The following is a 113,831-nucleotide window of genomic DNA, read 5'->3' as shown; positions in this document are numbered from 1 at the left end:
AAGTCATTGATATCGCCTTCCCTGAGTTGGAGGAAGATTTTTCTGTGAGGACTGGGGTGGTGGATAACTTCAGTCTGCCATTCTGTACATCTGTCCCTGAGGACCCTTACTGGAGACCTGCCCAGTATGTGTGGGGAAAGAGAGTCAGACTATCTTAGGCAGAGAAGAAAGTAGCTGACATCAGCTTTAGTAATGCTGAGGAAACTGCCTTCCCTTTTCCCATTTTCCTCTTCCTACCCTGAACGCATTCCTGATTCTGTCCACAGTTCCTAGGCTTCATCTTGGCCCTGAGGACAAGATGCTGGAGACTTCAAGACACCAATGTCTCTGCCACAGGCCTGAGACCACCTCTCTCTTTGTGTTGTGCTCTAGTCTCTCCAATACCTGAAGATTTTTTGTTTGTTTTGTTTTTTCTTTTTTTGTTTTTTAGACTGGGTGTGAATATGTATCCCAGGCTAGCCTCGAACTCATGATCCTCCTGCTTCAGCTTCTGGTTGTCTGGCTCTTTCTGAGCCCTTTTAATACTAATACTAGTATATTAGCCAAGGACACTATCTGTCTCTTTGTCTCTGTGTCTGTCCCTCACCAATCGCCCTCTTTTCTGTCTCTTTCACTCTTCTTCTTCTTTTTTTTTTTGGCAGTACTGGGGTTTGAACTCAGGACTCAAGCTTGTTAGGCAGGTGCTCTATCAGTTGAGCCACTTGCCAGCCCTTTCCTTTTTTTCTTTTTTTTGAAACCTCATCTTGCTATGTTGTCCAGGCTCCTGGGATCAAGTGATTTTTCACCCCTCAGCCTTTTAAGTAGCTGGGACTACAGGAGCACCTCTGGAAACCTGGCTGACTTCCATATTAATATGGAAAGAGCTCCTACATATGAATGAGGAAGAGGGGTAAGAGCTGGTTGTAGTGGTGAGTGCCTGTAGTCCTATGTACTGGGGAAGCTGAGATAAGAGAATTGCTTGAGCCCAGGAGTTTAAAGACTAGCTTGTGCAGGGAGAAACTACATCATTAAAAAAAATGTGCTTGAGGACTTGGGGATATAACTGAGTGGTGGAGCACTTGTCTAGAATGGGCACAGTCCTGTGTTTGATCCCCAGCACTGCAAAAATAAATACATAAACAAGAACCAAACAAACTAAGGTACATGAGAATGTAGTTGGAGATGTGCCTGTGATTCTTCAGCAGAGATAGGAGCAACTGGGTTTTGTCTCAAATTTCACTTTAGCTTCTTCAGGGTGTAAAGATTGAGCAAGGGACATGCTGCCTATTTGGAATAACTCCAAAAAAAAAAAAAGGTGTGTGTGTATGTGTGTGTGTGTGTGAAAGCATGGGTGTAGTTCAGTTTATTTCTTAAGTGTTTTTTACATTTAAATAAAAATGGGTTGGCCGTTTGGCCAGAAAGAGTGAATGGTAGAGGTGGAGGAAGGAAACTCCCCAGGAGTTTAGAGAAGCTCATATCCTGAAAGAAAGGGGGGGACTTTGAGGGAAGTTCCAGGACTTAACTCACTCCCCAAAGCTGCATCCAGTGCTACCTGTGGGGATGAGCCCGGAGGCCCTGATCCAGTTCCTAGGGCATTGGAGGTCTCCAGTCCAATGGATCCTAGGTCCCCAGTGTGCACCCAGTGGCTTCAGTACCTGGAACAGGAACCTTTTTGGCTGGGAGCAGAACCAGAGGGAGTAGCTGGGAGGTCTGGGCTGAGCCAGAGATTGGGGCCAGTGAGTTGGGGGTGCAAGTCTGGAAACAGTGAACTATTTATGTGCCTCAGGAACTGCAGAAATCTGCTATTCAGCTTCCCATGTGTACTTTCTGGGGAGGCCAACCTTTCCCTCTCCTTCCCTGTTTCCTGGCCTGCTCTCTGAGGGTTACTGAGAAAGAGCAAGGATAGGTGGTAGCAGGACACTCACCCCATCCACATGCCCTCTGGAAGGAAGGAGGTGTGAATTAGAGAGACTTTGTGTCCCCTGTATCTGTAGCAGCCTATTCTTGTGTTTCATTTTGCTTTTTGTTTGTTGTTTTGTGGTTCTGGGGATCAAACCTGTGTTACTTACTAGGCAAGTACTCTACTGCTGAGCTACATTGCCAAGATGCTTCCTTTGGGGTGTGTGTGTGTGTGTGTGTGTGTGTTTGAGATGGGAATCTTGCTTTGTAGTCCAGGCTGGCCTTGAACTACCAATTCCCCTGCTTCAGCCTCCACGGTAGTTGGAATCACCACTGTGCTGGGCTTTTTTGTTTTGATCTAGGTTGTACGTTGGTATTAGTGATATTTCAAAGGAAGGTGTTGCTCCTAGGATTCTCCTCCTCAGTGCCCTGAGAGGAACCTCTAGACAGGGGCATAGTCAGTGCTTTCTTTGGAGTTGGTCCAATTCCCCTCCCACACTGCATCTACAGAACAGGGCAAGAGAACAGAATCACCCCATCACTGGCACTTCAGGTGTGCAGAGAACTCAGGTGCCTCAGGGCTGCCTCAGACTTTATTCAAAGACCAAGAGGCTCAGGTGTGGGACCAGGAGCAGGCAGGCAGGGGATGGGCTCTGGAGGCTCCAGCTTCATGGATATTTGGAGGTCTGCACTTCAGCCAAGAACTTGCCCAGAGAGATGAGGATAAAGGGGTGAATTCAGCTGGGTGGTGGCTGGCCAGGGTCACGATACACAGTGACTTAGGTGCTGTAGAGAGAGGAAATCTGTCAGTGTTCATAGAGACCCTGGCAACAGCCTGTGCTCCACATTTTCCAATATATGGGGTTTTGTGTTCTGTGCGCAAGGCCTGCTGCACCCTCCATGCCCTCTCCCTCCCTCCAGGCCTGCCTGTGCACTGACCTTGAAGTTGACCTGGTCCACAAGCAGCTTGTGAGTGTGCAGTTCATGTAGCCCTGACTGGGCACTCTGAAGGTCATCCACATGGTCCATTGCATTGGCTAGAACAGCAGCTCCCTTCTTTCCATGGGCCTTACCTGAGCAGAACTGGGGTTCAGGTCTAAGTGGAGGAAGGAGGTCTTGGTGAGAGGAAAGCCCAGAAATATCCTTTGGGGAGAATTGTGGGTGGGTGGGATTGGGGATGGTCCAGTACAAGGACAGAGTTGCTGGAGGCTGTAGGATAACCTTGAATTCCAGGTCCGTTCAGGTATGGGGGGGTTCTCCTATTTTCACAGACTCTGCCCCATATTCTGTGCATTGCTGATAACCTTGTTCCAGGCAGCCATGATGTTGGCTTTGTCATTAGAAGACGTCATCCAGAAGACAAAGGGTTCTTTCTGAGCTGTGTTAGAACTAGAACTGTGCTGGACTGCAGAGCTAGGTACTTTTATGTCTGGGGTGCAGATGTTGGTGGGGGCTTGAGTGGCTGGCATGGCTGCTGTAAATCTCTCAGCCCTGAGTAGGCAGAGACCAAGCTCTCTATATTGTAACCTTCCATGTACTGTGGGTCTTGCACAGTTTCCTGAGACCCCTAAGCTCTCAGTGCATCCTTGTGTGGTCCAGGCCCAGGGCACATTTAAAGGTGCCATTTACTGGACTGAGGAGGAAAGTGCAATCTTTTCTGAACCGAAATATAAGTTGCTTTCTACTGAGCTTCCCTCAGGATGTAGAGCTGTTAATTGTGCAAGTAAACAGGAGTGGGGTGGTAGAGCAGATAACGCAGGGTCAAGTTCTAGAAGATCCCCTCCTCTCACTGGTCAGCCAGTGCAACTCAGGGTAGTAGATCCTTGACACCAACTACTGGGGAGGTTGGAAGAGTTTTGGCCAGGGCTTAGCTTCCAGCATCCCTCTTCAGACCTGGGGCTGTCTGTCTGCACAGAAGGGATTGTCATTCTGGGAGCCATCCATTTCAGGGTTTGCAGAGCTCCAGGATCTCACTCCCTTCTTCAGTCCGTTCTTTGCCTACAAAGGATGGGAATTCTGAGATTCTTGCTCCCAAGCCAGCCAGAGAATGTATAGACAGGACTTAGGTAAGGGTGTACTTGGAAGGGAGCCCTGCGGAGTCTGAAATGTAAGGGCTGGGGTGTAGGGTGGTCACTAGCCTGCCAGGTCTTACAAAGATCTAGTGAGCTCAGGGTTATTTTTCCACCAGGGTGGGGATCAGAGAGCTCAGGCTCAAAATCACCCAGCCGTCTGCCAAATCCTGGCCACCAAGGACTCTTTTTCCACACCTACCACAAGGTGTGAGGTTCAGAGGAAGAGGCTAACCTGGCCTTGGGCAAAGTCTGCTGCAGAGGGGACACCTAGAGAGGAAAGGATCAGGGATTTGGAGGTCTAAGTCCCCCAACTGTGCCTGGCCTCAGGCCACACACCCTTGACCCCCTGCATGTCTACACAAACCAGGAAGACTCCCTCCTGCAGGATCCACCAGTGGTGGAGACGGAGGGAGAATGAATGAATGAGAAAATATAGACTTGCTTTGCAAGTGGTATGGCATTCCCTGGTGCCAGAGTTGGGGTGGAAACGAAGATGCCCCCCAAATCTGATCATCTCCTTTGCCCATTGCACTCCCACACCACAGGAGGACAAGCCTTTGGGTTGACATGTAAGAGTTCTGGGAGATTCACTGAGAGATCCCGAACTACTCTACTAAGCACAGTGACATAACCTTGCTTGCTTTCCAAAAAGACCACACAAACGTTTGAGGCTTCTGTTTATTGACATCCGGACAAAGGCCTGCGGGATTCAGGCATCAGAGGTACTTTTCAGTCAGCACCACCGCCACGCCGCCTGCATCTCCACCTTGAACTCGCCCTGCAGGTGGGAGGCCAGTACCACCTGGAAACACTGGATTGGAAGCTGCGGGAGAAGGGGCAGATGAGAGGACATCTGCTCCACCAACTCCTCGTGGCGCACCCTCCAGCTGAGCGCTGGACCCCGAAGGGGCTCACCGAAAAACTGGCGAGGTCCACTCGCATCACGGCCGCGGGCAAGTCGGCCAGCGGGCTCCGAACCGCGCTCGGGCTGTTGCACGGCCACGCCCACCGCCTGGCGCCCACACGCGCCGTCCGTGGCGCAGCCGAAGCACCTGGTTCGGGCAGGCGCCCAGGTGCCGGAAGCAGAGCTTGGCGAAGGGGTATACAGTGAAGGGCCTGCTGGAGCAGGTCCATGAGCCGGCAGGGTGCCCACGTGGGCTCCACAGCCCCAGCCCCATCCAGTGCCCTGTACCCCGGTCTCTGCCTCCTGGAGACCCCGGAGTTCCCGCCCCTACCCGCCCGGAAATGCGCGACGTGGGCGCTGAGCGTGGCGCGGGCCTGGCGTAGTCTGGGGACCGCGTCTGCCGCTCGGGCCTCCATGTAGAGGCCGCTCCCCTGGCACCCGATCCGCAGTTATCGGCGGTACCTTGGCGGGAACGCCGGGACCCTCTGCCTGTGCTCAGAAGCGTGGTCTTCGCAGCGTGGAGGCCACGGCCTCCGTGACCCTGGCGTTTCTGGCAGGGGCTCACGCAACTGTGTGTGTGGCGCCTTTGCTGAGACTCGAGATTTGTAATCACCCTGTGCAGGCCTGGTCCTACTCTGCCGGACAGCGGACAAAAAGCGGGCAGGAAATCCCTATTCCTTTAGGTGCCCCGCATCACTAGCGGGAGTTGTGCTATCAAGCTTTGAGTGAACCTCTTGCAGATCTGGAAGGTGGGGAGAGGCGCAAACGCACTCGAGGACCCTCGTGGGACGGCCCAGGGGTGCCCCGTTCCCTCCGGGCTGCGACCCTGGGGGGGGGGGTCTCAGGGACCAGAACCTCCCCAAAGCACCCTCGCAGTGTCCTCCAGGCATTGGAGGTTCTACCGCCCTCCACGTAGCCCCCAACGCATCCCTCTGCGGCTCCCCTCCTGCCCTCCAACGCTGAGAACGCAGAACCCAGTTCGCTCCTTCCTCAACCATTTATTGGGGATTCGGGGAAGGATCTGCGGAGGGTTCGGGGAGGGCATGGGCCGCAGCCCGTCGTGAGGGTCGCGGCGGCGGCGCTTAGCGGTACTTCTCAGTCAAGATGGAGGACAAGATCGACATGAACTTGTCCCAGGCGGCGTGGACCTCAGCCGTGAAGTCGGCGGGGAAGCGCGCGGCCAGGGTGACCAGCAGACAGTGGGACAGGAGCTGCGGAACACGGATGGCGTCTCAGTGCACTGTGCAGGAGCGGAGTCTTCAGCGAGACCCGGTCCCTAGCCGCGGCCTTGGCCTCGCGCCGAGGACCCCAGCCGGGTCCCCCTCCCCGCCCCTCCCGCCTCGCGCCCACCTTGAAGTTGACCGGATCCACGCGCAGGATGTAGGCGTGCAGCTCGCTCAGCTTGGTCAGGGCGCTGGGGATGTTGTCGATGTTCTTGACCGCTTCGCCCACGGCGGACAACACCTTGGCGCCGTGTGCGCGCAGCTGCTGCGACCCCTGGTGCAGGTCGAAGTGGGGGAAGTAGGTCTTCGTTTGTGGATAGCTGTAGAAGAGCCTAGGGGCGAATGGGGGCGTGAGGTGGGGGTGTTACTCGGGTGTGTTGGTGACACCCAGGCGTTTGCCTTAGGCCTATGGAAAGGGGCTCCAAAAAACAAAACGAAAGAAAAAACCAGCAGCCAGGAAAGTACTATTTTAACAGTATTTTTAAAAATTAAAACGAATGCAAAACAATCCATGTTGAACAAAACATTAAAATTTTAAGTAAGACAGGATTGATATTGCTGATTTTTCCTGTGCCCGAGGTTCCAGTGTGGCAAGGCACTGCCTCCCCCACTGCCCACCATTCATTCATTCAACATGTGTTTACCCTCTCTACCTCCTCTTGTTGCACACTGACCCAAGAGGGCCCTTCCTCACCACCATGATCTTCACAGTCCCCGCCTTCTTGGCCCTCCTCACTATCCCTCTTTACCACCCCTTTCACAGTCCCTTGTTTTTTTCTTTAATTAAATTTTATTTCATTTTTGGTGGTGGTACTGGAGTTTGAATTCAGGGCTTGCTAGGTAGGCATTCTACCTTTTGAGCCACACCTCTGTCCCTCACAGTCCCTTCTTGACAGACTCTTCTCACCATCTTCTTCTGACTGACCTTCCTCACAACATCACCCCTTCTTACTACCCCTAACCTTCACAGTCCCTTCTCTCTCTTTTTTTTTTTTGGTGGTGGTGGTGATACTGGGGTTTGAACTCAGGACTTGTTAGGCATGCACTCTACCACACTTCCAGCCCACAGTCTCTTGACTGATCCTCCTCACCATCCCTCACCAACCTCTTCTCTTGCCTCTGATCTGGTCACTCAGGCCCTCTTGTCTGGCACTTACCTCTCCAGAGTCTCAGTGCCAATGGCATCAACCTGCAAGGAGATCTTGTCCCAAATGGACGTGATAATGGCCCTCTCACTCTTGATCAGAGACATGGCGGCAATGGTGGATGGCTGTGCTGGAGCTGGTGCACTCAGGACTGACCTGCTGGTGCTCGTCCCCAGGGTCCCCTTATATACACAGAGCTGGGGCCCGGCCAGGCTGTGGCCACCTGTTGGGAGAGGGGAGGGGGCTACACGGGTGGAGTTTGTTATCAGGCCCAGCAAAAATGGGAGTCAGAGCCTGGTGGGACTGGTGGGGTGAGAGGCTATCACTCCTGCCCCCCCCACCTCAGACTTAGAGGGGCGTTGGCCATAGTCCAGCACAGAATCCAGGACCGATAGGGGCCCAGCCATCCCAGGAGGTCATTCTTGTGTTCGAAGTCCAGTTCTGCAAGGTTCTTACCCATTTCAGAATCATAAACTGGGGCCCAGCATTGCCTTCCTGGGGACATCCCTACCATGCTGCTATGCCATCCACTTCCCCTCGTGCTGTGATTCCTGGGTCTCCTCCATGAAAGCAAGTTTCCTCTCTCCACAGCTGGAGGGGAGACCAGCAGGAGTGGGTGGCGGATCAGCAAAAGAGATTTAGGGAGTGCAATATAGCCCTCGCAACCAGCCATTCTTGAGACAAATATTCCTTTTAATTTTATTTTAACATAAAATAAAATTGACTTCTGAATTCAGCACATATATAGATTTTGTAACCATAGCCATAATAAGGACACAGAACAGCTCCATCATCCCATAAACTCTCGTAGCTCCCCAGTCTTACCCTCATCCTACCCTCTGATAGCCACTCTAATTCCATGTTTTTCAAGAATAGTGTATAACTGGAGTCATACATTGCTGTGACTTTTTAAGAATGGCTTCTTTTTTTTTTTTTTTTGATGACACTGGAGTTTGGCCTCATGCCAATGCTACCACTTGAACCATTCTGCCACCCCATTTTTTGTAATTTCTTTTTTCTAAGATAGAGTTTCTCTCCTGGGGCTGGCTTTGAACCGGGATCCTCCTGATCTCTGCCTCCTGAGTAGCTAGGATTAAAGGCGTGAGCCAGCAGTGCCTGGCAGAATGGCTTCTTTTACTTAGCATAATACTTTTTTTTTGGTGGTGGTGGTACCTCATGCTTGCCAGGCAGGTGCTGTACCACTTGAGCCACTCTGCTAGCCCAGCATAATATTCTTGAGATTCATTCAAGTTGTTACATGTATCAATAGTTAGTTCCTTTTTACTCCTTGGTATGAATGCAAACAGTTATCTTCTCACTCACTAAAGGACATTTGGACTCTATCTACTTTGAGGCTATTACAAATAAAGATGCTGTGTTCACACACAAGTCTTTTTTGTGGTGCTGGTGATCAAAGCCAGGGCCTTGCAATGCTAAGTAAGCGCTCTACCTCTGAGCTACATCCCTCACTTTCATATATAGTTTTTGTATGGACATAAGTTTCTATTTTCTAGGATAATACCATAGAATTTGCTGGGTCTTATGCTAAGTACGTATTTAACTTTATAAAAAATTGTCACACTGTTTTCCTTAGTGGCTTCACCCTTTTTTGCATTCCTATCAGTGACCTTGCCGGCATTTTTGTCACTGTTTTGACAGGTGTGTAGTGACAAGGCATTGTTGCTTCAGACTGCATTTCCCTGATGGCCAGTGATGTGGAGCATCTTCCCATATACTTGTTTGACACCTGTATATCCTCTTTGGTGAAATAGTTGCCTATTGAGTTGCTTATTTTTTACTAGTGAGATTTTTAATAAGAGATTTGTGCATATTTTGGATGTAATCCTTTGTCAGATATGTGATTTGCAAACATTTTCTCCTAGTTTGCAGTTTTTCAGTTCATCCTCTTTTTTTTTTTTTTTTTTTTTTGCTGGTACTGGGGTTTGAACTCAGGGCCTCACTCTTGCTAGGCAGGCGCTCTACCACTTGAGCCACTCCACCAGCCCAGTTCATTCTCTTAATAATGCCTTTTGTACACTGGAGGCTGGGAGCTTCATAAAGAAGTTTATTTAGTTCACAGTTTTGGAGGCTGACTACCCAAGACCAAACCACACCCCATGAGTTTGGCCTCTGTTGAGTGCAACGATATGGGTGGCGTCACAATGGCAAAGGGCATACAATGATAGTGGAGATCACAAAGTCAGAGAGGAAGCCAGAGGAATTTGGGGCATAGCCTTGCTTTTTTTATAACTTACATTCATAGGTACTAACCAGCTTCCTGCACTAATCCAGGGTGGTGTCCTCATTGACCTATCCTCCCTCCACTGGGCCCTGTCTCCTAGAGTTTCCACCATCTTAACATGACCACACTGGCAACCAAACCTCTTGCACATGAACCTTTAAGACACATTCAAGCCATTTCCAAACCATGGCAAGTGCAGTTGTTTTAAAACTTGTTTTAGTGTAAGAAATTAGTCATTGAAAGATACTTTACTCAGAAGTCTGGACTGTAAAGAAGATAAAAACGGAATTGCTTAAGTTAACTCTGTTTGTGTGGGGGCAAGGAGTAGTATTACTCACTGGGCCTCTCTAACTTAACTCCACCTCTCACTGCTTCACCTGGTCCAGATGGCAGAAGTCCTCACCTCTGGCCAAATGAGTCCAGCAGCTGTGACCTTGGTTAACTACCTTTACATTTGTACACTTTTCTCTTTTTAACTATGGTTCTTGAATGCAACCCACCCTGTCTACTTGGCCCCCTTGGCTTCAGAACTCATGTATTATGTTTACACTCAAAGTTTTATTTCCTGTTCCACGTCCCATATTCTTCCATGACTTAAATGTTTCTTGTCTTTTGATCATGCATATTTGATATTTATTTTAGAGTGTTTTGGTTACTGTGACAAAACATCTGAGAGGAACAATTTAAAGGAGGAAAAATTTTATTTTGGCTGATGATCACTTGGTCCCGTATCTCATGGGGTGAGGCAGAAATTATGTTGGGGAGCACATGGGGAAGAAGTTGCTCACCTCATGGCAGCCAGGAAGCAGAGACAGAAAGAAGAAGGGTCCAGGGACAAGATACACCTTTCAAAGGCATGTTTTCCGTGACCTTCTTCTCCCAACCAGATTCCTGCTCCTAACATCCATTTAGCCATGAATTCATGGATTGATCTCTCAAAGGCCCATTTATGGCAACCAAGCCTTTATCACATAAGCCTTTGGGGGGACAATTTTAGACTCAAACCATACTATCTCTCCTCCTTTTCTCATTCTAGCAATAGTATTAGTCAGTCCCACAACAATTTTGACATGGTTTTTCTTCCTGTTTGACTTCTCCTTCTTTTTGCTCCTTCTGTTAGTGATGGGTACCTGCTGATGGCTATGCCTTTGGAGCTGCAATCACAAGTCTAGCCAACCCTCTCACTACCGTCTCCATCACAGAATCAGGTCTTTTCAGAGTGAACAAGGGCCATGATGGTTTCTACTATATCACCTCAGTTGAGGTTTCTGCTTTCAACAAAATTTACTCACCAGACCTAGCTCTTAAGATCACCTGTGTTTTTGCCTCTATCAATGGAGTTTCCTTTGTTGAAGAAAAAGTATGTTTTCCTCACCTATATGAGATTTGAAAGGCTTATTTTCCCCAAGTTCAGAATACAGAGGCACACAGAGCCAGTGAGATAATAAAATATCACCTTTGTTCTTAATAAAACTGTTGCAGAAAAAAAATAATGCCTTTTGTAGAGGAAATGTTTTAATTTTGAGGAAGTCCAATTTATCAAGAGCTCTGCCTAACAATAAGACACAAAGATTTTCATCTACAATTTCTTCTAAAAGTTTTCTAGTTTTTGCTTTACATTTAGATATATGATCCATTCTGACATTTTTTTGTGTAAGGTGTGAGGTTTAGATCCAGATTAATTTTATTTTGTCTGTGGATGTCTAATTGCTCTACCTGCCACTGTTTGTTGAAATATATCCTTTATTTATTTATTTATTTATTTATGTGGTACTGGGTCTTGAACTCAGGGCCTTCACCTTGAGCTACTCCACCAGCACTTTTTTGTGATGGGTTTGAGATAGGGTCTCTTGAACTATTTGCCTGGGCTACTTTCAAACCGAAATCCTCCTGATTTCTGCCTCCTGAGTAGCTAGGATTACAGGTGTGAGCCACCAGCGCCAGGCTATCCTCTATTTTCACACATCATTTTTCTGGACTCTCTATTCTTTTTTTGAGGGGGGTAGGGTCTCATTCTGTAGTCTAGGCTGGCCTTGAATTCCTGACCCTCCTGCCTCTGCCTCCCAAGTGCTTGTACCACCAGTGTGTACCACCACACTGGAAATAGGCATCTATTCTTCTCCACCATCACACTGTTTGATTACTATAACTTTATAGTAAATCTTAAAGTTGGATAAAGTCCCACACATGAAAGAAAATATTTAATAATCATATGTCTGATAAATAACTTATTCCCCCCAAGAAGGGCTTATCAAAAATAGGAGGCAAAGTTATAGCTCAGTGGCAGAGAGCTTGTTCAGCGTGAGCAAGGCCATGGGTTGAATGTGTAACACCAGAAACAAACAAAACCAAGATGGAAAAATTTACCCAAGGTACTTTAAAAAATGTATTACAACTCAAGTTGCTGGAGTGGCTCAAGTGGTAAGAGTACCTGCCTAGCAAGCATGAGGCCCTGAGTTCAAGCCCCAGTATGGGTATATATATATATAAAACAACTCAAAAAACAGGCAATCGATTTAAATTTAAAAGTGGGCAAAGAATTTTTTTTTGGTACTGGAGTTTGAACTCAGGGCCTCATGCTTATTAGGCAGCCGCTCCTCCACTTGAGTCACTCCACAAGTCCTGGGCAAAGAATTTTAATAGACATTTCTCCAAGAAAGATAGGCGGAGCTGGGCATGATGATGTCTGTAACCTCAGCACTCGGGAGGCAGAGGCAAGAGGATGTGAGTTCAAGGCTCATCCAGGCAAAGGTAGTGAGACATCATCTCAAAAACAAAATAGATGATGAGAATGATGTAACTAATGTACAATATAAATCTAATTGGAATTGTCACCCTGAATAAAGAATATAAACTAATAAAAACTTACAAAATAAGTAGTCTTTCCTCTGTTGCAAAAAAAAAAAATATGAGTGGGGATGTGGCTCGAGTTGTAGAGCACTTGGCTAGTATACATGAGACCCTGGGTTCAATCCCCAGGACCCCTCCCCCCAATAAAAGAAAAGAAAGTAAAAAGAAGATATGCAACCTCATTAGTAATTATGGAAAATGCAAATCATAACCATAGAAACTCATATTGAAAGACAACCTTCTATACACCCTCCCTGGTCTTCTTGTCTCAGCAGGAGAGGCTGGAGGCCAGTCCACACTTACTCTCTCAGTGGTGCTGCCTCTGTGGAGCCTCTGGAGCGCCCCAGCACCAATTCACAGGGAATTTCTCTCTTCTCGCACACTCTTAAACTATTAGCTCTCAGCCTCCAGACCTAATCATTCTGTCTGCTTTGCAGGAGTTCTTCCGGACCTCAGTGGCACATTTTAGCCCAGGTTTTTCTTGCCAGGGAGATTTGTGCGCTGTTCTTGTTATCATTTCCTGGCACTGAGTCTCCCCCAGCCCCTTTCCTCAGCGTCTGTGAGTGGATGTATGCTGTGCTCATGTCCCGAGTTCTGTAAGTGGGCATTGCATACTCTCAGGGTAGTGTTCATTGTGTGGTAAGTTGTTCACCTGGATATGCAATAAAGATGTGGCAGCAACTCTTTTTATTTATTTATTTATTTTTGTGGTACTGGGGCTTGATCTCAGGGCCTACATCTTGGGCCACTCCACCAGCCCCCCACTTTCTTTTGTGATGGGTTTTTTGAGATAACATCTCACCAACTATTATGCCCATGCTGGCCTCCAACCATAATCCTCCTGATCTCTGACTCCTGAGTATCTGGGATTACAGGCGTGAGCCACTGTTGCATGGTGATTCCTTACAAACAAACAAACAAACAAACAAATAAGCTCATTTCAGAGCTGGGTGCCAGTGGTGCACACCTGTAATCTTAGCTACTCTGGAAGCTGAGATTGGGAGGATCAAGGTTTGAGGCCACCTTGGGTAAATAGTTCATGAGACCCCCACCTCCAAAATAATCAGAGCAAAATAGACTGGAAGTGTGACTCAAGTAGTAGAGTGCCTGTTTTGCAAGCGTGAAGCCCTGAGTTCAAACTCCAGTCCCACCAACACACACACACACACACACACACGAGTTAAAAAAAAAAAAAATGTCCGTAGTGAAAAAGAGAAAATAACAAATAACAAGTGCTGATGAAGACGTGAATGAATCCGAATCTTTACACCCTGCTGGTGAGAACACAAAATAATGCATACTGGGAAAGAGTTTGACAGTTCCTGAAAAGGTTAAAGAGCTACCATAGGACCCTGTTATTCCATTCCTGGTATATATTTCCAAGAGAAATGACAGCCTATGTCTACAAAAAACAAAACTAAACTAAAACAAAAAAAACTTGTGTAATGTTCATAGCAACCTTATTCACCCCAAATGGAAGCAACCCAAATTTCCATCAACTAGTGAATAAAATGTTATAATTCATACCACAGAATACTCTCCAGCAATAAAAAGGAATGAAGTGCCAATTCCGTGCTACAATGTATGCACATTCAACATGCCCAAACATGGTGCTCCGTGAAAGAAGCCAGACACAAAAGACCTCCTGTCATAGACTCTACTTCTATGAGATGTCCAGGATGGGCAAATCTACACAAACAGATGTAGGTTAATGGTTGTCTAGGGCTGGAATAGTTGGGAGTGTAAGACTGCTAATGAATATGTATTTTCTTTAGGGGTAATAAAAACGTTCTAAAACTGGCTATGGTGATGGTTGCATGACTGTGGGTACACTAAAGCCCTCTGACCTGCACAAACTTTTTTTTTTTTTTTTTTTTTTTTGCAGTACTGGGGTTGGAACTCAGGGCCTACAACTTGAGCCACTCCACCAACTCTTTTTCTTTTTTTTAATGTTGGTAGGGTCTTACAAACTATTCTGCCTGGGCTGACTTTGAACCGTGATCCTCCTGATCTCCTCCTCCTGAGTATCTGGGATTACACACGTGAGCCACTGATGCCCTGCTCATTATACACTTTAAATGAGTGAACTGTAATGCATGTAAATTTTATCTCAGTGCAGCTGTTTAAAAATCAGGTAATGTGATTCTTCCTACTTTATTCCTCTTGTCCGAAATTTTGGAATTTTGGCTATTCTAGTTCCTTTACCTTTCCATATAAATTTTAGAGTTGACTAAAGTCTTATCTGCACAAAATCCTGCTGAAATCTTGATGCAACCAATAGTAAATGTTTCCTGTAAGTAAAGTTTTGATCGGAGACTGGCTGAACTATTCTCAGAGAAAACTGTGGGGCTTACACACATCCTCTGAATTAGAAAATACACGTATACGCAAGCATAAGCAAGTATTAAGCACTTTCTGTATGCAAGGTGCTGTGCATGGTGTTGGACTTGTGTAATGGCACTCATTTCTTCTATTCCTGAGATGTGAGATGACAAGACCTTCTGTGCTGAGGGCAAGAGCAGTGTCAGACACCCTTGTCTGCTTGGTGGGTGGCAGAGTCTCTTGCTCTGGCTGCTCAGTTCATGCTTGTGGCCTGAAGTTTGGGTCTGTCTTCCAGGAAGCCCCTCTCAGTACTGCCTGGGTTTCTCTCCTGCCTGGCCTATTCTTTACATTTCACAGCTATTCTCTTAGGGCAGGATCCTCTCCATTGGGGTTACATTTGCTTGTTTACCTGGCTTTACTTTTGGTTGCTTAGTGTCCTGGTGAGTGCTGCTGCCAACCACAGATGGCCCCAGATGCTCTCCTGAAGTATATCTTCTTCTTTATCTGGGATCTGGCCCACTTCAGCCTAGCATGCAGGGCCACTCTGGGTATGTGAGCCTGTGTGAAGAACATGAGGTTATGCATAAGGCTTTGCTCTTAGAAGGGAGGAAGATGGTGGGGTTTGGGACAGAGACAGATGGAGAGACTGGCAGAGAAGAGAGAATGAGTGAGTGAGACAGGAAGGCTGTGGGTCAGTGGAGGGAGGTGGCCTAGAGAAGGAAAGGTGGCCTAGAGAAGAGGTGGGGTGTACTTGGCTGTTTGAGGGGGAGACACAAAGCTCTCAGGGAGGGTGTGCCTGGGAGGGTCCCTCCAGCTGCAGTGTCCATACCTGTGGCCTGAAGGCACAGCAGGGCTGCTCTGTTCCCAAATAGAGGCGGTAAGGATGGTAGATTCTAGGACCCTGCTTCCAGGGCTGCCTCTTTCATGCTGGGGAGGGACCTCAGCTACTCTCCGGCCCAAGGGCCCCTCTGTTCCTCCTGGAGGCATGCGCCCTTTCCTTTTCTGGGCCCTCAGGAGGACAGGAAGCCACAGAAGGCCTCTTTGCTTCTGGATCTTCCAAAGCTTTCCCTGCTAAGCAGTGTTGTGGGCAGGTACCCTTTCCCTTTTTTTTTTTTATTGTTTTTAAATTATGAATATAGCACGGGACATACATTATAGCTTAATGAATTATTATAAGCCAGGTGTAGCTGGGCACTGGTGGCTCATGCCTGTAATCCTAGCAACATGGGAGACTGAGATCAGGAGGATTGCGATTCACAACCAGCCCAGGCAAATAATTCGTGAGGCCACCCCCCCACCATCCCCAATATAAGCAAAACAAAATGGACTGGAGGTGTGGCACAAGTAGCGGAGAACCTGCTTTACAAGTGTGAAGCCCTGAGTTCAAACCCCACGGGAAAAAAAAGGCAAACCTTCAGCATTCTTAAAGGTGACTTCTGCCTTGCCTTACCTTCTTGGTTCTAAATAACTTTTTTTTTTGTTAAGATGGTGTCTCACTATGTTCTCAGGCTGGTCTCAAATTCCTGGACTCAATTGATCCTCCTTCCTCAGCCTCCTGAGTAGCTGGGATTACTGGTGCCCACTGTTGTGCTCATCTTCAATACATTTTAAATCACCCAAATGTGCACCTGTTAGCATCTGTAAGTTGTCTTTGCATTTATTCATTTATTGATTGACTGATTGGCACTGGGGATTTGGTGCGAAACCAGGTCCTCAAGAATGCCAAGCATGTACTCTTCCACTGAACTACACCCCCAACCTGCAGGCTTTTCACCATCACGTACGTGGGGCACTCACTTGTGTCTGTCTTCTTTCACTTACTAGTGTAGTGGTTGTTTATTTCCATGCAGAAATGTGCTACAATTCACTTGTTGTGCTGGGGTTGGGCACTTGGGTATAATTCTTGTCTACTATGAATAAGGCTGCAATGGGTATTCTTTCACGTTACTTGGTACCCATGTGCCTGCAGCTCTTGCATGTATACCCAGGAATGGAGTTGCTGGATCGTGGGGCTTTTGTTTTGTTTTGTCTTTGTTTTTTGCATTACTGGGGATTGAACCCAGGGCCCTGTGCATGCAAGACAAATGTTCTACCACTTGAACCATGCCCCAGTTCCTGCCTCCACTCTACTAATGCTGTTTTTGGTTGATTAGAAATTTATAATTTTTTAAATAATCTTCTTCTCTTTTTTTTTTTTGGTGGTTGTGGTACTGGGGTTTGAACTCAGGGCTTTGCACTTGCTAGGCAGGCACTCTACCACTTGAACCATGCCCCAACCTAGACATTTATAATTTTAAGGCAGTCAAATTAGTGGTTTTGTTGTCCTGTTTAAAAATGTTGTACCCTTCTATCTGCAATAGGACAAAGTTGGAAACTCCCCAAATGTACATCAATATTTGAATAGATAAATAATTTCCATACAATGAGATATTGTTCAGCCCTAAAAATGAAGTACATGCTACAACGTGGATGAACTTTAAAAACAATACTAAATGAAAGAAGCTGGACACAAAGGGTAAATTGTCATTTGACTCCATGTATGTGGAAATGTCCAGAACAGGCAAATCCACAGAAAGCAAGTAGATTATTGTTGTCAGGCCTGAAGAGAGGGGAGAAGGGGAGTTAGTGCCTAGAGGAGACAGACATTTCCTTTTGGGATTATGAAAATGTCCTGGAACTGGTAGAGGTGGTGATTTACAGTACTATGAATGTGCCAAAAGCCACTGAATTGTTAACTATAAAATGATTATTCTATGTTATAATTATTTTATAGATTATTTTTATATTATTATATTTTGAAACAGGATTTTGCTATGTAGCCCAGGGTGCCTCAGAACTCACTATGTAGCCCAGGTTGTCCTCAAACACCTGATCCTCCTGCCTCACCCTCAGTGCTGGGATTACAGACATGACATACACCACCTGGTCCTGCTGCTTATATTATATTTTATTAGCATATATTCATTGTATGGGGTGGGATTCATTGTGCCAATTCCCGACAGCTTTACAGTGCACATTGGTTAGATTGTCCCAACCGTATCCCCTCTGCAACCTGTTCCATACCCCTCTAAAAGCAATTGCAAGAGGTTTCATTGTTCTATTTCATATATGTATATGAAGCCCAACAACCACATTCCCTCACTTTCATCTCCTTCATTCACCCTCCCCCACATAAGTACCTTCCCATACTGTATTTATTTCACAGTCCTGTCTTTCATTTTTAGCTCCACAGTCAATTTTCAAAGGAATTTCTTGATGTATCTCAGCTGTGAATATACTTAATTTTGGTCAGTTCAATGCCCTCTATTACTCTTCCTTACCCCCACCCTCCCACCCCACATTATTCAACAGCTTTCAGTACATATTGTTATGTCTTCCACCTACGGAGATACAATGCATTTCAACATTGTTGACTGTCATTCTCTTTTCCTTTCCCTCCTCCTGAGTGCCATAGAGTAGTTTCACTATTTTAAACACGTTCTATGTATAAATGTGTATTTGATCATGCTTGGTTTTGTGTATACATTTAATCTTTGTATAAATGTGTATTTGATCATGCTTGGTTTTGTGTATACATTTAATCTTTGGCTCTATCTTCCACATATGAGAGGAAACATGCGGTCTTTGTCTTTCTGATCTGTCTTTCGGCTTATTTCACTTTACATGATGTCCTTTAATTCCATCCATTTACCTTTATACCACACAGTTTTGTTCTTCCTTATGGCTGAGTAACACTCCATTGTATATATGTCATTGTATAAATATCAGTAACATTTATCAAGTGTTTCTAAGTTCTGCACACAGCACCAAACCCTTTTCATGTCAGGCCCTTGACTCTATGACCTTTCTGTTAGGGAGGTTTTATTTTATTATTGGATTTTTTAAGATAAGAAAATGGAGACTCAGATTATGAAATATGTTCACAATTTCAGTGGAGGAGGGAACTAACCAAATGGTTTGGTGTGAGCTAGGATGCCAGCTGGACTGACTGAGGCCAGTCTTGGTATCCCCACCTATGATAAGAGAAGCCTGAGTCTATGCAGTTGGTCTGGATGCCAGACTGCTGGGTCCATGGGCAGAATTCCAGCTCCAGGCATATTCGGAACCTGAGTAGCTGGAGTGAACTCAGAGGGGTATCTGGTCACTTAGTAGAAGGCCAGGCCAGGAGTCTGCAAACCCAAGGGTGACCTTGGGAAGGCTAACCAACCTTTCCAGTCCATTTTACTGTTTTGACCTCTGTGATGAGTGTTAGCCTTAGCCCCATGTTAGCATTGGGAAAGAGCTATTGCCAGGACAGCTCAGGACATGATGCAGAATTGAAGATTACTCTTGTTACTATTCCAGGTTCTTCTCAAGAGGGACAGGAACACTGCAGTGAGAAGACCAGTCCCAGATAGCGTCTGTGAGCTCCACCCAGCCCTCTGGCCCACCAAGTGACAGTACTGATAAAGCCCAGTTTCCAAATGGCTTTCTGCCCCACCCAAGGCAGGGAGGAAGGCTTGAGGGGTCTCAGTTGCCAAAAGTCCACTTCCTTCTAAAAAGCAGGTTATGAAAACAAGTTATTTAAATTTGAAATGAAAACCCAGTGGCGTGGGGACCTAGCAGAGAAGAGTTTGAGGATGCACTCTGCAGGGAGCATAGATGGCCTTGGTGCTTCACATCCAGCAGACAATGTGAGAGCCTAGAGCTTATGACTGTACTTTGAGACCATTTGCTTCATCCTGCTACTGGTGGGGAAACTGAGGTCCACGATAGGGCCTGTGGACCCTCAGGCCAGTGTGTGACCATGAACTCTGGTTTCTGTAATGGCATTAGGGCTGAGGTGATGCCCATGGGGGTGGTGCTGGGAATCTCCAGTTCAGGCTGTGGGATGGGATCTGGTGCTCTCCCTGTACTTTGCACTAATTTCAATGCCTGTTATTATCAATTACACAGTCAGAAAAGGAAACCATGAAAGCTCCTGTGAAGGATACTGGCAGAAAGTGAGCCTTCGGGGCATAACTGGGAAACAGTGGGCTCCTCCAAGTTTGGGATTTCCCTTAGCCCAGGGATGGCTGCAGGAGCCCCAAAGTCCTGCTCAGTGTAGGGGAAGTCAGAGGAAAGAGACCTGAGACAGTGCTGCTCATATGTCTGGACATCTAGGGACTCCCAGTGCCTCTGTGGGGAGGCCTCATGTCCACAGCTCAGCCATTCCCCAGGCACTGGGCTCCCTTTTCCCATCTGCTCCCCTCCCAGTCCCCTCCTCTTCCTGCTCCCCAGGTTCCATTCCAAAGATACTGCTGGCACGTGTGGAGAACTCAAAAACTTTCTCATTATACATAAAATCAAAACATACAAGACTGAGATAAAGACTGGGAAAGTCTGCAGCAGGAGATACTGTCCTTTACAGAGAACACATCCAAACCATCAAAGGACAAATAGCACCATCAGAACAACAAGAAGGCAATTCTCAGACCCTGCCAAATGATCAAATGATACAGTTCTTGCTCTTCGTGATAATTAAAGAAATATGACATAGAATAAAACATCATTTGCCTTCTTGAAATTTCTGGAAAAAAATTAAAATTAGTGCTTTGGTGTTGATGGGGTCTCAGTGAGCTGCCTCAGCAGCTCCTGAACTCAAGCAATCCTTCCACTTCAGCCTCCCAGGTGTGGGTCGACGGTGCGCGTCTGCCCCCAGCCTTTTCACACTTTTAGGGTTAAATTTTCTGCTCAAAACAGGTGTGTTACTTTTTTAAATTGGAGTATATTAATTATACAAAGGGGTTTAAAAATTATGATATGTCCATGCATGGATATCTACAATGTGCTTTGATGAAACTCACCCCCCTAAGTGTGTTTGTGTTACTTTATTATTTTTTGTGTGGTACTGGGGCTTGCTCCCAGCCTACATGTGTTATTAAAATTTTTTATCAGCATAATTTAATTGTACAAAGGGGTCTCATTGTATTTACATACATGTATTTTTGTATTTTGATATTCATCCCTTCTATATTACTTTCTTAACTCCTCCATCTCCACCGGGCCCAGTATGTTACTTTATTTATTTTAATTACTCCCCCCCAAGCCCGACTGGGATTTGAACTCAGGGCCTACACCCTGAGCCACTCCACCAGCCCTATTTTTGTGATTGTTTTTTTCAAGACAGGGTCTCATGAACTATTTGCCTGGGTCTAGCTTCCAACCGTGCCCCTCCTGATTGCTGCCTTCTGAGTAGCTAGGATTACAAGCGTGTGCCACCCACGCCGGCCTTTATTTTAATTACAATTTATTTTTTTAAACTTCTTTTACTAGTATAGGATAGGTGCCCTTGTGACATTTCCACACATATTGAACCCCGCTTTGCTGTGTGCTGCTTTAAAACGCAGAAACCAGCGTTTAGAGCGCCCAGGCCCCGCCCCCGCAGTCCCTATCCACGCGGGAGCTGGACCACGGCTTCCCACGGCGCTGCGCCCGCGCGCACAGCCGCCTGCGCCTGCGCAGAGGCCCCGACCGCGCGCTGCCGCTTCAGCGCGCGTTCCCGGCCGTCGTGGAAGTCTCGCGAGCGCGGCGGGAGGCGCGTGGGTTCGGTGGCCGGCGCGCCGGCTCCGGGTTCTGGCCCAGGCGTCGGGCGTCCCTAGGCCCCGCCCTGAGACGATGGGGGACAACACCAGCCCCATCAGCGTGATCCTGGTGAGCTCGGGCAGCAGGGGCAATAAGCTGCTGTTCCGGTACCCCTTCCAGAGGAGCCAGGAGCACCCCGCGTCCCAGACAAGTAAGTGGCGCCCGCCGCCGCCCAGCCCCCGCAGGCCGTGGCCACCGCGCCGCCTGTGAGACCCGGTGTGGGAATCCGTAGGAAAGCGCCAACAGCTCATCAGTGCCGAGGAAGCGCTGGGGGGGCCGGGGGCGTGGCCCGGCGCTGCGGAGCATGCGCGAGGCGGAGCGCGAGCCCGGAAAGCCGCGCACGACTTCATCCGCGTGTGCAGCGCCGCATGGTGCCTGCGAGCCGCGCCCTCCCCGCCGGCGTCCGCCCTGGCTTTGGCACTCCTCTTCTGTGCCTGGACACCAGCTTGTGTCCGCAGGAAAGCGGAATGCCGTTTGGGGATATCTGCTTCCGAGAGTGCACGCCACAGCGCCTGTACACGGTGAACCGTGCAGCAGCACGTGGACCTCATCGATAGCCCTGCGATTCCAGTCCTCTGTAGATGAACACTTTTTTTTTTTTTTCCCGGCTGGGGTTTGAACTCAGGGCCCTGCACCTTGCGCCACTTACCAGCCCTAGTTTTGCGATTGGTTTTTCGAGGTAGGGTCTTGCGAACTATTTGCCCAGGCTGGCTTTGAACCGACATCCTCCTGATCTCTGCCTCCTGAGCTAGGGTTCCAGGCGTGAGCCAGCAGCACCCGGCTAGAAGAACACTGTTCTTAAAACTTAATATGGTTCACAGGTCCAGGTCTCCCACACCCCAGATTCCGTTGGAGAGGCAGTTCCTGCTACCATTTTCCTGCGCATCTTTCCAGAACCTTCTGTGTAAACATAAGCACACTCAGACATTTGTTTCCTAAACACAAGTGAAAATACACTGTGTGCTGTTGGGCCTCTGTCATTTCCGTTTTTACTTTTATGTGTACATCTTCGGTATAGAATCAGCTTGTGGCCTGTGTATTCCATGAGATGAGCACCCTGTGATTTATTCATCGAGGTCTCTCCTGATGGGCACTTAAGTTGTTTTTAATCTTTGCCGATACAAGCAGTGCAAATGTCCTTTCTGTATCTGTTATTTTGCAGAATATTTGTAGGATCAAGTCCCAGAAATAGGATGATTGGTTTAAGGAATAGTGAGCATGTTTGTTTTTTTGCAGTACTGGGGATTAAACCCAGGGCCTGAATTCCACCCTCACCCCTTTTCTTTTTTATTTTTGGGATAGGGTGTTTAACTTTGCCCAGGTTGGCTTGAAACTTGCAGTTCTTCTTCTGTCTCCCAAGTAGCAGGGACTTGTTTATTTATTAATTTTTTTGGTGGGACTGGGGTTTGAATTCAGGATTTACCCTTGCAAAGCAGACATGCTACCGCTTGAGCCACACCTGCAGTCCATTTTGCTCTGGTTATTTTGGAGATGGGATCTTGAGGGGCTAGCCAGGAATAGAGATCCTCCAGATCTTAGCCTCCCAAATAGCTAGGATTACAGACGTGAGCTACCTGGCACCTGGCTATGTTTATTTCTAGTGCATGACTTTTTTGATTTTTATTAACTTGACCTGTGAAAGTTGTATCTGATAGTGTTGTATCTGATGCGTATTTGTTTTGTGTTTGAGAGTAGCATGTTTTTCTGCTTTCAGAACCATTTGGATTTTCTTTTCAGTGAGTGACCTATTTATAACCTTTGTCTAATTTTCTCTTGGATTGTTTTATTTTTTTTCCTTATAGATTTGAAGGAGCGCTTTATCTATTTAAGGTAAAAGTAGGCTTTAGTGACAGAGCTGTAAATAGTATCCAGTTTGCCTCTGTGTAGTTCTTGCCAGAGTTTGGGTTTTTTTTTTTTTTTTTTTTTTTTGGTACTGTGGCTTGAACTAATGGTTTTGTGCTTGCCAGGCAAGCGCTCTACTTGAGAACTTGCTAAGGAAGGCACTCCACCACTTGATCCACTCTGGCATCCCTTTTTTGTGTTGTGTATTTTTTGAGTTAGGGTCTCCTGAACTGTTTGTCCAGGCTGGCCTTGAACCTTGATTCTCCTGATCTTCACCTCCTATGTAGCTGGGGGATTACAAGTTTGAGCCACCCGTGGTCGGCAAGAAAGGGCATCTTCATGAATTTTCCATTCAAGAAAATGGTATGGCCAGTTTGGGTGGCTCACGCCTATAATCCTAGCTACCCAAGAGGCTGAGATTTAGAGGATGGAAGTTTGAAGCCAACTGGATAAATAGTTCACAAAACCCTATCTCCAAAATTATCTAAGCAAAATGGACTGAGGATATGGCTTAAGGGGTAGAACACCTATTTTGCAAGCAGAAAGTTTTTACTTCAGATCTCAGTCCCATAAAAAAACCAAACAAACCAAACCTATCATACCAATAAAGCATTTCCCCTGGTTGTCATAATTTCTTGAAAACCATCAGTTTTCTTTTTCTGAAAAAAAATTTTCCAGGACTGGGGATTAACCCAGGACCTCCAACATGCTAGGCAAGTGTTGTACCATTGAGCTATGTCCCCAACTGCTGAAAAAAATTTTAATACAGTATAGTATATATATAACATGAAATTTGCCATTTTAACCATTTTAAATTTCAGTGGCATTAATTACGTTCATTGTATTGTGCAGCATTCACCAACATATGTTTCCAAAACTTTTTCCTCTAAACTGAACGTTGGTAACCATTAAGCAGTACTCCTCATTTTCCCGCTATCCCAGCCCACTCTCCACTCTACTTTCTGTCACAATGAATTTGTCTATTCTAGATTTTTTTTTTTTTTTTTTGCAGTGCTGGGGTTTGAACTCAGGGCCTACACCTTGAGCCACTCCACCAGCCCTTTTTTTTGTGTTGGGTTTCTTACGAGATAGGGTCTCACAAGCTGTTTGTCTGGGCTGGCTTCAAACCGGGATCCTACTACTCTGCTTCCTGAGTAGCTGGGATTACAGGTGTGAACTACCGACATACGACAGCTATTCTAGATTTTTTTTTTTTTTTCATTTTTCTTTTATTATTCATATGTGCATACAAGGCTTGGTTCATTTCTCCCCCCTGCCCCCACCCCCTCCCTTACCACCCACTCCACCCCCTCCCGCTCCCCCCCTCAATACCCAGCAGAAACTATTCTGCCCTTATCTCTAATTTTGTTGTAGAGAGAGTATAAGCAATAATAGGAAGGAACAAGGGGTTTTTAATATAGATGCAACATTTGTTCTTCTGTGCTTGGTTTATTTCATTCAGCATGATGTTTTCAAGCTTCATGAATGTTTATTCCTTTTTATGGATGAATAATAACCTACTATGTAGATAGACTGTGTTTTTGGAAACCATTTGTTTTAATGGCTCCACAATTCTCCTGTGTATGGAGCGATCCTGTTCTTAGCCATTCTCTCCTTTTTTTGTCCTTACTTAGATAAGCCACGTAGCAGATATGCTGTTAACAACACAGGTGACCATGCGGATGACCAGGATGGCGACTCCAGGTAAAGACTTTGCAGTTACTCCAGGGCGTGTTTGGTCCTACTCCTTGGCCTGGGCAGAGTCCTATTCTCCTGTTGACCCAGATGTTTGTCCCCCTGAGTGCTTTGGTGTCCTTTTTCTCCATATAGTGGGTACTTTCAGGTAGTGCAGACCTGGGGGTTGTACTACCAGTCTCTAGCTTGCTGGGCACATGTGCCAGCTACGGGTTTTATGGTTGTTAAATCAGGTCTGAGAACAGATGATATCATGTCTATATAGGACGTTTTCTCCTATGAGAGAAAGGTGGAGGAAAACAGATCCCTTTGCTGTTCTCAGATCTAATTCCTCAAACAGATGCCCATAAGTCAGATCAGGTGCTTAGGTATACAGAGCCTGGCACGGGCCCTTCCAAGTGGCTAGGCTCAAGTGATGATAATGGAGGTGGGGGTGGTCTGACTGTTGACTCTTCTAGCCCAGGAGAAAGGTGCACCCTGTTCTTTCCTGCGTTTGCTCCCTCTGCTCTGTCTGGGAGGCACTTTCAGGGTAGAAACTTGATGAGTGACCACCCTGCCTTCTTAATAAGCTCATTTTAAAGGTTAGTAAGTAATAATATAGGCCCTGGTGAGGGAGAGAAGATTGTAAGTTTCCTGCCTTGGGTTGCACTAAATACAAACAGGGCCTGCCTGGGGTAAAGGACTGGACCATTGTTGTACAGTGAGTAGTGTTGGTTCCCTCCAGTGCTTTTGACAAGGTACCACACTCTCCATAGTGATTTGCCTTTCCAAAAATGTGTGAGGCTGCTAGGGCCTCTGGCATGAGCCGTGACTGTCTCTCAGGGGAGTGAGCTTTGGAAGAGGGAGCTGCAGGTGGAGGGGGTGAGAGAGTAGAGGGTGGTTGACTATCCCAGCGATGGTCTTGATCTGGAGGCCTGTGGTTGTCTTGTCCTTTAAAGATGGTGGCTTGGAATAAACTTGTATGTTACAAGCACATAGGAAGCGTTTGCCCCTGCACATTGAACAAGCATTTCTTATCCTCTACTGTGTCACAGAACAGCATGGAGCAGGGCTGGCTTCCCCAAACTGTATTCTTCTCCCTCCAAGCTTCAGTGGATGGGAGGCTCAGGCTGCTGGAGTCTTGGACCAGTCTGTATTGAGGGATTTCCTTGAAAGGCCAGCAGCACCTAATTCCTGAAGTTGGTTTTCAGAGACTTGTTATAACATGACCATAGGATATTTTCTAGGGAATTATTTTAGTACTTAACATAATGAAGAAAGAAAACCATGAGGGGGTTACTTCTGTTTAGAACCACTTTTATTAAATTTAAGAACGGTTTCATTTGGTAATTTTTTCTTTTTTTTGGTGGTACTGGGGTTTGAACTCAGGGCCTCATACTTACTAGGCAGGTATTTTACCACTTGAGCCACTCTGCCAGCCCCTCATCTGGTAATTCTAATACATTATAGCATCTGTGGATCCCTTGTTCACTCCCATGTTTTCAAATGCATATTAATTCCCTTAGAGGCCCAGTTCCCTGCTGTTTTATGTTGTTATGTAGGCCTGCCAGGCCCCTGCTTTGCCCTGGTCATAGCTCAGCATCTTCCTGGAGCAATGCAGTGCTGCAGCAACCCATTCTCTCTGTTTTCTTTGATTGCCATTCTTAAAGATGCAGAATGTTCCTGCTTGTCACTTTGCCAGGTGGAAGGAAACTGTGTTAACTTGAATGGTGGTGACCTGCCTTAAGGAAGTGAGGATGCACAGCTGTGCTGTTCAGAATTATAGCCACTGGTCCATGTGGCTTTAAATAGAAATTCACCAAAACAAAATAAGATAAAAAATCCAGCTCCTCAGTCCCACTGTAGCTTCATTTTAGGTACTCAGTGGCTACATGGAACCAGTAGTTATTTTATTAAATGTGCAAGTTTAGAGTATTTCCATCACTGTAGAGAGTCTTGTGGAATATCCTGTTGTTACTTGTCTAGCTATAGGAGATAAAGCTGGGTCAGACTGGAACTTCTAGGATTCTGACTTTTTGGGGTGTCTTTGAAAGTCTACAGAACATCATTCTGAGTGAGGTTAGCCTGGCTCAAAAGACCAAAAATCGTATGTTCTCCCTCATATGTGGACATTAGATCAAGGGCAAACACAACAAGGGGATTGGACTTTGAGCATATGATAAAAGCGAGAGCACACAAGGGAGGGGTGAGGATAGGTAAGACACCTAAAAAATTAGCTAGCATTTGTTGCCCTTAATGCAGAGAAACTAAAGCAGATACCTTAAAAGCAACTGAGGCCAATAGGAAAAGGGGACCAGGAACTAGAGAAAAGGTTAGTTCAAGAAGAATTAACCTAGAAGGTAACACACACGCACAGGAAATCAATGTGAGTCAACTCCCTGTATAGCTATCCTTAAAAAACACTTAGTCCTTCCTATTATTGCTTATACTCTCTGTTCAACAAAATTAGAGATAAGGGCAGAATAGTTTCTCCTGGGTCCTGGGTATCGAGGGGGTGGGGCGGAGTGGGTGGTAAGGGAGGGGGTGGGGGCAGGGGGGAGAAATGACCCAAGCCTTGTATGCACATATGAATAATAAAACAATGAAAAAAAAAAAAAGAAAATCTACAGAACATCTTAAACCTTTGCTATTACACAGCTCAAAGAACTGAAGTTTGGGAGCTGCTGAGGAAAGGGTTCCTTTGTTGTGTGTTCTTTTGCATGGGTCTTTGGCAGTGTGTTTCTTGGTGAGAACTGTGGGGAGCCTCAGGCTGGTCATGGAGCCCTGGTGGCATGGTATAGTGGTGGCAGGGCCCTCAACTGCTGCTCCCTGGTTCACGTTTCCATGTGTACTTGAAAGGTAGCCTGTCCTAGAATAAAGGAACATGAATTCTTAAACTTTTTCTAAAAACACTAAGACAGTGGAGAAGTCCCAGATGTTTTGTGATGCAAGTATGTGTGGATCTACCATGACCCTTTGGCTGTTGCAGGCAGAGGCTCAGGTCAGTGAGCAGGCAGTCTCAAGAGTTAGGGCTGATGACAGTCACATGACACCATAGTTCTGAAGGCTTACTGAGGACTCTTATTGGGTCCTGTGCAGGTAAAATCATACAGATGACAGACCCATTCTTGGAAAGGTCAGACCCTTGTGCTCAGGGGTCCAGCTAATTCTTACGACACTGGGGTCTGGCCCAGGTCTTGCAGTGTTGGGCTTGATTTTATATTTACATGTGAGAATTTGAGCTTTAGTAAGAAAATCTCGTGGTAAGTGTCTGTCGTGGGTACCTGTGTCATCTTTCTTGTCCAGTAAGTTGCTTGATGCACTTAACATGTAATGATACTGTTTTTGTTAGACAACCTTGTAACTTTTCATAGTTGTTAAGAAACAATGTTTTTGTTTGGTCTTGATGGTCCTGTTCCCATTTCAGCGAGCCATGTCCTCCAACCGATGAGCAATTGGTTGCAGGGTAAGATCAAGACTTCTCCACCATCTTTCTGTCTTGATTCCGTCTGCCTTCTCTTGTAATTGTGCTTAAATTCCTAATTTCCCTCAATGTTGAAGAATGACTAACGAGGCTCACAGGCCCTAGATTGGACCTGTTCAGTCCCCCCCTGCAAAAGCTCAGACTTCCTCATTACTCCTGTCCTTTGTCCACCCAGAGTTATTTAGTTATTTACCTCAGAGTCCAAGGCATGCTTGGCTACCACCAGAGGGACTTCTGGGATCTGGTGTGGCACATAAATCTCTTCTTGCAGGTAGGAGCCAGTAGTCCTATGAAGGTCGTGGGTAAGCAGGAGTGGGGATTCTCAATCCTTATCCCACTGCCGTGCTGAGAAACCTGCTGTGGTTGCTCTTTTTCTTTAGCTTTCAAGGGGGCTTAGTGGAGTCTGTAAGTGTGAACTGTGTTTGGGTGTTAAGTGTGGTGCTCAGGCTTAGATGATATTGAGTATGCTTAGTAAAGGCAAAAATGTTCCCATGGAGTTGATATGGTGCTTATGTAGGATGTTGTAGAAGAAGTGGGGCATCCCAGACACACACAGGTTCTGTGAGCTCCCAAAAAGGAGGCAAATAGAAGAGCAGAGTCAAGCTCCCTTCCAGGCTCTCTTCCCCTCCATTTTTTGGGCCAAACTAGGGAAGCTTGCTGAAGACTGTCTCAGTCCTGGCCTGTTTTCCATCTGGGCTGGTGCAGCTTCCTAAATGTGCTTTTCTTGAATTTTCAAATAAGTCTAGAAATTGTTAACTTTTTTTAAAACAGGTGTTTTACTGTGTTGTTTTCCCTTTTTTTTTTTTTTTTTGGTGGGACTGAGGTTTGAACTCAGGGCTTTGCACTTGCAAAGCAGGAGCTGTGGGGGGGGGAGCGGGAGGGGGTGGAGTGGGTGGTAAGGGAGGGGGTGGGGGCAGGGGGGAGAAATGAACCAAGCCTTGTATGCACATATGAATAAAAAAAAAAAAAAAAAAAGCAGGAGCTGTACTACTTGAGGCACACCTCCAGTCCATTTTGCTCTGGTTATTTTGGAGATAGGGTCTTATGAACTGTTTGCCCAGGCTGGCCTTAAACCGAGATTCTCCTGATCTCAGCCTTCCAAGTAGCTAGGATTACAGGCATGAGTCACTGGTGCCCAGCAGTATTATAGTACATTTACCAGCCTTTCACCATCAAAAGGTGTTTTGTAAATTTTGAAACAAAAAATAAACATTGTTACTTGTTTATGGTTCAGTTTGCTATATGTAAATTTTGCCCCCTCTCCCAGTCTCCTATCTGTATCTTTGTGCATATCACATCACCAGACACTATGGAAAGTATAGAGCCACACAAGTATCTTTTCATCATAAACCTGTAATAATAAGCTGCAACATTTGGGCCATATTTACTCAGGTAAGCAGAGTAGCTATCTGCTGGTTGTCTCAGAGGGGTAGTGTGACTTGACCTCAGCAGCACAGGGCTTTCTAGTTGGTTGTCTCTAGGACCCTTACTGCCAGGAGAGAAATAGATTTTATTTGGCTCCTGCAAGGACATGTTGGGATTTTAGGATTTATAGACATAAGCTGGCCACCATTGCTCACCAGCAGAGTAATTTAGGTCCGTGGACTGGTGCCCGAGGGGTAGGGCTGGATCATCTCTGTGGCTCTTCATGGCAGAGCCATGGTTTTTAATGGAGATTTTTGACTAACACAGGAGCAAATAAGCTTTTTGGAATGATAGACATGTTTTGTCTGCTGTTTCTGTGTCCCAAGTCCCAAAGGGATGGTAGAGTAGAGAGTTTGTTTAGATAGGATGTGAAATGTTGGCACTAAATCAGTTGCTAGAGCGGAAGTGTGGTACTGTCTTACTATCCCAAACCTTCTTCCACATCCCTCTGCCCCTCAGACAGGAGTTATAAGGCAGAGTGAGCAGTGTACCTTTTGAAGAAAACCTACAGTGCCTCTGGTCTAAGGTACTGAAATCTTCCAAGTGTCTTTTAATTACTCAGGCAGCCATGTTCCAGGGAGGGAGAGACCAAGTATGGTGGGTCCTGCAGCTCCCAGAATGTTCTGAGAAGATTAGTTTTGGCAGGTTTGACCATACCTGTCTGTATGAGGCAAGATAGCCCATTTTGTGCAGTCTCTGCATCTGGTTTGTTTGGGGACCTAGGACAACTAGAAGATCTTTCCCATTCTAGAGGAAGGCTGGAGATGAGTGTGAACCCTACAGGCCTTGGCAGTCTGAGATACCCCCATTGGCACAGGGTAGACTTGGAAAGAATTCCACAGCTGCTTGTCTTATATTTTGTCCATATGTCAGTTGACCACAATAAGGCTCTTTTAAAAAATTTTTTAATTTTTAAATTATTATTATAGTGGGGGTACATTGTGACATTTACATACGTGCTTAAATATATCTTAGTTAAATTCACTCCTTCTATTATTCTTCTTTATCTCCCATTCTGTCCCTCTCCCCACCCAAGGCTCTTGCTCCAGACTTCCTGTCTTTTTATAGTCTTGTTTGGTGGTTGGATATGACCCCAGTGCCTCCCTCCTGGACCTTTTCTTTTTATAATCCCAGAGTCATTCACTGTATTTGAGTTGATGATATTAGACTCTTCTCCTCCTTTCATCGGGAGGACCTCTAGGAGAAAAGCATGACAGAGGACGCACACTGGAATGTCCTGTTCCTAATGGTCTCTTTCAGGACTATGCACTGTGGGGATCCCCCTGCCCAGGGTAGAATATGGCTGTGGAAGCTGAAGCCTCCTTCCCCTAGACAGCATGCCCTCCCAACTCAGACATTAGAAGTGCTTTCCTTGGTGGATAGGGAAGAATGGGAGTTCTCACTCTTCCAGGTCCAGATCAGAAGCTGTGTAGGTGTGCCCTGTTTCTACAGCCAAGACCTTCAGGCCTTGGGCTCAGAGATAACAGGCAGCACCACACCCCAGCACCCTCCTCCCTTCAGGCACCCTCCTTATCTGTATCTCCCAGGCAGGGAGGACCAGGGTTGCCTATAGGGAGATGAATGTGCAGATGCACCTTGGAAGGGGTGAACTTTCACCACACCCTAGCTGTTCCTTCTTCTCCATGGCACTCAGTTTTCTGCATCCCATGTTCATGTAACACAGTGGGTCTGCATGTCTTGCAACAAGTTCCTTCCTTAATAAAAACTGGAAAGTTTTAAGTGTTCAGAGATAAGAGAAGAGCTGGGCAGCTATGCTGTGAGGAAAGTAGTTAGCACGCTGCACACATCACTGAGTGCTGTCCCCTATCCTTTATGTGGCAGTATTTGGGGAGGGGCAGGGGTCCTGGGGATGAGGGATGCAGTCCAGTAACCTGAATGCAGTGGGGAGAGACCTCTCTGCTTGTGAGCCTTAGTGAGTGGCTCTTGAGGGCAGTGCTGGTTCCGGCTGATTCGCCTTTTAAATGCAAACTGCAGCTGTTTTCTTTCCTAATTTCAAGAGCATGCAAGAAATGACAGCATGTGCCTTCAGCCTGTGCTTCTCCTGCCTTTTACCTATAATTCTGGTGATTTTATATCCCTAACCTTGGAATCGCTTCAAGAGAGCCACTGATTTTGATAGACATGCCCATCAGCAATGGGGGCAGAGTGGCTCCACAGAATTGCCATTTACCAAGACCCTCCCATCTGAAGGGTTTTGGGGTCTGGTGCTGTAATACTTTGTTAACTTATTTCTATTCTACTTTGTTTTGTTGTTGTTGTTTCTCTACTTTGTTTTTAATTTTCAGGTTTTCAGATGTTATTCTGGCGACAATTTTGGCAACCAAGTCTGAAATGTGCGGCCAAAAATTTGAGCTGAAGATTGATAATGTTCGGTTTGTTGGGCATCCAACGCTGCTGCAGCATGGTCTGGGGCAGGTACGGCCCTGCCTGGGAGGTATGGCCCTTTTTGGGCAGCAGACCTGGTTAGGCACTTCCTATGAGCCATGTACCTTCATAGACCCTAGGGCTCTAGCAGAGAAAGACAGGGGTCCTTGCCCCAGTGCTTAGTCCTTGTCATCCAGTTGTGGGATCAAACCCAAGGCCTCTCAGGTGCTAGGCAAATGCTATACTACTGAGCTACAAGGCAGCCCCCTTCCATTAGTGTTTGCTGTTTGCATTCTGAATCTCTATTGATAGTGACCTTCCCCTTTGTATTTAGGGTGTCTGTTACCAGGGGAGGTTGAGAGAATGAGTTAGCCAGCATCTGTCAAACCTCTGAACTCTGAAAAATGGTGCAAGCATTTTTTTTCTTACTAAATCATCCTTATAATAGGCACTATTATTATTTATCATTTACTGAATATTATAATACTGAGGAGTATTAGCAAATCAGAATGCACTGGTACCAGAGAGAGCTTTTCACCAGAGCTGCCAATCAGCCCTTTGCACACAGGCAAGACTTGTGACCGGTTACTCAGATTCTGAAGGGTTTCAGTCTGTCGCACAGAATTTAGCTACATTTATACAAGTAGGAAATTGGCTCAGTCTCTGTGCTGTATTTGCAGGTCTTCTCCATGATTGAGCCCATGGAAGAAGCTGCAGGGGTGGCTGGGTGTGTCTGGCTCCTTGGACAGAACTTCCTCTCCTCGCCAGGCCTCACCCACGGGACTCAGTGACCTGACTGTGGTTGTAGGAGGGAGGAGTGTCACTCCCTGTAGAACTGAAGTGACTGTCAGGGGTGGGTGTCTTCCCTGGGTGGCCAAGGGAGAGCTGGGATCTGGGCTTTGACTGCTCCTAGTGGAGACACTTGCACTTGGCTTTGAAGAGCTCTATTGTACCCTGCAGAATGCTGCATTTGAGTGCTTTGGTGCTTGTGATTGAAGCTGGCCGAATGCCAGAGCTGGGAGTACAGAGATAAGGATTTGGTTCTGCAGTGAGGCTGGCTGCCCTCTCTCATCAGGCTTCTCAGGCCTTTGCTGGTCTGAGCATTGTCCTGTATCTAAATGGTCCTGACTACTTCCCATATGGGGCAGAGACAGCCCAGGTGGATGCAGGGTGGACACTGGGGTTAGCAGCAGGATGGGAGTCTGAGCCTCCACATGAGCACCTTTCCATCCTGTCACCTCTGGGCATTGTTAGCTTCTTTCCATTGACTCCCACTACAGCTGCCACTCATCTATTTGGGCATTAAGCACTCCTCCCAGTAAACTCACTTATCACTTACTCAAAGACCCTGGGGTGTTTTTCTCTGGTTCCCTAGCTCTCTAGAGCATTTTCTTGTGTAGAGTAGCCCTAAAAAACTTTCCTTGGAAAGTCAAGGCTCTTAATTCATTAGGATTATGCCTCTTACAGGTCTCTAAAACAGATCCATCCCCGAAGAGGGAAGCACCTACCATGATTCTTTTTAATGTGGTATTTGCATTGAGGGTAAGTGTTTGCACAGATTGTTTAGATCAGTGGGGAGGACTGGAGGGAGAACAGCCCATTTCAGTGATCAGAGCTAGACTGGGGTGGGCCATGACACTGATCCTTCCTGGGGCACATGCAGAGTGCTCCCACACCCAGCTTTGTCTGTAAGTTTTTGTGTGAACATATGTTTTTATGTCTCTTGGAAATACACCTAGGAGTGAAATTTTGGTTCATCTGGTAACTCTTTAACCTTTTAAGGATCTTCCCAACTTTTCCATAGCAGCTGTACTATGTGTGCAATTTCGCCTCAACCCTACCCACACTTGTTATATTTTCCACTTTTTAAAGTAAGTCTCATTGTTTCTTAAGGTAGTTCCCAGCTCTGTCTGAGATTGTTTTCACTAAATGCCTTTTCAATAAACCTTTCACATGAAGCCCTGAGTTCAAACCCCAGTCCCACCAAAATAAATAAACAAACAAACAAACAAACAAACAAACCTTTCAAAATATAAGGAAGTCAAATAAACAGAAAATGCATCCCTGGGTATGATTAGCTTATATCATGAAGGAACTTTGAAGTACCTAAGAAATTTATGTCCTGTGATGGTTAAATAATGGAATTCCTCTGAAATATTTTACTATCAAGTTTTCATCCAATAATCTAATAGCACCTTCTAGCTGGGCATCCATGACCTGCATAGAAATTTATGAGCAGGAAGTGACAGCAAGGAAGTGATTGGATTTCAGGTACAAGGGACAGTCTGTGCTCCAGAAACACCCAGAGAAAGGAGACCTGCACGTGATGTTGTCTCAGCATACTTTTTTTCCATTGAGCCTTACTTGATGTGGAGGTACAGGTCCCCTTGTACATGGTTCAGAACTGAAATGATAGAGAAAAGTTGCATTTAAATGGAGCTTCATTTTTAAAACTGGATTACCTTGTTGATAAGTAAAGAACTACAAATGAAAACAAAGTGGTATTTTGGGACTGGGAATGTAGCTCAGTTGTCAGGTGCTTTCTACTATGCTTAAGGCCCTGAGTTCCATCCTCACACAGCAAACAAACAAAATTCAGCCAAAACAGCTTGTTATGTTTGTTGCTGATGGCTGTCCCTGGGCCTGAAGTCCCAGGTGGTGGTCTTCACTTTCTTTTTGATCCTCTTCTGCATTGTTTGTACTTTCACAGTATTCCTGTTTTTTTGTTTTTGTTTTTGTTTTTGTTTTTCTTGTTTTGATAGTATTAGAGTTTGAACTCAGACCTTGTGCTTGCTGTGCACATGCTCTGCCACTTGAGCTATGTCACCAGCCCTTTTTGCTTATTTTCAAATAGGGTCTCCTCTGTTTATGCAGGCTGGCTGCTGATCCTTCCGATCTCTGCCTCCCAAGTAGCCAGCATTACAGGTATGAGCCACCATGCCCGGCTCTTGTATTTCTTATATAATTACAGAATACAAACAGCCACAAAGAGAAATAAAGTGAAAAAACAAGCAAACAAAAACCATGACAAATGCTGTCTACCTGTCATCATCTATAACCCCTATGGGACAAGTGGTAAGAAGTGCTGTGGCCCCACTGGGCTGATGTAGGCAAGCAGCCATCTCTGGGGAACAGCACTTAACTACAGAACGTATGTCCTGAGACCAGCAATCGGCTGTTGGAATATTGTCAAGAAAACGAGCTTCACATTTGTGTAGAGATTTTTATAATAATAATTAAGCTAGAAATAATCCTATTGTCCAGTAGTTGTGGAATGATTAAACAATGTCTTAAGCACTGGCCTGTGCTATAATATATTGGCCATGAAAAAGGAGAAATGGAGATGAGTCAGAACCTGAAAAGGTACAGATAGACTACTGCCGGGTAAAAGTATCAGGAAACAAGGTAGTATAGGACTTCAGCTGGCCATGACGTTGAAGGGTGGGAGAAAGGTTAAGTATTGCAAAGAATTGATAATTTAGAGTGGTAGTCATTTAAAAATGTATAGTTTGGCTAACTCACGCCTATAATCCTAGCTACTCAAGAAGCAGAGATCAGGAAGATCACAGATCAAAGGCAGCCAGGAAAAAATAGCACCACCAAAAAAAAAGTACACTTTTGGACTGGAGGTTTGGCTCAAGTGGTGGAGCACCTGCTTCGGAAGCATGAAGCCCTTAGTTCAAACCCCAATCCCACAAAAAAAGAAAAAAAAAAATTGAGTGGCTCAAGTGGTAGAACACCTGTCTAGCAAGCATGAGGCCCTGAGTTCAAACCCCAGTCCCCCCAAAAAAATTTTATGCCATGATATCTTCTTTACATCTGACCAAATTTACCATAATTTGTTGATATTAACTTTGTATCTGGTCCACTGGAACTTCTGACTGAGAAAACATTTCACCTGTTAGCCTGCCTGAACTAGGATGCAAACATAGTCCACTCAGTGCACGTGGTGCCTGCTTCTCAGCAGCCAGAGGTCTCCTTCCCTTTGTCCATCACATGTTCCACACTGGATACATCTCGTTGTGCAGGTGGTCATACATGCTTTCTGTTTCTGTGTGTCCTGCAAAGAAGTGAACTTTGAAGGTCTGGTTGTGCTTAGATACAGGTTTTGGGGATGAGAAAGTCTCACATGTGAACATGTTGTAAACTTTGTACTGCTTCATAGCAACTGCTGTGAAAGTGTTCTTCCTCAGCGTTGTATACCCTAGGGCAGCTTTCTTAGCTCTCTGAACAGCCTCAGACTTTGCAGGCAACTCACTTGGTGCAGGTCATTGAGCCTCATCTGGGGCAAGCACCACCTTGCACATAAGGGAAAGTCAAGCAAATGGGCCTGGGCATCTGCCAGAGTCACACTTCTGTGCCTCAGCTGGTGGTGTCTTCAGCAGAGGGTTGAGCTCAGGTGTGACTGATTCCTTCTTCAAGGGAGTAATCACATGTTCAAGAACAGTCTCCTCCTTGCCATTCTGGTGAGAGTATTTTTTTCTAAGTGTGTATTTTGTCTTAAGACAGTTGCATATATTCTATAAATTGGCCCTCTGGGGACACTATTAAGAATATGCCCTAGACATGAAGGAGCAAAGTGTGCTGCCTATGGCAAATCTGCCAAGGTGCAAGTTCTGTTTATGAACTTAGGGTCTGCTGAGAGTATAGAAACTCTTTTCCACCTTCAGGTGAAAAAGTGCATAGTCCAAACCCTGAAGTCTGGCTATGGACACTCATTAGGCACTGCACTGCCTGACAAACAGAAGAGGAGGCAGCAGCAGAGGTTCTAATCAGTGGTGCCATTTGTCCTTTTCCCTTCCCTCCACCCCTGTAATATGACTCAGCAGCCCTGTTGGCCTCCAGAAGCACCGAGTCATGCTCAGCTCACTTATCTGCTCAGTTGAGCATCCTTAGACCCCTACAGTGATGAGCTCCACCCCTGGCCTGGACAGATACACCTGCCTGGCTGACTGTGGCTTCCGATAGGATCCAGAGTGGGGAGGGACACTCCCGAGAGAGCCTCCTGAATGCTCTTTTGACCTATTCAGTGTAAGTGTAGAAGAAGCATTGGGGTTAGGAATGTGGGTCTAGAGTGAGTGGGTTCTCTTGTTAATTCACAGAGCATATTCTGTGAACAGTTAACCATAGTGCTTCGAGTAAAACGTGGCCTGTTGTGACTGAATTCTCTCATACCCTAGGCCAGTCATGTCCACTGATAGTCAGTACACTGCAATGATCGAGACAACTCCATGGTTTTGCTCAGGGCAGGCTCTGTTCTGAGCACTGTTTGGTTTCCTTTGCTCAGTTGTTGGTTGTTCTTCCTTAGATTGAGGATCTGTGCCTCAGGATCACACTGCGAGTGGGAGGGTGAGATCTGTGCCCTCAGCTGTACCCTGCTTTTCTACATGGTCCTGTCACAGTGGAAATGCATGTGTCCCTCATAAGGTTATCTCTGCAGCCATCTAGGTAGTTCCCAAGATAGAGGGTGGGGTTGGCATCCAGCATTGCTGTGGGTGGGTTGTGGAAGGCACAAGCAATTTTGAATGGTACTGGCCTCTGGAGGGAACCTAGGGAAGAGAAGTGGTTAGGGTTTAAGCGTTTGCTATGCACATGTATTTGCTCCCTTTAAACTGTGTCTAGCTGTCCCTTTGTGCATGATTGAGTCTGTATGGCCTCCTGCAGGCCAACGCGGACCCATCTGTGATCAACTGTCTGCATAACCTGTCTCGGCGCATCGCCACTGTGCTGCAGCACGAGGAGCGCCGCTGTCAGTACCTCACTCGAGAGGCCAAGTTGATCCTGGCACTCCAGGATGAGGTGTCCACCATGGCTGAGGGTGAGTCCGGTAGGCATGATGAATGTAGGTCTGGGCTGGCTCAGGGCTTCTCCTTGTGTGGACCACTCTGGAGGGAGCCAGTCAGTGTGTTTGTTTTGAGGCAATTGTAGATGTCCTATAAATTGGCCTTTCAGTTCCAGGGACACTGTTAAAGTGATGTCCTAGATATGAAGGGGCAGGGCGTCCTGCCTTGTGGCAGGTCTGCTCAGATACAAGTTCTATTTGAACTTGAGATCTGCTGAGAGTATAGAGAATCTCTTTTCTCCAGGGTCCTCCCCCAGGGCATACCAAACCAAGCAGTCTGGAGTTAATGGTAGCACTGGCTTTTGGAGAAGCCCTGGCCAGTAAGGACTCTCCCATTTTGTAAATACAGAAACTGGGCTGATTATGCCTGGGGGCACAGGAAGACTCCCTCGGGCTCATTTGTAGATTCGCTTTCCTGAGTGAATGAGCCTAAATTGATTTCCCAACTGGAAACATTCTCCTTCCCCACATATTGCTGTTTGATCACACTTCACCAGGACAGGTACTTGGTCATGTTGCCCTGGGGTAGGAAGACTTGGGGGAGAGCTAGTTAGGAATATCCAGTGAGGTGGGTGGTTTCCATTGTTTACTTTTAGCCAAATTGAAGGAGCATCTAACCAAGTTACAGCTAACCAATTGTGAAAAACAATCTTTGCTCATGGAGCACTGTGTAACTTTTGGTATACCCAAAAGTGCTAGAGTGTGGGGGACATGTAACAAGCTTTTCCTTTTTCCTAAGGTTGGCACTCCCTACAGAAGAGGGAATGAGGAACACAGTTGAAATCAGACTAGTCTTTGTAGCCATAAGTAAAAGCAGTGATTGTTATACATCACTTAATTAAAAAAAAAAAAAAGGAAAAGAAAACCTATGCTGGCGGCATGCCTCCAAATGGTGAGCATCTACCTAGTTGAAACCCCAGTACAAACCCAGCGCAGCCAAACCACACCATCAATAACCTTGTCTGACTCAAGTGCATTTTCAGTCAAAATTTACTTATTTTTTTAGTGGTTCAGGGGTTTGAACTCAGGGCTTCATGCTTTTGAGGCAGGCATTCTGCTCTTGAGCCATGCCGCACTGAAAAATTTACTTTTTTGTTTGAAAATTAGCTGTTAAAATTTGTAATCTAGGGATAGGATAGTGGTAGAGCACTTGCTTAGCATACATGAGGCTCTGAGTTTGATTCCTACCACCACACACATGCAAAACTTACATTCCTATTTTGGCCAGTTGTGTGCTAATTATAATTATGATAATAATAACTCAGGTGTTTTATTTTTTAAAAAATTCTCTTTAGAGTCTGAAACTACCACTAGATGTAAAAAGGAAACTGAAGTATATGATTTTCTGTTACAGACTTACAGAAATGGATTAATAAGACATTTCAATCATAAAAACAAATTCATTAGCATAGATGTGTGAGGTGAGGAGAGGGATGTGGCATTGAAATGCCTGGTTACCGAGACAGAAATGGTCTGCCGGTCTCAGATGGCCCTTCTGGAGTGGCAGTGGGATGGCTTGCTCCTGTGACTGCACAGTTATAGGGGCCAATGATGATGCTTAATTATAAGCATTCCGTGTAAAAGTGGTTGAACACATACCCTGTCTTAATTGTCAGAGTACTCAAACCTCTTGAAGTTGGACTTATTTTAAAGATAGTCCCTATTCTAGCCTATGCACATTTCCTTGCTTTGGAAGTTCTAAATCCTTCTCTGTTGTGATTCTTGCAGCAAATGAAGGTCCTCAGTCCCCGTTTCATCACATCCTGCCTAAATGCAAGCTGGCCAGGGACCTCAAGGAAGCTTATGACAGGTAGGACAGGCGGGCATACTCATTGAGCCCCCTCCTCATGGGTCAGCTTCCTAGGCTCCTGACCCGAGCACATTCTCATATGGGGCTCCTCAATGCTGGGCACTGTTCTTGTGTGCAGGTGCTGGAGCTCTGTTGAGATGGGGGTGAGAGAGGGCAGGGGAGGGGCAGCTGTGTGGCCAACCCTTGAGAAAAGTGTCTGATTTTCAAATGATAGTCCCTTTGATGAGTGGTGTATGCCCAGTTGGGACAGTCACCATCAGGCTCCTCTTAAAACAGAAAATGAATCTAAAGTTGTACATGAGATTCTGAAAGTATTTTTGAATCATCAAATACAAAGTGACATCTTACCACGCATGACAAGTGCCAAGTTCATTAGGGTGTCACTGCCCCCACTTCACCCATGCTCTGAGGGAGTTGGAGTCTGTATGCTGAGTGCAGGAGGGCAGCAAGCATTGGGGTTGCCATGAGCACTTTATTAAATGAAGACCTGCAGATATGGTTGGCTGCTGCTCAGGGCTGAGTCCCAGTGCCCATCCTGGTCCTGCAGATGCAGCTGGGGCTGAGAGCCTACCTGGCAGCCCTGCCTAGAGCATTGCCTGCTCTGCACCACCAGTGTCCACTTACATGGTGCCTCATTACCTACAGCAGAGGGTACACATAGTGTTGGGTACGTTGCTGGGCACCCAGCACATCTGTCCCAGACCGTTCTCCTCAGTGCAGACTGATCCCATATCTGTCTTGCCCGTGACCTTGGGCCTCTTTCTGTGTGTTCCTGCCTCAGTACTAGTCTCCCTCATTCTTTGCTGTTCTGCTTTCCCACATTCTCTTTTTCCACGTGTTCATCTGGGTGCCCTTCCCAGGCCTCTGAGGCTTTGCTCCCTTCTGGTGGATTCCTCCCATCTGGATTCCCCTTGAGGTGGCTGGACCTCCTGACCTGAGCTCTGTGGCTGTTGAGCTCGCATATCCATGGCCCATTGGGGTGTGAGTGGTGACAGTTTGTATAGGATCCTTCTTTTTTTATCTTCTGAGACAGGGTTTTACTATATAGCCCAAGGCTGGAATTAGATTTATTTATTTTTTTGTGGTACTGGGGTTTGAACTTAGAGCCTTCACCTTGAGCCACTCCACCAGCCCTTTTTTGTGAAGGGTTTTTTCAAGATAGGGTCTCGTGAACTATTTGCCCAGGCTGGCTTCGAACTGTGATCTTCCTGGTCTCTGCCTCCTGAGTAGCTAGGATTATAGGTATCTGCCACCAGAGCCCAGCTGGCATCAGATTTATGGTCCTCCTGCCTCAGCCTCCTGAGTGCTGGGATTTCAGGCATGTTCCACCATGCCCAGTTTGGATCCTTTCTGTCTTTCTCTCTTTTTTTTCTCTTACCCCATGTCTTCCCATTTACAATACAGACCAGGCACAGGGCTTAGGCTGAGGTGTATATGGGGTAGGTTTATTTTACCTCCGCTTTGTACATAGTATCAGAACATAGCCTGTGTAAGCACCAGGAGGCTCCTTTCTGTCTTTTTTTTTTCACCTTAGTTTCTTTTTGTATTTTGGCAGCACTTGGGTTTGAACTCAGGGCCTCACACTTGCTGGGCTCTACCACTTGAGTCACTCTGCCAGCATCAGTAAACTTTTTTCTTATTTTATTTTAGCAGTACTAGGGTTTGAACTCAGGGCCTCACACTTGGTAGGCAGGAGCTCTACTGCTTGAGCCACTCTATCAGCCTTCCCTTTCCCTTTTTTTTTTTTAAATGTTTTAAGATTCTTTTTCTGATTTCACCAACAGTAGATGTTCAAGATAGACAATTTAGGAAATTTGAAAGAGGATAAAGAAAATAAAAGCCATTTATAATCCCATACCCAGCAATAATCACTGTTAACATTTTGGTAATTTTAATGTCTTTCTTTCTTTCTTTCTTTTTTTAAACTTCAGCTTTTGAAAAGGTCACACATTCTTTCCTTTGAAAATCAGCATTGTATGTTGTACTGCACTGTGGCAGGATACACCCCAGCAGTCAGCAGTGCGCCCCTTTCCCTCAGGATGGCAGAAGGTACATAGACCCACATTCCCCTTACATAGAGGTAGCACACTGCAATATTATTTTGCTCTCTGGTTTTGCAACTTAGTAGTCTGTATTGGCAAAGAAGTGCTTTTTCATTTGGTTTTTGGCTGCATAGTTAGCCAGCTCCCTCTTTTGGGCCTTTAGTTGGTTCCAGATTTTGGCTATTGTAAGATGCACTACTCAGCCATTTGCATGTGCTATTTTGGGTGTGTGCCTGTATCCCTAAGGAATTGCTAAAAGTATTACAGATGAGTAAAATGCATTTGTAATATCCATGTGTTTCCCTCTGGACATTTGTACCTTGATTTATGCTCTTACCAGAAGCTCATGAGATGCTCTCCTCCAAGCTTTGCCAACACAGGGTCTTGGTGGACTTTTGGATATTAACCAACACAAGAGGTGGAGAATGGTATTTCGATTAGCTCATATTATGCATTTATGTTTGAACCATCTGTATTTTCATTTCTGTGAGCACTCTGTTCATATCCCTCATTTGCTTTTCTGTTGTAAAATGTAGGTGCTGTAATATAGGAAGGAGGTTTGTCTTCTGTGACATAGTGGCAACTAGTAATTGCCTCCTCATGACTTCTGGGCATAGGCCTCTCATGTGTTAAGAGAATTTCAGTATACCTAAGTGATTGGTTTCTTGTTCTTTCTGCTTTGGAGAATTTAGTGCAGCTGTGCTTCTGACCCAGAATAGGACCTTTCTGGTTCTTGTTGTCTGACTCTGTTTTTTTGCTTTGGTTTGGTTTTTTTGGTGGTACTGGGGTTTGAACTTGGCCTCATGCTTTTAGGCAGGCACTCTTACTGCTTGAGCCACTCCACCAGCCCTTTTTTGTGTTGAATATTTTTGAGGTAGGGTCTCATGAACTATTTGCCCACCTCAGTCAGTCCTGGGCCCTAGAGCCTGCCCCAGGGATGCTGAGAGATGCACTTCTCTGCAGGAGACTTGATAGTGGTATCCTTTTTTACTTCCACCCCTGCGAGTGTCAGCACAGCTCTGCAGCTGCCCACTCCCCTCCAACATCATCTTCCAGGTCCATGGTTGGTCTCAAGGGCCTGTCCCCTCCACATTATGGTATTGACCAGGTAGCATAAAACACAGCCTTTTGTTCTGACAGTACTCTCTGCCACATCCCTGCCAAAGGCTTTCTCAGAGCAGTACTAAAGACCAGAAGCAGTGAAGCTTTTTTTTTTCTCTTTTTGGCCGCACTGGGGTTTGAACTCAGGGCCTCATGTTTGCTAGGCAGGTGCACTACCATTTGAGCCACTTCACCAGCACATCTGTGAGGCTTAATGAGATTGGAAATTAGAGAGGGACTTTTCAAAGGAATTGTTCTGAATTTGCTTTTTTTTTTTTTTTTTTTGTGGTACTTGTGTTTGAATTCAGGGCGTACACCTTGAGCCACTTTTTTGTGATGGGTATTTTTCAAGATAGGGTCTCATGAACTATTTGCCTAGGGCTGGCTTTGAACCTCAGTCCTCCTGTTCTCTGCCTCCTGAGTAGCTAGGATTATAGGCCCAGCTCTGAATTTTCTATTTTAATCAAAACTCAGTGGTTATGGTATGGCTGAGTAGCCTGTAGCCCTGTCCCCAAGGGACTTACATGTCTGTGAATATAGGTTGGGCATATGAGTCCCTCTGGAGGCCACTCTGGATTGTGTGTCAGCCCTCTGTCTCCCTCTGGAGCGCCAAGATGCCAGCGACCGCCTCACTCGTTTGAGCATTGGGTTGTGCAGGAGGGTTATCCCTTCACTTCCTTTACTCAGCCTTGGTGCTCAGCATGCCTTGTGCACTGCTGGTTGAAGGAAAGTATAACAGCAAGAGTAATGTAATGTAGGTTTCTTGGGGTGTGAAGAAGTGGTTTGTTGAATGGCTGTTGGAGCTAACAGTGCTGTGGCAGGGTTTGGGAGGCTCAGAGTTTGAGAAATACTGTCCAGGGCCTGACTAGACTGGTGGTGCTTGTTGTGTAGCCTGATACTGCTGAACAAGGTTGGCACTCATGCCTCTGAGTGTTTGTAGAATTATATGCTCTGTTTCCATAAAAATGTACCTTTGTGTAAAATTTTGTTTGTGGTGGTACATGCCTGTAATCCCTGCACTCAGAAGACCGATACAGGAAGATCTTGAGTTCAAGGCCAGCCTGGACTATATAGCAAGACCCTGTCTCAACCTGACACCCCCCCCCAAAAAAAAAGTTTTATTTGAAATTTTAAGGTAGGCTTTTTGCAGTTTACCTATCTCTCTTGGGTTATGAAGTGCTCACCACATGTAGGAAGGCTGGCTTGTATGTGAGGCCAGAAGATATAGCATGTGCAGGACAGTGTCATTCCAGGTGTCTGTCCTGGGGTGGGAAGAGGTTGACCAGAGTTGAGACCAAAAAGTGACTTTTCAGTTATTAGCTAAAGGTTGGGAGTTGTCATTCTTTCTCTGATGTAGAAATGCAAGGGGAGTAGTAGGATAAGCTTGTATATAGTCCATCTTGGGTATGGAAGATAAAATCATTGTGTCTGTGCACAGTCATCTTGTCAGGACACACAGCTCTGGCAGGAGCATCTATCTCCTGTTGCAGATTGGGCTGGGTGCTCCTGGCTGTATGAGGTCTAGATAAGCCCTCAGTGTTTTTTCCTGCAGAGTGTTTTCAGACCAAACAATTAAACACCTTACACAGAAGTAAAAACTTAGCTCAGGTCCTCGGTCTTGTCTTAAAACTGCAGACTTTAAAAACAGGGGCAAGCCTGTTTTTCAGTAGGCACCACATTCCCAGCACATCTGTCTTCCTGACATGCTCCAGAGGCTTGCCCAGGTGTACAGCTGGCCCTCAAGGCAGTCCTGGTGCCAGCACTTAGTGCTCAGTGTCCATACTGTGGAGCCTGGAGCTTGGTTAGTTGGTAAAGAGGAGCCAACCTCAGTGTAAAGCACTCAAGAAGAAAGGTGGCCAGGGAGTGAGCAGGTGCTTGGGAGAGAGAAGTGAAGTCCTCATGGAGACCAGGGGAACAACATGGGTATGTCTCCCACTGGGAGAGGGCCCCATGCCCGTGTACATAAGACCAGGGCATGGGGTGCTGTGAGCATGGCAGAGAAGGCTGAACCAGGCATATAATGTAAAGGCCTTAAGATGGCATTCCCTTATACTCACAGCTGGCACTCGTTCCTGGTTCTCCATGGAGCCCAGCTCAAGCCCTCTACTCTCACACATACCTCCTCTCTTTGCACCTTGTCCTGTTACTCTAGTTTATTCAATTTGCTTATAGTTATGTGTGTGTCTTTCCCAATGGTGAGTGGGAGCCTTAAGTTCAGGGCTGCACATTGTTTCCTCTCCTGATGTGTCCTAAGTGACTGAAACAGGTGAGTTGCTCAACTTAACTGAGCACAGTTATGCTCTCAGCATGTACACTTCAGCATCTTCCTGTTTAGGAAGAGAAGAGCAAGGGAGAGGAGGCCCCAGATTGCTACAGCCATCTCCATGGAAACACTGGCCTCCACTTAACTTTCCACATAGTCAAATCTCTCATGGTGCAACAGGAGATAGATGCACCTGCCAGAGCTGTGTGTCCTGACAAGTTGACTGTGCACAGGCACAATGATTTTATCTTCCATACCCAAGATGGACTATATACAAGCTTATCCTACTACTCCCCTTGCATTTCTACATCAGAGAAAGAATGACAACTCCCAACCTTTAGCTAATAATTGAAAAGTCACTTTTTGGTCTCAGTACCTGTTAGATGAGTGCTGACTGCATACAGCATCACTGAGCTCCTTGGTGGAGCAGAAATAGCTGTGTTTGAAATGATAGTAGTCTTGGTGCTTAATTCTGATTCTGTGTTTTTCCATTAGCTACCTTGTGCTATACCCTAAATCGGACAGCCCAAAAATAGAAGACCTTTTATTTTTAGTTGGCCTCCCTTTCTGACTATGTAGAAAGTTAATTGGAGGCCAGTGTTTCCATGGAGATGGCTGTAGCAATCTGGGGCCTCCTCTCCCTTGCTCTTCTCTTCCTAAACAGGAAGATGCTGATGTGTAGATGCTGAGAGAGTAACTGTGCTTGGTGAAGTTGAGCAACTCACCTGGGTCTCCTGGGCAGATCTCTCATGGTGCCATCTTTGATTCCTTAAGAGGCCAGGCCATTTCTTAGGGTTTGACAAGAGTTTTCCACCCCACAAAGACCCTGGCTAGAGAAGGGTGAGGCTCTGGGAGCTTCTGTCTACTCATACATTCCTAGTTAGCATCTACTCTGGCAGAAGCCAAGTGGTGCCCTCTTCTGGAACCTTAATTCTTTCCCCCAATCTTCTTACTCCCTAACCCCTCTTGTGTGTTTTCTCCTTGAAGGACTGTGGAACAATCTTTACCTTCCAGACTCAGCCACAATCTGTGCCCCTCCACCTTTGCACCCCTCCTCAGTGGTGGTGATGCCTGGGGCAGGGGGGTTAGGGATGGGTTTTCCAGATGCATCTGGGGAAGGAAGGGCATTGGATGTTGGGCACCTTGGAGTACCTTGCAGTAAGCAGACAGTTGGTGCTGTCAGGAATCCTGTATTTTGTGTTCTTTCCATGTTTCCTTTCTCTATTGATTGTTCCCTGCTTGCTAGAATAAAGACTTATTTTTGCTAGCTCTCCTGAGAAGAGAAGCTTGGAGTCTTGGTCTGTTGCTTGAGGCTTCAGGGAAGAGACTGAAAAATCTGTCTTTGGTGGTAGGATGAGGGCTGTGGGACTGCCTTCCCACTGGTGACCCCTCTGCCCCCAGCATTTGTGGTCCCAGAGAGGGGTCTGAGGTGCCATTTTTGCCTTCTGAGCTGGGCAGGAGGAGCTCTGCCACGCTTTCTGGGGCTGCTGGCCTGTCCCAAACTTAGCCAGATGTGGGTGTCTTGGCCCATGCCCCAGCTGAGAGCTGGAAATAGCATTGGGTGGGAGGTGATGGGAAAAGCATTTCTTGGCTGCTCTCCTGGGTGGGGGCAGCAGAAGAAATATCATGGAGAAGGTGCGTAGAAATTGGCAGTTTGGAGAACAACTGATGTGTCTTGCTGCTGTTTAAGAACTGATGTTGTCACCATTAAGGCACTATGCTACATTCCCTGCACAGGACAGAGGAGAAAAGCCTCCTTGTTTTTTTTTTTTTTTTCCGGTACCAGGGCTTGAACTCAGGGCCTATACCTTGAGCCACTCCACCAGCATTGTTTTGTGTTGGTATTTTCGAGATAGGGTCTCACAAACTATTTGTCTGTGCTGACTTCAAACTGCAATCCTCCTGATCTCTGCCTTCTGAGTAGCTAGGAAAACAGACGTGAGCCACCAGCACCTGGCTACCTTGACTCTTCTTAGCTTGGCTAGGTCAGACAGGTCACAGGAATATCTTCTTGCTCAGGGCACTGAGGACCAGCCACAGGAGGCCTTGCTTTTCCTCCATGTTAAACACCAAGTGCATTGATACATGGCTGAGCCATGGGGGCAGGGCTGGTCCACCTTTACACAGCCCCTTCTTCCTGGGTGTGGTTGCCCCAGGGACCACCTACAGTGCCATAGCCCACTTGAGCCTGTTCTCAGGGCAGGGGATTCCTGGGCCAAGGTAGTTGCACCCAGAGAGTGCAGTATGAGCCATGGCTCTCTCCCTCCTCTAAATTGGCATCAGTGAGAGAATGTGGAGTGAGAGGTTTGCCATGGTGGTAGAGTGTGGAGCTGGATCAGACAGTCACATACTACGTATCCTCTGCTTGGTGTCCATGTGCATCGTACCCGAGGTGCAGCTGGCACCTGCAGGGTGCACGGATGAAGGTGCTTTGTGCTTCCTATCACTAGGACATTCTAGGGGACTTGACAGCCCCCTCTTTTCCTACCCATTTCCTTTCTGGAGTCAGGCCCTACCTCGCCTGGCTGCCCACTGTGACTGGGTCTACATCAGGTGTGCAGGTCAGGGCCCTTCAGAGGGAGGACGTGTTCTGGGTGCCAGGTATCTGCCAGGGGCCTGGACAGGCAGGGGCTAGATGAGATGCCTTTGCTGCATGAGAAGAGGCTCTCCTTGAGCCTTGGCAGGCTGGTTGAACTGCAGATTCCAGGGTTATCCAGAAATTCATTTGTGGCTATGTCCTAACATACTTTCTTAAATACACTGAAATCTGAAAAGATGCTGTCTTGCCCACGAGGCCTCCACCTGCAGCTTCCTCAAACCACTAGGGCAGGGTGCCGGGTCAGTGCCCTCGAGTGGGGTGTTGTGATGTGTGCATGTTTAGAGAGCTCCTATGTGAGCTGGTGGAAGAGTCCCACAGTAACAGTGTCCACTTTCTGCAGCCTGTGCACATCTGGTGTGGTGCGGCTCCACATCAACAGCTGGTTGGAAGTGAGCTTCTGCCTGCCTCACAAGATCCACTATGCAGCCTCCAGCCTGATCCCCCCTGAGGCCATTGAGCGGAGCCTGAAAGCTATCCGGTGAGAGCCACCCTCACTTGCATACTCCCTGCAGGGCCCTTCTCTTTAGCTGGTGCCTAAGACTTTACCAGTTACTTTGTTTCAGAAATTCTTTTTTCCCATTCCTGCCACAAAAATTGGCAGGTAGGGCTCTGCTTTTAGTAAAAACACATGATTCTGTATCCAGTTCTTTCCAGAAATGACCCATTCTAGGTTTCCCCGGGGTCCTCCCAGCACTCTCTGCCAACATCCTCACCCCAGGCCTGGGAGATCAGCCTGGGGAGGGGTATATGATTGAATATGGGGAGAATCCAAGCCTCCAGGGCGTTTTGTCTTCATGGTAATGCTTAGAGATACCCTGTATTTGAGTCAGAAATCACAGGATCTGTTTCTTAATGTAATTGATTTCCTGCAAGGTAAAGAGCAGAGCCTAATTTCTTGACACAGGTGAGCACCTGCAAACTACACACACACACACACACACACATATACACATACACATGCACATACATGTACACCATCAAGTCCCTTGTGTCTTTGAATATTGTTTAACTAAAAAAGAAATCTGGGGCTCAAGTGGTAGAGTGCTTGCCCAGCAAGAGCCTGAGTTCAAACCCTAGTACCACCGAAAAAAAAAAAAAAAAAAAAAGGGCTGGGGACATAGAGCACTTGCCTAGAATGCAAGAGGCTCTGGGTTTTGTTCCCAGCACCACAAAGAAAATAATCTGGGGTACATTTCATTTTTTTTTTTTTTTATTCACATGTGCGTACAATGTTTGGGTCATTTCTCCCCCCTTCCCCCACCCCCAGGGTACATTTCTTTGGAAATGACAGAAAGCAATGCAGAGCCCTGTTCTCCCAGCCTCCCCCATCTCTGTTGAATGTCAGATGTCTTTCCTCCCAGTCTCCTTGCTAAGCATATTTTTAGTGTTGTTATCTTCAGAGTCTGTGGAGGGGATTTGCTTTTCCCATGTTTGGGGCTGTTTCCTTAGGAAAGGTCATTTCTTCAATTAGTAAACGTGTGTGGCAATCTTAGAGGTGGGATGTGGAGTTGGTCTGGTGTCCAGGTGCACCCCCATCCCAGTTTTTTTCTCATTTGTTTCTTCCTGAGAAACATTAATCCTTAACAGATTTTGTAAAGGTCCCTGGACATGTCTGCCCTTCTGTCTTATTCCTCCCTCAGCATCTCCTGAGTGCCTTGGTGTTCCAGGTGTACACCTGGTGCAGGGTGGCCCTTGTGACTCTGCATGTCCTGCTGACTTGTAATTCTGTTCTTTAGCCCATATCATGCCCTACTGCTGCTCAGTGATGAGAAGTCCCTGCTGGGTGAGCTTCCCATCGACTGCTCCCCAGCCTTGGTGCGAGTGATCAAGACCACATCCCCTGTGAAGAACCTGCAACAGCTTGCACAGGATGCTGACCTGGCCTTATTGCAGGTAGGGGACCTGGATGGGTGAGAGGCCTCTGAGTGCATCCAGAACAGGCAGCCCTCGTGAAGGTGGGAGGCCCTGGGGCATCAGGAAAGCAGACTGCCCACCATGCTGCATCCCCAGGGCCTCTGGCTAGCTGGCCCAGAGCTACTGCACAGCTTATCATAGACCAGGTGGTTCTTGGGGTGGCTTGAGGTTCTGTCATCTGAGTTAAACTTTTGGGAGCTGCAGGACTGACTTTCTCCTCTGTTGAGGCAAGATGAGGCAAGCTATGGGAGAAAGGATGGTGCTCCCAGCACTGAACAAAGACTTGGAGGATGGGACACCAGGACCAGAGTCGTGGGGTGATAAAGGAGCCTTACAGGGTGTCAGGTAGCTTAGGGGAGTTTCTGAGGCATATGACCAAGTATGTTGGAAGTAAGGGCAGGGGGCTTGCCCTGGGAAAAGCCAGGACCTGAGCTGGTGGCCTTACCCTGCTGTGTGTGCATGCACTGGCTTCTGTTCTTTGTAGAGATGCCACCTTGCTGAACTGTGTGCTTGTGGATTGCCCTTTGGGGTCAGAGGGAGGGCCCCTTCGCCTTGTCTGTGTTTCTGGTTAGAGTGGGGTAGGGGAGGAGAGAGAAGAGGGGAAGAAAAACTCAAGAAGAAACTGACCAGGGGCCCAGGCAACTGGGCCACCTTCTCCAAGGTTGTGGGAGCCATCCAAGAGACAGCTCGAGGACAGTACCAGGTGAGCCAGTGCCTATGGGTGGCCAGGATCCAGGGTCTGGTGCTGATACACACCACACGGCCACCAGGGGGCAGCAGAGTCCCACACTGGGAACCAGGTTCTTCAAAGATCAGCTTGCCCAGGTGGATGAGGAGACCATAAGCCTTAGGCAGGCCCATTGGGCCCCTCTGGCTGGGCTCCCTGGCTCTGTTTGGGTTTGAGAAGTCCGTCCAGGGAAGGCATTGGCATTGCTTGTGTTCTGCCCTTTTTAGACCCAGCTGCCTCTCAGGTCATTTTTTCCCAAAGCAGCATTTTTGATTATCTCCTTCAGAATAAGTCCCTCCATTCGTTGTCTGCTCTGTGAGAGCACTTAGCTGTGCCTTTTTATTTCAACCTGGCCTCCAGGGCTGAGAAACTGTAAGGACCAAGTCTTGCCCCCTTCATAGCATCCACAAGACACAAGACTTGAAATGTGCTCACTATTATAATATGTCTGCAGAGTAAGGGACAGCCTGTTTTGATGAGTACTACCCCATGTAGGTAGCTGTGAGTGTCCGTATATGCTTCTTTAAGCTTAGAAGAGACCTGGGCACTCCCCCTTTACTAAGACACTGGCTGGTGGGCTCTGAGTTGGACGTGTGCCTCACCCGTACTGTTAGAGCCCTCTTGGACAAAGTTTTGATGTTCTTTGATGTCTCCTTCACTTCCCGGCCTTGGCCTTGCCTGGGTGGAGAGGCTGTTTGTTATTGTTTCTTTCCATCCCCCCTTCCTGCTGGACCTAGTACAAGTCAGGATTTGCTGCTGGTGTAGCAGTGTGGAAGCCCCTTGGGGCCCAGCCCTTGAGGCTCAGCTCACCAACTCCTGGGACTGCTGTTTCCTGTAGATGTCTCTGTGGAGAAGAGTGGCCAGGCCCCATGGGGAGCATCTGCCTCAGATGTGAATGTCACAAAATGATTTAAAATTGTCCACAGTCATCTCAATCCAGAGAGGATTCAATTTTTTTCTGTAATGATAAAATAAATTTATTTTTTCTTATGAAAATTCAAATAATTACATAGACACAGGAAGTCCCCACCATCTTGTATTCCAGAAGTGACTGGAATCCCTGAAATTACTGAAGATCCCTCTAGGTTTTTTTTTTTTTATATATACTGGGATTGAGCTCAGGGTTTTGTGCCAGTGCTCTGCTACTTGAGCCACTTCCCCAGTTCATTTTTTGTTATCTGAGATAGGGTCATTCTATAGACCAGGCTGGCCTTGAACTTGTGATACTCCTGCCTCAGTGTCCTGAATGCTGGAATTACAGAGGTGTGCTATGACATCTAGCTTCCTCCAGGTTTTTATGTATGAACACACATTATTTCAATTTTCTGAGAAAGGGTATCACTGTGTTGCCTAGGCTGGTTAAACTCCTGGGCTCAAGTGATCTCACCTTAGTCCCCCAAGTAGCTGGGACTATGGGTGTGTACCATAGCACCTGATGAAACAAATGCATTATTTTGGAATAACAAAATTAGGGTGACTGTATATTATCTGTGATCAGCTGAGTAATGGTTCCCACAAACATCTACTTCCTATTTCCCAGGTCCTGTGAATGTGGCCTCATGTGGGACTTAGCAGATGTTATGACATTAGGGATCTTGGGATGGGAAGATTATCCTGGTGGGTCCTAACTGTAACCAGAAGGGTCCTGGCAGAGAAATTTGACTACAGAAGAGAAGGGGGTGATGGAGTGATGTGGCCATAAGCCAAGCGACATCAGCAGGTAGAAGCAGCAAGGACAGTTTTTCTCCTAGAGCCTCCAGAAGAAACAGGTTTGCTGGCACCTTGATTCCAGCTCTGTGACACTGATTTTGGACTTCTAGTGTAGTGCTCTGACTGCCTTGTGAAGAATGTCTTAGAGGGGCAGAGTTTAAGCAGGGCTGCTGGAGGGAGAGGTGAGGTGTGGACACCTCCAGGCCAGGGTGGGGGCAGGGATGGACATAGTGGGCATGCCTTTACCTGAGAGCTCATGTAAGTGGTGCTCAGGGTGAGAGAGAAGAGAGGCAGTGATGAACCACTGTTTCCTCCATGTTGAGCTGGTGGTGCCATTGGGGACCAAGATGAAGTAGATGGGTCCTCAGTAATATAGCTGGCACTGTGTCCACCCTGGACCTACTTACTGAGATGCACCTGGAGATGTAGGCAGACAAGCCAGTTGCTTGGGACTTCACACACCACCTCATGAAAGGTTGTGGTGCTATGTCCACAGACCTGGTCTCCTTGTGGAGCTGGGTGCCCCAGGGTTTCCTCTGAAAAGGATTTCTGTGTCTTTGTCTGTGTCTCCTAGTGTCTGAGGGCATAGGAGAGCAAGATGGTAGGATGTTCTCTGGGAAAGGCAGGGCACGTAGGGTAGTCCAGGGCGTTTGGGTGTGCAAGGGTGGCATGTTGAGTGATTCCACATCCGTCATTACTTGGAGGCCATGTTGCGGTCTTGGTGAGTAGGGGAGAGCCATGCCTCTGCTGGGACATCAAGCCCAGCCCCCTGAACAGCTGGGTTGGGTCTGTGTTCCCCAGCATCTCAGTTGTCCCTGTGTTCATGGGCTTGCCACCTAGCACCATTCCTCAGCAGGAGCCAAGACAATCTAGGGCTCTGGCAGGGAAACAGTGGTACCAAACAGCCCAGGAGCAGCAGTAAGAGGACCACTGCTCTGAGCATAGGAGACATTGCTGGCTGTGCCCAGCACCCTGCTTGGAGGTTGGCAAAGTGTTACTGTGAGTCAGGAAAGAAGGCCACAAGGACTGTGTAACCAAGCCCAAGCCCCAAGGCCAGCTACTTTAGTGCAGGGAGGCCATGGCTCCTCAGGCCCGGTCCTCTAGGTTTCCTTTGGCCTGCAGGTTTTCCAGCTTGCGGCTCACCTGGTGTACTGGGGCAAGGCCGTCATCATCTACCCACTGTGTGAGAACAACGTCTACGTCCTGTCTCCCAATGCCAGTGTGTGTCTGTGAGTACTGCTGGCTGCCAAGGCATGGAGTGTGGAGTGGAAAGGGGTGAACCCTGCAGGGCCCTCAGTTGGTGCCCTTAGGGTAGTTGGGCACCAGAGTTTGTGAGACCCCAAGGCTCTCACTTCAGCCTAATGCATAGCCTCTGAGGGACAGTGCCTGGGCTCTGTCCATATGAAGGTCTGCCTGGTTCTGCTGGGTTACCTCAGCCCATCCCATCCCATTCCACCAGTCTGGCCTGCTCACCATGCTGTGATTCCCTGCTGCCCTTAATGGCCTATGTCGAGGATGCTGCAGGGGTCTGCTGCATCCATAGCTGCACTGGCTTGTCTCCAGGTACTCCCCACTGGCCGAGCAGTTCTCCCGACAGTTCCCATCCCATGACCTGCCGTCAGTCCTGGCCAAGTTCTCCTTGCCTGTCTCCTTGTCGGAGTTCAGGAGCCCTCTGGCTCCTCCCGTACAGGAGGTGAGTTGCAGAAGCCCCAGGAAGGAGTCTAACCTGTGATGTGAAGTGGGTGAGTCCTGATCCAAAAGCCCTTTGCATTGCTGCCCCTTCTGCCTTGGCATTAGGGGCTTGCTGTGCAGGTACTGTGTGCCCAGCCAGCTGCTAGGCTGCCTGAAGACACTTGGCTAGTGACCCAGTTCATGGAGCTCCCCTGGCTGTGTTAGTTCTAACCCTTAGGGTTAGAACTGGGTTAAGCTTTCAGGAGAGCACTGGCTTTCCCTCGGCCAATAAGAACCCACTGTACTGCCTTTTGTCTGGGCCAGGAGTTGCCCACAGATAGAAGGTGCAAAAGCAGTTCTGTTTCTACTGAGCCTGCACCCCACCTTCTGAGAGATCTTTGTTTCTGCCCCCCATTCCCCTTTGGGCTCAGAGGCCATAGGGTCTGTGTGTGTGAGAATTCTGAGGGATCAGAGTTTCCTTATCCAAAAGAACCTGTAGTGTGTCAGCCTGGGACTGCTTCTGCCTAGTGGGCCTGGGTCAGGGCAGGGTAGGTGGATGGGGGCTGGGTGTGGCAGGAGCTTCCCGCAGGTGTGGTGAATGGGCTTAGTGGCTTTCCCCGTGGCTGTAAGGTGTCACTTTTCACAGCCTCTGGCTTGACAGGAGCCCAGGAGGCTTTGCCTCTTCTCTTCCACTGACTGTATGGAGCTCTGGGTGAGGTCAGGGTAGGGCCATATAGGACAGGTGTCTGAGACAAGCTGGGTGTTCTCAGTGCTTTGTCTCCAAAAGCAAAGTATTTGTTTTAATACATGTCAGATCTACTGGGCAAAACCAGTCTTAAAACCAAACCCTTTAAAATTGTGAATGGGAATAAGATTCTGATTTTTCATCTCATTTCTAGACACCAAGTGTGACAGAGTTCTAAATGATGTCTTTCATAGAGCCTTTAGTTTCCAGGAACTGTGCCAGGTCGTGCCAGTTGGATAAAAGACACACATTGCATCTGTGTCCTCCTTCCATCCTCCAGGGCACTTTTTGGGGGAGGGGCTGGCAAGTGCTCCCATTCTAGCAGAAACTCTCCGGTGGTCTGGATAATGGAATGCATTTTCCAGTCTGAGCAGGGCCAGGGGGCCTGGATGGACTTGGGTTCGGTTCTGCCAAGTCCTGGGGATATGTTGTCTAGTGCTTAGGAAGCTCTTGTGTTTTATTTCTTAATTTTATCTTAAGTTTAGATATTTCTTGACCAGGATTAGTAGTACACCCCTCCCATTAGTGACCCTGGGCAGCACTTCTTTCCAGACTTCCCAAAGATGAGAACACTGGTACCCTCTGTACACACCCTGTTGCTTGATGTCTGTGATGAGGAGGTGCTGGTCCCACCTGCTGACCAGAGCAAATAGGCCTGGAAGTGCCTCACAGTAGGGAGGGGCATTGGCTCCACATCTGAGGAGGTCCCTTTCCCTGGTTTCTTTCTGGAACCTCCATGTGTGCAGGGAAGACTCCCAAAGGAGAGGGTTTTCTGCTTACAGGCAAATGCCCACAGCCTCTCTCTGAACAGTGTCTGGGCTTTCCCAGCAGTGACTGGCTAGCTGGGTCCAGCAGCAGGGTCTAGTGGGCTGAAGGTGAGGGATTCAGAGGCGGGTGGCTCTAGGGGAATTCAGCTCAGAGAGGGGAGTCCATTGTGTGGTGGGATCTACTGCAGGTGGAATCCAGGGTCTCCTGGCCCCTGTACCTTCCTTGAGGGAGTGAGTAGGCCTTGGAGAATTAGCCAACAGTTGGAGGATCCTTTTCAGAGGTGAAGAGCCCTTCTGCCTAGGATTTAGCACCAGGAAGTGTGCTGGGGCTACTTAGGGCCATGGCTCCCTCCTTCCCAGGAAGGTATGGGGTGGGGTGGGGAAGCCAACCTCACCCATACCTCACACTGCCCACCGTAGACCCAGCTCATCCAGATGGTGGTGTGGATGCTGCAGCGCCGGCTCCTCATCCAGCTGCACACCTACGTCTGCCTGATGGCCTCGCCCAGTGAGGAGGAGCCCCGCCTGCGCGAGGACATGCCCTTCACTGCCCGTGTTGGGGGCCGCAGCCTCAGCACACCCAACGCCCTAAGCTTCGGCTCCCCAAGTAGGACCCCCCTGGGGCATTGGTCTGATAGTGTGGGACCTTGGGGTGGTAGCCAGGAAGCCTGACATGGGTACTGCTGGATTGGCAGGTGCCTCTGCATGGCTGCGCATGTGCCCACAGGCATAAAGCTGTCCTGTCCTCCATGGAGACCCCTCTTTTCCAGCTCCACATACCACCATGGTTCTGAGGAAAGAAGCTCTTCAGTAGAGGTGGAGAGGGTGGGCGGGAAGTTGTCCTAGCCTGGGATCAGAGCAAGACCTAATGACACCAGGACAGTTGAGGCCTCTGTGCCTGAGGGCCCACAAGGAGGCAGTGACTGTTCTGCTCACTGTTGGGAATTGCTGCTGTGCCCCCAAAGGCAGCAGCCAGTCACCAAGTTCTGGGCCCCAGGTTTGGGGAAGAAAAGGGACTGGAAGGTTTTGGAAGTGCTCTGGCTGAGTTTTGGTGTCAGGCTTCAGGCTGCATATAAGACCCCTCCCTGTCTGCCCAGGGTGCTCCAAGTTGTCTGAGGTGCAGGATGCCTCGGGGTGTAGGGCACACAGCATGCCTGGGTTCAACAGGCCCTTAAGACTGCTCCCAGAGGGCAGTTCCTTGTGTTTCAGGTCAGCCACATGAGAGGGCACCCAGAGAGTGGGATGGCTATCAGTTCCTGGGTGGGGGTGCTTCTCCCCCTCTTGCATCCTTGAACCTACCCTGTGCTAACTTACAGCCAGCAGTGATGACATGACACTTACTAGCCCCAGCATGGACAACTCCAGTGCAGAGCTGCTACCCAGTGGAGACTCACCACTGAACAAAAGGATGACAGAGAACCTGCTGGCCAGCCTGTCAGAGCATGAGCGAGCAGCAATCCTCAGTGTGCCTGCCGCCCAGAACCCTGAGGACCTCCGCATGTTTGCCAGGTTGGGGCAGGTGACTGGATGAGGCAGGGTCAGTTCCAGGGTCTGGGCAGAAAGCAGAAGGGCCATAGGTGCATATAAATTCACTGACAGCAGATGGTATTCCTGGGCAAGGTGGTGTCTCAAGGACCCATGTGCCCCTCTGGTGCCTGTGTGTGCAGGAGTGGGTACCACTGCCCACTATGGGAAGTGCAGAATGTCACACAGACCATGGGTCTGGTATGTTCATCTTTGGGACTCTCTTCATACTTCTGTGTGCTTCTTGTTGAGAGGCAGCAGGTCTCAAGTTCTCACCCATGTGGGGTTTGGCAGCAATTTGCCCACAGTTCTTGGCCCTGGGTGGGAAGTCTTTGATCCCCACGTCATAGTGGCCTGATGCTCTGTCACCCCCAACCCTGACCAGGGGGCACTGTAGGTGCACGTTGTTCTGGGAGATGCTGACAAATGTATTTAAGAACCACACCCCAGGACCCTGAAAGACCATCTGCAACTTTCCAAGCAGCAGCTCCAGACCTTGCCTGTATCCTGGCTTCTTCTGTGTCAGCCTCAGCTGGAGAAAGCCCCTGGGAACAGGGTGGGCTCAATACCACAGCAACATAAGAAAGAGAAGTCTCTGCTAGCCCCTAATATCAGGGTACAGGCTTGGGCATCTCCGGGTTTTACAGTCATGCTTCTTCATGGACTCACTTCAAATCCACCACTGGGACTGTGGTGGGTGTCAGGACTAGGAAGCTTGTGTGTCCCATTGTTTGGAGGTGAGGTGAGCAGCAAGCCCCCCACCTCCAGCTCTGCTCAGAGCTGATCCCCACCAGAGGCTGTTTGTTAGAGGCCTTTGGGGGTGGCCTTGGGCTAAACTCATGCCACTCTCCCCTCCAGGCTCCTTCACTACTTCCGAGGCCGCCACCATCTGGAGGAAATCATGTACAACGAGAACACACGGCGCTCCCAGCTGCTTATGCTCTTCGACAAGTTCCGCAGTGTGTTGGTGGTTACTACCCATGAGGACCCCGTCATTGCAGTCTTCCAGGCTCTGCTCACGTGAGCCCAGATGGAGGATGGAGAGGCTATTGGGTGTATAGGTAGATGCTAGCCTTCTCACCCTAGGGCTCCTATCCTTCTTGGCCTGAGCCCTGGCACTGGACGGACAGTCAACCCTGCTCCGCTGACTGAAGGTCCTGGGAACCCCTGTCCATCTGGTTGCAGGTGCCTGAGTCTGGCTCAGTAGCATTTGTGTGGCTGCTACCCTCTGGGCTCTCTCATCTGGTCCCAAGAGACCTTAGCATTGCTCAGCTGAGGGAGACACACACATGCACATGGGCTGTGCCTTTCCAATCATGCTGTGCTCCCTGTGAAGACCCCACATGCACCACCCTGGAGAATGCAGAAAAACTGACCCATCCCTCTTGCTCTGATGGCAGTCAGCATGTGAGGTCTAAGCGGCTGGCCTATCCTGTGGCCCCTCACCCAGCATCACCTGTTTGCCATGTGCTCCATTCCTTCTAGCTACTGTCAGTCTTTCTTGGTGAGACTTCATCCCAACCCAACAGGCTCAGTCAAGCTGTTGTCCCATCCTGGCCATCTGAAAAGTGAGGGCGTGGGGCCCCTGCCCTCGGGAGGGGTTGTGTTGTGCATGCATACTGTTGGTTTTCCCCTAGTGGTCACATGCTGGGTGCCCAACTCTCCTGTCCTGGAGGAAGAACTAACTGTAGACACATGCTGATTGGCCAGGGAGCTCTAACTGAGATATGGACAACAGTTCTCTAGAAACAAAACATTTATTTGGCTTTTAAACAATTAAAAAGCCTGTTGGAACAGGCTCTTTGCTTAGGCCTGGGTATCCTGCTCAGCCACTTTGTCCATCACACTGACCCAGGGGCTGCCCCGGATGTAGAAGCGCAGGGGCTTCTGCACCCATTCCCCTGCTTGGCCAATTCCCACACGGGCTGCTGCCACCACGGCTAACCCACTGGGCCCCAGGGGTCCAGGCTCCAGCCATATGGCTTCATCCTGGGCCAGGTCCCGCTGGTCAAAGCTTTTGTCAATGGCTAAGGCCTGGCACAGCTTGGAGGGGCCACTGCAGAGCTCACGGTCCTTGAGGGCACGGCTGACAGTGCCTTTCCGAAGGGTTCTGCGAAGCTGCCGCATGATCTCCAGGCCCCCCAGGGGCTCTAGCGCTCGCAGCAGGACACAAGCCCCATTCCCTGTGGGACAGACGGACAGCTTAGAAGCATGAGCCTCCCCAGCCTCCTGCTCTCCCTGTTCCAGCACACATCTAGTGTTGCAGGGATGGTGCAGCTGCCTTCCTGCATGTGTTCACCTATACTCACTGCCTCCTGGTATGTCCTGCTGGGAGGGATCTGTGTCTTGCACTGTCCAGACCCCTCTCTGCCTGCCTCCTTTTTCTCATACATGCATTCACAAGGCAGCTATACTTTCTTTGGGAGCCTCTAAAGACTACAACTATGCAAGACCATGATGGCAGGAATGCTCCACCCCCGACAGTGAAGCCAGAACCAGCTTGAGAGACCCTGTAAAAACACGTGGTGAATGCCGGCCACCTGCCTCATCTCCCTGGCCTTCTCTGGTCCTGTGATTGGTAGCAGCTATGGTACCACCAAAGGAAGTCCCAGGGTGGGGTCACCTTGCTAGGAAGCAAGAAGTCTTGGCCTAGTCCAGATTCCCAGCCAGACCTCAGGACTCCCCTTCTGCTATACGTCCTCAGCATCCCTGTTGGCTGAGCTGGGAAGCTGGCTCAGAGCAACCACCAGGGAGCACAGTGGAAGGACAAACAAGGCAGGAGTTGCTGCCCTCCACTACTAGACCGCTACTTGAGGCCAGAAATGGCAATCCACCACTCCTGAGCCTAGAGGCCCACCAAATTCCCCCCGCCCTGCGTATCTGAGAAGGCCCTTAGGATTTCTGGTCACGGACAATGATGACCTAAACCCTGGCATAGCATCCCTGACCCTGTATCAAGGCTGCTGTCCTGGGACACCTGCTCTCACCTGGAAGTTAGGCTTGCCTTAAGAGCGTGGACATAGTCCCACTCTTGAGCCTTGATCATGTGTGCCTCTTCCCAGCTCCAGCTTTCACATCAGTCCACAGTGGATGAAGCCATGCCCTCCAGCCCAGCCTGTAGCCAGCAAGTGTTGGGTTCTTGTGAGCCAATTTTCAAATTCAAGATAAAATCAAGGCCAAGCAAAGCTCTGAAGTTCCATGCCCTTTGACTCTCACACTGCTCCTAGCTCTCACACCTGAGTCTACCTCTGTGCTTACCCTGAGCCACGCCAGCAGGAAAAAAGCACCCCAAGTCCCTGTGAGTGTGGACACATCCCCTTGCTAGCTCACTGTGCCCCCATAGCTATCTGTAAGTGGCCAAAGGAGCGCTTAGCACGTTCCCCATGCCCTCTTCTGGCTCATTAACGCGAGCGCATCTGAGTCCCACGTCCTTGACCTAACTGCTACAGAACTGCTCCAACCTTGGCATCCTGACCTCTGCTCCCCTTGGCTCCATAATCCTCCACTCCACTGAAGGGGACAACTGTGTCCTCGGCCCCCAGCTGACCATAAGCCTTACTGTGAGCACTCATGGCGGGGGTTGTTTCCCGGCCTGTAGGTTCCTGGGGTACCTTGGTCACATGTTGAGAAAGTAACAGGTCAACTGGGTGCTGGTAGCTCATGTCTTTAATCCTAGCTACTCAGGAGGCAGAGATCAAAAGGATGGAGGTTAGAAGCTGGCCCTGGCAAATAGTTTGAGAGACTATCTCAAAAACACCCAATACAAAAAACGGCTGGCAAAATGGCTCAAGTGGTGTAGTATGTGCCTAGTAAGCACGAAGCCCTGATAGCCAAGGGGAGAAAAAAAGTAATAGGTCATAATCTGCCTCTGCCCTGTTCACCATGCCTTGGAGTACTGGGGTCCTTTCCTCTCTTACTGACCGTAACATCAAGCACATCTGGGCTGAGCCCTGCCTCACATGAGAAAGCTGGTTTTGTTTGCTGGAATAACAACAGGGCCCCTCAGGAGGGCTCCTGCCATTTTTTGATGTCCAACCACCCAGTTTCACTCAATGCTGCTTTGTGCCAGGCACAACGTTTCTCCTACAGTGTCTGCATCCTCTAGTGTGAAGTCCCTATGCCAGACACCCCCAGCTACCTGGTATGGGCAGTCAAAATTCCCACATCACTGTATTTGTCCAACTGTGTGACTTACAACATGTCAGAACATGAGCTCCTTGTCCTCTCCAAGCATTTGTGTACCCAGGGATAGACAGGGAAGGCTCAGCAGACAGTTGCTGGGATGGGCCAGACTTTGCTCCTGATCAACAAACTGAGACCACATCTAATCTGCTACTTGGTGAGGCTCCTGTGTGAGCCCAGCTCACCCCAAATTGAGCTCACCCTTGTTTCCCATAACTAGCCCCTTCCAAATCTTTCCCAGTCTTCTTTGACATCAGCTCAAAGCTTTGGACCAGGACAAACCTCATGGGCCATGTCTCATCTGTGGTGTTCTGTAGGTCCCCTGGCATCTTTGTTGGTTGAGATGGGAGTCTCATGAACTCTTGATCAAGCTGGTCTTGAGCTGTGATCCTCCCCATCTCTGCCTCTCAAGTAGCTGGAATGACAGGCTTGAGCCATCATGCCTGGCTTGTCGGTGCAGCCAGAGCTCCTGAAGCCCTGACAATGGCACCTTCTTACTCAAAAACACCCACCTACACTAACTTCTAGCTGAGGGGCTCTGCCAGTTCTGCTCCCCCAAGCCCAGCACCACTAACCTTGACTAGAGACGTTCATGCAGAAGTACATGCCATATATGATGTACACATACAAAGTCCCAGGTTTCATGAACATGCCACGGTTGCGGGGAGTCTGTCGGCCACCCCTTGAGTGGGCGGCTTCATCCTCCGGCCCCAAGTATGCCTCTGTCTCCACAATGCGACCACGGAGCTCTGTGCCATCAGCTAGTCGCCGGACAAGGACCTGTGGGTGGTCAGTCTGCTTAGGGTCATAGGAACAGGAGTCCACCTACCTCAACAGTCCCCAGCCCAGACCTCCAGTGGGTTTGCTGCAACCCTGAACTCCAGCTAGCACTTGAAGATTCCTTTGTGTATTCACTGTGCAGGTGAATGTTCGAGTCCTCTCAGTGAGGGCCTCCGTTTCTCCACCTCCTCCCCCATTTTCCTTGAGTGAACCACAAATGCATAAAGTGAGACCAGGTAACATGGAAGGGGGAGGGCCTCCAAAGGTGTCCCCACAGGGCCCCATGGGATATTCCAGAGCCTGAGTTGTGCCTCCAATTTTGGACTGCCAAGGCAGCCACAAAGGACTTCACGCTCATTCTTCCTGACCAGCATTAAGGCCTTTCTGAGCAGCAGAACCAGCCACCCTTGGGTGCCCCAGCCTGGAGCCCAGACCTGACTCAACCAACTTTCACAGCAGAGCTTTGGGAACCAGCTGTGTCCATATCACCAGACTCATTCTTAGGTTAGACAGATCAGTTGGACAGATAAGCCACCTTTGCCTCAGTTCCATGGTGCTTGCAGGTCAGTATAACAGAACAGGGTGAAGGAAAGAAAAAGGTTGATGTTTGTTCTGGAAGCACCGAAATCCCTGTAGCCATCCAAAGCATTCAGGACCAGCATGGACACTTTGGGAGAAGGGGAGAAAGGAAGGCCCTGCCCTATCCTTCCAAGTGCTCAGGGAGCATTCATCTACTCTGCAAACTCCCACACCCCCAAGGGGCACACTAGGGGCCCAGCTGCCCTTCTGAAAGGGAGTTCCTCTTCACCTTTTCCGATGGAGGGTCCTGGGGAGGCAACACCTCCTCAGCCCAGAGAGTGGGTTGAGCTGTCATAGCAGGTCATTGTGAGACCCCACACCTGGCTGAGGGGTCTGCAAAGGCATCCACTGTGTGGCTATGGAAAAAGCTATCCTCTTTGACCAAAGGGATGCACAATGAAACACCTCTGCTGGGCTTCACTTTGTCCACTGATGGGCTCAAGTGGACACAAGGACTTAAGGGGAAACTAACATGCCCATGATGCTGAAGAGATTGATGTGTTGTGCTATTGGCCCTTGTTCTGAACCTCGGATAGAAACTTGCTCCATGTGCTGTCTTGTCTTATTATAAATACTCATTATTAAGGTGCTTCTAGAAGGAACCTGACTCCTAACAGCTGAAAACATCCTCATGGGAACAAATCTTACCCCTTCTTTAGTAGACTTGAAGCTGTTCCTCTTAGGACCCAATTCTTGGCACCGGTTTTCCTATTTGTCACAGAAACTGGCTCTCCTTGGCCATGTTAGCCTAAAAGTGTGCTTGTTAATGGACAAAGGTGAATCAGGGCACCCCTAAGAGAACCAGGTCAGACTTGGGCTTTGACATCAATGTTTCTCCAGATGGAGCAGCCCACTCTGTTTTGCACACATGGTGACAGGCTGCACTGCAGGCCACACCAGGTTGAACCCATTCCAGGTCTGCCTGGCAAAGCCCAGGTCCTACATTGAGCCTCAGGGGCTTCTGAGAAGCCAGCACTGACAATGAACCATGCAGTAGGGCAGCAATGGCCTCAAGTGATTCTGATGCTGGCGGTCTAATGGTGGCCACAGATACACATTCCCATGTGTCTAAAATTGTCACCAATGATACAGACAAGCCTCAGCTAGAGAACTGTCAGGGGACAGGGTGGGTAAAGGTGGCTCTTCACAGATGCCATATGGACTGTTCATAGTCTTTGCAAGTAACCTGTTCTGAGGAGAATGCTAGGTGAAACAGGGATTCCCAAGTGAGGAAGGCTAGTAATGCAGCTGCTTCTGTTACTGCCAGAGCAGACAGTTGTGGTGGCACAACAGCCTCTGCCTAGGGTAAACAGCACTAGTGATCTTCTTTCCAGTGATCCCAGATAACTGAGACCAAATTACCCAGAGACCTGTGTGGCAAAGCAACTCCCTGTGTGAACACAAGGAGGGCTAACCAGGACCAACTCAGGGATGTGAACTTGTGATGATTGGGCCCATGGCACCTGCACAATGATGAGCTCTTCAGCAAAGGCCACCTCACTACTAACATTACCTGTCCCAGAAATGCCCGGGCTAGGGGGACTGCTGGCTGGTCAAAAAACTCTGGCCCCAGCCGGACAGGATGGTCCTTTGGGCTAGAGAAATAGATGCTGCGTTGGAGGCCCAGGGTTGAGAGTGTTCCCAAGCGGGGCTCCTTAGGAGAAGATGTCTGGGCTGTGTCTGGTGGGTTCTGCTGCCCTTCTGCCTCTGCCAGTCGCTGCTTTTTTTGCCCCATCTTTCGGGAAAGCTGAAATGGGAAAAAACAAAATGAAGCCTCTGAGTAGATGGGAGTGGACAGTTCTGTGGTGAAGTGAGGCTAAGGGAGTTCAAGAAAACAGACCTGCTTGCCTTGGTTTCACCACCTTTAAAAGGGGTGCCCATGTTGTGGGTTGTGCACACTTGACACGTGCAGCCTCAGGGGCCTTGATGCAGGTGATGGGCTGCTGGTGGTGGCAGACTGGCTACTGTGTCCCACATGCCCTACACACATAGAAGATACACAGCTCCAGGGCCCAAGGTGCCTGGGACAGGACAGCTAGGACCTTCTGATCACCACCCATCACATGGACCCCAAGGAATCTTGTTTCTGAAACCCTGCTTTGCACCCAATCCTGGCTAGGAATTTTAAACCACAGCCAGGACCTAGGCAGAGCAACAGACTGGGTTCCTCCTGGCTCAGTTGATAGGTCTCAGGGCTCCCATTGTGCCAAACACCTGGGAATGGGCCAGAGGTCAGACACACACAGGTGGTTGAACATGGGGCTGAGCACCTGCCTGGCCCAGTTCCAGGTGCTCAGGGCATGGTCCCCGCGTGTCCTCAGCTGCCCTCTGCCTTATTGCCCAGAATATCAGCATAACCAGCAAGTGGGGCAAGAGGTCTCCTGAGGGAGGGTCGCTGAGACACAGCAGGCGTCATTCCTGTCAGCCACCACGTAGCCAGGGAAACCTGAGCACATCCTCAGCAGTTCTGGGGCTAACAGAAGGGAGAAATGAAGGGGACACGAGAACGTAGGGCCTGGACGCGCCCTCCCAGTTGCAGGTCTTCAGCATTACCCAAGGCCCCTGGCCATTATTTTTAACATGAGTGCTGACGTCCATGTCGGGCCGATATCAGCAGCCGCCGGGAATGGACGCTGACGTGAGCGTCTCTGCAGCCGGCCCACTGTGCCAGGTCGCCATGGGCTCAGACTCCGTGACGCTGCGGCCCCTCTCACCCAGTTTGGCCCCTGGCCGGCCCCGCTGCCGCCGGTCACTCGCAGCTCTGCCCTGGCGCCCCCCTGGCGGAGGATTCGGCCGGAGAACCGAGGCCAGTCGGACGCGGTCACGGTCACGGGTTTTCCCGGAACTCGGACTGGGCCGCTGCCCGACGGCGCACTCACCTGGGTCCCGACGCGCGCGCGCATTCTGCCGCTCGGACCCCGCGCACCCACCGGAAATGCCAGGGTGGGCGGGGCAGAGCCTGCGCCTGCGCGAAAGGCGCGGAGACCCGTGCTGGGGCGGGGGGAGGGGCGCTGGAGAAGGGCGGGGCTCTGACTCCTAGTTTCCGGCGACAGCTCCTTCCCGCCCCGGACCCCTGCCTCACTGACCCTGGCCGCAGCGCCCACCCATCTCCGTGATCGGACAGGCACATGAGCTGAACCCTCGAGGGGCCCTGCCGGAGGTCCTGCCTCGCGGAGGGCTGGGCATAGCTGGGGCAGTAGGCGCTGTGGAGAAGCGCGCATAGGGCTTGGGGCCGAGCCTTGGTCCTGGGACTCGTCTTCCCCGACAACGGGGCGTTGGATGGAGAGTGCAGGCTGGAATGGCGGGATGGGCAGGAAGTGGACGCCTGGCCTGTCCGGAGCCGCCCCCCACGCCCGGGCCGGGGTCATCATAGCCGGTCCGAGGAAGGAAAGGGGGAGCAGCAGGGATTCTGCCTCTTGCAGTGGAGCCTCCACCCACTGCTGCCCACAGATGCTGCGAGGAGTGCCCACGCCCTGGGTGGGACCCGCTGCAGCTGGTCATCCTCAAGAGGTTGAGGCCAGGACTAGGGCTTTGGGGACCCGGAAACACCCAGCTGGAGCTGCACCTGTGATGCCCCCTCCTCCAGATCCCATGCCTGCTGTCCTACCCTCCCTGTAACCTCTCAGGTCCTATCAGTGTCCACAGGGAGGGGAGGGGCGTCTGGGGGGAGCGATGCCTTGGCCCAGATGGAGGGGGCTGCAAGGGCAAGGGCAGCGGCAGCCCCCACACTCAGCAGAGCCATTCCACCCGATTCTGCTGTTCCAGAGTTGATATATGTCTGCAGGGCCTCTTTGCATGCAGTCTCACCCCCACAACCCACAGCCCCCCACACTCCTTTAAAAAACCCTTGGGTTTGCCTGACCTGTCTTGATTTCTTTGACCCTGGCCCTGGGAAAGAGGTCAGAGAGAGAGCAACTGGATGAGCATCTGTGGGCAGGACAGGGACAGGCCATGTGTCTATGACCCTCAGGTGAACTAGGTAGCTGATCTCACGGAAGGACAGCAGGGAGACCCTGTTCTCTAACTGCTTCTTTGCTGACCAGCTTGGGGGCTGAACTGTGGCCCAGGCTGGAGCTCAGCCATCCCACCCCCATGGGCCCCAACCAGGACTTCCTGGGGAGGGAGGGGCAGTCTCCTCCCACTGCCTGCTGGAAGCCACCCAGCTGTTTGTGGCACTGTGTGCGGCTTCCGGGGGGTGGAGTGGGGGGGACAATGTGTCATAAATCCGAGCTAATGAGGCAGGCTTAGCTGTGACTCCCACCTCCTCCCTCCTTATCCCGCAGCTATTCCGCCCAAACAATGACTTACCCCTTCCTGTGGAACAGCCCCCTTACCCCTCCTAATCTAGGAGGGAAACTGAGGCTCCAGTTGGATCCGTGTCTCCTGATGAAGGCAGAAGGACGCTCCTGGAGCCTGTCTCATCCCCACTGTTGGATGAACGGTGATCTCTTGTATTTCGTGGGCAGTCTGGCCTCTGCCCCAGGAGGAGGTGGGCCTCTTGTCAGCATCCCATTCTCCAGATGTTCTGGCCTGAGTGTGAGGGGATTGCACAATCTCTGGCTCCCCACCCCCACTTCCTGGTTTGTGGTGTGAGGCTCCCACTGCAGGCTGGAAGTGGTGGGCTGGGCTTTCCCACTGTGGTCTGCATGCAGGCTGACCAAGGCCAGGAGAAGGTGGTACCAGGAGAGGAAGGGGCCTGGGCCTTCCTTTGTCCCCAGTGCGCCTTGCTGCTGGCTGGCTGGAGGCTTATTGGGGGAGGCAAAGATGCCAGTGGAGATGCTGCCAAAGGGATCAAGGCTGGGGTCAGCACTGGGGTGAGCTGCTCTGTGCCACCACAGACTGGAGGATTGGAGCTGCTTCTAGCCATGGGGGTGTGGCTGTCAGTCCCTCTTGGCTCTGAAGGCCTTAGAGACCAGGGTTCCTGCATTGGCTTCAGTGTTCCAGGGGCCCAGCGCGAGGCTCAGGCTCCTCTCTAACAGCTACAGAAGCTAGCAGCTACAGAAGCAGGAGCTAGTTACACACTAGCGCCCATCCATCAGGTCGCAGTAGAGTTGGCTGCCCCGCCCCGACTGGCCTCTATGTCACCTGGGCTTCCGGGGACAACAGGGTCGGTCAGCTACTGTCTATGGCAGCCTCTAGACAGGCCAAGGGGAGGTGTGGATTGCATCCTTCCTTCAGGGAGCCATGGTGCCTAGGCCACTAGGGCCTGGGCTCAGGAGCTGAGATAATCCCTTTGCCAAGTCCAGGGCCATGGGGTGGGGGCAGCTGCCCCAACTAGCTGGGTGACATCAGGTCTCTGGCTCCCCTGGTTTCCTCCACCTGCTCCCCAAATAGTCAGTGGCTGGTCCTGGGCCCATCCCCGGATTTCTGCTCCCCAGGTATGGGCAGTTTCTTTTGATCTATTCAAGGTGCTTGTGGAGCCCAGGGGCTTGGAAACTGAGATGAGGATCCCAGGAGAGCTGTAGGGAGTCCTCTTACTGGTCAGGGCTTCCACCCTCTGATGCCCTGGAGTGAAGTCCACAAGATGTAGAAGTAGTGCTTGCCCTTCCCCAGACACCTGCCCACCAGCTCCAGGTGTGTTAGCAATTGCAGCTGATTTTCATTTCTCCGTGGCAAATGAGTTGTGCTCCACCAGGTCACTAGGGTAGGCATGAGGCAGAGCACATGTGTGTATGTGTCCATGTGGACAGGGTACAGGCCTGATCACATGTGTGTTCACCCTCTTCAGCTCACAATGTCCTGATGTGCTTATTCAAGGAGACCAGGCTGGGCTGAGCCTAAGGATTCCTGCATGCAGACACTGAGATGGGGATTTGCCTACAGGGAGCTTTCTCTTGGGAGCAACACATATAAGGGGCAAGAGAGCAGGGTTTGCAGGAGGGCCGCAGCTGAAGAGTTTGGGAACTGCAGGGCCCTGGGCAGGGTGTGTCTCAGCTGTGAGCCAGATGTAGCTGGTGCTCCTGGCAGCTGGGGATGAGTCTCTAGGTCTCAGAGTAGGTCTGGGTGGCACCCTACAGCATTATTGCAGGAGGGGGACCCACAGACACCAGATACTCAGCTGTGGCGTGCCCCTGTCTTTCCAGAAAGGACACCACTGCTGGCCTAGCCAGCCCAGTCTGAGCATCCGGGCCCTGCTTAGCCCTGGCAGGGGTCAAGAATGCTAGGCATGGAGACTGTTCCATCTGTGGGACTGGCACAGGAGGAGGGAGGGCACAGGAGGGTTACAGGCGCTCTGAGCATCTCCACCAGGGCAGACTTCCGGTCACTTTAGGTCCCTGGAATACAAGCAGCCTCCTCTCTTGTCCCAGTGAAGGAGATCCAGTCCACCTTCCATCCTCTCCCTCTATGTAAGAATTGTGTTGATATTGCTGGTGTTCATAGGAGGCCCACTATGTGCAGGCACCCCCCGTCCTAGGGTATGGTGCAGGATTGTGTCCCTGCCTCAGGCTCTGGAACCTACCGCTGCCATCTTTAGTGGAAGTTTATTTTCAGACCATGGACTTGGGCTCTGGATGCAACTTGCTGACCTTTGATAGCAGCAACTCAGTTCTGAGAGGTCAGGTGCCCTGAGGATGTGATGAGCGTTGTGACTAGCACAGGGCCTGAGGACTCATTTGTGGGTCTTCTGATGCCTGAGTGACTCATGGGAAGAAGGGAGACCCCAAGAGCCACCACCTAGAGGAAGCCTGAGTCCCCCCACTGAGATCTCACAACACCTGGACAGCCCTGCTGGTGACACCTAGCATCAGGAGACAGGAATGCTGGGCAGTCCCCACCAGCACCCTCAATTGAAGGTAGATGGGCCATTTTGTGTCCAACTCCGGATGAGCCCACTAGGGGTGACGAGGGACGGGCAGACAGTGGACACTAGGAACAGGACTCCACTATGCTCAGTGGGTTCAGGAGGAGCAGGTGTGAGCAGGGATGGATGGGGCCCAGGGAAGGGGTACTTGCTGACATGGATATGAAGTGTGCAAACACGTTAGTGAGTGAGTGTGCACGAGTGTAAATGTGTTAGCGGTATGCAAGTGTGTACCTGAGTAGGTGTGCATGGGAGTCTGCCAACACGTGTGTGAGGAGAATGAATGCATGAGCACTCGTTTAAGTGATCGGAAGTGTGCGCCTGCATGTGTGCGCAGAAGTCAGTGAGTGCGGGATAAGGGCTTGTCACTGCGGGCCTTTGGAGGGAGCTTACCGCCCGATTTTGAGGAGACCTACCCTCCTCTACCACTGTCCACCCCCACTCCTCTCAAGCACAGACCCAGGCGGGCAAGGCAGAGAGGTTGAGGAACCCAGGACTGCAGTTGCCCACCGGGTTCCCTGATGCCCTCACTCTCTGGTCAAGGCGAACCAGCCCGGGCCACAGGTGCCTGGGCCGGCGTCGCTGGGGACAGCACAGCAGGCAGCCTTCCTGGAGGAGGCGCCCCCAGCCGGGCGGCGGGCGGCGCGCATTCCTGAGCCCTGAGTCAGGCGACCGCCCCTCGGCCGGGCCCGCCCCCGGCACGCACGCCCCTCGCTCCATGGCATTCCCGGGCGGGCGGGCCGGGCCGGCGCGCGGGCGGGCGCGGCCAGGGACTCGGCGCGGGCGCCCTCCCGGCCAGCGGCGGCGGCCCCTGGCGACCCCTCCGGACGCCCCTCCGAGGACCGCAGGCGGCGGCGGCGGTGAGTGGCGGCTGGGCGTGGGCGCGGGACTCGGGCGGGCTTCGGGGCCGAGTCTTCCGACGCGGCGTGTCCGGCGCTCCCGGCCAGCGCGGGTCCGGGGTCCGGTCGGGATCCGGGCGGCCGGACTTTCTTCGCGGAGTTTCTCGGGCGCCCGCGGAGGCGACCCAGACCGGGATTCCTAAAGCGGCGCGCGCAAAAATAGCCCGTGGCCGGATTAGCACGTCCGGCGGCCGGAGCGGCCGGACAGCTGAGGTCCTGAGCCCCAGCCCCGCCGAGCGGCCCCTGCGCCTCCTTCCCGGCCACCCTTGGAGGGCGGTGTCGGAAACTCCAGCCGAGGGTGGGACTTCTCTGGGCCATCGCTGCCCGGCGTCCCCGCCGCGAATGGGAGTAACAGCAGCAGCTCGCCGGGGGCTGGCCCTCCTGCTCCCCGGCCCGGTCGCCCCGTCTGTAAACACTGGAACTCCGGGGGCCAGTACCGCCCAGTGCGATGGCCCCGAGGGGCTGGTAGGGAGCCTGAGGCCTGAGCCTGGGACCTTGAAGCAGGCCTTTGCGCGGCAGGGTGGCAGCCGGACCCCAGGTGCTCAGGGCCTGTCTGTCCTGCTGGGAGGATGTTTGTGGAGCTGGGTGGGGGACGGGCAGGGGGATCCCCCCACCCAGGGCTGTCCTCAGTCCAGATGGTCCTGACCGAGTTCTTTCTTGGTGTGCAGCTTGGGTTAGAGTGTCTATGTGTCTGTCTGGGTGGGCGGGGTCTGGGTCTGGAGGCCCTAACCCTATGCTGGGAAACCCCCCCCACCCCACTTCCTGTTGGAGCCGGGAGAAGATTCAAGGATGAAACTGGCTTTTCTGGTTTAGCTCAGCTTGAAAACTGGGCAGTCCCAGGCTGGGTTCTTCCCACCTCCTTGGAGCCAGCCCCAGCCCCAGCCCCCTAGTCGGCACCCTAAGGCTGGGAGAACAGCTGGCTGAGACTCAAGGAGTTCCTGAATCTGAGACCCTGCCACCAGGGTCATTATGAGCAAGCTGGGTCATTTACTGGGGAATGGGGCAAAGGCAAGTTGGTTTGGTGGGCCTAGATCCAAGGCACTGGCCTTTGGACTCCTTGCCAGGCCCTCCATGCATCCTTCAGGGCATGGTTAGCCAGCCTCCCGGGCACAGGCTGTATGGGAGGCCAGCACACTGAACCAGTCAGCCAGATGCTCACCCTGGGGAGCTGGCCTTCTAGGGGAACCCTCCAGGTCTCCCTTTTCAGGGTCCTCTGGCTGCTGGCTCAGGGCACTGTCAATCATTCTCAAGAGGCTTCAGCCCCTCCCTGTATTGAACGCCTCTCCACATCTGCTGCAGTTCTCCCATCTCAGTGGCTGCCCCAGGATCAGCCTCCTTGGCTTCTGTCTGTTTTCTGGGTCAAATGTGCTTATGGGTGAATTCTCCTCTCTGAGCTGAGATGCCCTTGGGAATGTGTGGGCCAGAGGATCTGAGAACCCTCCATAGTCCCTGGGTTAAAGAACCCAGGTGCTCTGCTGCAGGTCTCTCCCAATGAGGCCAATGAGGTCTCTTCCACGCCAGGTCCCGCTGGGCCTGGCCAACCTGGCCAAGGTGCTGAACTCCCTTGAGGCTCTGTGATCTTAGGCAGTAACTGACCTCTCTGAGTCTCAGTTAATCTCTAAGATGGACACAAAGGACCCCTTTCAGGGGTTAGAACAACTCAGTAGGGTCAGTTAGGGTCAGGTTTTTTGGTTTGTGTTTTAAGACAGGGTCTTATATGTAGCTCAGGCTGGCCTGGAACTCAAGATTCTCCTGAGTGCTGGGATTACAGATGGGTATCACCACACCCATCTAGGATCAGGTTTGAGAGCAGGTGTGCTGAGTCTTGGTGACCTAAGCTGTTTTTGCTGACTTAGTTTACCCTTTTGGCGTCTGTCCAGCCTTATTCTGCTTCTGGTAGGTCCTGGGAGTGGTTGCTAGGCCCAAGGATGCCTGGGCACCTGAGAGCAATGTGTGGGATCAGTTAGGGGTACTTCTGGGAACTCTGGGCTGCTCCTTTGAAGTCACCAGGCATGTGTGCATTTCCCCTGCCAGCTCGGGAAGCATGTTGTCAGTTAACTCCTAGGATTTGGTTGGGCTGCAGATTGGGGGCCAGAGGTGTCCAGTTTAACAGGCAAGTTACACCCAGAATCTGGAACAGCTAAGTCCTTGCCCCACCCTCTTTCTGACTTGGTGGCCTGGACACGTCCCCTGATCTCTCTGAGCCTTGGGACTCCATGATCCTCAGGTGTGTCTGTCCTGTCTCCCCAACTGGGTCAGGAGCTTTGACTCTGGCAATTGGTAACCCCTGAGCCACTGTGCTGGCTGAGCAATAGGGCAGTGCCCCTCAATTGGGCTGGCCCATCTCCCTTGTGCACTGCCTTCCCATGTCAGAGCCTAGGGAATCATTGGCGTGGAATCCTGTGCCTCCAGGGCCTCAGCCACTTCCCTCACAGACTGCAGCAGGAAACCCTTTGTTGCTGGCCGTTCACATGCTTCTCTGGGGTTGATGGCAGGTGATGGGGACATGGGAAGGTAGGCATCTGGTGTGTCCTCCTGGGGAAAAGGGACAGGGCACCATGAGGGCCACAGGCTTGATTTCAGGCCTGCCCTGTTCCACACTGAAACTTGTTTTTCCCACAGAAAGATGGAGGTGCCACTGTGAAGGTTGAAGGGTGTCTTGTGTTTTGCAAAGGGTCTAAGCAGACATTCTCTGCCTGGTACCATCTATAGATGAGGAAAGAGGCCATAGCAGCATGTGTGAAGGACTAGGATCTAGATGACAGAGAGTAGGTGGTCCCCTCTTCCTGGGAGGAGGGGAATCTGGGGCAGGCCATCAGACTGGGAAAAAAGACCGAGGGTCATAGACTAGGGTGTGAATGGGAATCTGGTGGAGTACAGTGGTGATTGTGGCTTGCACATGAGGATGCAGTTTCATGTTGGCAGTGGTCACCGTGTCCTCAAGTCTTCTGATGCCTCGTGGATGCACCTTCCCCAACTCAACACCTTTGAAGGGTCCAGTTGTGAGGTACCCCATGACTTGCCTCTCATTGCACATGCTCTGGGGCCTTCTCACTCCCTTAGCTCCCACCTGCAGCTTTAGCTTCTCTCCCCTGACCCCTCAGAAAGCTCCTGTCTGCCTCCAGGCAGTGCCACCCTTTCTTTTCTTTTCTTTTTTTTTTTTTTTTAAAGTGGGTTTGAACTCAGGGCTTTTTGCTAACAAAGCAGGTGCTCTACTGCTTGGGCCACACCTCCGGTCCCACCCTTTCTGTTATTGAGTCAGCTGCCACTTACTGTGTGCCAGATGCTGTCATTTCAGATGGAAAACTGAGGCCTGTTCAGGGTGGTAGGTGGTAGAGACACAGGGTGTGGGCACAGTGTCTTGGCTCAGGCTCTCCACACTGGGTCCTTTTGCTTCCTGATTCTTCCTTTACCCATGGATGGGGACAGCCTGAAGGGTCCCCAGTTGGCTAAGAGTAGAATCTGAGTCAGCAGGACTATTTCCTTGTCCCCTACCAAGTCTCTCTGCTGACAGTGGCAGCTGCTCCTACCCCTACACACCATTCTCCAGAGTGTACTCCTATAAGACCAGCCTTAGTGGCTCCCTGGCCCTCTTTGCCCCCCAGCCTCATTGGGGTCTTGCCTGAGTGCTAGCATGGCACCACTGTTTTGTGCCCCCTCCTGACTGAGTCCTACCCTTGGATTTGCTCCCCAGCACTCCCACTTCACGCTAGATGCCGATTTGGGTGGCTCCTGATGCTGCTGGAGTGACTCATGCTGTGTGACCCCAGACAGGCAGGCCCTCCATGGGCCTTCTGTGAGCCATGGTTTCCCCCTACACCGAGGGGCCAGCAGAAGGGAGAGTCCTAGGGCTGTCAGGGAACAAGAGCCCACTGTGTGTCTGGGGGAGGCCTGCATACAGAGCCACTGTGGACAGGCAGTGTGCTGCTCCTTGGCCTAGACGCTTTGTCCAGCCTGGGATTGCCCTTCCCCCTTGCCTTGTGAATCCCACTCACTTGAGGCCCAGATAAGGAAGGGGGCACACGGTGGGGCAGGCTGCAGACACAGCACCAAAGGCAGGCTGGGTTTCCTGTCCCTGCCTATTGGATCTAGAGCAATGTGGGTTTTCTTGTGCCCCTTCCTTTCTCCACCCCTGCTAGGAGGGGTTTGGTAGAGGGGGGCCCCAGGACACTTGGTAAGGGCTGGGGCATCCATTGTGTGCCCCATAGCTCTGGTGCTCCCTGGGGCTAGCTGTGGGTTCAGTTGAAGCGGGGTTGTGGGTGTTGGTCTGGTTCCCTGTGTATACTCACAACTCACCCTTCCTCCTCCTTAGCTTGTGCTGTTCCTGCTACCACTCGTGCTGGCCACCTTTTCCTCCAAAGCCCAGTTGAGGGGTCAGTTTACTTCTTTCAGGAATCCCACACATGCTCCTGGGGACTGGCTCCTGGCAACCTGTGCTCAGGCAAGGGAGTGCCTGTTGGGGATAGATAGCCTGATTTAGGTTGCAGGTCCTTGAACACATGGAGGTTGGGCAGAATATATGTGCAGGACTGTGAGATGGGAGGACACCAGGTGTGAAGTCTGGCTGTGATGTGCAAGTGGGAGCTACAGAGGGTCATGGATGTGTGAATCAGCCTGCAAAGGTTGCTTGCACTCTTGAGTAAGGCACCAACTAGCTGGCTGCCACTACAAATGCTGGACATAGGTTGCCATGTCCCTGGAGAGGCCAGTCCCCAGCACTCACCAGGTGGTCCCCAGCAGTGGCCCCTGCATCCACTGGACCTCATAATAACCTCACCAGCAGCATTGGCCACCAGGCAAGAACACTGAAGCCAGATAAGTCATGTGACTGGTATGTGGCTGGGCTTGAGTGGCCCCTCAGGAGGCCACTCATTCCCCTGCCTGGAATGCTGAGGGATTTCCATCCTGTCTAGTGCCTGGTCTCTTACCCTACTTGGCCCCCCAGGCATAGCATAATCTTGGGGAGCAGACTGGTCCCCAAGCCTGACCTGACTGGCTGGGAGGTGCTCTCCTAGCACCATGGGTTCAGTAGCCCCTTGTTGAGCCCCACTGCCACCCCCCACACCTGGTACTGTCTCAGATTCTGCCACTACTATCTGAGACCCAGAGTTGGCACTCAGCTATTCTCTCACCAGCAGGGCGACCTTATTACAGTCCATATGATCCCTGACAGAGGAGTTGGGAGATGACAAGGAAAACATCCACCCACAGGAGCAGACCAGGGCCTAGTCGATGCCTGGCACCCCAGTCTAGGCTGGACATGTGATAGCATAAGGTGCTGAGGTCTGTTGTGGTTTACCTCTTAGTGAGACCTTGCCCCACCACTTCCCAGTTAAGATGCCTTCATGTCAGACTCTGTTCTCTCCAACACCAGGCTTATCATGGGCAGGGACCCCATGACATGGAGACAGATGCTGTCCTCATCCTGTGACCCTAAGATAGGCCAGGGGACCATACCTGGAAGTTCCCTCAAGCTTTGCCCCCCAGCTACTACCTGAGACCTGAAGGGCATCTCAGAGAAGGGGTTGAAATGTGAGGGTTAAAGTTGGAGTTAGGTGCAGGTGCATTCCTGAAGGACTCCCTCCCACTGTCCTGTACATGATCAGTGTGGGGCCATCTGGAGTCATCAGCAACATCCAGGGCCATACCTGGTTGTGTAGGGCCCATAGGACCTATAATGGAGGACAGTGTAGGGCCAGAAGGACTCCTGAATACATCCTGGCCTGTCCCTAGTTATACTGCCTTGAATGTGACCTTTAGCAAGGCAAGTTTCTGTTCTTGAGGCCTCAGTTTCCCTATTGATGCAATGAGGGTGTGATTTCTCTATCTCCTCCAAGCTGTAAAGAGAGAAACTCCCAAGCTGGAAGCCATTTCAGGGGACATCAGTGGCTGGGTTTACATGCCCAGCAGCTCAGAACCTGTTGGGGTCTGCATGTGTTGAAGAGGCTGAAAAATTTTGAATTTTTTTGCCCTCCAAGTTAGGGTTACTTGAGAAAGCCCCCATCTGTGTCCCCTTGTGCTCAGTGAACCTCCATTCTCCAGACCCTTGTGGTCCTTGGGAGCAGGGGTGCAGATCTGCCACAACAGTCATTGTTGGAGGTGGGGGGTGGGGATGATTTCTAAGGAGGCCAGGACTTGTCTCAGTAGTCACATGGCAGTGGTGGCCCAGATCGAATCTTGGTGTTTCTGCTCTGGGTTCTTCTCTGTGCCCATGTGGTAAGATTGGGGTCTCAGATGCACAGGGTGGTGCCAGAAATGCATCCCCATCGGTCCTTACTGCTGCTTTTTTTGGTGCGTGGCACCACCTGTTGGACATTGTGGTTTCTGCTCCCAGGAGGTTTTTGGAAAGTCCTTATACAAGGGAAACTTGTACCCCAGCTACTGCTCTGCCATCCTGAGAAGCCACATCTGTCTCTGGATTTGGGACTCCTCTGTGCGAGGGATCCTGACCTATATACAGCCTATTGTGTGTGTAGTGGGCCTCTACCTCTGGAGTGGAAGTCATGGTGTTAAGAGGGTGAGGTGTGGGACAGACTGGCTGGAGCCCAATGCTCTGCAGACCTCACTCTTCCATGCGCAGTTCTGCATGTGCGGCCCTCACCCAGCTGTGCTCAGCACCCCCTGTGTGAAACCTCCGCTCAGCTGTCCTGTCACAGGGAGACCTCACTGTTCCCCACCAAGCAACTGTAATTTGCTGTGTTTTTTTCCTCATCATATTGAGCATCTCTTAGCACAGTGCATTTACTTATTTGCAGGGTTATTGTTACCTTAGACTCTAAACTTCAGAGGGCAAAGATTTTGTTTTGTTTCTCCACAGTGTGTGCCAAGCACCTCCAAGTGTTTTGCTGGTGGTAGGTGCTCAAAGCATTGTCCCATGGACTTACAGTAAGCTTGCCTTATTCATGGATGTATTGCATGTGGTTTTGACCAAGTGTGGTAAAAAAATAAATAAAAAAGATACCAAGCTGTGCACTGATGGCTCATACCTGTAATCCGAATTACTCAGGAGATTGAGATTGGGAGGATTGTGGTTTGAGGCCAGCCTGGACAAATACTTTGTGAGACCACATCTCCAAAATAACCAGAGCAAAATGAACTGGAGGTGTGGATCAAGTGGCAGAATGCCGGCTTTGCAAGCTTGAATCTGTGCGTTCAAATCCCAGTCCCACCAAAAGGAAAAAAAAAAAAGTCAAAGGAAATTTCAAAAACAAAAAATTTAAATTCTTGTGTATGTGTTCTGTAGCTCAGTGGATGTGGAAAAGGTCTCAGTCCTGTGTTATCTTTAGTTGTGTTTAAATTCTTGTGTGAACTGCTGAATGCTTCTGTGCCTCTCATTTTGTGAAAATGTCTTCCCCAAAGCACATGGTACCCCAAAAGCAAGGTAAAAGTTAATGCACTTAATTTAAGCGATACAGTGAAAGTTTTAGACTTGTTGGAAGGCAGCATGTCTTTAGTGGAAGTTGGGCGGTGTTATGGGAGAAATAGGTCCTGCAGTACAGCACTGGACTCTAGGCATACTGAGATGCACGGTGGTCCCCTTGGAACCACAGCCCCACAGATACCAAGGGTTTACTGTGTATTGTTTGAGGATCTGTCTGGGGAGGAGCAAGGCATGTCAGTGCTGAGCACACAGTAGGGCTCTGACAGTGGGATCTGTGAGCACCACTGTTGGACTAACCTCTACTTCTCCCTCCTCCCAGTCTGGACTTGCTGTGTATTCAGACTTGTCAGCGTCATTTCTGAACAGCTCCCCTCACCCTCAGGTCTGCCTCACTCTACCTGGAGCCATGAGTGAGGCCCGTAGGGATAGTACCAGCAGTCTGCAGCGTAAGAAACCACCCTGGCTAAAGCTGGACATCCCGGCTGTGGTGCCCCCGGCAACGGAGGAGCCCAGTTTCCTGCAGGTAGGCAGGCCCTGGCCAGTGGGGACTGTGGGTGTGCTCTGTCCAGGCTCCTCACCATGACCCCCTTGCCCAGCCCCTGAGGCGCCAGGCTTTCCTGCGGAGTGTGAGTATGCCAGCTGAGACAGTGCGTGTCCCTTCCCCGCACCATGAGCCTCGGCGGCCTGTGCTGCAGCGCCAGACTTCCATCACACAGACCATCCGCAGGTACTGTGTGACCCTGGCTGCTCCATGGGCCAGGGGGCTGGGGCTGGGGGGTTCACAGGCAGGCCTGCAGGGCTGGGAATGGGCAGGGGCCCCTCTTGAATTAGTTCTCTCCTCCATCTTGGTCCCTACATCACCCTGTCCGCCGGTTCTGGGAACGGACTGCTTGCACCCTCCTACCCTCTTTGCCTCCCCTCTCTCCCCATCCCTAATGCTCTGACCCCTCACAGTCGACAGGTGCGCTTTGGGCGTGTCCATACTTTGCCCCTCCTGGGTCCCCAGGCTGCTCGCAGGGTCTCCCCACAGCATCAGTCTCTTTCTTGGTCCCTGCTCAGGTACCTTAGGATGGTCACAAGTGTGTTGGTGTTTTCTGGTGTGTGCATGTTACTTAGCATGAATGGCTGGCATTCCTCGGGCCTCCTGATGGCAGATGCTGGCAGTATTTTTGTTTGCATGTTTGAGGACTGTGGGCAGCCTGCCTGGACCTGCAGCTCCTACAGTCTGAGCTCTGTGGTGTCTTAGGTGGCAGCTGCTGTTGGACTGAACTCTCTTTCTTGACACAGGGAGGATGAGGGGCTATGTGAAACATTCCACTGGGCGAGACCTTCAGAATGCTCTAGTGGGAATTGGGGGTCAGCAAGGTATTTAGGGGTAGCTAGGACTGGAATTCACTCATCTTTTTAATTAGGTTCTGTCTGGGCAGACTCCAGCCCTGAAGTGGCTGGAGGCCTGGGACAGGGCATGCTGCCAAGAGATTGGCCTCTGAGGCCTCTTGCCTGGGAGGCAGGGAGATTTACCTGCCCCTTGCTGAGTCCCTCCTATGCTAGGGGGACAGCTGACTGGTTTGGAGTGAGCAAGGACAGTGACAGCACCCAGAAGTGGCAGCGCAAAAGCATCCGTCACTGCAGCCAACGGTATGGGAAGCTGAAACCCCAGGTCATCCGGGAGCTGGACCTGCCCAGCCAGGACAATGTGTCACTGACCAGCACCGAGACACCGCCCCCACTGTATGTGGGGCCATGCCAACTGGGCATGCAGAAGGTGTGCCTGCTGCTGCTGCCTCCTATAGGCCCCTCATTCTACTTGACCTCTTCACTTTGGGGGTGGGCTGGGGACGTAGCCAATCTGAGCAGAGAGGGTTCTTGGGTGCTTATGGTTGGGAAGGCAGTCAGACCCATGAAATCACCTAAGATACTCCCAGGAGGGAACTTGGGAGGGGGAAAGGGTCATGGGATTGCACCAGGGGCCAGCATCTTGTAGGAGAGCATCCTAGCTGGACAAACAGTGCCGGGAGAGAGAAACAGAGCCTGTAGATGTTGTGAGTGCAGGTGATGCCAACCTGGCTGTCCAGAGCCTGTGAGGAGTGAGAAGGCCAGTTAGCTCTCCATACAAGGCTCACTTTTGTGGGGTGCTTGGCGTTCCATGGCACTGATCCAGCATCTCCTGGCCTCCACCAGATCATAGACCCTCTGGCCCGAGGCCGGGCTTTCCGCATGGCCGATGACACTGCTGATGGGCTGAGCGCCCCGCACACTCCCATCACGCCAGGTGCTGCCTCCCTCTGCTCCTTCTCCAGCTCTCGCTCAGGTTTCAATCGGCTCCCTCGGCGACGCAAGCGCGAGTCTGTGGCCAAGATGAGCTTCCGGGCAGCTGCAGCACTAGTGAAGGTGGGTGCGGGGTCCAAGGGTGGAGGTGTGGCGGGGTGGGGGGGGGCGAGCTGGCTTCCTTGTCCCACGGTCACCTTGCCGCCCTTAGGGCCGCTCGGTTAGGGATGGCACATTGCGCCGGGCCCAGCGTCGGAGCTTCACTCCTGCCAGTTTCCTGGAGGAGGACACAGTGGACTTCCCTGATGAGCTGGACACGTCCTTCTTTGCCCGGGTAAGAAGAGCCAGGGATATCACCCCATCTCCCCTATCTGCATCCACCCTGACCTCATGTGTTTGCTCAGGAAGGTGTCCTCCATGAAGAGCTGTCCACGTACCCAGATGAAGTGTTTGAGTCCCCTTCAGAGGCAGCACTCAAGGACTGGGAGAAAGCCCCAGAGCAGGCAGACCTCACTGGCGGGGCCCTGGACCGCACTGAGCTTGAACGAAGTCACTTGATGCTGTGAGTGCAGCAATGGGGAGAGGTCCGCAGGGACCTTTGGGTGAGATGCTCCAGCATTCACAGCCTGTAGTGGTTGCCTAATGGCCTGGAACCTGGCCTGCTCACTATGGATGGAGGGTCCAGGGCTAGGCACTCTCCTAGTCTCTCTGCTCCCCTGGGGAAATCCTAGATCCCAGAGGCTGGGAGGAGCTGACCTACTCAATGTTGCTGAGGTCCAGAATCTCTATGGGTCTAAGTTCCCTCCATGCTATCCAGGGAGGAACGTGGGGTTAGTAAAGAAGAGGCTGGGACTGAATGACTTGCCCTATCTCTTCATGGATAGCCATGGGCAGGAGAGAGACTGACTAGCACTGTTTCCACCCAGGAGGGATGGCAGCAGGTGGGGATTGTGGGCAGGAGGAGAATATGCTGGCTTGGCTCTCTTCAGGCCCTTAGAGCGAGGCTGGCGGAAGCAGAAGGAGGGTGGCAAACTGGCCCCGCAGCCCAAGGTGCGGCTTCGACAGGAGGTGGTGAGCACCGCAGGGTCCAGGAGGGGCCAACGCATTGCTGTGCCTGTGCGCAAGCTCTTCGCCAGAGAGAAGCGGCCGTATGGCCTGGGCATGGTGGGCCGGCTCACCAACCGCACCTACCGCAAGCGCATCGACAGCTATGTCAAGCGCCAGATTGAGGACATGGACGACCATAGGTAGGCTGGGGGCTGTGCTCCGCGTTGGTCAAGGCTCAGGGTTGAGATACAGGTTCATGGGCAGGGATGCGCCCTGCTGATGCTCCGCTCTACAGGCCCTTCTTCACCTACTGGCTCACCTTCGTGCACTCGCTGGTCACCATTCTAGCCGTGTGCATCTATGGCATCGCGCCCGTGGGCTTCTCGCAGCATGAGACAGTGGACTCGGTGAGCCTTGGCACCTTCCCGGGGCCAGTTGACTGTGGACCCCTCTGGCCCAGTCTAATTCGGCTCTCTGACCTTGCAGGTGCTGCGGAACCGTGGCGTCTACGAGAACGTCAAGTATGTGCAGCAAGAGAACTTCTGGATCGGCCCCAGCTCGGTGAGGGCGGGGCTGGGGGCGGAGCTTGGGATGCCTAAGCAGGCTGGGGGCCTGGGGCCGCAGCTGTGGTCTCCCTCACCGCAGGAGGCCCTCATTCACCTGGGCGCCAAGTTCTCGCCCTGCATGCGCCAGGACCCACAGGTGCACAGCTTCATCCACGCCGCACGTGAGCGGGAGAAGCACTCAGCCTGCTGCGTGCGCAACGACCGCTCCGGCTGTGTGCAGACCTCGGAGGAGGAGTGCTCGGTGTGTCCCGTGTTCTCATCTTGTCTGCAGTGTTGGCCCTTTGGGCTCTCCTTTATTCTGACTGCTGCACTAGGCCCTGGACTTTCAGAAAACTTGTTCACGCTTTTATCACATAATCTCATGGGGAGGTGGCATAGTTAATACGGGAAAGAGGCTGTTTCCAAGCTGAGAGGAATTATGTCACTCCCTGCGCAGTGTGGTTTCTAGAGTAAACTCATGAGGGTAGGAGCTCAGTGGCTTTGCCTTTGACTCCACATTGTTCTGACTGAACTGGGGAAGTGATGGGCTCTGACCAGGGGCTGATCCTGTGTCCCCACAGTCCACGCTGGCAGTGTGGGTGAAGTGGCCCATCCATCCCAGCGCCCCGGACCTTGCTGGTCACAAGAGGCAGTTCGGCTCTGTCTGCCACCAGGACCCCAGGTCAGTTCTCTGCACTCTTACCTGTCGTGGAGGTAGCTTCTGTGTTGGCTTGGGTGGGAGGGTGTCAATACCAGGTGACGAAGCAGGCTCTGACCATATCTGGGTTCATGCAGGGTGTGTGATGAGCCCTCCTCTGAGGACCCCCATGAATGGCCAGAAGACATCACCAAGTGGCCGGTGAGCTAGGTGGGGGACTGCTGGGGAGTCACACTTGTCATGAGAAGGAGCCCATATCCCACCACTAGTGATGCCAGAGATTGCCATGGTGGGACCATCCCATGTTTTCAGAGGCCATACCCTGGCCTTTGCCCAGCCTGACTGTTGTTCAACAAGGCCTGCCTCTCTTGAGCAAGGAGACAGAGCAAGGGAACTAGATGAAGATGTGGGAGGCCAAATGACATTATTCCAGATTGGCAGATGACTCGGCTAAGGCTCAGGGTGTGTTAGTCTGCTTAGTCAACAAAGGCCTGTTTTCTACCCCATACATCTTTCTGTTTTTGCCGCGAACCCCAAATGTGGTATGGGGCCAATAGTTAGAGGAGGTTCTGAACCTGCTCGTCCCTATTTGTGACCCAGATTTGCACCAAAAACAGTGCTGGGAACCACACCAACCATCCTCACATGGACTGTGTCATAACAGGCCGGCCCTGCTGCATTGGCACCAAGGGCAGGTGGGTGTGCATGTGCAGTTGGTCTCTGGGTTGAGCATTGCCATGGGGCTGTGCATTTCTTCCTCCCCAAGTCCTGAAATAACCCAAGATCCTGCAGATGTGGGGTGAAAAAGAGCCAACAAAGATGGGTGGGTGGAGTGAAACCTGGGCCTGGGTGGTATGGGCAGGTGCTCTACCCATGGACCCCAGCAGTCCCCCTCTGCAAGGTGGCACCCTCCAAGCCCTGGCCTGACCCTCCAGGTGTGAGATCACCTCTCGCGAGTACTGTGACTTCATGAGGGGCTACTTCCATGAGGAGGCCACACTGTGTTCTCAGGTAGGCCTTGAGAACATATTCCCTCCCCCATCCCTCAGCCACTGCAGGCACTGACCGGCCACTCTCCACAGGTGCACTGCATGGACGATGTATGTGGCCTCCTGCCTTTCCTCAACCCTGAGGCGCCTGACCAGTTCTACCGTCTGTGGCTGTCCCTCTTCCTGCATGCTGGGCAAGTGAAAATGGGTTGGCTGGGTGGGTGGTTGTCGGTGGTGAAGCCGCCTTCTCTATTGAGGGGTGCCTCTTACCTGCACCCCCCCCCCCGCCACTGCCCACAGGATCCTGCACTGCCTGGTGTCTGTCTGCTTCCAGATGACTGTTCTGCGGGACCTGGAGAAGCTGGCAGGCTGGCACCGCATAGCCATCATCTACCTGCTAAGTGGTGTCACTGGCAACCTGGCTAGTGCCATCTTCCTGCCATACCGGGCAGAGGTAAGGCTGCTTCCCAGGGTGGGAACCCTCTGTGTGCACTTGTGTTGAGCACCGAGTGTCCAACCTGAGAGCTTCTCCTTTGGGCTCTTTAGTCCTAGTGTGCTCTGGCCTTGGGAGACAGGATGGGATGAACCCTGAGCCCAAAAGGGCTACTCAGCCCCACCTGCTCATAGCCACTGCCACTGCCCCTAGGTGGGCCCGGCCGGCTCGCAGTTTGGCATCCTGGCTTGCCTCTTCGTGGAGCTCTTCCAGAGCTGGCAGATCCTGGCGCGACCCTGGCGTGCCTTCTTCAAGCTGCTGGCTGTGGTGCTCTTCCTCTTTGCCTTCGGGCTGCTGCCCTGGATCGACAACTTCGCCCACATCTCAGGCTTTATCAGTGGCCTCTTCCTTTCCTTTGCCTTCCTGCCCTACATCAGCTTCGGCAAGTTTGACCTGTACCGCAAGCGCTGCCAGATCATAATCTTCCAGGCAGTCTTCCTGGGCCTGCTGGCTGGCCTGGTAGTCCTCTTTTACTTCTACCCTGTCCGCTGTGAGTGGTGCGAGTTCCTTACTTGCATCCCCTTCACTGACAAGTTCTGTGAGAAGTACGAGCTAGACGCTCAGCTCCACTGAGCAGCGTGGGTGTAGCAGCCATGCCCATTCTTAGCCTCACAAGTCTGCAGGGCTCTTCCTCCTCTATGCATTTCCTCAACACAGACCTCTTGTGCCTTGTTCACTTCTGTTGAACTCCTTATACTGCCGGGCATTTATTACACTAGTTCCCACGATAACCTTCTAACTAGTCCCTTGACGACCACCTCATGTGGCCAATAAATGGACCGGGAGCGTTTTAGCTGCCACTAACTTGACCAGAACTGTCTCTTCCTTCCTGGTTTCTGGCTGGGGGCTGTGGTGGGAGGTCCTGCAGGCCCCTGGTCTCCAGTGTGCAATTCTCCAGAAAAGGAACTAAATGTCAAACTCGGCCACAGGCTCTTTTAGCTCCCACTTCAGTCCCTCAGGCAGGTATGCACATCTTGCTTCCCTGCCTTAGAGGGACTGGTACCATCGTAGGGACACAGATTTAGGGATGTATTGTGACGTTTTCCTACACCCACACTGGAAGCACCCCACCCCTACAACTCCCATCTCCATCTGTGTCACATACGTACTCCCACCGTAGACTCCGAGATGCAGGCCCTGTTTCCCCACAGCTGAAATGGAAAGCTATTCACTCTGTTTTCTCCTTGCTATGGAGGTCATGGTAACAGAAGCTTGTGGTGTGGCATCTTGAACGTCAGGACTCCCCTGTACCAGTTCTCTGCTGATTTCCCTCTGTGATGGGGCAAATCCAGCCTTCCCTACAGAAGCTACTGTGCCTTTTTGGCTTTTCCAAATATGAAGCAACAGTTTTATTCTGCACGTAGGGCCAAGCTCACAGCCATGTGGGACCTGTCACTTGGTCAAAGTCTCAGGACCAGGGGGAGGGCAGGCCCAGGCCAAGTTCACAGGAAAAGAAGGGCTCTGTCCTAGTCATGAGTGAACCCGAGTCCATGCTGACAGTTCTGAGTATACCAGGGGTGTATACCCCTCACCCCTTTCTGTGAGGATAAAGATGGGAGGCTTCTATCCTGCTGGGAAAGGCCTGACCATCAGTAAAGACAGTTGTCTTTGTCTGAGGTTCACTTTTGCCTCAGCTTTTTGATGAAGGAAACCTCATCCCGATTCCGGATGCCATAACTGAAAGAAGGAAAGGAACAGTGTCTGACCTATGGGAAGGAGGTGGTGTGGCATTCTTCAGCAGACCCCTGTTGCACCAGCAGGGCAGCCTTGCCCTCCATGCCTGCTCTCACTCCCTTCTTATTGACTCTGTGCAACCCTGGGTCACTGTAGCTGAGAATAAGTAGGGCCCCTGGAGCTGCTCCTCTGTCCACCATTCTCCAAGTGGGGAAGGCCCCAAGGCCCCTTGTGAGAGGGTCATTCCAATCAGGGACCCTTCTCATGTAGCCCTCTGGCAGAGCATGGGGCACTAGAGGGCAACAGACCAGATATTCCCCCACAGCTCAGGACACGGACTAAACTTACTCTCGGAGCTTCTTCCTGTCCTCTGTGAGCTTCTCTCCTGCAGAGGTCAGATAGTATGTCCTCCACACGTAAGACCTGAAAGAATGGGACTCAGGTGAAATACATGCTACCCTGAGTAGGGTGAGTTGAGTGGCTGGGACCACAGATGCTTGAGGTTAACAGACTTACGGGAGCTAGGAAAACTGTACACCCCTCCTGGGCTTTTCTCCTGCACATTGTATGCACCAGACCTGAGGTAGCTGCAAGAAGGTATGGCCAGGCCAAATGCACCTTGCTAATGAAATAGGTTGACAGTAATGAAACTACTAACAGGACATTTGATCCAATAGGAGACAGGGCTGACAAGTGACAGCTGACCTGACCCCAGGTGAGGCAGAAGGGAGGACATTGTCAGGAGCACCATCCATCCATAAGTAAGAAAGGAGATCACTTCTGGACATGCTAATGCCTTAATTAAGGATATCCAGCAGTATAGGTGGAATGTCAATGATGAAAGGGTATGTTTAGAAGGAACAGTTGAAGCAAGAGTCTTGGGCAGGGAGTCATGACTGCAATCACTGCTTGGTAGCAAAGCACTGGTGTGCACATGGAGAGCTGAAAGCTACGTTTCTGTCTGCCCCATACCAGCCCAGGAATGGCTACAATGAAGGAGCTGCTGCTCCACTTACCAGCTGATGTGCTGGATGCCCCCTTCACGCTCTTGCTTGAGCTGCACATATCTCTGGATGGCCTTCTTCAGGTCCAGGACCGTGGCGTTCTGTACTACGACCACAGCTGCATTGACACGTGGGAGTTGACACATGTGAGAACCCACAGCCAGAACCTCAGGTGTAAGGAATGGAACCCAGACCCTGTCACCTCTGCTTTGTTAGACAGGGCAGCTAGTGGTTGTCCCAATAACCCTGGGCATGGCCCTTGAGTTTCTCACTGACTAGCTCTGCTAACATCTTGCCCACATGAAAGCCCAAACTTCAAGGAAGGAGGATAGCACTTACGCATTACTTCTCCATCCATCTTGCACACTTGGACCGTCATTGCTTGGCCATATTCCAGTGCTATCTGGGAATTGACCTCTTCCAAAGTAACCTAGAAACGACCAGAGAGGTGGAAACTTTTTTATTTCTTTAAATCATCCCAAACCACCACAAGGAAAACAAAGCTAATAGTGCCCAATGTTATGAAGGAGAGTTCTTGCCTGTATGTTAAGGTTAGGGTTTCCCTGTTTTTCAGCACCCCAGTCTCATGTTGCACCCCTCCTTTTGTATGTGACGTGCAAAGTGAACAGAGGCTCTGAGGAAAAGGGCAAAGAAACGGAGAAGGGACCCACATGAGGATGGGGCTCAGTAGAGGGAGACACTGGTTCTGACAGTTCTCCCTGAGATCCAGGCCATGGTCTCAGGACTAGGGTGAGGCAGGTGTGCAAAGTTACTAAGCACCAAAAAAGGTAATGCTAATGTTTTAATAAAACATTTAAGAATGCAGAAGTTGGGCTAGGTGCCTGGGTGGTAGAGCAACTGCCTCCCATGTTCCAGGTTTGATCTCCTGCCCCCCACCCCCAAAGTTAATCTTAAAGATCCATGATAAACAAGATTGAAAGTAAAGATCGTTAACGGCCAAAGCATACTGATGATTGCGGCAAATGAAAAAAACCAAACTGGTCTTTACTTAAAAATCTTAGTAGTATCTCTTATCTAGAAGTTTTTGCATTAACTTTGACATTTATACTACATTAAAATGCCATTTACTCTGGTGAGGGAGTGTTTTGGCGCCCCTAACCCTAACCCTCTTGCTTAAGTCCAGAGGTGCTTTCCTCTGGCTGGGGCCCTGTCCGCGCATACCTGGATCGGAAGATCGCAGAGCAGTGGGTCCTGCACTACCATGGCGAGACCCTCCTGGAACACGTCCACAGCCTCGGAGTGGGGCAGCGCCTCCTCTTCGTCCTCATCGTCCTCCTGTGCCTTCAGCCGATCCACAGCCTCAGCTTCCTCCAGGGCTGCTAGTCGCTCACGGAACTCAGCCAGCCCTTTCCTCCACGCTGAGAATGAGGGTGCGCACGCGCAGGCACTGCACCCACCCCCGGCGAGGCAGACCAGCCATTGGTTCGTCGAGGGGGTGGGCGGCCGTAGTGACCAATGAGCGTGCGAGACCGCCTGCCACAGGGCTGGCTGGGAGGGCGCAGATTGCATGTCTATTGGTAAACTAGGTGGGGGGGCGGGACGTGCGAGACCGCCTGCCGCAGGGCCTCCTGGGAGCGCGCAGACAGCGTATCTATTGGCGAGCTGGGTTGGGGGGCCGGGACAGCTGCAATGACCAATAAAAAGTGCGAGGCCGTCTGCCGCAGGGCCCGCTGGGGGCTTGAAGGCGTTGCTGCTGCTGGGCGGATACGGGACACGCGTAAGTTGGAGCAAGCAGCGTGTTGCCACCACCCTCGGGAGCTGCAGGCCTCCGGGGCCTTTGTGGAGGAGTTGGAGCGATGCTGCTCTTCTGCCCGGGCTGCGGGAACGGGCTGATCGTGGAGGAGGGACAGCGCTGCCATCGCTTCGCCTGCAACACTTGTCCCTACGTGCACAACATCACCCGCAAGGTGGGCCCCGGAATCGCCCCTCCGCTCCGTCTCGTCACTTTCTGTGGGGCCGCGAACTCCGCGCTGTCGCTTCAGAAGTACCCGTGGTTCGGCCTTTGCTCCCCCGGTGCTGTCACCCTGGGCAGGTCGCAGCCATCCCTTGGGTCACCGCGGGCACTTCCTCCTTGGGCTCCCTGCTGCGTCCTTGGCTACGTTCGCGACAGTGACCACAGTGATCTCGTTAAAGCCACCAGCGCCGGCGCAGGGCGAGCAGGGCCCCTCCCCACTAGAAGCCCTAGTAGAGCCGCTTGCACTGTGGGATTCTCCGGGAGGCCGGGGCAAAAGAGAGAAGGACATTAGGACTTCAATCGGAAGTAAGGTGGGGAGGGGTTGGGTCAGAGCCTGGGTCACCTGCCTGAATAACTGCTTTACTTATTGGTCTCGTCTTTACTTAAATGATTACCCTATTTAAAATTCCAGGCGAGGCGAAGGCTGGAGGGCTTCGCGTTCAAAGCCACCTGAGCTACATAACAAGACCCTGTTTCAAAAAGAGGGGGAAAAAAAAAATCCAGCCTCTCCCTCCGACTTATCCTATTTTAATTTTCCACGGGACTCATTACCTTCCTATATATTGTGTAGTTTGCTTAACAGCAGAAACTCCTCCTCTGCCTCCTGCCTTGCTAGGTTAGAAGTATGTGCCACCATGCTAGCCCCTACCTCATTTGTAATGTTTGACTTTACAACTATGTTCTGGGAGTTTAGAGTAAGAAATTATGGGAAGATGAACTCTTATGTAATTCTGAAATTTCGGGAATGTCTTTTAAACCTGGAAAAGAAATCAAGTGTGACCTGTTTGAAATCTGTCTGAGGGAGTGGCTGGGCCTCCCAGCTTCATCCTGCGGATGATGGCATGAGAAAAGAGCAGATCCCACCTTAGCTGTTTCCCTGTCCTGCTCTGGTCGTTACAGAGGTCTCTGACACCTGTGGGATATCCCAGTCACCCATCCTCCACATTCCAGTGGTGTGTGCTGCTCTGTGTAGAACAGGATCATTTTCATTTAGCATCCCTCCACCCTTTGTGGAGGGCGATACTTGAGGGCAGTTCTGGTTTGGTGGCCCATGTTTGTACTGTTCGCTTGGAGTCTAAAGACTTGTTTTTGTTGTTAGGTAACAAACCGGAAGTATCCAAAGCTGAAAGAAGTGGATGATGTGCTTGGGGGAGCAGCTGCTTGGGAGAATGTTGACTCTACTGCAGGTGAGGGTAGAATCTTTTCCATTTCTGAGCTGTGGACTCTGTCACTGTGCTACTCGGTGACAGAGTCTAGGATGTAGGCTTCTAAAATGGAAAATGTGTTTTTCTTTAATGTTTTGTTGTTACTCCTGTTTTGTTACATAAACCGTCTAGGTACAGTCCCTGGGATAGAGTCTCAAGGAAAACTCATTTATTATAGGGCCTTGGTTGTATCTCTGCAGTGTCTCGTGCACACTAAGCAAGCACTCTACCACTGAGTTATACCCCTAGCCCTTGTCTTTTCCTTCTAATATACATTTTTAAAAGTTAAAAAAAAAGACTAGGGAGCATTAAAGTATAGGTGGGACAAAATAAATGCGTATTTTAATTTTGATTCATGTCTCATGACGGATGTGACCAGGGAATGAAAGTGAAGGTCCCTAAATATAACCCCTGTGACGGGGCTAACTCATGGTTAACACTACATTTTCCTTCTGTAGAAGAACATAAAAATCTTTACTATGGTGAAAAGCTGACATTGTTAGAACTTGTCACTAAAAGATGGATTATGTCCCTAATGTTAGAAATGGTGTTTGAAGGTAGTTCCATCAAGAGAAGGATCTTATGGCTGGGGATGTAGCTCACTGTGCAAGGCCCTGAGTTTCACCCTCAGCATTGTTAAGAAAAGCAGGATCAGTTTCTCAATATTAAATCATGTTGAAGGTAAACCTGTATGCAGGGGCACTTTGAAAACGTGTGGATGTGTGGAAGGATGTTGGTAAAAACAGCCTAAGGAGCTGCTGCCAGTGTGAAGGGGACGCTGTTTCTCACACTCCCTCTCTTGCTGGAGCGAGGTTTTCTCTTTTGCTCCTTGGTTATTACTGGACTTTACTGGGGGCGACTGGAGATTTTAGAGAAGATATAGGATAGACCAGAAATATGGGGTCAGGTGTGTTGTACACTAGGCTGGAGATGCACAGCCTTCATTGCTTCTTTTTCTCCATCTTGATTCTTTAAGGCCTTGCTCCTTGCAGTTCTTTAAAACCTTGTTTCAAACCTCTTTCCTTAGGCTCCCACTGTCCCATGTTTGCTCTCAGTTTATCTTTAGCTTAATTGCTAATAAAACCTTCAGGCTTGCACTGTCTCATCTCTCTCTTGCTCTCCTAACTGGGTGCTACAAACTTGCAAACAGCCACACCCACAACCTGCATATGCATAGCTCTTAAAGTCTCGGTCCCTAGACTTGCGCTGTGCACTGTCCCGTGTTCTCTTTGGCTTTTCTTTAGCTTTCCTAAGGCCATGTACGAAGTTCTTTCTCAGCTTTGCTTTCTGAAGCCTATATTAAAGTTCTCAGTGCAGACTATGGGGTTGATAGATAGTCCCTTCAATAACCCTTTTCCCTTCCAAAAACGTCCCACACCGTAAAGCCCCAAGAGCCAAGAGCCAAAAGCAAAAAGCAGAAACCCTCTTCCTCCTTCAGGGGTCTTTTATAGCAGCAAACAGGGTGGAGCCACATGACATTGTAACAGGAGAAACCTGTGTTCCTGCTTCTCTGAAGTCAGCTTAGGAGACGCAGCTGTTCTGCTTTTCCCTGTTTTGTGGCCCAGGGCTGTGCCTATCTCGGCTTACAGGTAAAAGCAATTAACTGCATCTCACCTTGTTTCTGTCCAGTTCTCATAGGCTTTAATCCGCTCCCCACACCAGTAGGGCACGTGTCCATTGTTCTTATTGTGAGAATCTGTATGGCATGGATCCCAAAATATACAGCACTCATAAGTCACTGTCTTACTCCCTTTGTGCAGCTATAACAGAATACTGGGTAATTTATAAAGGACAGAAGTTTTTTCCTGAGAATTCTGGAGGCTGGGAAGTTCAAGATCTAGGCACTAGCAGGTTCAGTGTCTGGTAGGAGTCTAGCAGAGGAGTAGCAGGAATGCAGGGAGCCCATGACCAGGCAGCCCTGGGCAGTGAGTCCCAAGGTCCCACTGGGCCTCATAGCTCTTTATTTCTGTCTTCAGCAAAATCCTAGGACGGTGCCAAGCTCTTTGCCACTTTGAAACAAGATGGCCTTTCCCCTAGTTTTGATAACATAGTCCTCATTCCTCTAAGATCTCCCCAGAAGAGTCTATTTCTACCAATGTTCTGTTCACAACCACTAAACCTCCATGAAGAAGCCTCTTGTCCTACAGCTCTTTTCTTCTGAGCACTCACCAGGATCCCCTTACTGTTCCCTTCATGGCAACACAGGCTTTTCGGGCAATTATCTCAAAACCAGCCATGAGCCTGTACTTCTAGCTACTCAGTCAAAAGGCTGTGGCATGCAGATTGCTTTTTGAGCCCAGGAGTTCAAGACCAACCTGGCAACATAGCAAGACCTCATTCCAGCCCCCGATCCCCAAAATAAACACAAAACCGGAAAAACTATTCCTTTGCTCAGTCTGAGGTATTTTATTGCAGCACAAAACAGACTAAGGTGGTCACTTTCCATGCGTTTCCAGCCAGTCTTTAACCAAATTTGAGAAGTGGAACCCAGGGAGGGAAGAGGAATGCTTTCAAGGTCACAGGTCTCCCTCATTTCTTCTGTGTTAGTGCTGTGTTGGAATGATGCTGCTGTTTGTAAATTTGTTGCAGGCAAGAGAGGACAGATGGGATGTTTTTATTGCTTTTGCATAATTACCTGCTCTCAAGAAGTGTGTTTGTCACAAGCATCATTTTTGTATAATGTGGATCAATTGTTTTTTCTCATTGCCAGAGCCGTGTCCCAAATGCGAACATCCTCGTGCTTACTTCATGCAGCTTCAGACCCGCTCTGCAGATGAACCCATGACCACCTTCTACAAGTGCTGCAATGCTCAGTGTGGACACCGCTGGAGGGACTAGAGCTGGTTCAGCTGCTTCAGTGTCTCCTCATCTTGTCCCCAATGGGGATTTCAGTAGGGATTGTGTGTCCAGAGGGTCTTTGTTGTTGTAGTGGGAAGCTAACCTTTTTGAGGATGGAAGGCTAAGATGTCAGAAAATATAGTCCATCTGCTAGTCTATGACTGAAGTAATTAATGTCCAGGGAGTTTGTGTGCATGGGAGGAGTGCCATAAGGAAGTGCATTTGGTTTAAGTTTTGTGCGTTCATTGCTTACTTATTGGTCAGTTGACACTTCCTGACCATTATGCAGCCCTCTGTAATGTCTGTACAACTTAGTACATTAAATGTATGATGTTTAACTGCTATGTAAGCTTACTTAATTTATTCTGAATATTTCATAAAAATGAAGTCTGATACTGTCTCAGTGTTTTAAATACCTTAAGATAGCAAACCCCAGATCATAGTGATCTCCACATTGACTTCCATACTTATGTCTAAAATGCTATCCATTTCAGTTTATTTCTGTTTGTGTTTATTTCACTTTTTTTTTTTTCCCTTGAGAACAGTTCTTCTGTATAGCTAGAACTACAGGTGTGAACTAATGTACTGGGCTCCTTATTTCACTTTTTAAACCTTCCCTGGTTTGCTTCCTGAGATGCAGTAAATGTATTAGATTTTATTTAGTTATTGGTGGTGATGGAGATGGAGCATGCCAGGCAAGCACTCCATCACTAACTTACACACTGCATACTACACCCCAGCCTGAAACTATGTTTTCATACTTTCTATGTTAAACTTTCCACTCAAAGACAAAGAAACAAGGCAACTCAAACTACCTGGGACAAGATATGAGGTTTTATTTTGCATGGTACTAGGACTTGAACTCAGGGCTACACCTTGAGCCACTCCACCAGCCCTTTTTCGTGAAGAGGTTTTTCGAGATAGGGTCTCGTGAACTATTTGCCCGGGCTGGCTTTGAACTGCTATCCTCCTGATCTCTGCCTCCTGAGTAGTTAGGATTACAGACATGAGTATTTGGCAAGATGTGAATTATTGATGAATCCTTTGTTTTTGTTTTTGTGGTACTGGGGCTTGAACTCAGGGCCTTGTGTTTGCCAGGCAGGTGAACACTCATGTTCTCACAGTATGGCAAATATTTCCACCTCAGCCTTTTCTGCTCCCCACAGACTTTTACCTCCATCAGTTGTAACATATTAACAGACTTCCTTCAGGTTCTACTACATTGATTTTTTTCAACCTTGAAATATTCTATGCCTGGAAGCATGGCTCAAGTGGTAGAGAGCCTGCCTAGTAAGAGCAAAGTCCTGAGTTCAAACCCCAGTACAAAAAAAAAAAAAATTCTTGCTTGCAGTTGTAGTTCCTTGCAACTATGCATACAGGCTAATTTCCAGTCCTTCCTATGTCAGCCTTGAGGCACTGACTCCTCAAAGAGTAAGTGTACAGTCTCAATCTGTGGATTCTGCATGAAACAAGGAAAATGCCTTCAAATCACTCACCTTGTTTTTGCTTATTTGAGATAGGGACTCACTGTGTAGTACAGTCTGGTCTACAATGCACAATTGTCTTGCCTCAGCCTCTCAAGTTCAGGGATTACAGGCATGTACTACCATACCTGGCTCACCTGTTTTTCTTTTTCTTTTTTTTATTTTTTTTGTGGCACTGGGGTCTGAACTCAGGACCTCAGGCTTGCTAGGATGGGGTTCTAACACTGCAGCCACACCTCCAGCCCCACTTTGTTTTTAATTGACTTCATGTTCCCAATATCCTTATCTCAGTTACCTCAGTCTTTGCAAATACAGTGAAAACCACAGTAAATTTTATTAGGAAAGGAATATACTTTTAATAGACTGAAAGAAGGTAATCCTTAGAGTGAGAAGGACAATGACAATTATTTTTATCCTGGCACCAGTTTTTATTGGAGTGGGAGGGGCTTATAGCATTAACTTCCTCCCTAAGAACAGTGCATGTGTCTGTAATCATGGTTAAGGTCAAGAGGGAGGCTAGGGTGGGTCTGTAGATTTACAGCAAAAACTATTGCTGGACTGACCTGACCTCTAGGATGCACAGGCCTGGATCTTTTTTTATGGGGCTGGGGTTTGAACTCACGGCTTCAAGCTTACAAAGCAGTTACTCTTACTGCTTGAGCAACACCTCCAGTACATTTTGCTCTGGTTATTTTAGAGATGGGTTCTCTCTAGCTATTTGCCTGGGCTGACCTTGAACCATATCCTCCCGATCTCAGCCTCCCAAGTAGTTAGGATTATAGACCTGAGGCACTGATGCCTGGTTAAAAAATCTTGGTGAGCTATTTTTGTTAAGTGTTTTTCTCTCAGAGACCCCCATTTTAGGTTTTCTTAGCATATTCCCATTACTCATGCATAACTGCAACCTAACATTCTTACTGAAAGGTCAATAGTCTTAAATTTCCTGTGAACATGCTTTTTTTTTTATAATAAATTTTTTATTAGGATATATTCATTATTTGGTGGGGGGGATTCATAGTGACAATTTCGATTAGACTTACATTGTACATTGGTTACATTGCCCCCTTCGTCTCTCCCCCTCAACTCCTTCCCCACCCCACTTAAAGCAATTGCAACATGGACATGCTTCTTGAGCTGCTGTAATCTAACACTATTTAAGTCACTATCAGTAAACATCTTTCCTTGCTTGGCTAACAAATGAGCCACTTGGAAATAATTTGGTTGCAGCCCCATTTCCTCCCTCCAGTCTGCCTTTTTTTTTTTTCTTTTAATTTTTTTTGGCCTGGGCCAGTCTGGACCACAATTCTATCTATAGCCTCCTACATAGCTGGGATAATAGGCAAGGAACACCATGCCCAGTTTATTGGTTGAGGTGGGGTCTCACTGCTGTAGACTTGTGTAGTCTCTAACTAGAAGATTCCCAAATTCTTTGTGGCCAGCACAGAGGAATCCAGCCAGGACACATGGATGTAGTAAGGGAGGCAATAGATAGAGGTTATTAGAGATTATAAAAAGCAATGGTGGCCTGACCTGGCCAGGTGGGATGGAAGCAGGAAACAGTTTTCTCTTTTTCAAGGCCTTTTAAACCACAGATAATCGGTGAGAGGGGAAAACCCTGGGCGGGTCCTGAGCACCAATAATTGGTGAGTAAGGAGGGGTTTGGGTGGTCCCTGGACTAGGGTGGTGGGTCAGGGTCATCAGAGGTGTGATCAATATTCATGTTTTTATCTGAGGGATAATGGAAAAATGGAGGGCAGCTTCACCCCCAAGGCTTCCTGTCTTAATTACAATTTACAACAGCAAAGGATAGCTTTGGGCTGAGATAAGGAGCTTAGCATGAAACGCGAATAAGTTATATGCAGTCTGAAGTGTCCTATGACGTCTTTCCCTAGTTTTGGCTGGTCTGGAACTGTGATCCTCCCTATCTGCCTTCCAATAACTAGAGTGACAGGTGTGAGTCACTGCATCTGGCTCTTTCAGCCTTCTCCCCCTCACACACTGTGGGACTGGGACTTGAACTCAGGGCTTCATGTTTGCAAAGCAGGTGCTCTATTGCTTGAGCCTCCAGTCTGTTTTTTGCCGTGGTTATTTTGGAGATGGGCGGGCCTCACGAACTATTTGCCCAGGTTAGCCTTGAACCTTGATCCTCCTCATCTCAGACTCCCAAGTAGCTAGGATTACAAGTGTGAACCATCAGTGTCCAGCTCCATTTTTTTTTTTTTTGTGGTACTGTGGCTTGAATTCAGTGCCTTCACCTTGAGCCACTCCACCAGCCCTTTTTTTGTGTGTTGGGTATTTTCAAGATAGAGTTTTGTGGACTATTTGCCAGGGCTGGCTTTGAGCCGTGATCCTCTTGATGTCTGCCTCCTGAGTAGCTAGGATTACAGGTATGAGCCATTGGTACCTGGCTCCTTCATCATTCTTGATGGAACCCAGGGCCTCATACATGCTAGGCAAGCACTCTACCACTGGCTTACATCCCAGGCCCCCCACCGTTTGTAGTTTTAGTGTTTGACCAGAAATCCTGTTGTGTATTTAGAGTAGTTCCAATGATGATTGCTTGGTCCAGTAATACCAACCAGCTATAGTGTCTTGCATAATAACATTTTTTGCCATCCAGTTGGATAATCCACACCTCACCGTGCCTGAAATCCGGCATTGGAGTCCACTCCTCCTGGTTTGACGTGATAGATATGCGCTAGAAGTAAATAAAAATAACAGCGCGTGACAATGCAGAGTCCTTGAAATGATCACTTATAACTACTGCTGATGTGTAGTGAGCCAAGCAGCAGTGTGAGGTCTCCACATAATTCATAACGAGTGTGGCCATGTTCCAATAAAGCTTTATTCACACAGGCTGTGTGAGCACGGTGGAGTAGGAAAAACCAGCAATCTATCTCCACCTAGACAGGAGTCGTGCTGGCAAAATCTCTTTAATGTAACTGTTTTAGAACCCAGAAGTCTATTCCAAGGCTTGCATCTTCCAGGGTAGTCCTTTGGTGGTCATTTGTGGTAAGTTTCAGTAAGCTGAGGTGAATTTCAGTCAGCTTTAGCTCCTGGCAGCTCTATTTCTGACATCATGTGGGAATCCGGGGCTCTGTCCCTGGATCTGTGTTCTGATTGGTGCTTCTGATGCTGGAGGTGCAGACACCTGAAGAAACTGTCGGGATTTAAGGAGCCAGCAATAGTAACTCCTTTCATTTTTCTCTTTTTCCCCTTTTGAGAGCCCAAATTAAAATCTAGGGCACTGAAAAGCAACCACATATAGGGGTGGGATTTAGGAAGTCACTTGTTCAGAGTAAGGCTTAAGAAAGACCTGGAAGACCTTAAGTTTATGCCTCAGGCTGATCACTGATACAGACACAGCTTACTACAATCAAAACCCCAAATAAGTAAACCCTTGGGAAGGAGGAGTCAATTTCTAGAGTTCATACTAGATTCAAATGTCCAGTTTTTAGCAAGAGATCACAAGACATATAAAGAAGCATGAGTGTGGAGCCCAGTCAAAGGAAAAAAAATTGTCTGTGAGAGACTAGATGATGGACTTGGCTGAAAAAGACTTTAAAAACAACTGGTTTGTAGATGCTCCCAGAACTATAGGAAGATGTGTAGTAAGCCAAGAAAACAACATATGAACAAAATGGAGATATCAATAGATGGAAACCTAAAAAAATGCCTGGAGCTGAAAAGTCTTAATAACTGAAACAAAAATTCACTAGAGGGATTTGAAGGTGGATTTGAGTAGCAGAAAAAGGAAGCAGTGAGCTTCCCAGGACAGTGGGAATTACTGAGTCTGAAGAACAGAAAGAAAAAAGATTGAAGTGAACATAGCTGCGTGGTGGTGGTTCACGCCTGTAATCCTAGCTCCTCAGGAAGCAGATAACAGGAGGATCATGGTTCGAAGCCAGCCCAGGCAACTAGTTCATGAGATCCTAACTTGAAAAAAACCCATCACAAAAAAGGGCTGGTGGAATGGCTTAAGGTATAGGCCCTGAGTTCAAACTGCAGTCCACAAAAAAAAAAAAAAAAAAGATTAAAGTGAAGAAAGAGCATAAGGGACCGTGACACACCAAGTGGGCCAACATATGCCTTGTGGGAGTCTCAGGAAGAGAAGACAGAAAAGGGGCAGAAAGGATATTTGAAAAATAATGGCCAGTAATATCTCCAATTTGATAAAAGACGAGTATCAACATACATGAACCCCACGTATGAAAAGCTCAGAGTGTGTCACCACCGAGACACACTCTAATGAAACTTAAAAGATGGAGAACTTGAAAATGAGAGGTGACTGGTAAAATATGAGGGTCCTCAGCAAGGAATCAGCAGATTTCTCTTCTAAAAACTTTGGAAGCCTAAAGGCAGTGGGCTGGCAAATGCAAAGCACTGAAACAAAACTCTCAGCCAAATATCCTGTATCTGTGCAATGTCCTTCCCAAATGAGAGATTAAGGCACCCACATGAACAAAAGTTGAGGGAGCCCATTGCCATCAGATCTGCCCTGTAGGGTCCTTCAGATTAAAACAAAAGGATAGGGCCAGAGGCATGGCTCAAGTTGTGGAGCACCTACCTAGCAAGCATGAAGCTCTGAGTTCAAACCCCAGTACCACCACCACCAAATAAAAATCCCAAAATAAAAGGTCATTAGCCAGGCATGGCGGGGCATGTCTGTAATCCCAGCACTTGAAGAGGGGAGGCTGAGGCAGGCAGAATTGTGAGTTCCAGGTCATCCTGGGTTACATAGGGATGTAAACAAAAACAAAAATAAAACCAAAACCAACCAACCAACCAACCAACCAAAAAACACAGGAGAATGGGAGGGGGAGGGGGAGGGAGAAGAAAGAGTTTGTATTGTAACTTTGGTGTGTAACTCCACATTTTGTTTTCTATATAATGTAAAAGATTAATGCATTTGAAGTTAATTAGTATATGTTTTAGGAACACAGTATTTATAGATGTAATTTTGTGACATTAAGAACTGAAAAGGGATGGGTGGAACTGTATAGGAGCACAGTTTGTATGATATTGAAATTAAGCTGGTATAAATTAAAATTGGAGTCTGTTAGGTGCTGGTGTGAACTGTTGTGGGCCAAGGTTGCAGGTTCTTGGCCTCACAGGCCAGAGAACTGGCTCATGAGACAGCAGACTGACTCGTGAGACAAGGCCGGCACACAAAGTAGGATTTATTAGAGAGAAAGGAAAGGTTACAGCTGGAGCAGGGCAGCAGAGCCCGGAAACCCATGAATCCCTGCTCAGGTGAAGACTGGGGCTTTTTATGGCCGCTTTAACTCTGGGCTAGGGTATGGGTTAAGTGGGTTCTTTCCATTGGCCGTGGATTTGAGCGCGCAGGCTCTCTTAGATGAGCTGGTCTGTTTGCCCCTTATGGGGGAGAAGGGGAGACAACCTTGAGAGCATCCTGTCTATCAGCCCCGTGGCAGATTTATGAGGCCATGTATCTCCTCCTCAGGGTGCAGGAATGCAGATTTATGAGCTCCTCAGGGTTCAGGGCCCATAGTGCTCTCCATGGGGGCTGGGATACTGACTCTCTCATCTGTCCTTTAGGCTCCCAGACCCAACAAGGTGTTATAACATTAGGATGTTAAATGTAATTCCAAGGTAACCATACACCAAAATAGGCTGAGATATAGAATAAACACAAAAGCAGATGAGAAAGTGTTTCATGCTGCCAATCCTACTGCTGGAGTCACCCCAGAAACAGTGGCCATGAGTTCCCACAAGGGAGTGCCTGAAACCATCCTTAGTTGGGGCTTGTTGGCTCTAAGTGCCAGGGTAATGAGTCCAAACCACATGTTAAGGGAACTTAACTACAGTCCTGCAGCAGTCCTCATGACAAACATGTGAGAGGAAAGGGTTACACTGCCAAGGTATGTCTGCAGCAAGGGGGTGCTATGGTTTGGATGCTGAGTGTTCCCCAAGTGCCCATATGTTAGATATTGGTTCCCAGAGGGCTAGTGGAAGGTCCTTAGGTTCTGCTACTAGGTGCAGGCCCTTGGAAGGGATTATGGGATTTATGGGATGCTAGTCTTTCTCTAACTGGTGATGTAAGCTACACATGCACACATGCACATACACACACACTTGCCTCCACCATGTGGTTGTAGAATGAGGGTCTCTGCCAGCAGGCACAATGCCTTGGAACTGCAAATCTGTAAATTGGATAAGCCTCTCTTACTTTGTACTTAGGTATTTCTTTGTGTTATCAGAAAGCTGGTCCCCTGGCCTCAATGCCAATTCACAAATGAGAGCAGGGTTTTTGAGGAAAAGAAAATAAAGTTTATTATTTATCAGAAGAAGAGGAGGTTAGGGAGGCTCAATCTTCAAATCTCTGTTGTCCCATTTCTGAGAAAAAATGTCTCTTTAAAGGGGACTTAAGGGGATTGGACTTTGATCACATGATAAAGTGAGAGCACACAAGGGAGGGGTGAGGATAGGTAAAACACGTAAAAAACTAGCTAGCACTTGTTGCCCTCAGAGCAGAGAAACTAAAGCAGATACTTTAAAGCAACTGAGGCCAATAGGAAAAGGGGACCAGGAACTAGAGAAAAGGTTAGTTCCAGAAGAATTAACCTAGAAGGTAACACACACGCACAGGAAATCAATGCGCGTCAACTCCCTGTATAGCTATCCTTATCTCAACCAGCAAAAACCCTTGGTCCCTCCTATTATTGCTGATACCTCTCTTCAACAAAATTAGAGATAAGGGCAAAATAATTTCTGCTGGGTAGTGAGAGATAAGGGGGGATAAGGGAGGGAGTGGGGGGGGGAGGGACAAGGGAGGGGGCGGGGTAAGGGGGGAGAAATGACCCAAACATTGTATGCACATATGAATAAAATAAAAATTTAAAAAAATGTAGTATTGTTAAGGAGAATAAAAACAAGGGAAAAGTTACAACAACAACAACAACAACAAAAGCGGACTTAAGGTACTCAGCTTGACTCCATAATGAAATGTGTCCAGAGTGGCTGCTGGCCTTGGTTCTCCAAGTGTCTGGCACCAAGCCTCTGAAGCTCTGTGCCTTGGCTTGGCAGGGTAACTTCTGTGGTGGGCAGAGAGAGATAAGGGGTAGAAGATTACCTGGTTTAATTGAAGGGTGAAGGGAGTTAACTTTGGACTCTCCAGACAAAGTGGGAAGAATATCAATTTAATTAACAAATGAAGAAACTGGCCAACATGCAGGCTGGCTACAACCAGAAGTTTTGCTCTTCTGTAGTTCTGGTTACATTTTCCTCACTGCCTATTTGTTCCTTCCATTTCTACAGAAAAGGGGCATTGCAGTTATCTTACTGTTTCTTGCTTTTAGTTGGTGGGCCCAAGGACAGAGTTAGTGCTCCTCAGCAAAAGCAGCTTTTAAGCTCCTTTTGCATTTGTAGTAATGCAAAGTAATTCACATAGGGTCAGACTTTGGAGTTTATATAAGGGCTCAGGGACAGGATCAGTATCTTCTGGTGTCTCTGTCAATGTGCATGGTCTAACCTATGCTCAAGTCCACTGCAAAAACCTGTAGCTGGCTGGGTAAAAGAGCGATCAAGGCACTGTGAGTGGGGGGAACTAGAAGACCCTACAGAAGGGAATTAAGAATTTTAATGCAAAGTCAAGTAGTAAGTAAACATGAAAGAAGATAGCAAGAAATGAGGGACAAGAAAGATATAAGACACAGAAAACAAATAGAAAAATAGCACAGGTAAGTAGCTCCTTATTAGTAATTACTTTGAATGTAAGTGAATTAAACTCTCTGAGAAAGATAAAAATTGAAAGAATGGATTTGAAAAAAGAAACAAACCACGATCCAAGGGAGTGAGGAAATGAGGAGATGTCTCATTAGGACATGGCCGAGGTAGTTAGTTAATAACAGTGTTTCAAGACCCCCAGAGGACGTCTGAAGTAGTAATGAGTCCTGTGTATGTTTTTCTTGCATATCTCTGATAAAGCTTATAAATAAGGCACAGTAAGATTAACAACAATAACGACTAATATAATAGAGCAATGACAACAGTATACTTTAATAAAAGTTGTATGAATGTGGTCTTGGGAGGTGAGCAAGTGGCAGAAGTAACTTAGGGAATGTGAGGGAAGCAAATAACAAGAATGTAAGGGGAGCAAGGCAAAAGTAACTTCGTCTTAGATAAGAGAGATGGGAAGGCAACTTTAAAAGTAAACGTCTATGGAGGCTGAGGAGCAGGTCTCTCACCAAGATAATAAAATACAGAGGTCTTTCTTCTAGATGAAGGAGACAGGGAAGCATCTCTGAAAACAAACATCCATAGGGATAAGAAACAGGCTTCTCAAGGAAAGTAACACAGCAAACCTCCCACCAACATAGCAAAAATGAGTTATAAAATGTAGATGGTGGGCCTCAAGGCCAGGACGAGCTGACCTGACCTCCTGGAATGTGCAGTTTGATAAGGATGGGGTAGCAAGTGGTTGGGTTCAATTAGAAGTCAACTAAAGTGACATCCAATCACAAACTAGTTTCAAAGTAGAATAGGAGGACCTTAGTTAGGCTGAGTCCTATATCATCTCCTTGACTTCAGCCATTCTTTGGCTTAGCACTTTCACTAAGTTCCATCTGTCAGGGTGCTTTGCTACCTTTCAATACACTTTGTGCTTGCTTTACTCGTAATTCCTGGTCCAGCATCTTCAATCATCGACTTGGCCAGGACACTGCAACAACGTATCAGTCTCTCGAGCATCTTATTGTCCTGTATCCACTTTTGTGATGTAAGATGATCAATGCCTATGTAAGGAGATAAAGAGAGGTGAACAACTCAGGCACTGTGTGAACGGCTAGGCATTTTGACTAGGCTTTGTGTGAGTGATGTAGACATTGAGGTTAGTACTTTTTTTCAATGCTCTGTCATTGAGCCATACCTACCAGTGCTGCTATGGACTGGATCATGTCAGGAGGAGGATCATCTGCTTTGGGTGAGCCTTCACCGTCAAGCTAGAATGAGCTTGATGGCTGGGGATCTGTGGTTGCTGACTTTTGTTATTATTTTTTTTTTTCTGAAAACTTTTGGAAGAGAATTGCAATTGGAAGTTGTCTCTTTTTAACGTAACAGAGTTTGTAATCCTTTGTTGATCATCTGGGTGACTTTAATGCTGTTTTCCCTCTAAGCATAACATTCCATAATTGTATCCTTTAATGTCTGTGCAATTCAAAACACTTCAGCAAATTTCAGTAATGTCCACATTACTGGTTCTGCCTCAGTTTCTTCTTTGGAAGACTCAGCAAGTTATTATTTAACTGCTTTCTCCTTAATTAACTTCAACTCTGGCAGAGGAATGGCAGCAGCTTCTGCATGACATTCGCAGCTTTCCAGCACCTTTCATATTGTTTGGCCCTAACCATCCTGAATCTGAGTCAGCATTGCTTACTTGCTGCAAATGGCACAGTGTTGGTCATTTTAGACTCTCTGGCTGAAGCCTTGATATAGGGTCAGTGTTCCTGTTAATGGTGCTGGTGTGCTTCTGTGATCAGAAGACTTCCAAACTCTTTCTTCCAGGAAGAGTTCATGGCATGACACGTGGGTGTAAAGGGAGTTTATTAAAAGTTAGGGAAGAGAAGTACAAAGGGAAGCATGGCGGGACCCAGGTGGAAGCTGGAAGCTGAGAGCATGTGTTCCTGCTCTTCAGGTACTTTAAAAATCTACCATAACCTATGGGAAGGGAAGGACCAGGTGATTCTTATTCAATAATGAATGAATAGGGTAGGACATAGGTGGTTCCTGACCACGTGAGGGTAGTTTCTGAGCCAAAGCATGGCTAATATAAAATGTATTTTTTTCCTGAGTCCCGAATTTTCCCTATTTTAGCCTGCCTCACTTCTTGGTACAACATAGTGTCATCAATCAGAACGTGTTTTCTGTTCATCTTCCACCCACAAGCTTAATACCTTTCCATCTTAACCAAGGCACTTATCCTGACTGTGGTAGTCACTCCTGCAGTTTGAGATATGACAGCAAAACCAGAATGAATCTGTCTTTCCTTTTCCACAATTTCGTGGATAGAAGATTCATTCATGCCATAGGTTAGCAATCTTAGCATGTGAGTGTTTTTTCCTTGTTAAGGTGAGAATGTTCACCTTTTCACTTAAAAAAGGCACCTTATGGCTTCTTTTTGGCATATCTGAATTGTCATTTGTTCATTTGTCAGCATCACTACTCTTGAGCTTTGGGGCCGTTAATTAAGTAAAATAAGGATTACTGGAACATGAGCACTGGGCACCATGACATTTGCTCTGATAAACAAGACGTACTAAACGATTACTGGATGAATTGTGTGTACAGTGTGGACCTGAGGGTCAAGGCATGATTCATGTCCCAGTAGGTGGAGTGGGATGGTGTGAGATTTCATCACACTACTCAGAATGGCAGGTACCTTAAGACTTATGAATTATTTCTTGAATTTTCATTTCATTTGTTCAGAGCATGATTGACTGTGGCAACTGAAACCCTGGAAAGTAAAAGCAGATAGATCATAGGTAGGAGACTACTATACTTCCATTTCAAAATTGCTAAGACAGCAGGTGTTGAATGTTCTCACCACAAAAACTGATAAGTATTTGAGGTGATTAATATGTTAATTGCTTAATTTAATCATTCCACATTGTACTTATAAATCATAATATCACTGTGTACCTCATAAATACATTCTAGCTTGTCAGCTTACAACAAAAATTCATGTTCCAACTCTATGCTTTCTATAGGAGACTCTTTAGCCCTATAGACACAGACTGGAAAAGACACACTATGCCATAGTAACCACAGAGAGCAGAGGTGGTGTACACACATAACTAATCCAGTTGCAAAAAGGTAAACACTGTGTGATTTCACTTATAAGAGGTAGTGAGGGCTGGAATGGAGTGACTCAAGCAGTGAGAGTGCCTGCCTAGTAAGCATGAGGCCCCAAGTTCAAACCCCAGTGCTGAGAGAGATAGAGAGAGATAGCGAGAGTATTGGAGTTCATGACGACAAATAGGTGTTTATTAGGTTGGGAGTGGTGAGGTAATATTTAATGAGTGTGGAGTTTCAGTTTTGCAAGATGAAAAGTGTTTTGGAGGTGGATATTGGTGATGGCTGCACAACAATATGAATGATTTAATACCACTGAACTGGGCATTTAAAAATGGTTAAGATGTTAAATTTCATGGTAGCACATGCCTGTAATCCCAGTATTCAGGAGGCTGGGATAGGAGGATCACCAGTTCAAGGCCAACCTGGGCTTTATAGTGAGACCCTGTTTCACACACACACACACACACACACACACACACACACATGGATGCTAAATTTTATATTGTGAGTATTTTACCACAATAAATATGTTTTATAAGAGCTGCAACTGAAGCCAGGTGCTGGTGGCTCACACCTGTAATCCTAGCTTGGAAGGCTGAGATCAGGACTATCACAGTTCAAGGCCAGCTGGGCAAATAGTTCTCGAGATTGCATCTCCAAAATAACCAAATTGAAGTGGACTGGAGGTGTTGCTCAAGTAGTAGAGTGTCTGCTTTGCAAGTGTGAAGTCCTGAGTTCAAAGCCCAGTCCCAACAAACAAACAAACAAACAAACAAAACAGCAATTGGAGCTGGGAGCAGCGGTATATGTCTGTAATCACACTTTAGGAAGGCAGAGGCCAGAGGATTGCAAATTCCCAGCCTGGGCAATGTTGCAACATGCTATCTGAAAAAATCCCCAAACAACCCCCCTCTCCAACTCTGGACGCTAAAATTTGAATTTCATTATTTTTGCGTATCATGCAATCCCTAAACATTTTCCAGCCATTTAAAAGTGTGTAACTCATAAAAAAAAAAAAAAGTGTGTAACTCGGCTTGGGGAGCATATTGGCGGTAGAGCACTGGCCTGGTATGTGTGAGGCCATGGGTTCAACCTTGGCACCAAAAGAAAAAATGTGCAAATCATTTTAAAGTCACAGATTGTAAAAATTGTGGGCTGGGTCTGGCCTGTGTAGTTCGCTATCCCCATTCCAACTCACAGGGTTGTGACAGTTTAGATTTTCGTGGATAAAATCCTTCCTGCATGCCTGTCCGATAGTGTTTGCTGTCCTCTGTGGCCTGGTTTCTCACAGGCATCTGGTGCTTCTTGATCACGTGCCCCTCTTTGTATTTGTGGTTTCTCACCTCCCTATGGATGTTGTTTTTCTGTGTGCCTCCACTTATTATGGAAGACGAAGGAGAGTCAGATAGGGGTGTCATTAGTGCATTTCTTCTTTCTTTTTTTCATCTTCCTTTCCTTCCTCCCTCCCTTGTCTTAGTGCATTTTCTGTGTGAAGAGGCCTTGGCCTTTGTCCCTAGTCTAAGAATCCAGCTCGTGGGCAGTTTCCCCATCAGCACTGACACATGCAGGTGTAGTGGAACAAGTGGCCTGCTTGGCTGCTCTGCATTTAGGTCTCCAGTCCTGATGATTGTCTAGGACTTCTTCCAGCCACCTCCTGTTGTCCGGGAAGGGCACTCTGCTCACGTTCACAGACAACCTCTCCTGAGCACGTTAGGATGTGGTTTCTCTGACAACCCATCAAACCTCAATTGCCTTCCTTTTCTTGAGGGATTCCTGAGAGTTAATGCTTCATCTTATTTCTGCATGGTTATGATTTATTCCTTTCATTTAAGATGTATTTTTTGCTTCCTTTCTATTTCTCCTCTGAGGATTCCTATTCACTGTCTTTTCGAGCAGAGTGACTACTTTAAATCCTTCCACTTGTCCTGGTAGGCAGACTTGTTGACTGGCTTTCTTCTTAAGTATAAGTCACATGGTTCTATTTCTACATATATCTAATAATCATGTCTGTATCTTGTAAACTGCAAATAATAAACACTATTGAGACTGTGGATTGATGTTTTTGTTTGTTGTTTTACAGAACTGCAAACTCTGTGTCCTTGAGTTGGGCAGCAGCTGACTGCTAAGATTATTCAACCTTAGCTGGGCTTCTTGGAGTTGGCCTGCATATGTGTAGTTCAGGCATCATTTATAAAATTGGGTACAGTGAGGTATGGAACTTGGGGATTTCCTCTCTGGAATTTTTTCTTTCCAGGGTTTCTTTTTATCCTGTACTTCTCTTGTGGTCTCCATTTCTGAGGCCAGGGTGTGGGTGGTGTAGTCTGCTGGTCTTAAATTAAAGGTAATGAATTCTGAAATTGCTAAGGTAGAAAGGACCCTGACAGGAAGAAGAAAGCTCTTATAGTAAGATACCAGAGAAAGGATGTCTTCAGTGACTGTAAAAGCTCACAATAGAGAAGATGGGGCCAAACTTCTTGAGGTTTAGATATTAGAAAGAAATACAGTGTGTCCCTCACCATTGCCACCTTGTTTCATGGCCTGAGCCTTTGCTATCATTGTTCCACAAGTCCTGGCCTTCTCAGATGTCAGAGATCTCTGGAACAGCCACATTTTACTGAAGATTTTATGACACCATTGTAAGCACATATGTAAATGTCATGATGAATCCCTCTGTACAACTAATACATGCTAATAAAAAAGATGTTTTGACACACAGAATTCACTCAAACACACATGCTCACATACACAGATGTATGCACACTCACACATAAACACACACCCATACATACACATACACTGAAATATGACCTTATTTTGTACCCCAACGAGCATGTAGTAAATAAATATATGAAAAGATGCTTTTCTTAACTAACGATCAAGGAAGTATAAGAAAAAACAGCATTGAAATATCTTTGCCTATCAGACTGACAAAGATTAAAAAGACTGATAATGTTTACTGTTAGTAAGGGTTACAGGCATTCCCCTATTGCTGGTGGGAGTAGAGCTGGTGAAATATTTTTTTCAGCCTAGGTTGCAGAATTTTAGTGAAAGTTAAAAAATGAAGCCCCAAGTTAAAAAAAAAACTGATTTGAATCAAAACCTCAATATAAAAGCAAAATCCACTATTTAAAAAGTTGCTCATTAGTCTGAAAGTCATGATTTCAAGGGTCATGAAAATAGGTAGCTACGGCTATTTGTTTAGATCTGCATTATCAGTCCACATAAAACTTAAAGTTGTTAGAATGGTGCACAGATACTTGGAAGTATTTAAATATTTAAATATTTAAAAAATCCAGCTGGGCATGGTGGTCCACACTTATAATTTTAGCATTCAAGAGTCAGGAGGATTGTGAGTTTGAGGCCAGCCTGGCCTATATAGTGAGAACCTGAGGTTGGGCAAGGTGGATCATGCTTGGCAATTTTTTTCTGTAGAATTTCTCATTCTGTGATTAAAGATCTGTGCCAGAATTTTTCACTACCTTTGTGTAAAATAATGCATACTGGCAACCATTGGAAAATCCATTGCAGGGATAATTTAACCATGGCACAACTGCCATTAAAGCATGAGGTAGGTTATGTGCTGACCCTGAAAGATGTGTCAAATAGCATAATTTTATTGAAAATATGCATTTATTCAAATGAGCTTAAAACATCTCTGCAGGATTTATGCCTAATTTCTCATAGGGCTACCTGTGGGGCAAGATAAAAAATCAGCTCCCCAAAAAACTCTCTCCTGAAGAGTGATTTCAACTATGATATTTTGTAAGAACTTTTGTAAATGTCACAATGTAACCCCAGTACAATAATAATGTGACAATAATAATTGTCACATTCCCTAATGTGCTGTGTGCTTTTTTTTTTAAACTGAGTTTACATTGCTTTTATGTTTGACACTTACCCACCATCAACTCACAGATGACTGTAGCTTGGAAAAACCTAGAAGAGTTTGAGTCCCCTGCTCTGCTCTTGACCAGGGTCCTTGCCTCCTGGGGCCAGGCCAGTGCATCTCTGTAATATTTCTGGGGAGAACAGTGCCTTTTCATCTGTTGGTTAGGTGACAAATCACTAACACACATATTGGGCAAATCTTAGTGATGTGGGAATGAAAAATTTGTCCCACCTCATAATTCCCTGGCTTTTGTTCAGGGGGCAGGCATCTTTCAGCCCTGTGGGGGACAGAAGCTCTATGATGTGCTTGTGGTTTCAGAAGTTTGTGGCCTGTGTCAGCCTCCTCGAAGCTCACGTCACTGCCTGCTGCAGTTATCTCTGGATCACATGAGGGGCTTCGCTGTGTACTTAAGGACCGTTGGAAACAAGTCACCTCCAGGCTGAGGGTGCCTGAGACTCTCGATGGCACTGGGAAGATGCACCTGGAAAGGTGAGTCTGTATTCTGGGCTTCCCAACCTCTTAAGTCAGCATGAACTTCAAGAGGCACAGAGGGATGGGTGGCTTTCCGTCCCTGCACCCAAGCAACTGCTGTTGAAGTGTGGTGTTGGGGCCACCACTCTCCTCTAGTGTTCTGGTGTTGGGCATCTGTCGGAGATGGCAGAATTTGCACTACTTGACTGTAGAATTGCAAATTTTAATTTCCAGGCCTGTATGTAGGATTCATGGATGCAGGTATGGTCAGAGTGGCCATCCCCTGACTGGATGGAAGGAAGAGCACTGAATCTGCCAGGTAGCATTTCTAACTATGGAAGAAACTGGTTCCTCAATGATTGAGCTGACTTTTGTGGAGATGAATGAAAACAGACATTGTTGGGTTAGATGGGCACAGCTGTGATGACCATGAGGAAGTGCTGAGCCCCAGGATTGGTAAAGCTCCTCCAAGACACTAGACATGGGGGTGGGGTTTCAGGCCAAAAGGGGAGCTAGGACACAGTAGGTGCAGTGGGATTCAAAAAGGAGGTCAACTAAGCAAAGTTGGGGAAAGGGGGAGAGGGCTCCTGTGTGGGAAGCAACACTGTCTGTTTCTGGGGTTCTAGGCTAGTCTGTGCTTGTGAGGGGCTTGAGATCACACCCTCTCTCTGTCTCAACTTGTCCTTCTTGGAAGGTTGCTGCTCTGCCTTCACTTTAAGTCAGAGTTTGGCTTCCAAAGGTTGAGCAGGAGTCTTCTTTGTGGGACCTCTAATTATGTCCCAGAGCCCCACACTTCCTGTGATAAGTGGGTGACAAGTCATTGACACCACCAGAGGAGGTGTTTGTCAAGGAGTTGGGAGCAGGTGCAAGAGATGCAGCCCAAATCAAGAGGAGCCCTATTGGGTACAGTATAGGAGTGAGCTTTGCCTGTGTGGGCCACAGTGGGGCCGGTGGGCTTGTGAAGGGGAGCACTGACTAGAGAGGGTGCCTCCTCATCAGGACAGTGGGAATAGTGCAGCCCTATTCCCCCACAAGAGAACTGGTCATCACTCTACTCTAACCCTGCCCCTCTATCCTGTGAATCCAGGTGTTGGCCTGGCCTGGCTGCAGCTGTCCCTTCTGGCTAGGGAGGTAGACTGGGGGCTTGGGGAGGGCTTTAAGATGGGAAAGGAAGGTAGGCAGAGGGGATAGAGTGGGGTGACTGTTGACAGGAGTCACACCGTGCTGGGAGGTGAGTTTGTACTCGGGCCTTGGCGGGGGGCTCCCTTGGCTGACTCCTCCAACTATGCTTCTCTTTGCTCTGGACCTCTTCCTTCTGCCTAGTTCAATGCCCTTGTCCACCCAACACTTCTTGGTCCAGTCCTCACCTCTCCTGAGTGCCAGCCTGGTGTACTTACAGACATGTGCTTCCGGAAGTGCCCTCCCTGCAGGAAGTGTGTGGGAAGGAGCTCCTGGGGGCTGCCTCCCTTTCCTAGCCTTCTCTGCTCTTCCTGTCTGGCCTCAGTCCTCATCTAGCTGGTCTGCCTGCCCTGCCCTTCCTTTGTGCTGCATAGCTCCACCCCACCAGCATCACAATAGGAAGCATACTGGTCAGCCTCCATGCCCTGTGTGGCCCAAAGGGATTACTGGGTCCTGTTTCCATTTCTAGCTCTATTTTCTAGTACAACTTTCATATGCCACAGGTTCTAGCTGTTTCTGCAAGAGTCAGGGTCTGCATTTCTTCATCCACCTCCAGCAGAGAGAAGAACATGCAGTACAAGGGTTCATGTAAATAGCAGCCTCCATGTTTGCCAGCTTTGTGAGGGACAGGAGAATAGGGAGCTCCCCTCCCCACATTAGGATATAAAACATGGCTGGGGTATGTGTCAATGGAGAGCACTTGCCTGGCATGCTTGAAGCCCCAGGTTTATTCCCAGTACTACTGTAACTGGTTCCAAGTGAAGCTGACCTGGAGCACGTGCAGCAAGGCACCCAGGAGCCCAGAGTCACCTGGCCAGCCCCCGTGATGGTGGCCTGCTCTGGTTAGGGGCAAAACCTATGTCAAAATCCTCCTGTGGGTCTGGCAGAGCCTGTGGTTGGAGGTATAGGTCCAGCTGCAAGGCAGCCCATATCTTCATGATGGCCTAGAAATCAGGGCAAGTAGGCCATCTGAGCCCAATCTAGACCCTGGGCCATGGAGGAGGCAGGACTCTGAGAAGGGGTCACAAAGACTGTGGGCTAATGGATGTGTTCTCAGACCTGATGAGGACAGCTATGTTGGCCCGTGGCATTGGACTGGGTGTCAGGGAGCAGCTCCATTCCAAGATGGCAGACACTGGTTTCTCCTTCTGCTCTTATACTGTGACCTGGTTGTCTGACCCATAGTCAGGCCTCACTGGCCCCATCCCAACACCTCCTCCAGGACCAGGGAGCACACAGGTGTGTTCTCTCCATATTTCCTGACTATGTGAGCCAAAGTCTGTTGGTGGAGGAGGGGACCATTGCCTCAGTAATGTCCTGTATTATGCCTGAGAAGCCACAACGAGAGAGAGCTACATGATGCTATGCAGAAGAGGGATGGATTGCAGTCTGTTCAAGGCTTCACCCCATTTGTGGTGTCTTCTGTGGGGCATGTGCTGGTGGGAGTTAGTCACTGCTCTCAGGAAACTCAGAGGCTGTGTGGAATCTTGTGGGACACCTGGACAAAAAAAAGAGGTGCCAGGTCTCATGTGTTGGACAAGTCGCTGGTCTCTCTCTGGGCCTCAGTTTCCTCATCTTTAGGAGGGTGGTGACCCCACCCTACCCAGTTTACCTGGTGTAGATGAAAGTATTTTGTGCAAAGGAAAAACAAAGACCTCTCCTGGATGGCTATGATGCTACTGTATGTACCAAGCTCCATGGGTGTGTCCCAGGGAGTGTCCTGTCTCTTTGCCCTCTGTCCCTGTCTTGAAAGGGGGTCTGCTGAGTTGGGAGCCACCCCTTCCCTACTCTCAACCCATCTGCTCCTGGGTTAGCTTGAGGCTGGGCTCATTCTGTATATCTGCCCATTATGCTGGCGCCTCTCCAGCCAGGGCAGGGTTGTCCCCGGGGTCTGAGTCAACCCTTAGCTGAGCAGTAGCTGTTGTGCTGATATCTCCTCTCAGATCCTAGTACTCTCTAGTGTCCCAACCTCTTCTTGCCAGTGACTTCTGCATAGCATCATGTAGCTCAAGGCGGGCAGACACTGCCTGGAGAGCTTGTCTTTCACACTGCTGCTGGTGGTACCCGGATGCATGTTCCATCCCAGGGAAGGATGAGGCCCTGACAGGGGCCTGTCCTGTGGGTGCATGATACCCTGATGGGGTGGGTGAGGTTGGAGTGTTCCTGCTGAGCATGTGCAGGTTCCTGAAGGGGGAGCGTGCTGTGGTCTTGTCTGCATGTCTGCTTCCTTTTCTCCTTATCACTAATCAGGCTGCCCCTGCTTCCTGCTCAGGGGCTATCCGTGAGCCATCTGCAGTTGCAAATGAAGTGATAGAGCCTCAGCAGCCTCCCTGCAGCCAGGCACTTCCTCATCCCCAACCCCTGGTCTGCAGCTGACTTCAGTCTCCCCCAGGGATCCCAGGGCCCTGGGCCTTGCCTTTTTTCAGGGTGCTGTCCTTTGTGGGGTACCTGAGAACAGACTGTGACAAGCAGTTTAGTCAGGGCCATCCATTGCATGGACATCTGCTGAAATTCTTGTTCATGTTGTTGGAGCAGTGCCCTGGGAAGGCTATTCAAGGTGGTAAAAGGGAGATAAAGTGCATAGAGGCTAGTTATGTGACCCTGGGCCAGGCCTTTCCCCTCCCTGGGACCTTGCTTCTGTTTTGCGAATAGGATGGGCTTTCACCTGGCTGTTGTCAAAACCAAGGTAGAAAGTGCAGGCTCCACAGCTGCACAGGCTGCAACACCAAGGAGCCTGGCTGATGGTAGTGACTGGTTCTACAAACCCTTACCGCCCTGCAAGATGGGCCTGAGCCTGGGCACGGGGGTGGTGCCTCACCCTGGTAGAGCCTCTGCCAGGGGGGTCTCATGGGGAGCACCCTTCCCAAAGGGGGGGTGCATGGCGCAGGCCCCTCAGTCCAGGCCCTTGCAGGTTGGACCTTGGAAAGTGAGGCCCTGACACGAGACGTGGGCACCTGGCTTCTGATCTACACCTGTGTGTGCTCCTGCATCTGCTGGGGAATCTCTGTCCCAGAGCAGGGAGGAGGTGAGGGCTGGGCACTGGTGTTTGGGTGAGGTGGATGGGTGGAGAACTGAGGTGAGGCGGGGGACAGGGATGTCCTCTGTTGAGCCTTGGGGGAAATCATGGGTCCAAACTATGCTGGGACCTGTCCTCTTGGGGCCCCACTGGCCCTCATCTTCCTACCTTCACCAAGTTTTTGGGCCTGACTTGTCTGTGCACCAGGGGTCCAAGCCCATCATCTCCCAGGCCTCCTTGCCTTGACTCTGTCAAAATTTTCTGGGATCATCCTCTGGAGACTGCCTTGTTAGGGCTCAGCTGCCAGGTTCTCCAGCCCATCTCTGTCCTGAGGCACCCACTGTATGTTCCCAATCATCCCCATCCCCAGGGCCAAGGATGGGAACTTTCACTTGCCTCACCAATGGCATCCTCAGAATTGACTGTCAATGGTCTGCCCTGGAGGTGGACCAGGGCTCTGGCTCCTGGCTCCTCTTTACCAGGTGAGTGTGGAGGGCCAGATGCACCTGGGAGATGATAGGCAGGTGGGGTCCCCATGGCAGAGCATCCTTGGTGCTGATCCATAGCCTTTCCAGCAACCAGGCACCTGGCAGCCAGCACAGGTGCATCTTCCAGGCCAGCATGTGCACCGTGGTGCTGCCCCCCGAGGAGGTGATCCTGCCAACTGACAACTTCACTATCACTTTGCACCACTGCATCTCTGGGGAGGAGCAGATCAGCCTGGTGGACCCTCAGTATCTGCCGTGGAGACATGGTGAGCTGGGGTGCCTTGCCAGGAATGGCCTTGGGGCTTGGTGTAGGAGCAAGGCCCTCAGCCTATGCCCCCCATAGTCCCAAGAGTCCTTCCCAGGGCTTGTGGCATAGCTCAAGTGGTAGAGTATCTGCCTAACAAGAGTA

The 113,831-nt window shown here is 49.2% G+C and overlaps 7 protein-coding genes, 1 long non-coding RNA gene and 1 other non-coding gene across 22 annotated transcripts in view; 5 read left to right on the top strand and 4 right to left on the bottom strand.

The window, feature by feature from the left end:
- Positions 1-5,863: 5,863 nt before the first annotated feature.
- On the bottom strand, positions 5,864-7,366 carry LOC109694401 (hemoglobin subunit zeta). Its single transcript, XM_020176309.2, has 3 exons — positions 7,235-7,366; positions 6,205-6,409; positions 5,864-6,065 (listed from the first exon to the last, which is right to left on the bottom strand). Exons 1-3 carry the CDS (start codon positions 7,327-7,329, stop codon positions 5,937-5,939), a joined length of 429 nt encoding a protein of 142 aa, XP_020031898.1. The 5' UTR covers positions 7,330-7,366; the 3' UTR covers positions 5,864-5,936.
- Positions 7,367-19,130: 11,764 nt separating this feature from the next.
- Positions 19,131-20,161, top strand: LOC141418480 (uncharacterized). Its single transcript, XR_012443122.1, has 2 exons — positions 19,131-19,309; positions 19,896-20,161. It is a non-coding gene; the product is annotated as an uncharacterized lncRNA (long non-coding RNA).
- A 975-nt stretch (positions 20,162-21,136) lies between these two features.
- Positions 21,137-58,575, top strand: Nprl3 (NPR3 like, GATOR1 complex subunit). 9 transcript variants are annotated; one of them, XM_074059801.1, is made up of 14 exons: positions 21,140-21,390; positions 24,716-24,785; positions 28,183-28,221; positions 31,971-32,100; positions 33,517-33,591; positions 37,714-37,867; positions 39,620-39,701; positions 48,047-48,184; positions 49,443-49,599; positions 53,180-53,286; positions 53,621-53,750; positions 55,661-55,847; positions 56,557-56,749; positions 57,623-58,575. In XM_074059801.1, the coding sequence occupies exons 1-14, from the start codon at positions 21,273-21,275 to the stop codon at positions 57,786-57,788; spliced, it is 1,746 nt and encodes a 581-aa protein (XP_073915902.1). In that variant the 5' UTR covers positions 21,140-21,272; the 3' UTR covers positions 57,789-58,575. The 9 variants fall into 9 exon arrangements, with proteins under 9 accessions (XP_073915904.1, XP_073915902.1, XP_020032589.1 ...); XM_020177000.2 differs by lacking the exon at positions 28,183-28,221 and having other exon boundaries at positions 21,141-21,390; XM_074059803.1 differs by lacking the exons at positions 53,180-53,286; positions 53,621-53,750 and having other exon boundaries at positions 21,137-21,390.
- Positions 41,081-41,207, bottom strand: LOC141418717 (small nucleolar RNA SNORA51). Its single transcript, XR_012443370.1, has one exon. It is a non-coding gene; the product is annotated as a small nucleolar RNA SNORA51 (small nucleolar RNA).
- Positions 58,503-66,967, bottom strand: Mpg (N-methylpurine DNA glycosylase). 4 transcript variants are annotated; one of them, XM_074059810.1, is made up of 4 exons: positions 66,614-66,967; positions 63,819-64,052; positions 61,522-61,726; positions 58,503-58,947 (listed from the first exon to the last, which is right to left on the bottom strand). In XM_074059810.1, the coding sequence occupies exons 2-4, from the start codon at positions 64,038-64,040 to the stop codon at positions 58,571-58,573; spliced, it is 804 nt and encodes a 267-aa protein (XP_073915911.1). In that variant the 5' UTR covers positions 64,041-64,052; positions 66,614-66,967; the 3' UTR covers positions 58,503-58,570. The 4 variants fall into 4 exon arrangements, with proteins under 4 accessions (XP_073915911.1, XP_020032627.2, XP_073915910.1 ...); XM_020177038.2 differs by lacking the exon at positions 66,614-66,967 and adding an exon at positions 65,185-65,724; XM_074059809.1 differs by lacking the exon at positions 66,614-66,967 and adding an exon at positions 65,020-65,154.
- A 2,903-nt stretch (positions 66,968-69,870) lies between these two features.
- Rhbdf1 (rhomboid 5 homolog 1) lies at positions 69,871-87,612 on the top strand. 3 transcript variants are annotated; one of them, XM_074059988.1, is made up of 18 exons: positions 69,871-69,967; positions 77,770-77,910; positions 77,984-78,114; positions 78,939-79,152; positions 79,569-79,778; positions 79,867-79,989; positions 80,060-80,217; positions 80,645-80,902; positions 80,998-81,109; positions 81,189-81,263; positions 81,348-81,509; positions 81,829-81,929; positions 82,043-82,106; positions 82,506-82,600; positions 82,841-82,916; positions 82,988-83,088; positions 83,195-83,348; positions 87,205-87,612. In XM_074059988.1, the coding sequence occupies exons 2-18, from the start codon at positions 77,794-77,796 to the stop codon at positions 87,610-87,612; spliced, it is 2,559 nt and encodes an 852-aa protein (XP_073916089.1). In that variant the 5' UTR covers positions 69,871-69,967; positions 77,770-77,793. The 3 variants fall into 3 exon arrangements, with proteins under 3 accessions (XP_073916089.1, XP_020032559.1, XP_073916090.1); XM_020176970.2 differs by lacking the exon at positions 87,205-87,612 and adding an exon at positions 83,541-84,196; XM_074059989.1 differs by lacking the exon at positions 87,205-87,612 and adding an exon at positions 83,441-83,562.
- Positions 84,705-87,379, bottom strand: Snrnp25 (small nuclear ribonucleoprotein U11/U12 subunit 25). Its single transcript, XM_020177045.2, has 5 exons — positions 87,248-87,379; positions 86,405-86,495; positions 86,078-86,183; positions 85,410-85,484; positions 84,705-85,064 (listed from the first exon to the last, which is right to left on the bottom strand). Exons 1-5 carry the CDS (start codon positions 87,287-87,289, stop codon positions 85,007-85,009), a joined length of 372 nt encoding a protein of 123 aa, XP_020032634.1. The 5' UTR covers positions 87,290-87,379; the 3' UTR covers positions 84,705-85,006.
- A 247-nt stretch (positions 87,613-87,859) lies between the features above and the next one.
- Positions 87,860-92,476, top strand: Polr3k (RNA polymerase III subunit K). Its single transcript, XM_020176319.2, has 3 exons — positions 87,860-87,993; positions 89,140-89,227; positions 91,956-92,476. The coding sequence occupies exons 1-3, from the start codon at positions 87,883-87,885 to the stop codon at positions 92,081-92,083; spliced, it is 327 nt and encodes a 108-aa protein (XP_020031908.1). The 5' UTR covers positions 87,860-87,882; the 3' UTR covers positions 92,084-92,476.
- A 20,349-nt stretch (positions 92,477-112,825) lies between these two features.
- Il9r (interleukin 9 receptor) overlaps positions 112,826-113,831 on the top strand; it is a gene marked incomplete at its 3' end in the record, with an annotated part of 7,177 nt that continues 6,171 nt past the window's right edge. Inside the window, exons 1-3 of the mRNA XM_020187784.2 lie at positions 112,826-112,943; positions 113,305-113,416; positions 113,510-113,688. Of these exons, the coding sequence (XP_020043373.2) occupies positions 113,313-113,416; positions 113,510-113,688 (283 nt within the window). The remainder of the gene's footprint in view (positions 112,944-113,304; positions 113,417-113,509; positions 113,689-113,831) is intronic.

This window comes from Castor canadensis, chromosome 17, assembly GCF_047511655.1.
Source record: "Castor canadensis chromosome 17, mCasCan1.hap1v2, whole genome shotgun sequence".
Lineage (NCBI taxonomy): Eukaryota > Metazoa > Chordata > Mammalia > Rodentia > Castoridae > Castor > Castor canadensis.
This window is presented reverse-complemented; position numbering and strand designations above follow the sequence as displayed.

Bases quoted from the DNA above. Each gene is read 5' to 3' on its own strand.
- LOC109694401 (XM_020176309.2), bottom strand. From the start codon at position 7,329: ATGTCTCTGATCAAGAGTGAGAGGGCCATTATCACGTCCATTTGGGAC. The intron at 6,410-7,234 runs GTAAGTGCCAGA...ATTCGCCCCTAG, and splicing joins GGCACTGAGACTCTGGAGAG to GCTCTTCTACAGCTATCCAC. The intron at 6,066-6,204 runs GTGGGCGCGAGG...CGTGTTCCGCAG, and splicing joins TGGATCCGGTCAACTTCAAG to CTCCTGTCCCACTGTCTGCT.
- Nprl3 (XM_074059801.1), top strand. From the start codon at position 21,273: ATGGGGGACAACACCAGCCCCATCAGCGTGATCCTGGTGAGCTCGGGC. The intron at 28,222-31,970 runs GTAAGATCAAGA...TTTAATTTTCAG, and splicing joins GATGAGCAATTGGTTGCAGG to GTTTTCAGATGTTATTCTGG. The intron at 32,101-33,516 runs GTACGGCCCTGC...TGCCTCTTACAG, and splicing joins TGCAGCATGGTCTGGGGCAG to GTCTCTAAAACAGATCCATC.
- Mpg (XM_020177038.2), bottom strand. From the start codon at position 65,676: ATGATGACCCCGGCCCGGGCGTGGGGGGCGGCTCCGGACAGGCCAGGC. The intron at 64,053-65,184 runs GTGAGTGCGCCG...TTCCCATTTCAG, and splicing joins GCGCGCGCGTCGGGACCCAG to CTTTCCCGAAAGATGGGGCA. The intron at 58,948-61,521 runs GTTAGTGGTGCT...TCTGTCCCACAG, and splicing joins CATGAACGTCTCTAGTCAAG to GGAATGGGGCTTGTGTCCTG.
- Rhbdf1 (XM_020176970.2), top strand. From the start codon at position 77,794: ATGAGTGAGGCCCGTAGGGATAGTACCAGCAGTCTGCAGCGTAAGAAA. The intron at 81,110-81,188 runs GTGAGCCTTGGC...CTGACCTTGCAG, and splicing joins AGCATGAGACAGTGGACTCG to GTGCTGCGGAACCGTGGCGT. The intron at 81,930-82,042 runs GTCAGTTCTCTG...GGGTTCATGCAG, and splicing joins GTCTGCCACCAGGACCCCAG to GGTGTGTGATGAGCCCTCCT.
- Snrnp25 (XM_020177045.2), bottom strand. From the start codon at position 87,289: ATGGTAGTGCAGGACCCACTGCTCTGCGATCTTCCGATCCAG. The intron at 86,184-86,404 runs GTAAGTGCTATC...GTGTCAATGCAG, and splicing joins GATGGATGGAGAAGTAATGC to CTGTGGTCGTAGTACAGAAC. The intron at 85,065-85,409 runs GTAAGTTTAGTC...TCCTTCTTTCAG, and splicing joins GACAGGAAGAAGCTCCGAGA to TTATGGCATCCGGAATCGGG.
- Polr3k (XM_020176319.2), top strand. From the start codon at position 87,883: ATGCTGCTCTTCTGCCCGGGCTGCGGGAACGGGCTGATCGTGGAGGAG. The intron at 87,994-89,139 runs GTGGGCCCCGGA...TTTTGTTGTTAG, and splicing joins TGCACAACATCACCCGCAAG to GTAACAAACCGGAAGTATCC. The intron at 89,228-91,955 runs GTGAGGGTAGAA...TCTCATTGCCAG, and splicing joins GAATGTTGACTCTACTGCAG to AGCCGTGTCCCAAATGCGAA.